This window comes from Oryctolagus cuniculus, chromosome 1 (assembly GCF_964237555.1).
Source record: "Oryctolagus cuniculus chromosome 1, mOryCun1.1, whole genome shotgun sequence".
NCBI classification, from domain to species: domain Eukaryota; kingdom Metazoa; phylum Chordata; class Mammalia; order Lagomorpha; family Leporidae; genus Oryctolagus; species Oryctolagus cuniculus.
The window spans coordinates 96,641,327-96,785,505 of record NC_091432.1 but is presented as its reverse complement, the minus strand read 5'-3'; the positions used below and the strand labels follow the sequence as shown (position 1 = coordinate 96,785,505).

General features: G+C 39.2%; 4 protein-coding genes and 1 pseudogene across 9 annotated transcripts; all 5 read left to right on the top strand.

The window, feature by feature from the left end:
* Positions 1 to 31,211: 31,211 nt before the first annotated feature.
* On the top strand, positions 31,212 to 79,267 carry LOC100358658 (caspase-1). Of its 5 annotated transcripts, none has more exons than XM_051820192.2 (9): positions 31,212 to 31,262; positions 31,982 to 32,248; positions 38,210 to 38,325; positions 39,340 to 39,513; positions 43,978 to 44,212; positions 46,004 to 46,147; positions 47,042 to 47,148; positions 53,312 to 53,415; positions 79,249 to 79,267. In XM_051820192.2, the coding sequence occupies exons 1-8, from the start codon at positions 31,256 to 31,258 to the stop codon at positions 53,408 to 53,410; spliced, it is 1,149 nt and encodes a 382-aa protein (XP_051676152.1). In that variant the 5' UTR covers positions 31,212 to 31,255; the 3' UTR covers positions 53,411 to 53,415; positions 79,249 to 79,267. The 5 variants fall into 5 exon arrangements, with proteins under 5 accessions (XP_051676152.1, XP_051676147.1, XP_051676142.1 ...); XM_051820187.2 differs by lacking the exon at positions 79,249 to 79,267 and adding an exon at positions 57,098 to 60,876; XM_051820182.2 differs by lacking the exon at positions 79,249 to 79,267 and adding an exon at positions 57,008 to 60,876.
* Positions 59,099 to 72,496, top strand: LOC108178203 (caspase recruitment domain-containing protein 18-like; annotated as a pseudogene).
* A 9,386-nt stretch (positions 79,268 to 88,653) lies between the features above and the next one.
* CASP1 (caspase 1) lies at positions 88,654 to 101,965 on the top strand. 2 transcript variants are annotated; one of them, XM_008262043.4, is made up of 11 exons: positions 88,790 to 88,807; positions 89,080 to 89,154; positions 89,814 to 90,080; positions 94,506 to 94,568; positions 96,938 to 97,047; positions 97,696 to 97,872; positions 98,293 to 98,527; positions 99,021 to 99,164; positions 100,088 to 100,197; positions 101,336 to 101,439; positions 101,866 to 101,965. In XM_008262043.4, exons 2-10 carry the CDS (start codon positions 89,148 to 89,150, stop codon positions 101,432 to 101,434), a joined length of 1,212 nt encoding a protein of 403 aa, XP_008260265.2. In that variant the 5' UTR covers positions 88,790 to 88,807; positions 89,080 to 89,147; the 3' UTR covers positions 101,435 to 101,439; positions 101,866 to 101,965. The 2 variants fall into 2 exon arrangements, with proteins under 2 accessions (XP_017199126.2, XP_008260265.2); XM_017343637.3 differs by lacking the exon at positions 99,021 to 99,164 and having other exon boundaries at positions 88,654 to 88,807.
* Positions 101,966 to 104,184: 2,219 nt separating this feature from the next.
* On the top strand, positions 104,185 to 119,862 carry LOC100359184 (caspase-13). Its single transcript, XM_008262062.4, has 9 exons — positions 104,185 to 104,302; positions 107,050 to 107,295; positions 111,083 to 111,183; positions 112,278 to 112,451; positions 113,291 to 113,525; positions 114,377 to 114,520; positions 116,081 to 116,190; positions 117,605 to 117,708; positions 119,753 to 119,862. Exons 1-8 carry the CDS (start codon positions 104,296 to 104,298, stop codon positions 117,701 to 117,703), a joined length of 1,116 nt encoding a protein of 371 aa, XP_008260284.2. The 5' UTR covers positions 104,185 to 104,295; the 3' UTR covers positions 117,704 to 117,708; positions 119,753 to 119,862.
* A 1,490-nt stretch (positions 119,863 to 121,352) lies between these two features.
* LOC103350677 (caspase-12) lies at positions 121,353 to 135,084 on the top strand. Its single transcript, XM_070060823.1, is given in 9 exon segments — positions 121,353 to 122,231; positions 125,293 to 125,517; positions 128,954 to 129,048; positions 129,404 to 129,558; positions 129,560 to 129,575; positions 131,428 to 131,626; positions 131,629 to 131,832; positions 132,979 to 133,088; positions 134,887 to 135,084. Coding segments are annotated over 9 exon segments (1,251 nt in total). The 5' UTR covers positions 121,353 to 122,101; the 3' UTR covers positions 135,004 to 135,084.
* Positions 135,085 to 144,179: the final 9,095 nt, after the last annotated feature.

Here is a 144,179-nt window from a genome sequence, read left to right as displayed (position 1 = left end):
TTTTTGTTGGTCTTCCTTTGCCTTTGGTTCACCCTCCAAAGGCCGCTGCGGCCAGCGCACCGCACTGATCCGATGGCAGGAGCCAGGTACTTCTCCTGGTCTCCCATGGGGTGCAGGGCCCAAGTACTTGGGCCATCCTCCACTGTACTCCCTGGCCACAGCAGAGAGCTGGCAGAGAGCTGGCCTGGAAGAGGGGCAACTGGGACAGAATCCGGCGCCCCGACTGGGACTAGAACCTGGTGTGCCGGCGCCGCAAGGCGGAGGATTAGCCTAGTTAGCCGCAGCACCGGCCACTGAGGCAGTCCTAATATCATTGCCTTATATCAATAATATTACAGGCTATATATTTTCTGAAAAATGTTTCCTTTTAAATATAAGTAATAAATTAGGATAAATGTATCCATTAAGAGCTTTAGATAGACCACTGAATGATAATAAATATATAAAAATCACAATGTGTATTTTTGGAAACATGTTTACATATTAAAATAAGTAAAAAATATTGCATCATTTTCTCTTTCAACATGGCTCACTGGAACCTCAATATTTTTCACTGTCTGCTGGAAAACAGTCTTTATTCTTTGTAAGATTCAGAGCTATTTTGGGATCTCAGTAATAAGGCACACGCTGAATCATTCACTTTCTTTATGAAACTTGTGTTGGCCCAAAGCCAAATTTTTCACAGGCATTTCTATTAATCTTATTTTAGTTCTATCCTTGTAAAAGACCATGAATTATCTAAACAGAGTATCTGTTATGCAATAGTTAGTTACTGTTTTAGCTTGTGATTCCATAATGCACTTGAAGGAAGATACAAGAGTAAACAGTCTTTAGCCAGCGCCGCAGCTCAATAGGCTAAGCCTCCGCCTTGTGGCGCCGGCACACCAGGTTCTACTCCCGGTCGGGGCACCGGATTCTATCCCAGTTGCCCCTCTTCCAGGCCAGCTCTCTGCTGTGGCCAGGGAGTGCAGTGGAGGATGGCCCAAGTGCTTGGGCCCTGCACCCCATGGGAGACCAGGAGAAGCACCTGGCTCCTGCCTTCGGATCAGCACAATGCGCCAGCCGCAGCGCACCGGCCGCGTGGGCCATTGGAGGGTGAACCAACGGCGAAGGAAGACCTTTCTCTCTCTCTCTCGCTTTCTCTCTCTCTCTGGCACTGTCCACTCTGCCTGTAAAAAAAAAAAAAAAAAAAGGGGGGGCGGAGCCAAGATGGCGGAATAGTGAGGGCGCGCACCGATAGTCCGGGAAAATTTAGTTTAATAAAAGGGGAGTTACGGTAGCCTCAGAAAAAAGAACCAGGAAAATATTGCAGACAAAACTCTTCTGGATCCAGTGGGCGTGAATCGGAGGACCTACTGGGAGAACAAGGTCGCCCACCGCGCGCGAAAGCCGAACCACAGGACCGAGCCGCGGGACTGAGCCGCGGAAGCCGAGCCGAGGAACGGAGCTGCGCGCAAGTGCTCGAAGGGGAGTGCAACAGCGGGGAGACTTGGGAAGTCCAGGGCTCCGAGTCCACACATCGGCGCTGGAAGGGGAGCAGACCTGCGTGGAGAGCGTGGGAGCCCACAGTTCGGGACGTCAGCGGCAGACTCAACACACCAGCGCTGGAACGCGAGGTGAGCCGAACCTCAATAACCCGAGACACCGGCAGGCAAGCGGAGAGAGGAGACTAGAGGGAACGACCCCCGGGGCGGGGGGGACTTCACCAAGCTAACTGGAAGAGAGAGAGAGGGAAAAAAAAAAAAAAAAAAAAAGGTGACTGGTATGGACACGGGTTTCTCTCTCTCCGCTCACCTCTCAAGGGCGAGCAAGACAAAGAGCAGGCGCCATCTTGGACATACGTCATAAGCAGAGCGACCTCAGGTCTGCACCGGCCCTGAGCCTAGCAGTAAAACCTGACTCTGGGTGGGGCGAATTAACAGGAGATTAGGACTTAGTAAATTTATGGTGCTACTGAACTGAGACTGTGAAAAAAGAGACGGTGGGGGAGAGAACTCACGGAATTCACGTGAGCACTCTCCAGAGACGCTACAATTCCGTAACTTTGGCAACCCAGTGGGAGACTGAAGGAGAATTTGAGCGCACTCTAAGGGCCGAACAGATTCCCTGTGTGGTCCTTGGGAAAGAGCTTCTGATCTCTGGCTCCTGTGGGTATATCATTTGCCTGCTAACTACCTCCAACTTTGTTCAGCTGTGCAGAATAACTTCCCTGTTGAATCAAAAAAAAAAGAGAGAGAGAGAGAGAGAGAGGTTTACCACGCCTAACCTGGGAGTGTCACCTTTGGCACACCAAACAGAGCTCTCAGGCCACACCCATCTCAAGCCCTAAGGCTCCATCAAAAACAGATAGTCCACTTAATCTAGAGTCATAGTATAACAAGAAAAAGCACCACAGTGAAGAAACCAAATATCTCCAATATGACAAATAACAAACGCAAAAACCAAGGTAATAAAAACAAGGAAGTCACCATGAAGCCCTCAAATGAAAAAGACACCCCAATTCAAGATTATGAGGATGATGACATAGAAGAAATGCAAGAAGCAGATCTCAAAAAATTGATAAGAACATTAAGAAGTTCTCAAAAACAAATTCTTGAACTACAGAAATCCTTAATGGACAAGATAGAAAATCTCTCTCGTGAAAATGAAATATTAAGGAGGAATCAAAATGAAACGAAACAACTAGTACAACAGGAAACTGGGATAGTGACTGAAGTGAAGAATTCAATAGATCAAATGAAAAACACAATAGAGAGCCTTACAAACAGAATGGGAGAAGCAGAAGAGAGAATATCGGACTTAGAAGACAGAGAACAGGAAAGGATACAGTCAGACCAAAGAAAGGAAGAGGAAATTAGGAATCTAAAACATATTGTCGGGAATCTTCAGGATACTATTAAAAAACCCAACATTCGGGTTCTAGGAGTTCCTGAAGGCATGGAGAGGGAGAAAGGATTAGAAGGCCTTTTTAGTGAGATAGTAGCAGAAAATTTCCCAGGTTTGGAGAAGGACAGAGAAATCCTAGTACAGGAAGCTCACAGAACCCCTAATAAACACGACCAAAAGAGACCCTCACCACGGCACGTTGTAATTAAACTCTCCACAGTGAAACATAAAGAAAAGATCCTAAAATGTGCAAGAGAGAAACGTCAGATTACTCTCAGAGGATCTCCAATCAGACTCACAGCTGACTTCTCATCAGAAACTCTACAAGCTAGGAGGGAATGGCAAGATATAGCCCAGGTACTAAGAGAGAACAACTGCCAGCCCAGAATATTATATCCTGCAAAGCTATCATTTGTGAATGAAGGTGAAATAAAGACTTTTCATAACAAACAGAAATTGAAAGAATTTGTTGCCACTCGTCCAGCCCTGCAAAAGATGCTTAAAGATGTGTTACACACAGAAACAAAGAAACACGGTCATCAATATGAAAGAAGGTAAAGGAAGGAAACCAAGGAAGGAAAGCTCACAGCAAAAGATCACAGGGAATTCAAAGCATATATTAGAACTTATCTTTGGCAAATGGCAGGGCAAAGTTACCACTTATCATTAGTCACATTGAACGTGAATGGCCTGAACTGTCCAGTTAAAAGACACCGTTTGGCTGATTGGGTTAAAAAACAAAACCCATCTATTTGCTGCCTACAAGAAACACATCTTTCCAACAAAGATCCATACAGACTGAAAGTGAAAGGCTGGAAAAAGATATACCATGCCAACAGAAATGAAAAAAGAGCAGGCGTAGCCATCTTAATATCAGACACCATAAACTTTACCACAAAAACCATTAAGAGAGACAAAGAGGGACACTACATAATGATTAAGGGATCAATTCAACAGGAAGATATAACAATTATCAATGTATATGCACCTAACTACAGGGCACCGGTTTATATAAAAGATTTGTTAACGGACTTAAAGGGAGACTTAGACCCCAATACAATAGTACTGGGGGACTTCAATACTCCACTCTCAGAAATAGACAGATCAATAGGACAGAAGATCAACAAGGATACAGTAGATTTAAACGACACTATAGCCCAAATGGATCTAACAGATATATACAGAACTTTCAATCCTACAGCTAAAGATTATACATTCTTCTCAGCAGTACATGGAACCTTCTCTAGGATTGACCACATACTAGGCCATAAAGCAAGTCTCAGCAAATTCAAAAGAATTAGAATCATACCATGCAGCTTCTCAGACCATAAAGGAATGAAGTTGGAAATGAACAACTCAGGAATCCCTAGAGCATACGCAAACACATGGAGATTGAACAACATGCTCCTGAATGAACAATGGGTCATAGAAGAAATCAAAAGAGAAATCAAAAACTTTCTGGAAGTAAATGAGGATAACAGCACAACATACCAAAACTTATGGGACGCAGCAAAAGCAGTGTTAAGAGGAAAGTTTATATCAATAGGTGCCTACATCAAGAAATTGGAAAGGCACCAAATAGATGAGCTTTCTATTCACCTCAAGGATCTAGAAAACCTACAGCAAACCAGACCCAAATCTAGTAGGAGAAGAGAAATAATTAAAATCAGAGAAGAAATCAACAGGATTGAATCAAGAAAAACATTACAAAAAATCAGCCAAACGAGGAGCTGGTTTTTTGAAAAAATAAACAAAATTGACACCCCATTGGCCCAACTAACTAAAAAAAGAAGAGAAAAGACCCAAATCAATAAAATCAGAGATGAAAAAGGAAATGTAACCACAGACACCACAGAAATAAAAAGAATCATCAGAAATTACTACAAGGACTTGTATGCCAGCAAACAGGGAAACCTATCAGAAATGGATAGATTCCTGGACACATGCAACCTACCTAAATTGAACCAGGAAGACATCGAAAACCTAAACAGACCCATAACTGAGACAGAAATTGAAACAGTAATAAAGGCCCTCCCAACAAAGAAAAGCCCAGGACCAGATGGATTCACTGCTGAATTCTACCAGACATTTAAAGAAGAACTAACTCCAATTCTTCTCAAACTATTCAGAACAATCGAAGAAGAGGGAATCCTCCCAAATTCTTTCTATGAAGCCAGCATCACCTTAATTCCTAAGCCGGGAAAAGATGCAGCACTGAAAGAGAATTACAGACCAATATCCCTGATGAACATAGATGCAAAAATCCTCAATAAAATTCTCGCCAATAGAATGCAACAACACATCAGAAAGATCATCCACCCAGACCAAGTGGGATTTATCCCTGGTATGCAGGGATGGTTTAATGTGCGCAAGACAATCAATGTGATACACCACATTAACAGACTGCAGAAGAAAAACCATATGATTCTCTCAATAGATGCTGAGAAAGCATTTGATAAAATACAACACCCTTTCATGATGAAAACTCTAAGCAAACTGGGTTTGGAAGGAACATTCCTCAATACAATCAAAGCAATCTATGAAAAACCCACAGCCAACATCCTATTGAATGGGGAAAAGTTGGAAGCATTTCCACTGAGATCTGGGACCAGACAGGGATGTCCACTCTCACCACTGCTATTCAATATAGTTCTGGAGGTTCTAACCAGAGCTATTAGGCAAGAAAAAGAAATTAAAGGGATACAAATTGGGAAGGAAGAACTCAAACTATCCCTCTTTGCAGATGACATGATTCTTTATTTAGGGGACCCAAAGAACTCTACCAAGAGACTATTGGAACTCATAGAAGAGTTTGGCAAAGTAGCAGGGTATAAAATCAATGCACAAAAATCAACAGCCTTTGTATACACAGACAATGCCATGGCTGAGGAAGAAATTCTAAGATCAATCCCATTCACAATAGCTACAAAAACAATCAAATACCTTGGAATAAACTTAACCAAGGACGTTAAAGATCTCTACGATGAAAATTACAAAACCTTAAAGAAAGAAATAGAAGAGGATACCAAGAAATGGAAAAATCTTCCATGCTCTTGGATTGGAAGAATCAATATCATCAAAATGTCCATTCTCCCAAAAGCAATTTATAGATTCAATGCAATACCAATCAAGATACCGAAGACCTTCTTCTCAGATCTGGAAAAATTGGTGCTGAAATTTATATGGAGGCACAAGAGACCTCGAATAGCTAAAGCAATCTTGTACAACAAAAACAAAGCCGGAGGCATCACAATACCAGATTTCAGGACATACTACAGGGCAGTTGTAATCAAAACAGCATGGTACTGGTACAGAAACAGAAGTATAGACCAATGGAACAGAATTGAAATACCAGAAATCAACCCAAACATCTACAGCCAACTTATATTTGATCAAGGATCTAAAACTAATTCCTTGAGCAAGGACAGTCTATTCAATAAATGGTGCTGGGAAAATTGGATTTCCACGTGCAGAATCATGAAGCAAGACCCCTACCTTACACCTTACACAAAAATCCACTCAACATGGATTAAAGACCTAAATCTACGACCTGACACCATCAAGTTACTAGAGAACATTGGAGAAACCCTTCAAGATATTGGCACAGGCAAAGAGTTTCTGGAAAAGACCCGGGAGGCACAGGCAGTCAAAGCCAAAATTAACTATTGGGATTGCATCAAATTGAGAAGTTTCTGTACTGCAAAAGAAACAGTCAGGAGAGTGAAGAGACAACCGTCAGAATGGGAAAAAATATTTGCAAACTATGCAACAGATAAAGGGTTAATAACCAGAATCTACAAAGAGATCAAGAAACTCCACAAAAACAAAACCAACAACCCAATTAAGAGATGGGCCAAGGACCTCAATAGACATTTTTCAAAAGAGGAAATCCAAATGGCCAACAGGCACATGAAAAAATGTTCAAGGTCATTAGCAATCAGAGAAATGCAAATCAAAACCACAATGAGGTTCCACCTCACCCCGGTTAGAATGGCTCACATTCAGAAATCTACCAACAACAGATGCTGGCGAGGATGTGGGGAAAAAGGGACACTAACCCACTGTTGGTGGGAATGCAAACTGGTCAAGCCACTATGGAAATCAGTCTGGAGATTCCTCAGAAACCTGAAGATAACCCTACCGTTCGACCCAGCCATCCCACTCCTTGGAATTTACCCAAAGGAATTTAAATTGGCAAACAAAAAAGCGGTCTGCAGCCTAATGTTAATTGCAGCACAATTCACAATAGCTAAGACCTGGAACCAACCTAAATGCCCATCAACGGTAGACTGGATAAAGAAATTATGGGATATGTACTCTTTAGAATACTATACTGCAGTAAGAAACAACGAAATCCAGTCATTTGCAACAAAATGGAGGAATCTGGAACACATCATGCTGAGTGAAATAAGCCAGTCCCAAAGGGACAAATACCATATGTTCTCCCTGATCGGTGACAACTGACTGAACACCAAAAAGGAAACTTGTTGAAGTGAAAGGGACACTATGGGAAACGGTGACTTGATCAGCATAGCCCTGACTGTTAATGAACAACTTAATACATTATCCCTCTTAGTAGTTTTTTTGTCTGTTCTACTTAATATGACTGATTTAATTCTGTAATTAATACACAGTTATTCTTAAGTGTTGAAATTTAACTGAATTGTGATCCCTGTTAAACATAAGAGTAGGAATAAGAGAGGGAAGAGATATATAATTTGGGACATGCTCAAGCTGACTTGCCCCAAATGGTAGAGTTAGAAACATACCAGGGGATTCCAATTTAATCCCATCAAGGTGGCATGTACCAATGCCATCTCACTAGTCCAAGTGATCAATTTCAGTTCGCAATTGATCATAATGAAAGGACTAAGAGTCAAAGGGAGCACATAAGCAAGTCTAGTACCTGCTAACACTAACCGATAGAATAAATAAAGGGGAGAGTGATCCAACATGGGAAGTGAGATACTCAGCAGACTCATAGAATGGCAGATGCCCTAAATAGCACTCTGGCCTCAGAATCAGCCCTAAAGGCACGCGGATCTGGCTGAAAAGCCCATGAGAGTATTTCAGGCATGGAAAGCCAAGACACTCTGGCAAAAGATCTCTGTGAGTGAGATCTCAGTGGAAAGAACAGGTCTTCAAAGAAGGAGGTACCTTTCTCTGAAGGGAGGAGAGAACCTCCACTTTGACTATGACCTTGTCTAAACAAGATAAGAGTCAGAGAACTCAAGGGGCTTCCATAGCCTTGGAAACTCATGACTGGAGCATAGGGAGATTACTGATGCCATAGACAGGAGTGTCAATTGGTAAAGTCAACAACAGGAGTCACTGTGCACTTACTCCTCATGTAGGATCTCTGTCCTTAATGTGCTGTGCATTGAGATTTAATGCTATAATGAGTACTCAAATAATATATTTCACTTTGTGTTTCTATGGGGGTGCAAACTGTTGAAATCTTTACTTAATGCATACTAAACTGATCCTCTGTAAAAAAAAAAAAAAAAAAAAAAAAAAAAAAGAAAAGAAAAGAAACTATCAACTCCCAACTTGACTCTCACTGGGATTAAACATGACAATAGGTCTGATCTGATTGCATCATCATTAAAAAAAATCATCTATTATTTTTCACTTTATGTTTCTGTGTGGGAGCAAACTGTTGAAAGCCTTACTTAATGTATACTAAGCTGATCTTCTGTATATTAAGATAATCGAAAATGAATCTTGATGTGAATGGAAGGGGAGAGGGAGTGGGAAAGGGGAGGGTTGTGGGTGGGAGGGACGGTATGGGGGGGAAGCCATTGTAATCCATAAATCGTACTTTGGAAATTTATATTCATTATATAAAAGTTAAAAAAAAATAAAAAATAAATAAAAAATTAAAAAAAAAAAAAAAAAAAAGAGTAAACAGTCTTGGTGAGTGAATCAGACTCAATCTGACCTGAGTTCAAATTTTCACCCTGGCAATCTGTAGCTATATGACTTTAAGAAACCTGCATGACTTATTCAGAACCCCAAATCTTCAACTCTGGAAAAAAAAATTTGAAGGATGATATCTCATTTTTTACAACATTGGTGTACCTGAAGGTCATTATGTTATGTTAAATAAGTCAATCATACAAAGGCAAGTACTACATTATCTCATCATAGGTGGAATCTAAAAGTTAATCTCATAAAGGAGCACAAAGTCAATTACCAGGTGCTGGAGAGGCTGAGGCGAGGAAGGTTTGGGAAAAGGTTGATTGCAACTACTAAGTTATTATGATAGGAGTAACTGTCCTATCCTGGTGGTCTATTGCAAAGTAGAATGTAGATAATGGTAATGTATAGTATATTTCTCTAAAAAATCTATAAGAAAGACTTTGGAGTGTTCCCATTATAAAAAATGTCAAATGTTTGAGGGGATGTATGTTTACCATGATTGAGTATTACCATGTACAATACCATGTGTCAGTTCAAAAATTAAAAAAAAATAAAAATTTAGAAAATTATTTCTATGCTTTAAAAAATGGAAGTTACCATATCACATGATTATTTCAACCATTAAACTAGATGGTATCTAGAGTCCTTGAGTAGATGCCTGACACAGTGTGCACATATAGTTATTAATATTAAAAATCAAATTTATACAAGAATAATATTTGTTTTTTAAGATTTTATTTATTTTATTTGAGAGGCAGAGTTACAGTGAGACGGAGAGACAGGGAGAAAGGTCTTCTTTCCATTGGTTAACTCCCCAAAAGGCTGCAATGGCTGGAGCTGCACCAATCTGAAGCCAGGAGCCAGGAACTTCCTCCCCACCTCCTACGTGGGTGCAGGGGCCCAAGGACGTGGGCTATTTTTTACTGCTTTCCCAGGCCATAGCAGAGAGTCGGATTGGAATGCAAGTGGAGCAGCCAGGACTAGAACCGGCACCCACATGGGATGCCAGCACCACAGGTGGAGGATTAACCTACTATGCCATGGCGTTGACCCCACAAAAATAATATTTCAAGAGGACTGTTCTTTAATCCTTGATATAACAGTGATTTTCTGTAAATTTCATGCAACTTGCAATGACAGGTGAATAAATTTAAAAAACTAACATGCAATCATCACAGGAGAGCAACAGAATTTCTCTTTGGCCAGATAAATCCCACCAGCATCAGGAGTAGTAGCATCCTTCCTATGAAGAATATTTGGGCACAACTATTAATTTTTATTTTTATTACAAATATTATTTATATGATTTCGAAAACATGTACACTTTAAAAATATTTTAGAAGGGAGGGAACAAAACAAGCAGAGCTAGAGAATGAGCAAGAGATCTTAACAGCTAAAGTTTTAAAACCTTAGAGAAAATAAGTATCATTTTGGTAATATTCGCCTGAATGTGTTCTTGACCTGCCTTTTCTGCCCACTTTCTTCTAAGTAGGTTATTCTGGGCAGACTACTAGCATATGATAAATGTGTACTATGAGTAATTCACTATCTGCAGGGTTAACTGAACAAAGACAAAGGCCTTTAAAAAAAAAGTCATCAGCTGTTTCTGGAGTGTTGCATGACCCCAAACTAGGAATATTAATTAGTGCTTTAGAGAGTTATACTTTATTTGTGCTCCTACATGAGCACAAGCACACTGCATCCCTGGGAGTATATAAAGTGTTTTTCCAAATACATAATTAGTGTTATGATCATACAGTTGTGCCCTTCACACTTTGTGAAATTTACCATTGAATCCATTATCGTCAGTTTTCCACAGCTCTAGAGATACATACAACAGTTCCAGTACTTAATAAGTAAAAGGAAAGTCAGTAGGCCACTGATCTAAAGGAAACTATGGGACATAAGCAGAGTTCAAATATTTGTGATTTTTTAATTGACCAGAGCATTCCTTATTAGTAGCATTAGAATATTTTTGAAATTGTAAAAGAAATCCACCAAATTACAGTATCCCTTTCTTTGAAAACACCTTTCTTTGAAAACATGGTTGTGTCATATCATGTTGATGCAATTTTCTTAAGAGTTTTATTGGCTGCACCTGAGTAGAAAGATCTCGAGATAAATATGAATGCAGCAGATGTTTGGAATTATACATCTGTGTAAGAGGCAAAATTTTTAAAAATGTGCTTGTAAATCCTTGTTAACCTACATAAATAGGTCGGAGCTTTTATGTGTATTTTATAGGGGTGGGTGTTTTCTGTAGCAGTAAAAATGCCTGTATCCCATATCAGAGTGCTTGGGTTCAGTTCCTGATTTCAACTCCTGATTCCAGCTTCCTGCTAAGGCAGACTGTGAGAGGTAGCAGGTAATGACTGAAAGCGAGGTTCTTGCTATCAAGGTGGGAAAACTGGACTGAGTTCCTGGTTCTCAGCTTTGGCCCACCCTAATCCTCACCCTTGCGGGCATTTGCCAAATGATCCAGTAGACTGGGACTCTGTCTCCTTGCCTTCCAAATAAATACAAAGTGATTTTTTAAATATTTAAAAGTGTGTTTTATAGAGATGGCTAGATCAACACTAAGAGAAAATAATGACCAGATAACCAGATGATGCTAGACAAAATCTCCTTATATTCATGGCTACATTCCATGTGACTGTACTCTGAGTTACAATGATTAGGCTAAGTCAGTTATTCAAGGTTGCTTCTCGTTTCTTTACAGAGCAAATTTTTGGAAGGCACATAGTGCTGCTGTGCTTACTCAGATGAGACATCAGTCCTATTCAGTACATTCTGCTATTGTTTCATTTGTGATAAGTTTTAGGGTCCTAGAGTCAGTGACATCTTTAGCATGTAAAGGAGACATCAATTTTGAAACTAACTCCAGTGTGTTTTCTGCACAATTGTTAACCTCCTGACATGTGTACCCATTATGATTTGGAGAACATTCTAGCATTTTCTTTTATTACTTAGTTTTGACTACATAATTTTTCATATAATATTATTATATTGTGATTTTTAACAGAATTCTAATGACAGATACATGGTAGGAACAGAATAATGAAGTACTTACATGGTTCTTTCCAATGCCATAATTTTTTTTTTAATTTAACAATAACAGTAATAGGAAAGGGTTGATAATTGAAAGTTGTTTTAACTTTCTCCTCTCTATCTGCTCAAAAACAGCTATTTCAAATCTATATCTTTCCTGTTGGTCCTTGGAATTTTTCCCTGCTCTGCCCAACAGTGAATTTCTCTTATGTTTCCCTTGCCTATTCTTAAATTAGTTTTGCAGTGGGCCTATGATTTCTTTAAGTAGCAGAACATGTTTTATGGTATTAATCTAAATCTTTCCCATTTCTGTAGAGTTAATATTTTCCTATGGTAGAGTTACTGAACTACTATTTGAACTACAGTGTTCTTTTGATTTTGCCCAAGGTCACATTGAAGATCTGGAGGCCATACACATGCAAAATGTTATTAAGATATTACAGTTATGTGATGTAATTTAACATGTTTTACTTCTGTGCAGTGGAGACACAATTGAAATAACAAAGGACGTAGCATTGTGGTGTAGTGGGTAAAGCTGCAGCTTGCAATGCCAGCATCCCATACTGGTCCTGTTTCAAGTCTTCCCCCGTTGCTCCACTTCTGATCCAGCTCCTTGCTGATGGCCTTGGAAAACGAGTGGATCATGGTTCAAGTGTTTGGGTCCTTACCACCCATGTGGGAGACCCAGAATAAATTCCTGACTCCCAGCTTCAGCCTGGCCGAGTGCTGGCCATTATAGTCATCTGGGGAGTGAATCAGGGAATGGAAGATTGATCTCTCCACCCCCCCCACCTCTTTCTCTCCCTCTGTCTGTGTAACTATGATTTTCAAATATATATATATAAATCTTAAAAAAAACCCGCAAAGTAATGGATAAACAGCTATATTTCTCTTGATCCTGATTATAGAATCATTGACTTTTTGCATTTTTCAGTTTAGCTCAATATTTCTTGACATTGTCTGAATTCCTACAGGTTTTTATTATTGCTTTTATAACTAGAAAAAATAAGTGCATCTTCACATTTTCAATAAAACACAATGCTCTAAATAAATTAGAAGATATGTAAGTGAGAAAAGAAATCTAGGTCACTAGTTTCAGTTCCTATCAAATTAGCATGGCTTAAAGGTATTAAGTTACTCTTTGTAGTTACCAGAATTCTTTACAATTTTAGGTGATTCTTACATAAAACCCTTGTGGCAGACAGATTTAACTTATTTAACTTATGAGAAAGGAAAGCATAGGAAAGCTAAAAGAGAAACTGAAACCACTAAAGAATCACTGAAAAAAAAAAATCAAGTGTGATTTCATGCTCTTTTAACTCCTTTCCTTTTCAAGCATTATTTATTTTGGAAGAGAAAGACGGAGAAAGAGAGAGAATTTTCATCCTCTGGTTACACTCAAATGCCTTCAACAGCCTAGACCAGCCCAGGACAAAGTCAGAAGTCTAAGATGCAATTCAAGTGCCTAAGACTCAATCCAAGTGTGTGGCAGGGACCCAGTTATTTGAGCCAGGGTGATCATTATCAGGAAGCTGAAATCTGGAGTGGAGCCAGGACTCAAACCCAGGCACTGCAAAATGGAACATGGGCATCCCAAGAGGCTTTTTAAAAATTTTATTTATTTATTTATTTATTTATTTATTTATTTATTTGAAAGGCAGAGTTACAGAGAGACTGTAGACAGAGAGAGAGGGAGAGAGTGAGAAAGAGAGAGAGAAATGTTCTATATCCTGGCTGCAAAGCCTGGGGCTGGTCCAGGCTAAAGGCAGGAGCCTGGAACTCCATCCAAGTCTCCCATATGAGTGGCACCAGGCAATGCACTTGGACATCTGCTGTTTGCCCAGGTGCATTAGCAGGGTGCTGGATCGCAAGTGGAGCAGCCAGAATTTGAACCATCACTGATACAGGATGTTGGCAGCACAGGTGACAGCTTAACCCATTGTATCACAAGGACATCATCATGTTCCAACTCCCTCCCTACCAGGCATCCGAACCGCTACATGGAAAACTCACAATTCTTTTATTTTGAAATCCCATAGCATTATAATTATAGCACATCTGATTGCTTCCTAGAAGCTCTGCTCCTGGATATTTTTACTACCTCAACTGTGCAGTAGGAATTGTATACGCAGAAAGAACACTATATGCATGCTTTGATAAATTTCTAAGTTTAAAACTGCTACCGAAATGTGTTCACCACTAACTCATGGGTAATAAAACAAACCCTTTGTTTTGACAAGTGTTATGATAAATGTTTTGATAAATGTTTGATAAATGTTATAAATAAATACAACTTTGTCACGATGTGCTTCATGTAGAGAAAATGAAACAAAACATACAGTCTAAACATATAGGCCAAAAGTGGTAGTCTTTCTCTTCTACTTAAAACAACTACATGGCTTCTAAATTGTGGTGAAACTGTTGCTGTTTTTAAAATCATCATTCCATATTATTTTCCTCTTTTTAGAATTCTTGCTAAAGATTCTTTATTGTAATCACCATAATTAGAAATGAATACACACACCTTACTGAAATTCAAAAAGCATTTTATACATATTCCTTAAGTTTTGGTATGAAATTTTTCTACCATGAATCTCTCATCTAAAGATACTTTAGGCCTGCACGAGCGGCTCACTAGACTAATCCTCCGCCTGCAGCACCGGCACACCGGGTTCTAGTCCCGCTCGTGGTACCGGATTCTGTCCCGGTTGTCCCTCTTCCAGGCCAGCTCTCTGCTGTGGCCAGGGAGTGCAGTGGAGGATGGCCCAAGTCCTTGGGCCCTGCACCCCATGGGAGACCAGGAGAAGCACCTGGCTCCTGGCTTCAGATCAGTGTGGTGTACTGGCCGCAGTGCGCCGGCCGCAGCGGCCATTGGAGGGTGAACCAACGGTAAAGGAAGACCTTTCTCTCTGTCTCTCTCTCTCACTGTCCACTCTGCCTGTCAAAAAAATAAATAAATAAGATGCCACTTTAGGGGCCAGCGCCTTGGTGCAGTGGGTTAATCCTCCGCCTGAGGCGCTGGCATCCCATATGGGCCCTGATTCTAGTCCCGGCTGTTCCTCTTCCTATCTAGCTCTCTGCTATGGCCTGGGAAAGCAGTAGAAGACGGCCTACGTCCTTGGGCCCTTCACCTACGTGCGAGACCTAGGGAAAGCTCCTGGCTCCTGGCTTCAGATCGGCGCAGCTCCAGCCGTTGCGGACATTTGGGGAGTGAACCAGCAGACGGAAGCCCTTTTTCTCTGTCTCTCCCTCTCACTGTCTGTAACTCTACCTTTCAAATAAATAAATAAAATCTTTTTTTTAAAAAGGATGCCACTTTAAAGAAATTTCAAGTTTAACAAACCAGGCAGTAAAAGGTTAAAGCAGATTCTGGCAAGGAATTCAGGCAGGAATATAACAATTAAAGTCCGATCACTATACCTAAGTAGAGAAAACAAGGATGGGATAATTTCAACCAAAGAATTTCATGTCATGACCTCTGAAAGTATTGTTGAGAAGTAGAAAGGAACAGAATTGTGTTGCCAGACATGCTGCTTAAGTTGCCATCTGAACAGACTTGAGATATGCAATCTCAAGTGCTTTTTAAAGGCACATCCTGTTCAAATAATGATTATGCACTTCACATTCATCCTCACACAGGGAAAGGTTTATTATGACTCATTTATTTTCTGGGAAAAGACTATCACCATCTTAGTTTATGTTACGCTGAGATGAAAAAGAATCACACTCCTGACACACAAGAAGCTGCAAAGGCCCAGAGTTTGCAATCAAATATGCTAATAGATTTTTCCGTGAGAAAATATATTAATAGGTTCTCAGACAAATTTCACACCCACATACGCAGTATGAATCCTGTTTTCAATTGATGAAAAGTGTATTTTAGGTGTCTTCAAAACAGCTATGTTCATCAAAAACCTCTGGGCAGCATTCACGTCATCATTTAATACGTAATCCTAAATTTTAACATGATCTCATCCATGGAAGCAAAGAGGACACTCCAGTCTAATTCTAAGACTGCGCCCTTCCCTGAATCCTACACATTAGCTGACAATAATCAAAATGATATTTTCATGTTTGCTCCTAAAATTATTCTTCTTCTACCTCCATACCCCTTGAGGTAAATTTAGCCATTCTGTCAATCATGATGCACTGATCAATAATCTTTTAAAGCATAAAAACTGAAGCCAAATGTTAATTTTCTACTTCTACAGATTTTCAGTTTAGTCTTCTGTCATGCGTCAGGTTAATTAATTAGCTTATAATGACAGCCTAGTGGAATCTTCCTATTCCTGGCCCCGCCTTCTCTCTCATTGAGATACAAAGAGGAGTCACCTTCCCCCTGTCGCTCCCCCTCTTCGCAGAGGAACGACACTAAACCCTGCGCTGTTCTTTTGTCTGCTGGCCCTCCCCGGGTTGGCTACCGACCCTTCCACCTCCCTGGAAGGGCGGTTCCCCCTGCCACTTTCCCCACTTCCGCGGGGGAGCGGCACACCGCCAGCCGGCTCTCTCGGGGGCTGCTCAGGTGTTCCTTCAGATAGATGTTCCTGGTGCATGTTGTCTCTCTCCTCCTTTATAGTCCTCCTCCGCCAATCCCAACTCTGCTACCCACACGCCGAGTACGCTGCTCTCCTCCAATCAGGAGCAGGATCAGCTCCTGCAGGTCATCACTCAAGTTGGTGAGAGGCAGCTGCGTAGAAGCTGTTTTCTCCTCTCCCAGCGCCATATTGTGGGAGAGCAGATGCATAGAATAAGTCTTAATTCCAGTAACTCAGTCTAGTCTGAGTTGCTCCCCACACCCCCACTTCACACAATTCTCATACTACATGATGACGTAAAAAGGCATATAAGGAAGATTCTCATACACAAGTGTGCAGAACTGGTCTATCCTTTCCAAACGACAGTCTTATCCTACGTAAGACTGAACCCAAGAGAAAGAGTATGTTAATTAAGATGCAGATATAAATTGATTTTCTATTCCACAGGAGGCATGGAGTAAAAGAGGAGGGATGCATAGACATCCTGATAGGAAATGGACAATGAGACTTCCTTGATTACTCGGGTACTTGTCCAAAATTTTATGGCAAGAGTCATGAATGTTGACCTTTTAATTCCCCGGAGTTCTAATATTGAGGGTATCCTGGAGAAAGATTCTGTCTGCTTTCAAAATTATTCTTGTCAAGTTGCCTAAAGCCGCAGAGAGAGGGAGGAAAGTAAAGTGTGACAGACATGGAAGGAGGAGTGTTCTCATCAGTGGAATCTTGCCTGATGAGCTCTGCTTCTTAACCTGAAGGCCCCACAAACCTTGGATACTTAAAGAAAAGCTAGTTATTTACGTTAGGCAGGAAGTCAGAAATTACACTGGGGGGAGGGGCGGCAGTGCTGAGGAAAACAGAAGTTTCTTCAGAGAAGAATGGAACAGCCTCAGAAGTATACCTTGGAAGCAGTTCGGTGTTTTATACTACGAAGTATAAAAGTTGAAAAAGTTTAAAAACAAAAAAAGTATTGGAAGGCAGTATGTATAAATTTATATTACATATATATTCATATTATATATATACTGAATATATATATATTACATTTGTAGTACATATATATTGAAGATCTTTCTCACAATTATACTGGATCAGCAATGGGTGGTTCAGCTTTTGAAGATCTAAGTTTATTGAAATAAATGTTTGAAATAGAGTCCTATATCAGGATCACTCTAATATTCCTCTGAGTTTTTATATAAATGGGTTTCTGTGAATGCCTAACATCCAAGATGCATTGTAATATTTCTTGTAAGGTAAAGACAATACATGGTGAAAGACAGGAAGTAAGAATGACTGAATGCAGCCAAAGACGTTGACACACCTCCTTCCTGCGAGGTTGTCAAAGGAGCTAACGTAGAGGAAACAGCAGCAAAGGCAAGAGAAACACCTGCTTGCTCTTGAATGAAGCTGGCTTCCAGTGGAAGGTGGAGACAAGGCCAGGTGGCTCTGAACAATGGCTCTGCCTCTGGAACTCAAGTAAAGCCTGTCTCTCGCTACAGGGTAACATTATTCCCTCAAATGAAAACATCTAGTTAATTAGTTTAAAGTGTTCCTACACTGGGACCAGTGTTGTGGCTTAGTGGGTAAAGCTGCTGCCTGCAATGCTAGCATCCCATATTGGTACCAGTTCATGTCCTGGAAGCTCCACTTATGATCCAGCTCCCTGCTAATGGCTTAGGAAAAGCAGCAGAATATGACTCAAGTGTGTGGGTCCCTGCTACCCACATTGGAGACTTGGAAGAAGCTACTGAATTCTGGCTTCCGCCTGGCTCAGCCCTGGCTGTTGTGGCCACGTGAGGGATGAATCAGCAGATGGAAGATCTCTCTCTCTCTGAGTGTCTCTCCATCTCTCTCTGTAACTCTTAGTTTCAAATAAATAAATAAATAAATAAATCTTATTTAGAAAATAAATTGTTGCACATGATGACCTGAGCTTCCACAATTCAGCTTCCCTTTTGCCTCTTGACAGGATGGCTGCCTGAAGGAGATTCTCCAGGGGGATCTCAACCAGACTAAAGGGGGCAGGGTAAAACTTTGAAGATATGCTGCATATGACCACTGTTTTTAGCTTCATTATTTCCAATGGGTTAAGATCCAAATTTTACACTTGTTATATTTAGAACTTGTGTTTGACCTCTAGTCATTCCTCTGGCTCCCTATCTTGTAGATGGCCTTGGCACTGTAATAAACAGGAAGACACATTCCAAGGGTGATAGCTCCATTTTTGAAGGGGCATAAGAAGTTAATGGAAGAACTCAGAGAAAAACCTGAGAATCAAGGGCTGTTTCTGAAGAAATTTAGCAGAAATTTGTCACTGCTTACCTACCTCCCATACTTGACCCCACTGGATAAATGAAGAAAGCCAAGCTAAGACAAGGAAACCTAACCACAATCCCTTGACTTCCAATTTTATTAGCCAGTCAGAGGACACCTGGTGACTTTAAAGGCAGTCAAAGAAGGAAAGTCCAAGGATTTGCCAAGGCCTAAATCTTTCAAATGGGTTACCTTGACTCACGGGATAGTGTGTGTGTGTGTGTGTGTATGTGTGTGTCTGTGTGACTGTATGTATTTCTTAAATAGTAAAGTAATTGACTATAGTACTTTTGTCATTGGGAAAATAAAACACAGCAGGAGATAGTACAGATGTTTATGTCCTCAGTCAAGATAAACTGCAGACAGGTAGCCCAGGTACAACCAAGCTAAAAGAAGGCATTCAAAGCACGGTTGGATAAAAATAAATCACAACTCATAAAAGGAGACACTGTGCCACTGAGTTTCTTGCAACTACTGCATTTCTAGTTGAAGAGGGGGCTGATACCTACTGTAGCACCCACTCAAGTAGAGACTAAGACATACTGACTCCAACTTCAAATTCCATCATATTCCATATATAATGTTGTTTTTTTATGACTTGGCTTCATGGAGTACTAAGACCACAGAAATTTTCTCACTTAAAATGTTTCTAATTTTTGCTTTTTAAATATTATGGTTAGTGGTACATTAAGCCTGTGATTATAGAGCAGATTTAAATTATGTTCTGTGGACAGCACTGCGGCTCACTAGGCTAATCCTCTGCCTGTGGCTCTGGCACCCCAGGTTCTAGTCCCAGTTGGGGCACCTGATTCTGTCCCGGTTGCTCCTCTTCCAGTCCAGCTCTCTGCTGTGGTCCAGGAAGGCAGTGAAGGATGGCCCAAGTGCTTGGGCCCTGCACCCGCATGGGAGACCAAGAGGAAGCACCTGGCTCCTGGCTTCGGATCAGCGCAGCGCCGGCCTTGGCGGCCATTTAGGGGGGCGAACCAATGGAAGGAAGACCTTTCTCTCTGTCTCTCACTCACTGTCTTAACTCTGTCTGTCAAAAATAAATAAATAAGAAATTATGTTTTGCAAAAATTAAAGAAAGAAAAGAAAAGAAAGAAGGAGGGGGTGGGGGAGAGGGTGGAAGTGAAGTGTGATTATTTTCTTAGAATTGCATGTAGGAGGGGCCGGCGCCGTGGCTCACTTGGTTAATCCTCCACCTGTGGCGCTAGCATCCTATATGGGTGCCGGGTTCTAGTCCCAGTTGCTCCTCTTCCAGTCCAGCTCTCTGCTGTGGCCTGGGAAGGCAGTGGAGGATGGCCCAAGTGTTTGGGCCCCTGCACTTGCATGGGAGACCGGGAGGAAACTCCTGGCTACTGGCTTCGGATTGGTGCAGCTCCAGGCATTGCGGCCACTTGGGGAGTGAACCAATGGAGGGAAGACCTTTCTCTGTCTCTCTCTCTCACTGTCTGTAACTGTCAAATAAATAAAAAGAATTGCATGTACAAAACACATGAAATCTGTTCTGTTTATATTAATATATAAAAAAGGAAAAATCAGTAAAGCTCAAAAACAGTTGATAATTTAGATAATTATTATGACTTTCATTGTATATTATGTCATTCTTTTTTTTTAAAGATGTATTTGTTGGGGCTGGTGCTGTGACATAGTGGGTATAGCCACCGCCTGCAGTGCTGGCATCCCATATGGGGTGCTGGTTCAAATCCCAGCTGCTTCACTTCTGATCCAACTCTCTGCTATGGCCTGGGAAAGCAGTGGAAGATGGCCCAAGTCCTTGGGCCCCTGCACCCATGTTGGAGACCCAGAAGAAGCTCCTGATTCCTGGCTTTGGATTGGTACAGCTCCAGCTGTTGCGGCCATTTGGGGAGTGAGCCATCGGATGGAAGACTTCTCTCTCTCCTTCTCTCTCTCTCTCTGCCACTCTGTATAACTCTTTCAAATAAATAAACCTTAAAAATATAAAGATTTATTTATTTATTTTAATGTCAGATTATCACACGAGAGAGAAGGAGAAGCAGAGAGAGAGAGTGAGAGAGAGAGAGAAAGAGAGAGAGAGAGGTCTTCTATCCACTGGTTCATACCCCAATTGGCTGCAATGGCCAAAGCTGTGCCGATCTGAAGACAGGAGCCAGGAGTTTCTTCTGGGTCTCCCACATAGGGCCCAAGCACTTGGATCATCTTCCACTGCTTTCCCAGGCCATAGCAGAGAGCTGACTCAGAAGTGGAGCAGCCGGGACTTGGACCAGTGCCCATATGGGGTGCCAGCACTGCAGGCAATGGCTTAACCTGCTATGGCACAGCGCCAGCCCCATGTCATTCCTTTTGAAAAGTTTTATTTTTTGATTTATTTGGAGGCAGAGAGAAGAAGTGAGGTAGGCAAACAAAGTCAGAGTTTTCATCTACTACTTCACTCCCCAAATATATGCAATGACTGGAGCTGGGGTGGGGCTAAAGCTGGGAATTGGGAACTCAATCCAGGTTACCTATGTAGGTGCTCAAGGACTTAACCACTGGAGCCATCACTGCTGCCTCCCAGATTCTCCATTGGTAGAAAGCTAAAGTCAAGACCCAGAGCCAGGAATCGATTCCAGATATTATTATTTGAAACATGACATCTATCCACTAGCTTAAGCACTTACTGTTTTATTATCCTATTCTTAATCAAGATTTTTTAAAAACAAATTCTTTTAATACTGGAGTAATAACTACCTGCACTTACCCAGTTAACCATAGAGGAGTAAAATATTCAGGCTAACTAGCTAAAAATAACAACAACAACAAAAAGTGTTATTATTGCCTTAGAATATTTAAAAGAATCTTTTAAACAGAATCTTTAACTTCTGATTGTCTCTCCATATCCATTGCTTTGGCCTAGTCGCGTCCTATTCTCTTGTGACATTTTAAGCAGTTTGTGTTTGTGGATGATGCTATTGTTATTAATTTTGGAGGAAAGTTGAGATTTATTTTTAAACTGAAGCCACTGAGATTCAATTGCCAGGAAAAAATATAACCCTGATTGTATAATTTGCGACCATTTCTGAGATGTTTTATTCAGACATAAAGCAATAAATAAGTAAACAATTAAATGAGTAAATAAATACACCTTTGTGCATGGGACACCAATTATAAATAAATGGCTTTGATGTGATGATGTTACTTGATAGATCAAACAGAATAGAAATGATGGGGAATTGATTAATATGCTCTTAGAACAAAGTTAAAATCTGAGACATAAACATGAACTCTTTTAGAGAAAAAATAAATTTTCTCTGAGTAATGCTTTATACACTCTTCTTTCTTGTACTTTACCCTGAGTACTTTCAGAAAAATTACAACATGCATCTATAAAGGTATCTGAAAAAGTTGATAGTTCCAAGGTTTTTGTCTCTAACTCTAAACATAATCAGGACTCTACAAAGTGATTATTTTCATGATTAGGGAAAGGGGAAATTAAAAAGCCAATGGATACTGTTTTTCCTCAAAAAGCAAAGAATATTTTCAGAGGTGTTTAGGGAAACTAGTTTTTAAAAGATTTATTTGTTTATTTGAAAGAAGGACATTGAGAGAGGAAGAGACACAAAGAGAGACAGAGTGATCTTCCATCTGTTGATTTACTCCCCAAATGGCCTCAACAGCTGGGTCTGAACCAGGCTGAAGCCGGAAGCATGGAACTTCACCCTGGTCGCCCATGCAGGTGGCCAGGGCACCAGTACTTGAGCCAACTTCTGTTGCCTTCCCAAGCCTATTAGCAGGAAGCTGCATTGGAAGTGGAGCTGCTGGGACATAAACTGGCACTCTGATATGGGATGTTGGTATTGCGAGCAGTAGCTTAACTGATTATGGTATAACACCGACCCTAGGAAACTAGTTTTTTAAAAGCAAAAATATTATGTTGCTAATTGCCAAGTGTATTATTATCACATGTCACAAACAAAGTGGCAGAAAGACTCAAAAATCAATAAATAGATTTATTCAAATTGAAGACTTTAAGGTATAAAAATGTTTTATCAGATGTAAGGTGTGCTGAAAAACATTTCTGTATCCCAGCATAAGTACGTTGATTGCTATCATCTACAGCATGACCATTTGGACGTAGAAAATGAGGGAAAGGGGTTATGTATTTGTTCTAGTGGTTAAGGTGCTGCTTGGTTAATCACATTCTTTACTGGAGTGCCTGGATTCAAGTCCGAGTCCCTGCTGATTCCAACTTCCAGTAGATGATGGTATTTGCATCCCTCCTCTCTTGTGAGAGACCTGGATTGAGTCCCTGGCTCCTAACTTTGACCTAGATGAGCCTTGGCTATTGTGGACATTTGGGGAGTGAACCAGCAGAGTTCAATCAGTGGGCTCTCTCTCTCTCTGTCCCTGTGCTTTTCAAATAAATTAAAATGCTAAAATAAAAGAATATGAGGCAGAAAAAAAGTTTAATTGTCCTCAAATTCAACCCAGCCTGATAAATTCCTAGGTAAAAGGTATAAATTTGAGAGAGCAGGGTTGAAGCAAGCCAGGTATCTATTGCAATCTATACTCCCCCTATTATCTCAAATACTCAGTATGTGTTTGCTTCCCACAAACAAAAATAAAAACAGGGGATTGCATTCTGAGATGCAGTATTTGAAAAGCCAATTGTTACTCAAAACCCAGCAAATCTTGATATAAGCATGTCTTTGAAAGGAACTGCATAGCTACTTAATGTCCATCTCCAAAATGACAATCTAACTCTACATTCTTTTTTATATTTTATTTATTTATTTGAGAGGTAGCATTACAGACAGTGAGAGGGAGAGACAGAGAGAAAGCTTTTAATAAATAAATCACCAATAGTAGTAAGCCCAAGCGGGTTCTTGACTAATATTTAGAGAATTCTAAATACCGTCACAGATAAATGAGGCAGCATGGTACATTTTAGGCTTTTATTTAGTGTGAAAAGTATCTAGGGAAGTGAAGGCTTTAGTTCAGGATGGAGAGAGGGGAAAGTCTGGAAACTAGGGTAGCATCCATACCACTCAGAGAGCAGGCCAGAGCCACGTGCAGCAAGCACCTTGAGCTGCTATCCACCGCTTATCACCGGCACTAAAGCAGAGGCAGAGAGCGGTTTGGGACGCTCCTTGCCTTTTTATATATTTTCCACAGGGAGTGGCTTGTGGGCAGGTGGGTGTTCAGGTATGGTCAGGTACAGCCTGATGTCACATGGAGGCATGGTGAAGGTATCAGGTAGGGTGTGAGGTCACACAGGGGTGTGACGAAGGCGTGGTCTTCCAGCTCACAAACCTAATCAATTTTAGCCTGTATGCCTGCCTACTTCATTACTTTTCATTCACATATTTGCTATACTGGCCATTTATTCTCCCTTTTCTTATGGGTCAAACAGTAGCAGAGAAAATATTATTACCTCAGTTCTTTGTCTCTCATGGAAGAAGAATTTCCATGGACCAGGCAAAGAGAAAATTAAGATTTAGGGGCCAACACTGAAGCATAGCATGTAAAGCCACCTCCTGCTGTGCTGGCATCCCATATGGGTGCTAGTTCGAGTTCTGCCTGTTCCATTTTCAATCCAGCTCTACACTGAAGCATAGCATGTAAAGCCACCTCCTGCTGTGCCGGCATCCCATATGGGCGCTAGTTCGAGTTCTGCCTGTTCCATTTTCAATCCAGCTCTCCACTATGGCCTGGGGAAGCAGTGGAAGATGGCCTAAGTACTTGGGCCCTTGCATCTATATGGGAGACCCAGAAGAAGCTCCTGGCTTCAGATCAGCACAGTTGCGGCCATCACAGCCATTGAGAAGCAAACCAGCAGAAGGAAGACCTCTCTCTCCCTCTCTCCGTCTCCTCTCTCTGTGTAACTCTTTCAAATAAATAAATAAATAAAAATATAAGGAAAAAATAAAAGCAAGATTTATTAGGGTCAGAGACCTCCAACCATAGTGGCATGGAGGGAGGCTCCAAGAGTGGCAAAACCCAAAGGGTCCAGTGGTACTGGGGTTTTTAAGCACACTTTGAAGGAAGGAAAAAAACTTTAGTTACAAGGCAAGGACAAAATCCATCAAAAGACCTGATCTGCCATCTTTTATCCTCTCTGGCTTACTCCTAATAAAATAAAAAGAGCCACCAGAAGGGTGGGATACCTAATTTATTCTACAATAAACTAGGATCTCAGAAAGGATCACTACTCCCTTACTATTCTCATGATAAGATTGGAAGCTTTCAAGGAGTGGAAAGGTAGGCACTTTTGACCTTGCTAAAGATTTTGCACGCTCAGTTTCCACTGGGACTACCCTGACTGCCCATGAACCCATCACACATTTATCCTAAACCATTCATATTTTACAATACGTGCTGATTTCCCTCTACACAGCAACAATTCCTTAGGTGATATGGATGCATACAGAAGCAAAAGAGTTGGTCAAGGTCAGTCTTGCTTGGGTGTTTTTTTTAATAGTCGACAAAGAGATAGCAATCAACTTAGCTACATAATTTTTTTTAAAAAATTATTTATTTATTTGTAAGGCAGAGACAGAGAGAGAAATTTTCTATTCCCTGTTTCACTCCCCAAATAGCTGCAGCAGCCAGGTATGGATCAGCCCAAATTCAGGAACCTGGAACTCTCTCTGGGTTTCTCATCTGGAGGGCAGTGGCCCAAAACCTTGGACCATTTTCTGCTACTTTCCCAGGTGCATTAGCAGCGAGCTAGAGTGGAAGTGGAGTGACAGGGCTAGAACAGGTCCATATGGGATGGACCATTTGGGATGGCAACATTGCAGACTCTGGGTTAACCTGCAGTACCACAATGATGGGCCCAGCTACATAATTTCTCATTTACTTTGCTCTATAAAAGGCATTTTCTTCCTGAAAGAAAATAGTTGTTCTTTGAATTTTCATGTCATTTTCATTAGTGGCATTTTGATTTCCTTGCTTTCGGTGATTATATTATTCTATGGGCATTGAATTTCCTTTCCTTTTTAGCATTTGCACATGAAATAGCTTGGGAATGGAATTCTAAGACTGAATTTAAATTAACAATGAGAATTCCTGCCAGAATTTTATCTGGGTGAGGCTAGTTTTGAAGAAGGCAGGCATATGGGATAAAATCTATTAGGTTTGTGAGCTGGAAGACCACGCCTTCGCCACGCCCCTGTGTGACCTCATGCCCCTACCCGGCCACACCTGGGTGCCTACCAGCTAATCAGGTTAATTAACCACTCCCCTTTGGAAGTGGGTTAAAAGCCTGGGACACGTGTGTCTGCCCTTCTCTTCTGTTTCCTGTTGTCTTGCCAGGAGGGGGCTGGCTGTAGTCCTGCACCCCTAGGGCACATGGCCTTCAGGCCACCCACCCTAGACTTTCTGGCTTAGATGCTTCTCCACGTGGCTGGTTCCTGGGGCTTGGTATGAACCCAGATTTACCCCCCCCTCCCTTAGATAAAGCTCTCACACCCCTATGATTTCCCTCACTGAATAAAAGCCTAAAATGTACCATGCTGCCTCATTTATTTATGCCAGTATTTAGAATTCTTCTCTAAAAATTAGGCAAGAACCCTCTCTGGCTTATTAATATTGGGGATTTATTAATAAGCATATGGTGATATCATATGGCACCCCAAATTCCAGTAACATATGGTGATTCTGGGGAAGTTTAAAAGGCTACATTTTGGTATATATTTTAGGGGTCATTTCTGATATCAGTTTTCCATCTTTAAAATGGAGTTTTAGCATGAACATCTTCTCGGAGACACAGGTCCAGCAATCCCTGTTGTACCTATTTTACCTACAGCATCCATTATAATACCTGGTACACAGAGCTTCAATACAGTTTTAAAAGTGCATTTTAAAGTCATTCTTTTTTTAAATGTTTATTTATTTATTTGAGAGGTAGAGTTACAGGCAGAGAGAGGGAGAGACAAGAGTAAGGTCCTCCATCTGCTGGCTCGCTCCCCAAATGATCACAACAGCTGGAGCTTGACTGATCTGAAGCCAAGTGCCAGGATCTTCCTCCAGGTCTTCTGTGTTAGTACAGGGGCCCAAGCAGTTGGGCCATCCTCCACTGCCCTCCCAGGCCGTAGCAGAGAGCTAGATAGGAAGAAGAGCATCTGGGACATGAACCAGCACTCATATGACACGCTGGCACCACAGGCAGAGGTTTAGCCCACCATGCCACAGTGCCTGACCCTGAAAATCATTCTTCAATGTCCATAGCTCTTGGGGCTGGTGCTGTGGCTTAGCAGGTAAAACCGCAGCAGGTAAAGCCACCACCTCCAGTGCTGGCATCCCATGTGGATGCAGGTTCGAGTCTACTCCACTTCTGATCCAACTCTCTGCTATGGCCTAGGAAAGCAGTAGAAGATGGCCCAAGTTCTTGGGCTCCTGCACCCACATGGGAGATCTGGAAGGAGCTCCTGTCGCAGCTCTCATCTTTGTGAGTGCTAATTGGGGAATGAACCAGAGGATGGAAGGCCTCTCCCTTTCTCTCTCTCTCTCTCTCTCTCTCTCTCTCTCTCTGCCTTTCTTTCTCGGTGTAACTCTTTCAAATTAATAAATACATCTTTAAAAAAAATAAAGTTCATAGCTCTTTGGAAAAATTTTTATTTATCTATTTAATTGATTTAAAGGGCAGAGAGAGAGAGAACTTCCCATCTACTAGTTCATTCTGCAAATGGCCACAAAAGTTAGGGCTGGGCCAGGAGAAAGCTGGGAGCTAGAAACTTAATGGGAGTTTTCCAATGGACCCAGTTCTTGAGCCATCACCTGCTGTTTCCCACTGTATATCTCATCAAGAAGCTGGAATTGGTAGCAAAGCCAAGACTAGAACCACTCATTCCTTGAACCCAGGCATCTTAACCCTCATACCAAATGGCTGGCACTAAAATTCAGAGCTCTTTCCTTTTAAATATTTATTTATTTATTTATCTATCTGTTTATTTACTTAAATAAACATACTTATTTAAATAGAGAGCGGGAAAGACAAAGAGAGAATCTTCTATTTACTGCTTCACTACTGAAGTGGCTACAAAGGCTGGAAATGAGCAAGCCAAAACCAGGTGCCTGGATGAGTAGCATGGGACCAAGTATTTGTGCCACTTTCCACCCTTTTTCCAGGCACATTAGCAGGAAGCTGGATCAGAAATGGAGCACTTGTTACTGGAATCAGCGCTCTGCTATGGAACGGTTGTGTTGAAAGTGGAAGCTAAACCTGCTGGATCACAACAGCAGCCACAGAGCCCTTTAACTCCATCTTTTGTCTGAAATTCTATTAGAGTATTGTTAGTCTATCCTACCATTTAGCAGATCCTACACTTTCTACTCTTGTCATGTGTTTTTCCTTGTGAATGCTTTTGTCCTTCAACCTGCCTTAGACCTTCTGAAAGCAGACCCTTATTCACTATCAACGTCCTTATCTTCTCAGAGCACTTGATACAGTGCTCTGACAGGTGGTTTGTGATACTAGAGACAGGTCACCTAGGATGGGGAAAACTGAGTTCTCATTCACACTCCTCTCAACCCTCTGACAAGTATGCAGGTTCATTATTCATCAGAGGAAGATGCTATTGCTTCCCTGTGCTGTCTAGCTCACAAGGTGCTTGTAAGGACACAGTTTTTAAACAAGTACATATGGCATAGCACCTGCTTGCAGAGCAGTACAGAATAATAACACTAATCTAACAATCAATGCAATCTATTAGGCTCTTACTATGTGCCAGACACCTGCCAGCTCTTTCTACACCCAGTTTCTGAAGACAGCCTGACATAATAATGAAGAGCTAGATTCTTTAGCCAGACTCCCTGAATTTGATATAGAGCACCCCCATAACTAATTGGAGAAGTTGCTGCAGAACCATCAAAACTGGATCTACTCAGCTGAAATGCAGTGAGCTAAATACAGATGCCAGGGTGGTAGAAGAACAGCAGCGTAAATTGCAAATTGCAGAGCGAAGATATGGGCAGTCATTGCCTAATTCCCTGGATTTCTGAAGTGTTAGGAATAAAAGTTCTTATAGGTTGAAGTTGGAGCTGAGAGATGCGTGTTTAGCTAGAAACAAAGATCATAGTTGGTCTGCAGTGCTCAAGGCCCACCTTCAATTTGTTGGTGATATTGTGTTATGGATATTTGATGACGGCAAGGTGGGCTCTCATCATCCTGGGTCTGTGTGCAGGTGGCTGTTACATTTTACCCAGGGCCTGGGATTCCTGGAAAAGGAATCTCTCAAGACAAGACTGAACATCAAAATATTATCTATAAAGGAGATAAATGACCTCATGAATCTAGTGATTAGAAACCCTATAGGGCTAATTTGATTAAGATGTTGATTTACAATTATAAAAACAGGAAAAAGAAACTAAGCTAAGGAAGGGTGTGGTGGAATGAGAAGGCCATAACAAGACGGCCACTGGCAAGCAAGCGTCAGTTACTCAGGAATGGCTTTAGAACCCACCTGGCAATGGAAATGCCTGGCAACAGGCTGTGATTGGTTAGGTCATAAACCACCCCTTGACTGGATTGGCTGCCTTGGCTATATAAGCTGCTGTACCAACTGAAATAAAAGAGTCTGCCGGCTGCTCACTTCTGGCCTACTTTCACCCGATTCCTGACTCCTGGTGTCTGTGTGGTGACTCTGTGCTTCTTGCCCCCACTGTGCTCCTCTCAGAACGAATCCAGAGCAACAGAAGGGATACTGGAAAACTGTGACAGACCAGGTTCTGATGGGATCTAGCATCTGGATCCAAGGAATTGTATAAGGCTTCAGTTTAAGATTTGAATTCAGGTTCTGCAACTTGCTCTATGGAATCAGGCAAGATGTTTAATCTCTGCATCTCTGGTTTCCCATTTGTAAAAAAGACCTAACAATGTTACTCATCTCATCAGATCATCATGTTTATTACGTAAAATATTGAAATGTAAACGTAAAATACACAGTGTAAGTATTTGTTAAATAAGCTTTGTCACTTAATCCACAAAATAATATTACCTTATTTCCTTCTTCTTATAATAATAATTATTATTATCGTTACTATTGCTATCCCCAATGTATACTTAAAATGACTGAGGGTAAGTAAATTATCCAGGATGACAACTTATAAGTAAGAGAGCAAGAATCTTACCCTCCCATTTCTTAACTGAGAAGCTACAGAGTTTTATCATGGGGAGAGATTCAGCAAAGTCTGGACATAATTTTGTCACAGTTGGGACAGTGTTACAGTAGATCACAGTAGATTACAGGTAGATCACAGCAATGATGCTTAACATCTTACAACACACAGCACATCTTCCCATAGCAAAGAATTATCAGGATCAAAATGATAATCATGGGGCTGGCACTGGGGCATGGCAGGTAAGGCCACTGCCTGCAGTGCCGGTATCCCATGTGGGCGCTGGTTTGAGTCCCGGCTGCTGTGCTTTGGATCCAGCTCTCTGCTATGACCTGGAAAAGCAGTGGAAGATGGCCCAAGTCCTTGGGCCTCTGCCCCCATGTGGAAGACGCAGAAGAGGGTTCTGTCTCCTGGTTTCAGATTGGCATAGCTTCGGCCATTGAGGCCATCTGGGGAATGAACTGGCAGATTGAGGACCTATAAAGTGTTTCATCAGTTCTTCATGAACTCTCCCAAGTTGATGACACATGAGGTACTTCTATTTAGAGGGAGGAAAATGAGTCTCAGAAAAAACAGATTATTTGGTATTGGTCATGGAGCTTGAAAGTGTTAAAAACTAGTCATAGATACAGGAATCTTGTATATTTTAGACCACTGATATTTTCATACACTCTATCAGACCTTAATTTCTTGACTCAGAAATTTGGCATATGGCTATGATTAAAGTGACTCAAGTGACTGCTAACAGATGGGAAATTATTGAATTTAATGCCTTGATACTAGTGATCTTTGGAGCCATGGGGTGGGGTTGTGTCCAGAAGGGAACTATAGCAGGCATTCTCAAGCATCTGAGGTGCCAGGTATAAGCCTGGAATCCTCCTTGGTCTTTTTTTCACGCTGATTTTGGTGTTTTTATACTAAAATAAAGGCTGAGGCCAAGGGCAGACATTATTTGAAATATTTTTATTTTCTCTTTCATTAAAGTTGCTAATGGGATTAAATGACACCATGGAGCTCATTTCCTATGAGCTGGAACACGTGTGTAAATGGCGGAGGCGAGAAAGAGAAACTGCTTGCATGGGCCTCTCTATGATACAGCAACTTGATGGATATCAGCCAGGAAAGTCATTCAAGCCTCTGGGAGATAGTTCTAGTTCTGTTGAAGAGCCATCTAAGAATGTGAAGAGGGGACCATGGGTTTGAAGGCTTAGTAGTAAATACAATTGATCTAATTTTTCAGTTTAGCAAGTTCTCAGGATAATACTTAATTGTATTACCTATTCTTTTATATGAAAGAATCCTGAAAGATGAAAAGGGATCTCATTGATAAAGCATGCCCACACCTACATATCCGTACCCATGGAAACAAATAAACAGCCCCATGCCCTGCCTGACAGGAAGAGCCTGTTTGCTGTTTGCTGTCAGTTTTTTTTTTTTTTTCCTTACCTGATAAGAAGAGAGCTGCGGCAGCCATGGCTGGTAAGTGGTAAGACTTCTTTAAAATCAGGCTAAATCTTTAGAAGATATATTTGAGGGAATGATATTGGCTCGTTGAAATTTGATTTATTTTGTTTTGTTTTTTACTGGATTCTATCATTTGTGTGAGCCACATTTAGCTATAGAAAAAAGGAAGGAGCCTTCCCTGATGTATATTCTCTCAGGATCTGTGTTGAAAGTCACCTGGGAAATGAGCTTTAGGGACCCACAAGCTAGATTTGCTGGCATTTCAAAGGGGAAAGTGAATTCCAAGATGATGTATTACTGTTTTCTGATGTTCTTTTGTGAACTGAATGCTCAGATGTCTAAACATGACTGAGGTTCAGAATACACTTAGTAGAACTGCCATGGACTGTTGCCCCTAAGTGAGAGAAATGAAAATTATATGATAATAATTTACTCTGATTTCTGTGGACAAAGTCCCAAAGTAGTAGAACAGATGGGTCTCTGGACCCTGCTTGTAACTCACCAAAGCAGAACATGAAGAATGGTTTGTTTAAGTATAGTCCTGTTTAGACTTACCTTAATTAGAATATTTGGGGTAGATGTTCATGGCCTTATAAGAATACAATAGCTACACCCTTCCTTGGGATAGCTTACCAATGAAGAAGAAATAAAGAAAATAGAGAGCCCCAGTTATTGAGGTGACAGAGTCACATTTCTTAAGTTACTTATCAGTTTCAATATTGTGCTTCCAACAGATAAGAGACTAAAGGAAAAAAGGAAATTATTTGTTGATTCAGTGTCTGAGGACACACTTCACAGCTTGCTGGATGATGTGCTACATGAAAAAGTGCTGAACCAAGAGGAGATTGAAAAGGTGAAAAAGGGAAATATTGCAGTGACAGGCAAGGCCCGTGACTTAATTGACTCAGTGATCCCCAAAGGGTCCCGTGCCTGTCAAGTATTTATTGATCATATCTGCCAGAGGGATTCCACCCTTGCTTACAAGCTGGGGTTTTCTTCAGGTAAGACTCTGAATTTTTAAAAAATAATAATCAACTAATAATTAATTAATTCATTTCACAAATAAAATTGTAGAAATCTGTGGAATATAATGTAATATTCAGACAAATGAATTCATTGTAGAATGAGTAAATCAAGCTAAGTAACATAACCATCACTGCACATACTTCTATTTTCTGGTTAGAATTGTTAAAATCTATTGTCTAAATACTTTCAAGTGTATAATATACCATTATTAATTGTAATCATCTCCTCAGTTTTATTTAATGAGTATATCCACTTGTCCTTACATCTTGCTAGGCAGTATCTGCTTTCTTATTTGTTTGCCACATAACAGATGAGTTAGCACCTCTTTTGCTTGATATCTAATCATCCTCAGGCACCCAGTCACACTGACCTGCTCTTCCATTTCTCATTTGCTTTGTTCATATGTTCCTATACAATTTTACCAGGTCCCTATTTCATGTGTTGACTGTTGTATCTTACCCTTCATTTTTATAGAGCATTTCTGCTTGATGATAGTAATACAGTCATATGGAAATAATTTAGAAGACTATCCTACTTTCTTCTGGAAAAAAAAGAGACAAAGATGTTTACATTGGTTTTGATAGTAGGACCTTGTGGTTCATGGAGTTCTTGAGGACAAGTTAGAAACATTTTCCTTTCCCCACCTTTCTACTCCTTTGCTTTGCACACATTTTTTGATCCACCTCTACATTGATGTGTCCACCTCAAAAATATATGACTCTAAGTTTTTCAGCAATGACAGAATCAATCCATCATCTCTTCTGCATAAGTAAAGTGTAACGTGTCATTTTTATCCTTCCTTGATTATATATAGAAACCTTAAGAACGTTTCTCAAAGTGTCCTTGTACCAAATCCAAAAGCTTTACTTCATGAATGGTACTGAATAGCAATGCAAGGTAAGAGAATCCAAATGATAGTACTTAATAAAATGTCATTCCAGACAGTGAAACACTTTGCACTCCCATTACCTTCTGACTGTCCTAAGGTCAAAGCCTACCATTCTTAACATGGCACATCTCTCCAGTCTCAGCTTCCATCTCACTTTGCAAACCACTTCTTGCTCTAGTCACTTGGGTGGCACTTCTAACAGAATGCAATTATTCATTTTAAGGGCCTTGTACCAGCTTGCCAGACATCCTTCAGCTTAACTTGTTAGATGCAGACTTCATTTAAGAAGCATTTTCACCTAAATTGTTGGAACTTGGTAGATCATTTGTCTATTCATTTTTTCATTCATTTTTCAATGAAAACTTTATAGTCAGTCATTCCTTTTAGGTTTATAAATATTTAACATTAAACAAAATATGGATTTGAGATTCTACTAGGGAATGGATGACAATTAGAAGTAAAAAAAATATAAAAAAATTGCAGAGAATGGTGAGAGTTACTAAGAAAAACCAAGAAAAATATGTGTTGGGATAGGGTAGAAAACAGTAAGTTGAGATCATGCCAACAATTTGAATATCAAAATTCATTGTTTCATGTATATGGGGAGAAAGCACCTAAAAAGAGAGGCCAATACATGCAAAGATCAAATGAAGCAACTGGCATGGATATCTGGGAAATACATAGAAAAATAACAAATGTTGCTAAATGTGGGGAGCAACCCGGACTGGACTAAGTTACTGGAATTAAGACTTATTCTATGCATCTGCTCTCCCACAATATGGCGCTGAGAAGGGAAACAGCTTCTACACAGCTGCCTCCAGTTCAACCAATAAACAGCAGGACCTGCTCCTGATTGGAGGAGAGCAGCGTACTCGGCGTGTGGATAGCAGAGTTGGGATTGGCGGAAGAGGACTATAAAGGAGGAGAGAGACAACATGCACCAGGAACATCTAAGGGGAACATCTAAGAGGAACACCTGAGCAGCTCCCGAGAGAGCCGGCCGGCGGTGTGCCGCTCCCCCGCGGAAGTGGGGAATGTGGCAGGGGGAACCACCCTTCCACGGAGGTGGAAGGGACAGTAGCCAACCCGGGAAGAACCAGCAGCAAACCCGGGGAGGGCCGAGCAGACAAAAGAACAACGCAGGGTCCTGTGTCGTTCCTCCACGAAGACGGGGAGCGACAGCTAAACAAGAATGTGAAGAAGTCAAAGTTCAGATAGGAACTTTTTTCATATAGATGTCATAGAAAGCCCACATGAATATCATCTTAAGCATGATGATGGGTCATTGCCAAATTCTATTCAGTGCCAGTGCCAGTGGAATTGATCAGAAAGCAAAGTTACAGAAACCCTTAACATTCCAAGTGCCTTCTCACAGAAGGAATTGTATGTTTGTCTGAAATATACCCACAATTGTGATCTGAATTTTATTCCTAAGAATATTTAAACTGATTTTTTGAAGCTTTTTGCTTTCAAGGATACTACGCTAAAAACAAAAATGTACGAAATGAGTTTCAGAAGTGAAGAAAGAGGAAGTCTGATTTATCTTTTTTTTTTTAAAGAATTATTTATTTAAAGATAGAGTTACAGAAAGAGAGAGAGACAGAGACAGAGACAGAGACAGAGACAGAGTGAGAGAGCAAATCTTCCATCTGCTGATTCACTACCTACATGGCTATAAAAACCAGGGCTGGGCCAGGCTGAAGCGAGCAGCAAAGAGCTTTATTTCGGTCTCCCATGTGGATACCGAAGCATAAGGACGCGGGTCATCTTTTGCTGCTTTTCCAGGCACGTTAGCAGGGAACTGGATCAGAAGTGGAGCAGCCAGGACAGGAATTGGCTCCTATGTGGGATGCCAGTGTCAAGAGCAGCAGTTTAACCAACAATGCTTCATGCCAGCCCCTAATTTACCTTTATAGACAGCCATTTGGGTCACTGTTTAGACAATGGAATACAGCAGGTTTTAAACAAAAGTAGAGATAAGACTTTGAGGCTACTTTACTGATTCTTATTGGAGATTATGGTTGCTGGGAGTGGGAAGGGTGGGGAGTAATATCTGACCTGAGAATGTATGTTACAGGTAGAATTAATATGATGTGCTGATGGAAAGGATCTGGGGTTCTAATCAAGGAAAGTTTTAGATTTGGGTTCAGGCAAGTCAATGAAGAGTTGCATCCTTCATTAGGAAGCTGAAACATAAGAGAATTGATCAAGCATGCTGAGGACAGCAAGGGTTTGGATGAAATTCAAAAGGACACATATTATGAAAAGATGTTGATTATATGAGTTTGGACATAAGAAGAGCTGACGACATACAGCTGGCACCTATCTCCTTAGCAACATGGGAATAGATGAGATCACTATGTGATAAATGATAAATAGAAGCCTTAAACCTCGCTTCAGGATAATTTCTGGTATCCCAGGAATCAAAGACAACAGTAAATTCTAGATTAGAATAACTCCCCTCGATCTGTAAGCATGATGGCAAATGGGGAAGCATTACTATTTTGTGATTTAATGTGTCCTATCCATGGGTATAAAATAACTAACTCTGACTGCATTGTGTTCTGAATCTGCCTTATATTCATAGCGGTTGGAAAATGATAATAATTTTCAATAATTATATAAAGTTTAATATGTATAGGAATGACTCCAAGTACTCCCATCATATTAAATCCCTGAGTACCCAAAAAATCTAATGAGAGAGGGGCTGTATTTACCCTAGTTTTCATTAGAGGAAGCTGAAAAATAGAGACATCAAGTAATCTAGTCTCCATGTCAGATAGGGTGTAGATTTGGGGGATTCAAGTCTGCTCCCAAAGTCCATCTTTTTATTTATTTATTTTATTTGAGAGAGAGAGAGAGAGAGAGAGAGAGATATCTTCCCTCCACTGTTTCATTCAAATGGCCACAGTTGGACAAAGCCAGAAGCCAGGAGCTTCATCTGGGTCTCCCATGTGGGTGCAGGGGCCCAAGCCATCTTTTGCTGCTTTCCCAGGTACATCAGCAAGGAGCTGGATTTGAAGTGGAGTAGCTGGTACCCAAATGGGATGCTGGCATTGCAGGCAGTGGCTTAACTCATTATGCCACGATGCAGGGCCCCCGATGTCCATCCTTAGGACTATTAAGCTGTAGTAACTCTTGTACAAGAAAACCTGCCTAACCTGTGATGTTAAAATTAGAAGTCTATGAGAGTACTGCTACTTGTGACCTTGTATCATGTACATTGTTAATTCTGATTATTCCTGATTATTATTCTGAATAATTACTCTACTCTAAGTTTATAGTAAGTAAAACCAAAACCAAAACCAAAACCTAAAACTGATAAAAACAAACAAAAAACACTCTTCTGTCAAGTTGCTTTTCATTCTTCAAGGCCCATGTGGAGCTTGCTTACCTATTTCCCAAACTGAAAACCAGAGACTTCTCTGGGAGGAATTACTGTAAACATTGTCCAGCTCAAACTTGCCCTCCTGGTGATTTTCAACATGCTTTCTCCAGTTGATGGACTTCTGTTCTGAACTCGGGCTCCTCAGCATGGTCAGCTCCTCAGCTCTTTACCCACAGCAGACCTGGGGCTGTCCTTCATTCTGTCCTAGATAATCCACAGCTTGCCAGGGAGAGGGAAACAACAAACAAAACCTATCCTCCCTTATTCCATTGATGTAAGCAAAATTAACCTTTTACAGTAACTGAGGAGAAACAAGAGAAGTTGGTGGTGCAATGAGTTGAGCTGAGCTTGTGACATTGACATCCCATATCATGGCCCCAGTCCAAGTCTCAGCTGCTTCTATTCTGATACCACTGTTAATGCTTCTGGGAAAGCAGCAGATGATGGCTCAAGTGTTTGGGGCCCTACCACCCATGTGGGAGACACAGATAGAATTCAGAGATCCTGCTTTGGCATATACTGGTCCCAGCCACTACAGTCATTTAAAGTTGAACCAGTGAACCAGTGAACAGATGAATGGAAAACTCTCTCTCTCTCTCTCTCTCTCTCTCTCTCTCTCTCTCTCTCTCCTTCTGCCCTTACTCTGTTGCTATTCCCTTAAAATAAGTAAATAACTCAAAAGGCTTCCATAGCCTTGGCAACTCATGACTAGAGCCTAGGGTGATTACTGATGCCTAAACAAGAGTGTCAATTTGTTAAATCAACAACAGGAGTCACTGTGCACTTACTCCTCATGTAGGATCTCTGTCCTTAATGTGCTGTACATTGTGATTTAATGCTATAACTAGTACTCAAACAGTATTTTTCACTTTGTGTTTCTATGTGGCTGCAAACTGTTGAAATCTTTACTTAATATATGCTAAACTGATCTTCTGTATATAAAGAGAAATGAAAATGAATCTTGATGTGAATGGAAGGGGGGAGGGAGAGGGAAAGGGGAGGGTTGCGGGTAGGAGGGAAGTTATGGGGGGGAAGCCATTGTAATCCATATTCTGTACTTTGGAAATTTATATTCATTAAATAAAAGTTAAAAAAATAAGTAAATAACAAAAAAAGTAAATTGCCTTTACAGTTTTCCAAAAGGTAACATTTTTTTTAAATGGAGAAATAGAGTACAACAATTGTACTAAAAATTGAAAGAGGTAAGAGGGAGCTATATATTCAAAACATGAGTTTATTCTCAATAGTTCTTAAGGATAGCCTGACAATCCTTATGAATCAGAGATCAGATTTAATGGAGATTCTTACTGAACTCTGAGAATGGAGGCAGATTAACAGAGTCCAATTGGACCTTTTTTCCTTCTAGTATTTACCACCAAATCACATGCATTTATTTCTCCATGTTGAGTAGGTGTCTTAATCTGATGATTGTCTTCACAAAGGAGCTTCCTCTCTTGTCTCACCACAGTTCATTTATGTTAATCTAACGTCACACAAAACTGTAACTCTTACCAGCTAAGATAGATTTTTACAGAGGTTACTTCTGTCCTCCAAGAGAGTGAGTACTCTTCTCTATGTTTACTGGGGTTATTTAGAGCATGGGACCCAACAAGAAAACTAGATATGAGATAACACAACTCTCACTATGCTGTTTTGCAGAAACCCTTGCCAAAACCCATGCTAGAACAGATGTGCCATCTGCAGAACCTCCAGGCACACTCAAGCTTTGTCCTCGTGAAAACTTCTTGAAACTTCGCAGAACAGCAGCTGGAAAGGTGAGATGGTCAATGAATAGGATGGATGATAAAGTGAAGTGGTAAGATTCCATAAACTGGAACTAGCATTGTGACAAAGCAGGTTAAGCTGTCCTTTGGGACACTGGCCTCACATACTGAAGGCAGATTTCAGTCCAAGCTGCTCTGCCTCTGTTGTAGTTCCCTGCTAATGCACCTGAGGAAGCAGTGGAAGATGGCCCAAGTTCTTGGGCCCTTGTCACCCATGTAGGGGACCCAGATAGAGTTCCAGGCTCCTAGCTTTGGTCTAGGCAAGCCCTTGCTATTGCAGCCATTTGGGTAGTGAACCAGAGAAAGTAAAATATCTTTCTCTTTCTCTCTGTTTCTTCTACTCTTTGTTACTCTGATAATCAAAATAAATAAATAAATCTTTAAAGAAAAGATTCCATAGATACAAAATACACAGAGGACCTGAGAATGATATCTTTTTAAGCTATATCTTCAGTCATTATGAAGGTTAAAAATTATGAGTATTTTCATTCTACTAGGATCCTGGCTGGTAGGTAATTTCATTTTATAAAAAGGAAAATTAGAAATGTGATAATGAAATAGTTAATTATGTTCTGATTCATTATATACTGATGCATCTCTCTCTCTCTATGTGTGTATATATATATATGATATTATAAAATAATACTTTCATGGTGGGGGAAGATAAAGACTTGGTCATGATTAATGCAGACAAAAGTCCATGGGAAATATTTTTAGTGTTTATGGAATTTGATATTGGCCTTGAACATTAAGTAAGGTTTGAATAAATGGAAGGGAGAGTAGAGAGGTAGTACTCTAGCCTACCCTACAAGGTCATTTAATAAATAGCCCATATCATTTGTAATTCATCACTGTGATGTTTTGTTCTTTTAGTCATGATCTGTGTAACAGTCTATTTCTCACTTGTTAATTGAGGGGATAACTAACTACGCTGTGTACAGTGAGATGAAATACAATGCATTTCTTCTTGCCATTTGATGCATTTAACTTGTCATCATTCTGTAGATCTATCCAATACGAGAGAAAGGGGACCGCACTCGTATGGCCCTCATCATCTGTAACACAGAGTTTGACCATCTTCCAAGGCGCAATGGATCCACTCATGACATCAAAGGGATGAAAGGTGTGCTTGAGGCCCTAGACTATAGAGTGGATGTGAAAGAGAATCTCACAGCCAAGGTAAGTGCCTTCCCCATGCAGTACATGCCCACACACCTCTAATAAAGAACTGGTTTTGTAATCTTGGGGGCATTCACTTAACTTTTTTGGGACTTAGTTTATTCAACTTTGACATGAAGAAATCTAAAACTGTTATCTATGATTGCCTGTATCTCTTTTGACTGGTATATATAAACACACTTATAGTATATGTTTATCTAGTTATACACACATGCACACATATATATGTATGTAAGTTTAAGCCCAATTTAGTCATTTCTACAACATTTTACCACATTGGTATTACTTTACTTAGGCAATACTCACACATACACACTTTATGACAGCATGTACAGAGAGTTGTAGAAGGGGTTAACCCAGGAGTCACTATAGTTATGGAAGACATAGTTACAGACAAAATTGTGGCAACATAGAAGGGTGTGAGTGCATGAAGTGGTAGAATAAGTTCTCCCTCACCCATAGTTTCATGTCTGCAATGTCTATTATCTGAGGTCAACCTTGGTAGCTCTGGTTAAAAATATTAATGGAAAACTCCAGAAATAAATAATTTGTTTTAAATAGCATAAACCATAGGATATTGGCACATCATTATAACAACTGTATTTTATTATTAGTTATCATTGTTAATCTCTCCCAATACTCAATGCATAAATTAAACTTTATCATAGGTACAATAAGAGAACTTCAAAAAGCTCATGGGAAATTAAACTACAATGTAAATTTATCTTAGTGTAAAAACTTGAAATTCATGTGTACCTTTTTGATAATATGAATTTCATGAACTATTTGATGTCTCCTCATATACATGGCTTTCAAAAATGGTGTACCCAAGAAAGTTTTTATTTTAATTACCTTTTTCAGAATTTTATGATATACCCTTGTGTTTGTTGGAAAAACAGTCTACATATACTATTTGATATTTTAGGGTTTTGAACATCCACTGGGGGTCTTCAAGCATAATCCCCAGAGGTAGTGGAGAATTACTGTAACATGACACTTCTCTTCAAAACTTCAAGCATCGAGTAATTCAAATAATTCAGTTGTAAGTACAGATAAATAGGGAAAGTGAAAGAACAGAGAGGCTAGAAACAAGGCACTTCATGACTACATGTATGAACAATTGATTTTAACAATAGTGTCAAGACTGTTCAATAAAGAAAGGCAATATTTTCCTTTACAACAATTGGTTATGGAGAAACTGGATATTATCTTGCAAAAGAATGGTGTTGAAACTTATCTACTTTTTTCCCTATAGAATATTAATATGTCAAAATGAATAAAATACCTAAACTTAAGAGATAAAACTATAAAACTCATAGGAGAGGGGCTGGCCCTGTTGCTTAGCAGGCTAAAGCTCCAGCCTACAGTGCTGGTGTGCTATATGGGCGCTGGGACAAGTCCTGGCTGCTTCACTTCTGATCCAGCTCTCTGCTATGTCCTGGGAGAGCAGTAGAATATAGCCAAGTCCTTGGGTCCTTGCACCCACGTGGCAGACCTCAAAGAAGCTCCTGGCTCCTGGCTTTGGACTGGTTCAGCTCTGGCCATTGTGGCCATTTGGGAAGTGAACCAGCTGATGGAAGACCTCTTTCTCTCTCTCTCTGTCTACCTTTCTATGTAACTCTGCCTTTCAAATAAATAAAATAAATCTTTAAAATAAAAAAAAAACTCTTGAGAGAAAATATTGAAGGAAAACTATGTGACATTGAAATTGGAAAGAACTTCATAAGCATGTCCCCACATATACAGTAAATAAAATAAAAAAATTGATAATAAATAGGAACTCAAAAAATTAAGAACAGTGGCACCCTAGAGAATATAAATACAAAAGTGAAAACAAAACCTACAGAGTGGGAGAAAATGATTGCATATGTTATATCTGATAAGGAACAAGTATCCAGAATTAATGAAGGATTCCTAAAACTCAAAAAAAAAAAGCAACAATAAAAATCCAAACAACTAAGTTCAAAAATACACAAATAAATTCAACAAACATTTCTTCAAACAAGATAGAAAAATGGCCAAAAACACATGAAAAGTTTCTCAACATCATTACTCATTTGGGAAATGGATATTAAAACTGCACTGAGAGGGGCCGACACCATGGCTCACTAGGTTAATCTTCCGCCTGCGGCGCCTGCATCCCATATGGGCACCGGTTCTAGTCCAGGTTGCTCCTCTTCCAGTCCAGCTCTCTGCTGTGGCCCAGGAGGGCAGTGGAGGATGGCCCAAGTGCTTGGGCCCTGCACCTGCATGGGAGACCGGGAGGAAGCACCTGGCTCCTGGCTTCGGATCAGCGCAGTTCCGGCCTTTAGGGCCACTTGGGAAGCAAACCAATGGAAGGAAGACCTTTCTGTCTGTCTGTCTGTCTGTCTCTCTCTCTCTCTCTCTCTGTCTGTAACTCTGCCTGTCAAATAAATAAATAAAATCTTAAAAAAAAACTTCACTGAGAAACCACTTCACACCTTCTAAAATGGCAATAATAAGAACAAGGAAAAGGAAGGACATGGCGAGGAAGGCAGGAGAGAGAAGACAAACAAGAAGTCTGTGCCGGCTAGATGTGCAGAAATCTAAACCTTTATAAATGGCTGTTAGGAATGTATAGTGATGTGGTAACTATGGCAACTTTGACAAAGTTAGTGGTTTCTTTTTATTGATGTATTTGCTTATTTGAAAGTCAGAAATACATAGTAGGGGAGAGACAGAGAATGATCTTCCATCCACTGGTTCACTCCCCAAATGGTTGCAATGGGTAGGGCTGTGCCAGGCTGAAGTCAGGAGTCAGGAGTTTCATCTGAGACTCCCACATGGGTGCAGAGGTGCAAGCACTTGGGCTTTCCTCCATTGCTTTCCCAGGTACATTAGCAAGGAGCTGGACTGGAAGTGGAGCAGCCTGGACTTGAATTTGGATCCATATAGGATGCCAAAACTGCAGACTTACCCCACTGCGCCACAGCACCAGCCCCAGTCTGGTGGTTTCTTAAAGGGCTACAGTATTAAATGAGCTAACTACACTCCTAAATATATTTATATAAAAAGAATCAAAAGCAGAGACTCAAGCATATATTATTGTGCCAGTGTTCACTGCAGGATTTTCCTAAAAGCTAAATGTGGTAATATCAACTACCTATCAACTCAGTCAGTGTGTAGATAGAATGGATACTGATCCACATGTAAAAATGAATGAAATCTTGATATTTGCTATAACATAGATAGGCTCCCAAACTTTGTCCTTAGTGAAATAATCCAGAAACATCAGGACAAATATTGTATGATTCCACTTTTAAAACATGCTTAGAATAGGAAAATTCATAGATCAAGATAAAATATTTACCAATGAATTAGAAGCTAAAGTTTAATGGCCACACGTTTTTTTTTTGTTGTTGTTGTTGGAGATGATGTAAAAGTTGTAGGTATTGACAGTGATGATAGTTGCCTATCCCCATTTAGATGTTTTTAATCCTACTGAATTATTCATTTACAAATAGTTAAAATGATATATATTATGTACATTAATTTTGCCAACACCAAAAAATGAATGATGAACAAATAAGGAAAATTTGAAGAAGAGTTTTGATATGTCTTCCTGAGTTACTGTGCTACCTACAATATTAACAGCAATAACAAAATAAATGACAAAATTTTCATTTCTGACTACCTACTATAGATTAGCCACTGTGATATGGCAGGCACTTTACACTGATTCTTTCCATTTCTCTAAGCATCACTAGTAAAGGGGCCAGAGTTGTGGCACAGTGGGTAAAACCACTAGCTGTAGCATCAGCATCCCCTATGGGTGCCGGTTCATGTCCCAGCTGCTCCACTCCCAATCCAGTTCCCTGCTAATGGCCTGGGAAAAGCCATGAAAGATGGCCCAGTACCTGGGATCCTGCATCTACAGGGGAGACCTGGAAGAACCTTCTGGCACCTCGCTTTGGACTGGCCCAACCCTGGCTGTTGTGACCACCTAGGCAGTGAAAAAGAGGATGGAAGATCTCTGTGTGTCTCTCACTCTCTCTGTACCTCTGACCTCCAAATAAATAAATCTTTTTTAAAAAGGCATCATTGATTTTTTTTTTTTATTTTTTGACAGGCAGAGTGGACAGTGAGAGAGAGAGAGAGACAGAGAGAAAGGTCTTCCTTTGCCGTTGGTTCACCCTCCAATGGCTACCGCGGCCGCACCACACTGATCCGATGGCAGGAGCCAGGTACTTATCCTGGTCTCCCATGAGGTGCAGGGCCCAAGGACTTGGGCCATCCTCCACTGCACTCCCTGGCAACAACAGAGAGCTTGTCTGGAAGAGGGGCAACCCGGACAGAATCCGGTGCCCCGACTGGGACTAGAACCTGGTGTGCCGGCGCTGCAAGGTGGAGGATTAGCCTAGTGAGCTGCGGCGCTGGCCAAGGCATCATTGATTTAAAGAGCAGATATGATGATGTGATGTTTAAAAATTTGTTTCCTTTCAGGCCACAGAGAAAGTATTAAGAACATTTGCTTCCTGGCCAGAGCACCGAAACTCAGACAGCACATTCTTGGTGTTCATGTCCCACGGCGTCTTAGATGGTTTCTGCGGAGTTGAACATCAGGATGAAAAACCAGATGTGTTGCCTTATGACACTGTATTCCAGATTTTTAATAACTGCAACTGTTCTCATTTGAAGGACAAACCCAAAGTCATCATCATCCAGGCCTGCAGAGGTGGTGAGTTCTGATGTGTCCAGAGATCAGAATGATGTGTATCCTGTAGGATAAGGCTTGCACTGTATGTTTTATATCTAGTATTATGTGCACCAAGCCTCACTTTAGTGTAATTATACCAGACTGAAGACAGCTTTTAGGAGTAAAAGAAACTGGCATAAAACTTAAATGTAAAAAAATGCCATTCACTAGTGAACCTTAGCAAGTGGCAATGATGTTAATCTTATTTCTAAATTATCTTTGCATTGAATTATTAAAATGCTAACCTGAAAAGATTGTAGTTTCTGGGTGTGTGTCATACAGCAGCAGGTGAAACTGCAACTTGGGAAGCCTGTATTTCACATCAGAGTGCTTGTTCAAGTTATGGCTACTTTGCTTCTGATCCTGTCTCCTGTTAATGCATGCAAGGAGTCATCAGATGATGGATCATTTGCCTGTGCTCCCACCACTCAAGAGGGAGACCTGGATGGAATTCCAGGCTTCTGGCTTCAGCTTGGCCTAGCCCTGGTGATTGCAGGGATTTGTGGAGTGAAACGACAGATGGGCGATCTCTCTCTATTTCTCTCTCTCTCTCTGCCTACCTTTCATATAGATGAAAATAAATGAGTAAACATTTAAGAAGGTCTTTAATTTCAGCATTTATTAGTCAAAATTTCATGATCTCTGATTAGAAAAGTATATCGCATGGTAGTGAATAAATTAAATTTAAATATAATGCAAAGAAATTAAAATAAATCAGGCCCAAAAGACTACATACATGAAGGCCAGTGTGGTATAGTGGGTTAAGCCACTGCCTAAAAACACCATCACCCACTAAGGGTGCCAGTTTAAGTTCTGGCTGCTCCTCTTCTTATCTAGCTCCCTGCTAATGTGCCTGGGAATACAGCAGACAATGGCCCATGTGCTTGGGCCCCTGCACCCATGTGGGAGACACAGAGTTCCTGGCTCCTGGCTCCTGGCTTTGGCTTAGTTCAGTCCCAGCTCTTGTGGCCATTTGAGGAGTGAAGAGTAGATGGGAGACCTCTCTCTCTCCTTCTTTCTTTCTCTGTAACTCTGCCTTTCAAATAGATTAAAATAATTTTTTTAAAATTCTATATGCATAATTCCATTTATATGGCATTTGGAAAATGACAAAGTGTAGAGACAAAGATTAAATTATGTCAGAGGCTGAGGACAAATCATTCTTTATCTTGATTGGAGTGGTAGTTACATGATTGCATATATTTGTCAAAATGGATTAAATTATGTATCTAAAGAAGGTAAATTTTACTAAATGTAAATTATACCCTAATACAGCAAAACCAAATTATTGTGACACTGCTTTTTTCCTATAGATTTTTAATGCAAAATTTAATGTAATTATCAATCAAAGAATGGCTTAGAAGGAAGAAGTAGCTGTGAGAAAGGAAAGGAAATGAAGAGTGGTTTAAAAATTTTTGGGTCCATTCTTGAATAGAGTAAATCTTTCTTTCCTTGGCTTTGTATTGTTGCTTTTCTATCATTAAACCAGAAACTGCTCCCTTCACTAAGGAACTGTCAAAAGTAGTCTTTAGCAATATTACTCCCTGATTAATAAAAATCTTTCAGGTCCAGAAGGTGGCTGCAGTTGACATTTTGATGGATGTGAGTGGTAATAAGGTTGTGTTAGCCTATACTGTATGTATGTGCACTGTGTGTATGCATGCAAAATTAACTGGAAAAACTCCATAAAGAGTATCTTATTTGTTTAAATGTTAAGGGATTACTAAAATGAGAGTATCAGTGAATAAGTTAACAATGAAATTTTCTCTGTAGCAAACAGTGGAGAGGCGTGGGTCAGTGACTCTCAAGCAGGCTCAGTAAAAAGCCCTTCACAGTCTCCATTGAACCTGACTCATGACGGTGTCAACAAGACCCATGTGGAGAAGGACTTTGTTGCCTTTTACTCTTCAACACCACGTATGTGTCTTTCATTGGTGGGTAAGGGTTTGTGGAGATGAATCCTGCCTACATGCTTTGGCCCATAGTTGCAGGCAAGGACACAGACTAAAAGTCTTGTAAGGGACTTTTACAGTTCCATTCAAGTTTCTGGAACCTTCTTTTAGAGCTCCATTGTGGTGATCCAGCAATCTCCTGTGTCTACATTCATAATATTCATATTCATAGTAAGTGATGGGTCAGTAGGTACTGACTATTACTATTCTACAACACACTTTTTTTTTTTTTTTAGTGTTGAGGAAAATTTTTAAAGAGAAAGAAAATGTGATCTCCTCTTCAAAAACTGTGTTTTCTTATTTGGAAAACAAGAAACCTAGGTGTGTAACTTCATTAAAAATTCGCCAAGTAATGGGTAGTGCCTGGTAAAGTAAAATTGAAACCTAGGTGCATTAAATAGTTTTAAAGGACCAATTTCATATAACTTCACATATAAGGTGATATAATTTTTAAAAGGAGATAGATAGTAGAGAAATGAGAATTCCCAGCATGGTGAAAAGCCTGAGAAAAACAAACAAAAATATTTAAACTGTTTAAGCAAAAATGTTCTTACTTAATATACACTACTGTTTAGTTACTTTTATCTGTAAATTTACACATTTATACTTATCTATACAGATGAGTACATTTTTATACATTAATTATTACCAGACTGCCAGGTAAAGGCAAAGGAGTTGAGGCTTGCAAAAAAAATAAATAAGTTGCATGGATGAATGCTGGCAGCATTTGCTAGATATGAATCCAAGTTAGTTTGATTCTGTAGTCTCAGTAAAACAATAAAAACAATCACAGTCTCTATGATTTTTTTTGGAAGCAAGAAGGTTTTAGTTCAAGATGTATAATATTTTTTATTCACAGATAATGTTTCCTGGAGAAGTCCAAAGGGTTCTTTCTTCATCACAAAACTGATAGACTATGTCCAAACTTATGCTTGGGATTGTCACCTGACAGAAATATTTATGAAGGTAAGATCACATTATCTGTTCCATAAATTTGTTTAATCATACACTCTAAAACAAATGTCTGTGATAACCAACCTATGTATTTTATAAAACTGATAGGAGACCTTATACACCTTGGCATACCTGGCTTTTTAATTGTTTCCAAAGTACTAAGCTCAAATAGTCAAAGAAAGTTAATACATGCTTATCCTCTGCATCAAAATATTAAAAATTTTAGTAAGGGAAACAAAGATAGAGGAGGAAAATACATTCTATGAAGATCATTTGTGATGTAGGCTAATGTTTACCTGCTAAAATAATGGGAAAACCTCAGTATAAAACTTTTTGATAATTTTTACACAATTCCAGCATAAACAATAATTGATATGACTCACAGCATGTGAATAACAGTAAATGCATCTTTCCCAACTAAAAAAAATAATGAAATGGAGTGGGGAAGAGTAAGGACTCTTGGGGTACTATTAATGTTTTGTTCTTAATTTGGGTATAGCGGCCGGCGCCGCGGCTCACTAGGCTAATCCTCCGCCTTGCAGCGCCGGTACACCGGGTTCTAGTCCCGGTCAGGGCACCGGATTCTGTCCCGGTTGCCCCTCTTCCAGGCCAGCTCTCTGCTGTGGCCAGGGAGTGCAGTGGAGGATGGCCCAAGTGCTTGGGCCCTGCACCCCATGGGAGACCAGGAGAAGCACCTGGCTCCTGCCATCGGATCAGCGCAGTGCGCCGGCCGCAGCGCACCAGCCGCGGCGGCCATTGGAGGGTGAACCAACAGCAAAGGAAGACCTTTCTCTCTGTCTCTCTCTCTCTCTCACTGTCCACTCTGCCTGTCAAAATAAAACAAATAAAAAATAAATAAATAATTTGGGTATAGCTTATAAGTGTTATCAAAAGACAAAAAACTTATACATCTGTACACTTCTGTGTATTTCCTGTTATGTAAATTGAATTTCAATAAATGCTTTCAAAATTAAATAAAAAATAATAATTAGAACTTCCTGTTTCAGATCATGAATTAGAAATAGACACAACTTTTGCTTTCAAAGATTATAGTCTAGTAATAATAATAGTAAAGGCACAGGAATCAAAGATATGTCCTTTTTAATTTCTAGAGAAAAGTATAACAAGTTTCTTTGAAGGGAAAAGATGGCAGTTCTGCAAGATGTGATTATCTATACAGTGGAAGCTTGATGGAACCAGGCAATTTTTGTTTATTTCTGCCTGGTTTAAAAAAAGTATCTATTGACATATAGGATAAAATCTAATGTTCACAAATCCTGAAATAAAAATTTATAGGTAAAATATGGGTATCAAATTCTTCTGCTTCTAGTCAACAAGATTTCACAGAGGGTGGATTTACACCTCTGTTTAAAACAAACACACAAACAAAAAATAAATAAAATACTTGAAGTTAGGGACAACAAGCAAGGAAGAACTCTGATCCCTGAGAGATGGTATGTAAATAATGTCAAGCGATTATGTTAGAAGAATTTCCAGGGATGCAGAAGCAAGACAGGAGCTGGCAGACTCAAGGGTAGAGGGACATAGCTGAGACTCCAGGGAGAAGAAAGTGGCAAGAGTTCACATCTGTCTTACCAAAGAGGAGGCAACTTTAGGAATTTCTAGGAAATCTTCACCAAGTATTTGCTGCATGTAAGAAAACTACCTGAGTCACAGGAAAGAAGTGCCCTGAGATTACAGCAAACAATATCATGGCATTCATGTAGAGCTGGAAGTGTTCCTAACCCCACCAGAAATAGTACAGGAAACATCTCAAAATTTGCCTGCAGAACACTCACAGAATCTGGGCAAAGTTAAATGGAAGAAGAGCTCCTGGCTAAACCATCTCTGATGTTTCCTAACAAACCACAAAGTGATCAAACTGTTCCCAATAGCAAAATGCACACAATTGAAAAGCATAGACTTTTATGTATATACATATATATATATACACACACACACACATATATATAAAATACCTATATATAAATTTATATACACATATATGTATATATATATACAAAACACCTAAATTATTATATATACATACACACATACACACACAGACAACAACATACCTTGAAACATTTGTGGGAAACTGGAATTAAAAAATAAATTTATTTTGCTGAAAAAATGTGAGATCCATTCATATTTTGAATATTATTAATACAGAAAACAGATTTCATGTACTTCAGATACAATTTCAATAAGATACCTATACGTCCCTCCCTCTCTCGGTCCCCTCCTTCCTTCCTTTTATTTCCTTTTTGAATTTTCCATGAACCTTCTGACAATTCCTTGCATATGTATATGTGTTGTGTGTGCATGAATACAGAAATGTTCAGCATTTAAAATATAAAAATATAGAAAATATTAAGCATGCACAAAACAGGAAAATAAAAGCCATTTTAGCAGAATAACTACTGAATAAAAACTGATCCATAACAAACACAGATGGTAGGATATCATAAAAGGACAACAAGCAGTTATTGTAATTGTTTTCCTCAATTCAGATAGTTAAGAAGAGTCATGGAAAATCTAAAATACCTAAATTAAATCATCATGTATGAAAACTGTAATGTATTAGATGAAAACTACATTGAGTGGGCTGGCTTAATAACAGTTTAGATATTAAAGAAGAGAAAGCAGTAAACTTGAAGAAACTGCAAAATGAAGCAGAGAACAAAAAAAAAATAAAAGAAAAAAAGAACAAATTATCAGTTAGTGGTGGACAAATATAAGAGGCCTAAGACATAGATAAATGGTGTTTTGAAATGGAGGAACAAGATAATATTTGAAGAATGGTCAATATATTCTGAAATGTAATAAAAGTTACAAACTCACAGATTCCAGGAGGGCAACAAACATGAAGCATGGAAATAATGGAAAAATAATCCAGCAAGGTTCATCTTTCTTATCCTAATTTCTTTAAGCCATTAATAAGACAAAAAATTTAAAAAGTAAAAAGAAATGAGGCATGTACAGAAAATGAGGTTATATACAGAAAAGCAATGGAAAAAATATCAGAAGATTATCAGTAACAATGTATTTTTGAGAGCAGTATTATCAATAAGCCCTAAAATTCTAAGTCCAGAAAAATAGAAAAATGTGTTACAAAAACAAGAATGAAATTTAAAAAAAAATTTCCAGCCATGCAAAAACTGAAATATTCCATTACTAGTAGTTTTTCACTCTGAGAAATGTTAAAGGGAGTCAATCAGGCAGAAAGAGAAGTATAACAAATGAAAATACAGATCCCCAGAAAAAGGAGTTAAAGTACTGGCAATATAACTACATGGATGAATGGACACTCACACACACACACACCCACACACACTCATGTGTGCACATGGGGACTTCAAAAAGTTTATGGAAAATGTGAATACAAGATAAGTTTGTTCAGTGTGATGGAAACTGGGACATGTACAAAGGACCTGTGACCTCCTGCAATGACCTATATCCTGTCTAATGTGGAAGATGCGAACTGGCTGACCACTTCATGTCTTTCATGTTGGTTTAGATTCCATGGACTTACCAAAAAAAAAAAAATCACCATTTTCAATAACTTTTTCAACACAGGAGACAGTTGGGCTATGGGATGCCTTTTGCCTAAAAGATTTTTTTAAAGAAAATATTTGGCCGGCGCCATGGCTCACTTGGCTAATCCTCCGCCTGCGGCGCTGGCACCCCAGGTTCTAGTCATGGTTGGGGGGCTGGATTCTGTCCCGGTTGCTCCTCTTCCAGTCCAGCTCTCTGATGTGGCCCGGCAGGGCAGTGGAGGATGGCTCAAGTGCTTGGGCCCTGCACCTGCACGGGAGACCAGGAGGAAGCACCTGGCTCCTGGCTTCAGATCGGCGCAACATGCCGGCCACAGCGCACCGGCTGTAGCGGCCATTTGGGGGGTGAACCAATGAAAGGAAGACATTTCTCTCTGTCTTTCTCTCTCTCACTAACTCTGCCTGTCAAAAAAAAAAAAAAAAAAGATTTATCAATTTTATTTGAAAAGCAAAATGTCAGGGAGAGATGAGAGAAAGAGATTTTCCTTTGCTGGTTCACTTCCCAAAAGCCTCTAACAGGGGAAGCTGGGCAAAGCCAAAGCCAAGAGCCAGCAACTTCATGGAGGTCTCAGGTGTAGGTGGCAAGAATCCAAATATATGGAAGAATGAGGAAAACAATGCATTTTGGTTGGTTTGAAGATGGGGCCATATAAGAAGGAATAGAAAGTGGCTTCAGAAGAGAGGACAGGAGGCAAGGACCTCTTGAATAAGCTCAGAAACAGATACTGCCTTCAAATCTCCATCAGGGAAAATCCCATGATTTCAGTCTTTGGAGAACATAAACCCAAGAATGCAGGAGCTAGCATTGTGGCATAGCTGGTAATGCTGCCACTAGAAACTCTAGTATTTCATATGGGTACCAGCCCATGTCCTGGCTGCTCCACTTCTGATCCATCTCCCTGCTAATGGCCTGGGAAAAGTAGCAGATGATGGCTAAGTGCTTCTGCTCTTTCCAGTCATGTGGTAAATCTGATGAAGCTCCTGGCTGTTGGCTTTGGCCTGGCTTGGCCCTGCTTTTGTTTTGGCCATTTGGGGAGTAAACCAGTGGATGGAAGATTTTCTTTCTATCCCCCTCTTCCCCTCCTCTCCCCTCTTTCTTTCTCTCCCTCTCCCCCCTCCCTCTCTACATCCCTCTCTCTCCATCTGTAACTGACTTTCAAATGAAATAAATATTACCAAAAAAAAAAAAGCTTGGACTGCAGTCCATTCCACCTGGATTTCTAACCTACATAATTTGAGACATTAAATTAGTAAGCTAAGTTTGTGGTAATTTGTTTTAGCAACAATAGAAAATGAAATCTGTGTCTAAAAAAAATTATGCAATGTTGCATTTTTTGTTTGAGACTCACCAATAGTCTAGACATTTGTAAAAGATTGGCAGATTGTAGATGCATGGTTTTACTTGTAGGGTCTATATTTGGTTCTATTGGTCTATGAATCTGTTTTATGCCAATATTATGCTGCTTTAATTACTGTCATTTTGTAATAAATTTTAAAGTTCAGTAAGTTTTTGTAAGTCTTTTGAGTAACAAAATATGTTAGCAGACTTACAAAGTTGTTAAATAAGTCCTCAAGTTAACTTCTTAAATATCTGCATGTTTTTAATCCTTTACATTTAAGAGTACAATTTAAAACTAATGAAGTATGCAATATTGGCATACAGAAAAAGGCAGTCTTTATGCAATAACTAGAGGTAACACGTCATATTCTTTAAATATATGTTGGAAATTGACATTAATCATAACATACATGCAAACATACACACAAAGGTACTTCAAAATGTTCATGAAACATGAAATTAATATGTATTTATTTTGGTGCAAACATATTTTGAAATGCATGCATAGTTTTTTTTCACAATATGCATTTTCTGCAAACTTCTTGAAGACCCATGATATATTTTTGTTTGCTTGAATCAATTATTCCTCAATGGAATTCTTTTTAGAGAAATGTAATGATTGCTTAAAGTTAATTGGGTAAGTACACTGTATACTATGACTGCAATAACAAAGTGTAAGAGAAGGAATGATCTAAACAATGGACATTTATTTTCTCACAGCTCTGGAGGCTAGAAGTTCAAAATGAAGGTGTGGGAAAATTCGGTTTCTTTTGAGGTCTCTCCCCTTTGCTTGCAGATATCTTCTGTCTCCTTGTATCCTCACCTAGTGTTTTCTCTATGGTATGCATCTCTGATATCTCCCTGCCTAGCTAAACTTACTGTTCTTATAAGGACACTAGTTATGTTAGTTTAAGGCCTTATTTTAACTTAATGACCTCTATAAAACCCTTTTTTAAATTCAATTACATTCAGAGGTAATAGAGGTTATGATTTCAACATCAATTTGGAGAGAACACAGCTAAGCCCATAACCCTGAGGTCTTAGATTCTGTGGAGATATATTTGAAGCTGAAATTTAGGTTCTGACTTAGATATTAAGTTACTGATGTCAGTGAGAAGTTGTCAGCATAATTAAGAATTTGGTTCCTTCTTAGAACTGTTAAAACTCTTCTCTTACATCTTGCATTTCAATCCCAGTCATCATCATGTTCATTCATAATGCAGTGGGTTCTCTAATTCTATGCAATGAGTGAGACTGAAGACTTTCTTTTTACTTTTAGGTTCAACAATCATTTGAAAACCCAAATGTCAAAGTCCAAATGCCTTCAATTGACAGACAAACTTTGACCAGGCACTTTTACCTTTTCCCAGGAAATTAAAATTAGTAAGTATCTATACATGATGTGAACAAATTAGACAATGAATTAGGGTAGAAGAAAGAGTGGTGATATGCTGTGCATTAGTGGACTACACAATATTTTATGTTTACTGTTTTGTCTTGTCATTATTCTAAAAAGTGCCACCTTGTTTTTGACTATGGACTAGTAACTGATAATAGTTCTATATTTCTGGAATAATTAAGTCAAAATCTAGTCAAAAAATTTTGAAACAACTATTTTCAGATATTAGACAGTGGAAATAGTGGGGCTGCTTTCACTGAGAAAAGGGAAGTGAATAACACCTGTACCAAATACATACTGATGTCAGGAGAACATCTCTGGTATACAATTCAGGAAGGGTAATAGTGGCAAAATGTGAGTTTCCTTGAATTGAGAAAATAGAAATGAGAATTACAGATATTTAGGAAACTTGAATGTCAACAACTGAATTGGAGAGGTGAGGGAAACATACAGAGAAAGAACTCCAGATAGCTACAAAGTGTACTGTTAAGTCTTTGAACATCAATCTGCACGTTTGTAGGATGAACAGGAATCCTTGAAAAGAACCCCTGATTGGGAACTATTAAGCTGAACAGTCCACAAAGTTCACACAGCATTGGCAGATGGTTGAATTCTAACCAGGTCAAGTGAACAAGCCTTCAGAATAATTACTAGGGATCCCAGACAGGTCCTGCCCTAGAAGGTGAGCAAAAATATTCCTGTTATAAAGACTACTCTAGAACTTCACTAACCACACTTAAAAAATAGAATAATAAATGATTAACAAATAAAGTTTAGTATATGCCCAAACAAGTGTCTCATCAAAAACTTTAAATATGCAACATCTGTCTTACAACCTACTAAAAAATGGCTACACATTCATTGTCAAATAACTATCTGAAAATCCCCTAAATGCTATTAAACATATAGGCCAAGATATGATTAAATTACTAGACAATGACTTAAAATGTATATTAAATTTAGTCTAAATGATATTAAGAAAACCATGACAGGGGCAGGGACCGTGGCTTACTTGGTTAATCCTCCACCTGCAGTACCAGAATCCCATAAGGGCGCTGGGTTCTAGTCCCAGTTGCTCCTCTTCCAGTCCAGCTCTCTACTGTGGCCCAGGAAGGCAGTGGAGGATGGCCCAAGTGCTTGGGCACCTGCACTCACAAGGGAGACCAGGAGGAAGCGCCTGGCTCCTGGCTTCGGATCGGTGCAGTGCCAGCCGTGGTGGCCATCTGGGGAGTGAACCAATGGAAGGAAGACCTTTCTCTCTGTCTCTTCTCACTGTGTATTACTCTACCTGTCAAATAAAGACAGAGATAGATAGAGATAGAGATAGAGAGAGAGAGAGAGAGAGAGAGAGAGAGAAATTGAAATATGGTAGAAACAGGATCCAAACCAAATTTCCAGAGCTGAAAAAGATAGTTTCTTAAGGAAAAACTCACTGGATCTTGTTAGCTGCAAATTACAGACTCAAAGAGAAAAGTAGAATTGTTGTTTTAGAAACAGAAACTATCCAGAATAAAAATAGAGGAACAGAACAAAATAGACACAGAACCTCAGTATGTTGTTGGACGTAACAAATGATTTAGCAAATATACATGTAATTGGATCTCCAGAAGGAGAGGAGAAATTGGCATATAAAATATACAAAAAATAATGGCAACACTTTTTCATAATTGATATACCACAAATCCACAAAATCAAGAAAATCAATGGCCAGCGGCTCGGCTCACTTGGCTAATCTTCCACCTGCGGCACCGGCACCCCAGGTTCTAGTCCCGGTTGGGGTGCCGGATTCTATCCCAGTTGCTTCTCTTCCAGTCCAGCTCTCTGCTGTGGCCCAGGAAGGCAGTGGAGGATGGCCCAAGTGCTTGGGCCCTGCACCCGCATGGGAGACCAGGAGGAAGCACCTGGCTCCTGGCTTCGGATCGGCGCAACATGCCGGCCACAGCGCACCGGCTGTAGAGGCCATTTGGGGGGTGAACCAACAGAAGGAAGACCTTTCTCTCTGTCTCTGTCTACCTCTGCCTGTCAAAAAAAAAAAAAAAAAAAAGAAAGAAAGAAAAGAAAATCAATGAATTCCAAGCATGATGAATCCACAGAAAGAAGGATAAATTTCTAAAAATCAGCAACAGAAACAATTGTTTTTAAAACCACAGAGGATGGGGCTAGCATGTGGCACGGTGGGTAAAGCTGCCGCCTGCAGCACTGATATCCCATATGGGTTCTGGTTCAAGTTCCGGTTGCTCCTCTTCCTATCTAGCTCTCTACTTTTGCCTGGGAAAGCAGTAGAAGATAGTTCAATTCCTTGGGCCTCTGTACCCATGTGGGAGACCCAAGAAGATGCTCCTGGCTCCTGGCTTAGGACCTGCTCAGGTTCAGCTGTTGCTGTCATTTGGGGAGTGAACCAGTCGATGGAAGACTTTCTTTATCTCTCTCTCCCTCTCTCTCTCTCTGTCTCTGCCTCTCTGTAACTCTTTCAAATAAAATAAATCTTAAAAAATTAAAACTACAGAAGATTGATACACTGTGTATAGTTGAAAAAGTTTGAAAAATGCCAAACTCCTTGTCAGATATAAAACTCACAATGTGGACATCTATAACAAAAACATATTGAGGGGCTGGCGCTGTGGTGCAGTGGGTTAACACCCTGGCCTGAAGCGCCAGCATCCTATATGGGCACCAGTTCTAATCCAGGTTGCTCCTCTTCCTCCAGCTCTCTGCTATGCCCTTGGAAAGCAGTAGAAAATGACTCAAGTTGTTGGGCCCCTGCACCAGCGTGGGGGACCTGGAAGAAGCTCCTGGCTCCTGGCTTCGGATTGGCGCAGCTCTGGCCATTGCAGCCATCTGGGGAGTGAACCAGCGGATAGAAGACCTTTCTCTCTCTCTCTCTCTCTCTCTGTCTCTCCTCACTCTGTGTAACTATGACTTTCAAATAAATAAATCTTTAGAAAAACATATTGAAACAATAATTTTAAAGTGCTGAAAGAAAAACAAAACATCAAAATAGAATGCTATTTCCAGCAAAAAAAAAAAAGTCATTTAAAAGTGAAAGGGAAATAAAATTACAAAATGAAACAAAAAAGGAAAATATTTACCAAATGACATTAAATCAGAAATCCAAGTTTATTTTATTTGTTTTCATTTTCATTTTTAAGGAAGAGAGAGGGAAGAAGATCTTCCAACCACTGGTTCATTCTCAAATGCCAGCCAACAGCATAACCAGGCTGAATCCAAGAAGTTAGAATTCAATCTGAATTTCCCAGGTCTGTGTCAGGATATAGTGTGTCTCAAGATTCACATTAGCAAGAAGCAGATTGGAAGAGTAGTAGCCTGGACTTGAACCAAGCACTTCAATATAGGAATTGGGCAACCCACGCAATACCAAACATCTGCCCCAAGAACTCAATTATTTAAAAAATAAATAAACAAATAATTAAATAAGTACAGTAAACTACAAAAGGATAAATAAAGAAAATTTTTAGGTGCAAGAAAAATTTCACCAGAAGGATATTTAGATCAACAGAATTATGACATACTCATTTAAGGCTTTTCTTTTTCTCTCATTAAAATTTTTTTTAAAAGGGGGCTAGCTCTGTGGCATAGTGGGTAAAGCTGCTGCCTGCAGTGCTGGCATCTCATATGGGCATCGGTTCGAATACATTTCCGATCCAGCTCCCTACTGATATGCCTTGGAAAGCAGTAGAAGATGGCTCAAATGCTTGGGCCCCTGGATCCATTCTGTAGGCCCGGAAGAAGCTCCTGGCTCCTGTCTTTGGATTGGCCCATCTCCAGCTGTTGTGGTCATTTGGGGAATGAACCAGTGGATGGAAGATTGCTCTCTCTCTCTCTCTCTGTCTCTGCCTCTCTGTAACTCTGCCTTTCAAATAAATAAATAAATCTTTAAAAATTTCTTTAAAAGATAATTGTTTAATATAAAAATATATAAATGTACTGCTGATGTATAACAGATTAAGTAATACAATGTATGACAACACAAAGGCTGGCATATGAAACAGAAGTATATTTTAACCTACTTACATTATGTTTTATATTATATGTAAAGTAAATAATATTTGAAAAATAGAATATAATAAATCAAATATAGACATTGTAAAATCATAAAAACTTCTAAAATTAGTGGAATGGCTAATAGGGTAAGAAAGAAGACAAAATAAATACTATATATTACTATATACATATATGTATATATTCAGCTAATTCAAAACAAAGTAGAAAAAGGACATATTTTAAAAAGCCAGTAACAGGGTTCACTGTTATGGCATAGTGGATTAAGCCACTATCTGTGACACTGGCATCCCATACAAATACTAGTTCTATTACTGGCCACTCCACTTCTGGTCCAACCCCCTGCCAAAATTCCTGAGAAGACAGCAGAAAATGGCCCAAGTGGTACTTGGGCCCCTGCCATTCATAGGTGAGACCTGGATGGAGTTCCAGGATCCTGCCCCAGCCCCAACTGTTGTGTCCATTCAGGGAATGAACTAGCAGATGGAAGAACTCTATCTTTCCCTTAAATAAACACTTTTTTTAAAAAAGCCAGTAACATGTCAGATTCAAATTCAAATACGTGAATTATAATTTAAATTTATAAATTGAAAATACTTGCATATGTTTTAAGTGCTCTGAATAAAATACAGAGTTGTTAAAAACAATACACAAGTATATGCTATCTAAAAGAAGAACACGTTTAATGTAAAGATACGGTTATGTTCAAGTAAATGCACAAGAAATACATACGGTGAAAACTGATGATAAAGAACACAAAAACCCAGATTATATTTTTAAAAAGAGACACTGATCAGGTTTTGCAAAATTAAAAACTTTTGCTCCTCAAAATACCATTCAGGAGATTAAAAGTAATATAATAGCCTAGAAGAAAATATTCATAGTATGTTTGTTCAACAAATTTCTTGTATTAAATACTCAAAGAATACTTTATAACCCAATAAGAAAACAAATTACTAGATAAAAATGAGCAGTTCATTTGGAAATTTTAAGAAAGAAGCTACAAAAAATGGTTAAGAAGTGCATAAAGTGATCTTTCACAACATTAATCCTCAGAAAAAAGCAAATTGAAACCACAGTAAAATATTAATATGTAGTCAAATCTGCAAACAACCTAAGTAGACATTAACAAGTGACTGAATAAACACCTATACAAGCATACTCATAGAGTACAATGCTTTTCACTAATAAAAAACCATGAAGACTTCTATACATCAAAGTAGAAAACTGTCACAAGCACCACTGGTCACACAGCTCAACAAGGCTAATGCTATGCTTTGGAGCACAGGGAAGAATCACACAGAATCGTGATAGTCTTTTTAATATAATTTATTGTTCAATACCACTCAATATATATTCAGTGCACACATCTAAAGGTCAAAACTACTCAATATGTCATTAGTCCACAGGTCATAACACACATCTAGGAGTAAGACAACCTCTAAAAATATCCTGCAATAGTAGTAAGTATAACACATACAAACATAAAGGCATAATCGATCTAAACAGTCATGGCTAAGGGTGTAATATGAATGCTGCATTCCCAAGGTTCATATCATGGTCTAGAAAATCAAAGTCCAGAGTCCAGAGTCTCCGTTACCAGTCAGAGAGATCTCAGAACAGTCACTTACGGACAGTAGTGGGGAGATGAATGGCACTCTGGGCAGTAGGCTCGATGGTGAAGGGTTGGAGAAGTTACCAATAAGAAGTCCAATCCAGCTCCAATGTCAGCTCCGGCAGCGGCTGGGACGTCCAGGCGAGATTGGATCCAGCAGAGTGGGGAGCAGTTTTGGTCAGTGAAGACTCAAGCAGACTTTCGGCAAGATGAGGTGGATCCACTCGACCATCACTGGCACTGAGCCAAGGTCCCCGAGGGGATGAAGAGCAGTTGTGAGGCTTGCCTTTTATCCCCCCTCTGGAGTAGGTGGGCGGTGAATGTGCTCTAGGGTGTCACCAATCACAGGCTCATCATTTTGGGTGTCACCAACCAGATGTTAGTGTTTGGGTGTGACCAATGGTGTGTTAGGGGTCTTCTGGGTGTGGCCAATTGTGGTGCAGTAGTGTCAGTGAAGTAATGTGGTAGCCAGCTGGTTGGCTTCTTATGATGTAATGTCTCCCAGTCCTTATCAAGCTTCATCATCTATGTCTGTTCTGACAGAGGGTCTGGGCAGTTCCTGGTGCTTGGTGGCATCAGCTTAAGTAACTCCATTTTGGTTTTGCTTTGTAGTCTTAGTTTAAGTAACTCCATTTTGGTTTTGCTTTTTCTCTTGCTTTTTGGGTTAGTGGTGCTTTGTAACTCTTTTGGGACTCCTGTGGGATTTCCCACAAAAACTCTCCAAAAATATTTTATTAATCAAAAGAATGTTTTACAAATAAGACATATTATACTATGTGAACCACATAAATTATTGTAAAATTATTATAAAATACAGAAATAATTATAAAAACAAATCTTTGTCAATACTAATTAGATCAGTGGTTTCCTTGAATTTGGGGTTGTTGTAATTGACTGCAATTGGACTTGTTAAGATACTGGACATATTTTGTGCATGTCTGCAAATTATACCATACCAATGTGAACTAAAGATAAAGATAAGCAATTCAAATGACATTTTTCATAGGATAAAAGGCAAATACTAATGGTATATTAACTTTCAGATAGGTATCAATTCACATATATTAATCTAAGAAAATGCATTCAGTTGTTTATCAAAAATGATGGTTTGATTGACTGATATGTAGATACCAATAACTTGGGTGATGTATTATTAGCGTGAGATACTCTAATATTTAGCCTTTACTCATATTGATAGTACTGTCATTTTAACCACTTTCAAATACTCTCCATGTGTAATTCAGGCTATTAAATTCCATGCACAGAATTTTGGGTGAGTCACTCAAGTATTTAAGCTGACACATTTAACTTTCTCCAAACTGTTCAAATATATATAATTAACTGAGTCATATATTCATTTATTTCTACCAACAGTGTTTATTATATTGAGTAATAGAGGTATGTTAGCTTGTTTAAATAGAATAGTACACTTCAAAATTTTATTATAAATTAACTTCAATTATTATATAAATTAGTAATCCACCCAAATTATTCCTTCTTATATCTACTACACCAGTTATTTCAACATAGATGTGGTCAGTCCAACACAATAAACTGTACTTTTCCTAACAAGACCTAACAAGATACTTAGACCTTACAGTTTAGAATTGCGTAATAGCTAATTTGTGACTGGAAACACTGCAAACCCTCCCTTAAATTCCTTAAATTCTTTATCATTCTCAACCAGAGATGTATTTGTGTATGGTAGACTGAGACTATTCATGATTACAGACATCATCCCTGAAACACAACTGCCACACCTAATCACTCTTATTTCTCTCTCTTCCAAAGGAAGTCAGTAAAGACGTCCTTGTGTATCTACTTTCTGAAGAAAATTTACTAATCTAGTAGTTTTTGAAATTTTTATTGATTTAAATAAAATGTAAAAACCAAATTAACTGAATATGTACCGAGGTTTTCTTTTGTTCATGTGTGAAAAACAGTTTTTCCATGAGAAATATGGTCACAGAAGCTTCAGGAAAAAAGATATGAATGAATGAAATGAAATGAATGAATATGAAAAAAGCTGAATGAATTTAATTAAATAAGCTACATTTCTACTAATGTCACTGAAGTGGTTCATATAGCCCAAAATTAATGACTTATAGGATCTTCCATGGCCTGATGTTACTATGGAAGTAATTTCTTTCTTACATGCCATGCTAGATTTCTGTTGATTGCTTTCCTGTTGTTTTAATTCTATAATGTCTCAAAGTGTAGAGATATTGAGTCATCTACTTGGCATTCCCAATTTGGCAGTCATACCATATTCTTAATACTAAACACTCAGAATAGCTTGGGGATTAAAATATAAGTTGAACATTATAATTATCAAAGTCACTTTATGGAATGAAAATTTTGTATTAGCATGGTAAATTCTGCTACACATATATAATATGTGAAATATCCATTTCTGTAGAACAAATTGTGCCTTAATTTGATGGCTTAAAAAAACAAAAATTATTTTATCATTCTGTGTGACAAGAATCCAGTATGCAATTTGTGAAGCTGAAGATGACACTAAGGCTATATTCCTACAGCTGAAGGCTCAATGGAAGAACCAGATGTACTTCTAGGCTCATTCAAATGGTGAGCTTAATCCTGACTGTATCCGGATTTCAGTTCTTCCTTGGTTGTTGACCAAGAAACTTTGCTCAGTTCCTTAATAGATGAGTCCCTTTAATATGGTTGCTCCCAATGTGTCAGCTAGCTGGCATGAGAGTAAACAAATGACAAGAGAAGTGAGCAAATGGAAACTAAAGTCTTCCAGTTATGTAATTTTAGAAATCACATCTCATTGACTTTGCCACATTTTACTTATCAGAATCAACATACTAAGTTCAGCCCATACTCAAGGAAGAGGACATTACATAAAGTTGTAAGTAGTAGGATATGAGTCATCCTAGAAGCTGCCTCTTACACATAGTAACAACTTAATTTCTAACTTAACTAGCTAAAGTATTTCCTATAGTCTACAAGTGAATCATAGCCAAAACACTAAGAATCCTGAAGCTATACTCCATAGGCTCTGTGATCTTAAGAACCAGCTTTGGAGTTTTATAATTGCCTTCTTTCACAACTAATTTCAAGAGGAAAGAACCACAAAAGGATGACTATTATCCTCCTCATGATCTAAATCAGATCAACCCTGGTGATCTTTGACAAATAGGTCTCTGAGTTCTTTATTCTCATTTTCAAATTGAGAACAATAATGTATATCACACAGGGCTTCTCTAAGGCAAAAGCCTTCTTTGTATTATCCTGCTGAATAAATTTTGCTTCTCTGAGCCCTGGATCTATATATTTCAGAACTCTGATGGTCTGAATTCTGAGAAAATTCTGAAAATTCTCTTTAATTCCTTTTTTCCCTAGTCTTTATATTGTGTCTATCTGAAATGTGATTGATTGAGTTTTAGTCCCTATGATCTTCAACCTTGATTTCACAATTGTTAACATGTCATATTACATGGTAAAAGAGTCTCTGTAACAAAAATTACTTATTAATTTACCATAATACAGAGATACTGTCTTGGGTTGTCTGGATGAGTCAAGGGCAATCACATGATTCTTGAAAAGCATAGCTGGAGCACAAGTGATGCAACAGAAGGGAATGCCAGAGATATTCCAAGGGTGAGACTGACTTGACAAATTCCTGCTGGTTCTGATATGGAACCTTGTATAAAGACTAGGGCAAGGCCATTAGGAACTAGAATAACTCCCAGCAGATATCAAGGAAGGAAATGTAACCCCAGTCCTATGACCACAAAGGATGGGGTTCAGCCAACAAAAGGGATGAGCCTGAAAGTAGATTACTTCCCATATACTCTAGTAAGGCAGGAAGCCCTGCTGACATTTTATTTTTTATTTTTAAGAAATTTATTTTATGCATTTGAAAGACAGAGTGACAGAAAAGAAAGAAAGAGAGAAAAGGAGATTTTCCATCCTCTGGTTCACTCCCCAGATGGCTGCTTGGCTCCTTGGCTTACCAGGGCAGAACTAGAAGCCAGGAATTCCATCTGGATCTCCCACATGGATGGCAGGGGACCAAACACTTGGGCCATCCTCTTCTATTTCCCTGGCACATCAGCAGTGATTTGGATTTCAAACAGAGCAGCTGGGACTCAAACCAGTGCTCCAGTATGGGATGCTAGCATCGTAGGCAGCAGCGTAACCCACTGTGACACAACATCAGCCCCAACACTTTAATTTTAACCTAAGATCTCTGTCAGCATCCTAGAAAATTGTGGCATAATAAATTTTTATTGCTTTAAGCCAGTGAATTTGTAGTGATTTGTGATGGCAACAAAAGAAAGCTAATATTACAAACACAATAGACTTTCTTTTTCTAACCTCCATATCTATAATCTCTTGGATATTTTTCATCTCCTTATCTTCCTTTGCTGCATTTTGAATAGCTTATTTACATTTATCATCTAATTCATCAATTCTCTCATCAACAATGTTCATACTCAGCCTATCCTTTGAGTTTTTATTTCAATGATTGTAGTTTGTACTTAGAGAAGCTCCAACTTTCAAAATATGTTAAAGTTATTGCCATTAATAATTTATTCGTTCCTCTTTTCATGAATTTATTTGGGCCTTTTCTACTCAGTTCCTGTGCATTCTTTTTCTGAATAGTCTAACATCCGTAAATCTGTCGCTCCCCCTCTTCGTGGAGGAGCAACACAGGACCCTGCGCTGTTCTTTCGTCTGCTCGGCCCTCCCCGGGTTTGCTGCTGGTTCTTCCCGGGTTGGCTACTATCCCTTCCACCTCCGTGGAAGGGCAGTTCCCCCTGGCCGCATTCCCCACTTCCGCAGGGGAGCGGCACACCGCCGGCCGGCTCTCTGGGGGCTGCACGGGTTCCCTTAGGTGTTCCCCATAGATGTTCCTGGTGCATGCTGTCTCTCTCCTCCTTTATAGTCCTCCTCCGCCAATCCCAACTCGGCTGAGTACGCTGCTCTCCAATCAGGAGCAAGTCCTACAGTTAATTGGTTGAACTGGAGGCAGCTGTGCGGAAGCTGTTTACTTCTCTCCCAGCGCCATATTGTGGGAGAGCAGATGCATAGAATAAGTCCTAATTCGAGCAACTTAGTCTAGTCCGGATTGCTCCCCACAGATCCCCCTTTCTTTTTATTTTTTGGCGTTGATACGCGCCTGTCTTCGGTGTCCCGCAGCACACACTCTGCTGTACTTGCTAGAGTTGCCACAGGCTCTTACAAGTCCTATCAATCAGGAAAACCGAATCCGGGTCCTCTCTTCGCCATTGTGAGGAGGTTTTTAGGCGCTGATGCGTGCCTGTGTTCGGTGCCCTGCAGCGCATGCTCTGCTCTGCCTGCAGGGGACTTACAAGACCTATCAGGCAAACCGAATCCAAGCCTTCTCATTGCCTTATTGTGGGGGAGACTTATTAGTGTTGGTTCGTGCCTATCTTCGGTGACCTGCAGCTCATACTCTGGTCGAGCTTTGCTGGCGCTTACCGCCTTAAATCAGGCAGACCGAATCCAAGCCTCCTAATTGTTGCATTGTGGGGAAGCTTTACTGATGTTAATTCGTGCCTGTCTTCGGTGACCTGCGGCTAGCCGCCCAGGTACTCATCGCCTCACTAATCGGGCAGACCGAATCCAAGCCTTCTAATTGGCATGTTGAGGGGAGGCCTTATTTTTCTCTATTTCTCTATCTCCGGGCATTTCTATTTCTCCCATTTTACTTCTGTCTGCCAACATTCCTATTTCTCTTTTACTTCTAAACTTCTGTTTCTCTTATCCCCGCAGCTTCCCGGCACCTCGCCCTGCCGGCAGCTTCACGGCTCCGCGCAGCTTCCCGGCGCCTCGCCCGGCCAGCGGGCTCCGCCCCGAGGCTGCTTCTCCGCGCCTCGCCGGCTCTGAGCCGCTTCAGCCCGCGCCTCATCTGCGCGGCTTCCCGGCTTTGCGCGGTCCGCGGTCTCCACGCTTAACCCTTTCGCGTCTGAACCACGGCCTACGCCAGCGTTCCCTATCTATTCACGCCCCGTGCTCTCTCTGCACGCGGCGGCTTCCGCGAGTAGCACAGCGTAGCTTGCGTCTCCGCCACTAGGATTCAATCTAAGTTCCCCGGGCTAGCCTGGCGAATTCAACCCAGCGTACGTCTCCGCCCCACAATTTGGCTTCCCGTCCTTTGCTCCCCGGGCTAATCAGACGGATCCCAATCTGGCTTACGTCTCAGCTTCTGGTTTCAACTTTTCGCCCCCTATTCCCGGGCTAACTTGAGAATCCCAAAGTGGCTTTCGTGTCCGCCTTGGCCTGCCCCCCACGGCTTCAATTTCCCTAACATTTTTCTCTACCCGGTATGTTTCCCTAAGTTTTCCTCCAACGATATTCCTCCCTCATTTCTCCTGGCCTCTCCCCACAGTCCGCGTCCGAGTCTGTTTGTTCTAGCTTTCACTTTCGCTTTCGACCTTAGAGATTTCTCCCAGCTTCCCCCCGTAGTCCGTATCCGAGTCTATGCCTAGGCTTTCAATAGCTTCTTCCGGCTCCTTTTTCGTCCGGCTTTTCCCTAGGCTGTTTGCTAGTTTCTCTCTCCGATATTTTCCCTAGTTCTTCCCGTTTCTTCCCTCCTAAGTTTCATATCCGTCCTAAGTTTCCTATCCGAGTCACGGCACCATTATGTCGCTCCCCCTCTTCGTGGAGGAGCAACACAGGACCCTGCGCTGTTCTTTCGTCTGCTCGGCCCTCCCCGGGTTTGCTGCTGGTTCTTCCCGGGTTGGCTACTATCCCTTCCACCTCCGTGGAAGGGCAGTTCCCCCTGGCCGCATTCCCCACTTCCGCAGGGGAGCGGCACACCGCCGGCCGGCTCTCTGGGGGCTGCACGGGTTCCCTTAGGTGTTCCCCATAGATGTTCCTGGTGCATGCCGTCTCTCTCCTCCTTTATAGTCCTCCTCCGCCAATCCCAACTCGGCTGAGTACGCTGCTCTCCAATCAGGAGCAAGTCCTACAGTTAATTGGTTGAACTGGAGGCAGCTGTGCGGAAGCTGTTTACTTCTCTCCCAGCGCCATATTGTGGGAGAGCAGATGCATAGAATAAGTCCTAATTCGAGCAACTTAGTCTAGTCCGGATTGCTCCCCACAAAATCCTTCTGCCTTTAAACTTCTGCTTTCTTGTTTATATTGACTTCCACTCACCGCTTGCTTTGTGGTGTGTTTTCATGGTGAAATATCTGTGATTAAATGTGTTGATATTTCAATGGACCTGACTTGCAAAACTTTCCTCCAGAGTCTGCTTGTTTATGGCCCTGCCAAATAGCCAAGTGACACATCGGATTCATGATCATTCAGATTCACTGCCTTTCATGAGTTTAAGATCCTTCCTGAGGTTTCACAGTTCAGCCTCTTCCAGCAATCTCACAGCACGTAATCACCTCCTCAAAGTCCCCACACTTCCTGGCTGTCTGCCAATTCCGGCAAGCTCATGGTTGCTCCACCTGTCACCAATCTTTGCAGCTTCCATCCTAGTTACCCTAGGTACCAGCTGTTTCCTCCCTGTTTCCTGGCTCCAATGCCTCAACCACTAAGAGCCCTTTAGAGTACCAGCAGTTCTTCAAAAATGGTAAACAATCAACATCTGGATTTTTGTGGAGTATGAAGGAGTCCCAGAGAATCCATAAATTTCCAGTAATAGAAGTATATATTTAAAACTATGCATTATAAATATGCAGCAACCTAAGTCTCTTTCTTGAAAATGTTGATTCAGTCTCTCTGGAGTGACTCAATATTTTAGAAAGTATTATCAGGTTTAGCTTGGATCAAATACTTATTTAAGGATAGGACAGACATGAAGCATTTGGAATAGCAGACACAGGGACATAATATGTGACCATCACACTCAATCAGCAACACTAGTCCACAATTATCATTTGCTTATAGTTTGAATTACACATGTACTGTGATTCTCCTAATCCTTCTCAATTTGGATCCAGTCTCTCAAAATTTATCCCCCACTGCTTCCAAACAAAGCACTCTTCTCCAGCCAAAATTCTTTATTTTCCTTTCCTCCTTCACATGATTCCAACCACTTGAATTTATCCATATTAGTGTCTGAATCGTCCTGAGCTCTCAGGTCTACTCTGAACAGATACAGAGATATGATCTTTGGACTTAAGTAATCATACCACACCTTGAGCATTTATTGACTCTATCACCTTGCGAAAGAGATTTATTTTCCAGAAGCCTGCATTGCCTCATTTGTAAAGGTGGGGTGCAAATACCAATTTCTCAGTGCTATTGGGCTCCAACAGTAACCAGAACAGGATATGCTATTAGCAAATCATTAACCTTTACCAGAACTTAAGTAAACAATTTTACTCTGCATGTTCTGAGAACATTTCTTGTTACCTGCGTGACATCCTTCACACCATATTTAATTCTCCTGTATATTATATACCATTCTTGATCTATGTTCCTTTGCATGGTAATTCAATTTATTCATATGCTTATTTCCTGTCAGCTCCAAAATATTTTAAACTCTAAGAGCACAATCCAAGTCCCATCATACTTCAAAGATATTTTCCACCACAGTGCTAGAATGGGGAGCAATCAGCCTATCACACAGAGCCCAGAATTGAGTGAGAAGGATCCTTGGGCCAGAAAAATTTCTAAAGAACTAATATTTAGTATTCATCTTCATAATATTTTGTTTAACACAAAGAAATCTGTGAGCAAATTTACAAAGAAATGTAAGATATCAGGATACCTTCCTTCAAAACAATTGCTACTATAATAACATTCATGTTCATATATGGTCAGGAAATTATTTTGTACATATTATACTAAATAATCACAATAAGTCTAAGTAACAAAGGATAAAAAGGTAACTACAGATGATGAAACTGAGGCTTAGAGAGGTTTACTAACTCATTCAACCTCATGCAGCTAAAAATGTACACATGCAACAAAGGGTTATTTGGCAGCAAATCTGGGAAGAGGGGGGAGTTTATAAAAAGGGGGCAAATATTATTTTTTCTTAGTGCTATCATTAAGGTATATTCCCTGCATATTGTCTAGAAAAAAAATGAGGCCAGTGCCACGGCTCAATAGGCTAATCCTCCGCCTGTGGTGCGGGCACCCCGGGTTCTAGTCCCAGTCGGGGCACTGGATTCTGTCCTGGTTGCCCCTCTTCCAGGCCAGCTGTATGCTGTGGCCCGGGAGTGCAGTGGAGGATGGCCCAAGTGCTTGGGCCCTGCACCCCATGGGAGACCAGGAGAAGCACCTGGCTCCTGCCTTCGGATCAGCGCAGTGCGCCGGCCACAGCACGCTAGCTGCGGCGGCCATTGGAGGGTAAACCAACGGCAAAAGGAAGATCTTTCTCTCTGTCTCTCTCTCTCACTGTCCACTCTGCCTGTCAAAAAAAAAAAAAAAAAAGGAAATGAAATCAGCATATAGAAGAGTTATGTGTACTTTCATGTTTATAGCAACTCAACTCACAATAGCTAAAGATATGGAATCAACACAGTCCATCAATTGATGGCTAGGTAAAAAAAAAAAAATTGTTATATTTACACAGTGGAATACTACTCAGCCATAAAAAGAATAAAATATTGTTTTTGCAACAAAATGAATATATTATACTTAGCAAAATAAGTCAGTGCCTAAAAGATAAATATTATATGTTTTCCCTGATTTTTTAAAAGATTTTATTTATTTATTTGAGAGGTAGAGACAGAGAGGTACAGAGGTACAGACAGAGGGAGAGACAGAATGGAAGGTATTCCATTTGCTGGTTCACTCCCCAAATGGCTACAACAGCCAGGGTTAGGCCAGGCCGAGGCCTGGAGCCACGAGCTTCTACTGGGTCTTCCACGTAGGTGAGAGGCCCTAGTACTTGGGCTATCTTCTGCTTTCCCAGCCATAGCAGAGAGCTGAATAGGAAGACGAGCATCTGGGACAAGAACTGGCGCCCATATGGGATGCTGGTGCAGCTGGTGGAGGCTCAGCACACTATACCACAGCACTGGCCCCTGTTTTCTCTGATTAGTACAGAGTACAAAAAATTTAATGTATATGAGAAAAACTGACAATTTGAGATTTGATTATTGTTTATAGCCCTTGTCTATATTCTTGAGGAACAGTGGTTTTTCTACTAACTATTTGCTGTCTTTATTTAGTGGAGGGATAAGCTTGTGATTATAAAGTAAACTGAAAGTATGTCATTGTAAAAATTAAAAGAAGAATAAGTAAAGAAGGATAGAGGGATGGATGGAGGGAGAATAGGGAAGAAAATCACTAAGCTCTTAGAACTATACATATGGGCATCTGCTTCTCTTGGAACCACCCCCCTGGCTGTTGTAGCAGGAGGTTTTCTTACTTAAATCTTGCCTTGCTAACTGGAAAAAAAGTATATATGAAATATATGAAATTTTTCTCTATATAAATTTTTTTTAACAGGCAGAGTTAGACAGTGAGAGAAAGAGAGACAGAGAGAAAGGTCTTTCCTCCATTGGTTTACTCCCCCAGTGGCCACTACGGCTGGCACACTGCGCCCATCCAAAGCCAGGAGCCAGGGTTTCCTTCTGGTCTCCCATGCGGGTGCAGGGCCCAAGCACTTAGGCCATCCTTCACTGCCTTCCCGGGCCACAGCAGAGAGCTGGACTGGAAGAGGAGCAACCAGGACAGAATCCGGCGCCCAACCGGGACTAGAACCTGGGGTGCCGGCGCCGCAGGTGGAGGATTAGCCAAGTGAGCTGCGGCGCTGGCCTTTTTTTTTTTCTATATATAAATTTTAAGAAGTAAAAAAAAATAGAATAAACAGAGGAATGATAGATGGAAGATTAGCTATCTTCAAAAGAAGTATAGTTGACCCAGATCAGGTAGCATCTAGGAACCTCTGTCTTTTATGACACGGCTGTTCTCAAAACCCACACAGTTATCATAATGACAAATCTGAGTTGTCAGTTGCAAATGAAATTCCAGAAATGACATCAGCCTACACCTGCATTTACAAGTCATTACTTGTCATTTAGAACACTACCTATCATTCAACCCATTATTTATTTACTTTATGATCATAATATTTGAATTGAAATTACATTCTGAATTCAAGTAACAAGCCAAAAAGGGTGGTATGTAATCTCAATTTTAGCCATTATAAGAGCCCTAAACTCTTTCTGTATAACAGTGTGAAAGCACTTGATGCCACTGAATTTGACACTGAAAAATGTTTAAGATGGTAATTTTACATTATGTGTATTTTACTATAATTCTTCCAAAGGAGGATTCTTAGTACTTGATTTGGATAGCAAAACTGTCCTTAACTCTGCTTTGACTTTCTATTTAAATTTCAGTGAATTGGAAATTCTTTATTGCATGTATTTAACTCATATGTGTTTTCATACTTCCTTCTTATTGTTATTTTTTAACTTCCCAAGGAATAGTGACACAAATTTCTTATGGTCATATTGCCTACCGCACTATAAACTCCAATGGCAAAATAATGTCTGGGAAGTGGTAGCAATTTAAGTGTTCATAGGAAATAATGAACACATGTGTGTGAGTGTAATCATTATTTCTCAATCTGTGGTGTACGCATCCCACCTAAAAAGATAAGTCACTTAACTTTCTGATACAACTATACATGTAGCATCAGAGTGAAGAGCTGTGGATGGTGAGTCTTTAAGAGTCTAAGCGATGAAGTCTTGGGGAAGAATTATTTTGGAAAAAGACTGCAGTTACTCATTGGTGAAGGATTACATGAGCAACCTTAAGGGGGAGGGGAGAATGGGCATGAGAGAGATTAGGAAAAAGCTTATCCAGCCATTCATGTCATTTGTGAAGGATAAAATAAAGGACTGGAAGAAAATGGTTTGTGCACTTATTTTGCTAGTCTGACATGAATTTGAAGAGTTATGAAAAAGCCAAGGATGAGAATGGGTACAGCATCTTAGCAGCTATTGTTCCCAAAAGAAACAGCCTATTCACCCCATTCAGTGTTCAATAAATTTGCGTGGGTCTGAGCAAAATGACTTCCATTGTCAGGTGATTAACTGTAAAATCAAGAAATCAAGCATGCCACATCACTCCATGAGCATATTTGGGTAAATCTAGGATCAGAAAGAATTATGTGAAATAAATGTCTCAAGAGTCAATAGTCACTCCTTGAAAATCATTCCTGCCAGTGCTGCAGCTCACTAGGCTAATCCTCCGCCTGTGGCACCGGCACCCCGGGTTCTAGTCCCTGTTGGGGCACCAGATTCTGTCCCGGTTGCTCCTCTTCCTGTCCAGCTCTCTGCTGTGGCCTGGGAAGGCAGTGGAGGATGGCCCAAGTGCTTGGGCCCTGCACCCACATGGGAGACTAGGAGGAAGCACCTGGCTCCTGGCTTCGGATCTGTGCAGTGCGCCGGCCATAGCAGCCATTTTGGGGGTGAACCAACAGAAGGAAGACTTTTCTCTCTCTCTCTCTCACTGTCTAACTGTGCCTGTCAAAAAAAATAAAGAAAGAAAATCATTCCTACTGTGCTCCATGGAACGGAAAATCTGTCTGGGATGGACTAAAATGATTGCCTCTCTGTTGGCAAATCAAGAGCGAAATTGTGTTGTAATTATTATATGAGGAAATTTGTGCTTTTAACAAATACAACTCTAAGAAAGGAGAGAAAAATATTTTATCCATTCACTGGGTGAAAGCAAAATAAATGCTTTACTAGACCTACTGGAAGACAGAGTGATTGGCCAGGAAAAGATGGTCATGGTGAGAAATGAAAATGCCACCATCATGGATAAGGCTCAAATTTTGAATGAGTTTATTATTGGGAAATGACAGAAGGCTTGCTGCAAATTTATCAGGCATTTCTGTGAAGAAGAACCTCACCTTGCGTAGAAGTTGAATTTGCACTCAGGTAAGGTTGAGTAATTCTACTTAACATCCAATGGTCTCAGTATCTTAAGCCCAGTTACTGTTATCGTTATTTTTTTAGTCTAGAAGAGGCTTACTCTCATCTTAGCCTCAGACTCCATTCCTGTATGTGTGGCTCCAGTGTAAGTCTCTTGTCTACTCTTTTTGCACCTCTGCTGATGACAGCTCACATTAAGTTATGTGTAAATTCATTATCGTAGCTCATTCAATGTGCTTAGTGTTCTCAATCTGAATCCTTTATCTATTTGGGAAACAATGTATACTGTCACTATTTTTATATATACTAAGAAACCCACAAATTTATAGGAAGGGAAGATAATAATCTCTTTTTCTGCCTACTCCCCTCCTTATACCTATGACCCTATTAAGTGCTTTTCAGAATATTTTCTAATGATGGTATTGTCAGAGAGAAAATTGTGTATATGCCAAAAATAAGTATGCATCAAATAATAAAGGATTGAATAAAGTAGCACTGATGTTGTTTGCTAGACAACTGCTGTTGTGTTGTGTTGTATAGAATGGCATCCTTGATGGTTCTAGTCTGAATGCAAGCCAATCTGTGGTCTCAGTACCTCTCTCTCTAGGATTCTTAGAAGAGACCTTAATGGGGTTCTGGTAACTGATTTTGCCTATACCTATAATGGGTATAGGGTGAAGATGGGATCCCTGCTGGCCTACCAACACTTTCCAGAGCTGACTCAGGGACAGGAAATGTTCTTCAGAAGAAAAAAAAATCTGCTTTTTCCAAAGCTTACTAATGTAACCAGTGGTCATTTATTTTTAATAAATCTCTCATTGTCTTATATTGTTTATTTGTTTTCCTATCCCCTCCTAACCCAAAGGTATTCCATCACTGACAATGAAGGCCAATCATGATTTATTGTACCTGAGATAAGCCATCCTCATGCTCTTTATTTTTATTTAGCCTTCTACAATCATATAAACACACATACTGTCCACTTTGCAGTTAAATGTCTGAATCAGTTCTAGATTTCCATAGCCTTATGGAGGAACATAGTTTAAAACAATTTATTATATGTTTCAGTATAACTGGAAGAAAATAATCCAAAGATTTGCAACATATAAAAAATCATAAATTGTAAAACTACTCTCATCTGGTTATTCAGAGTCAGGGCTAAGACAATTACCCAATAAAATGGAAAACACTTCCTTGTTGAGAAAGCAATACCAAAAACACATAAACAGATGTTCTATTGCCAGAAATTCAACTTCCAAAAAAAAAAAAAAAAGATTTCATGAAAGCACTGAGAGTAAAAATTAGCCTTTCAACTCCAAATGGACAAGATACAACAAGATGTCGTTTGCTGTCTGTGGATTCAGTATAGCATGATGATTTATCATGGCTCTGCAACCTTCAGAACAGGGAAACGATCATTAATTATGGCTAGGCTTGGGGCCGGCACTGTGGCATAGTGGGTAAAGCTGCTGCCTATAGTGCTGGCATCCCGTATGGGCGCCTGTTTTGGTCCCAACTGCTCCTCTTACAATCCAGCTCTCTGCTACGGCCTGCAAAAGCAGTGGGGAATGGCCCAAGTTCTTGGGCTCCTACACCCATGTGGGAGACCCAGAAAAACCTCCAGCCTCCTGGCTTCGGATTGGCACAGCTCCAGCTGCTGTGGTCATTTGGGGAGTGAACCAGCAGATGGAAGACCTCTCTGTCTCTCTGCCTCTGCCTCTCTGTAACTCTACCTTTCAAATCAATAAATAAATAAACCTTAAAAAAATTCTGGTTAGGTTGTGTGTTACTTCTGCGTATGGTAACAAATACAGAAGTATTATCTGTTAGAAGTCTCAAGAGCATTTCTAATTTGTTAGTTCAAGCTAATTTCCAACCAGGGATTGAGTGCCAGGAAGTAAAACTAACATTTACTGGATTTTTAAGGTTTCTGTGCTTTTGATAAGTATGTTCTATTTTTTTTTTGAAATTTTCATTCATAGATTGTAGGGAAAAATTATTGGGTGTTGATACCAAATCTAGTGAGACATTTTAATATTTTCCTTCACAAAGGAGACATATCTCATTGGACTCATCATATGAAATTAGTTTCTTTGAGGGAATCACACTTTGAGTAGAATTTGGCAGTGTGTTCAGTGATCAAGAACACAGATTGGATTCACAACAGGTCAGTTATAAGCTCTATGATCATTTGAAAAATGTCTTTTCCCTTCTGAAGCACTATTTGCTCCTAGGTAAAATGAAATTAACAACACTATCCCGTGGAGTCCTTGAAAGAACTAAATCAGGTTGTAAAAGGCTGATTTTAACATTTGCAAAAAGTAAACAAGCAGTAAATTTGCTGCAAGTATAAATACTTTATTGTTATTTCTTCAGTAGAGACATAGAATCATGATGCTGAGTAACAAGTATGAAATCCAGGAACTAAGAATCATAACCCACATTGCAAAGATGACAAATCATTTTTTAATTCTATAAAAAATGGGAAGCATAAATAATCAAATCAAGATTGTAAAAACGCATGTAATTTACCTGAGAATGGGAGTGGTTTAACTTCAGGGAAGGCTTTAGAATCAAGGTGGGCTTCAGGTTTGGTCAATTTCTGTGGGGCTGCAACAGCCAATCAGTTGTAATTTCTGTGAAGCTCCCTGAAAAGAATAATAATAGACCCTGCTTCACTAGAGGTGATTAACTACAGAGAAACCAGGTGTGTGCAAATGCATTTCAAGTGACTCTGATTTGAAATTATTATGACATTTCCTTGGCTCTAAAGTCTACAGTAGTGCTCTATTAGAACATATCTTCACAAAGTAGACTAGAGGCACTTGAAACTTTTCTCAATATCCTAAATTATTTTTCAGACACTTCTTTAGTTTCTTAGGACATTCGGACCTAATTAGTCAGAACTTTTTCAAATGTGTACTTTGATTACAGTCAACAAGTTATTTATGTTCATGAATACCAATAGTAACCACTACATCTCTATCTCCTAATCCTCACCAAAATTTTTTTCTATATTTTGGTAATAGGCATTCTTTTTTTTTTTTTTTTTTTTTTTGACAGGCAGAGTGGACAGTGAGAGAGAGAGACAGAGAGAAAGGTTTTCCTTTACCGTTGGTTCACCCTCCAATGGCCGCTGCGGCCGGTGCACTGTGGCCGGCGCACCACGCTGATCCAAAGCCAGGAGCCAGGTGCTTCTCCTGGTCTCCCATGGGGTGCAGGGCCCAAGCACTTGGGCCATCCTCCACTGCACTCCCGGGCCACAGCAGAGAGCTGGACTGGAAGAGGGGCAACTGGGACAGAATCCGGTGCCCTGACCGGGACTAGAACCCGCGGTGCCGTCTCCGCAGGCGGAGGATTAGCCTAGTGAGCCGTGGTGCCGGTGGTAATAGGTATTCTAACAGGGGTGAGGTGATATCTTATTGTGGTATGGATTTGCAATTCTCTAATGGCTAGTGATACTGAGCATTTTTTTGTCTTCTTTTTATTTTTGTCTATCTGTACCTCTTATTTTGAGAACTGTTGATTCAGATCCTTTGCCAATTTCTTAAGTGGACTGGTGGATTGGTTGTTTTGTTGTAGTTGAGTTTTGTGAGTCCCTGACACAGTATAGATATTAACCTTTCTCAGAAAAGTAGCCTGCAAATAGTTCTTCCCAACTGTGTCAGATGTCTCTTCACTCTGTTTTATATCCTTTGCTGTACAGAAGTTTCTGCTTTAGATACAATCCTATTTATCTAGTTTTGAGTTCGCTGCCTTTACTTTCGGGGTCTTACCAAAAAATCATTGCCTACTCCGATGTCTTGAAGTGTTTTCCCTAGGTTTTCTTCTAGCAATTCCATATTCTCTGTTCTTATATTTAGGTCTTTGATCCATTTTGAGTTGATTTCTTTATATGGTGAGAGATAGGAATATAATTTCATTCATTTATATCATTTATATCTATTATATAAAGTAAATATAATAATATATATTATGTAAAGTATATATAACATATATATATATATATATACTTTTGCCAACATAATTTATTGAAAACACTCTCCTTAATCCAATGTATGTTCTAGGCACCTTTGTCAAAAAGCAGTAATTTCAGGGCTTTCTGTTTTGTCTCATTGATCTATCAATATTTATGCCATTACTATACAGATTTGATTGCTATAATTTTGTAGTATGCCTTGAAACCAGGTAAAGCGATGGTTCCAGCTTTTATTTTTGTTGCTCAGATTCATTTTGGCTATTCTGGGTCATTTTTGGTTCCATAAGAATTTTAGGATTATTTTTATCTTATTTTGTAAAGAATATCACTGATATTTTGATAAGAATTGTATTGAATCTGTAGATGGCTTTAAGTAATAGGGGCATTTTAATGATACTAATTCTTTCACTTCATAATTAAGAACTATCTTTCCATTTTTTATGTCTGGAGATTTTAAAATCAGTGTTATATAATTTTCTTTTTTTTAAGACTTTTATTTAATGAATATAAATTTCCAAAGTACAGAATATGGATTACAATGGCTTCCCCCCCATAATGTCCCTCCCACCCGCAACCCTCCCCTTTCCCACTCCCTCTCCCCTTCCATTCATATCAAAATTCATGTTCAATTCTCTTTATATACAGAAGATCAGTCTAGCATCCATTAAGTAAAGATGTCAACGGTTTGCTCCCACACAGAAACATAAAGTGAAAAATACTGTTTGAGTACTAGTTATAGCATTAAATCACAATGTACAACACCCTAAGGACAGAGAGCCCACATGAGGAGTAAGTGCACAGTGACTCCTGTTGTTGACTTAACAAATTGACACTCTTGTTTATGGCCTCAGTAATCATCCTAGGCTCTTGTCATGAGCTGCCAAGGCTATGGAAGCCCCCTGAGTTCACTGACTCTGATAATTTTTAGACAAGGCCATGGTCAAAGTGGAAGTTCTTTCCTCCCTTCAGAGAAAGGTACTTCCTTCTTTGATGACCCATTCTTTCCACTGGGATCTGACTCGCGGAGATCTTTCATTTAGGGTGTTGTTTTTTTTTTTGTTTTTTTTTTGTTTTTTGTTTTTTGTTTTTTGTTTTTTTTTTTTTGCCAGAGTGTCTTGGTTTTCCATGCCTAAAATAGTCTCATGGGCTTTCAGCCAGATCCGCATGCCTTAAGGGCTGATTCTGAGGCCAGAGTGCTGTTTAGGACATCTGCCATTCTATGGGTCTGCTGTGTATCTCACTTCCCATGTTGGATCATTATCTCCCTTTTTTATTCTATCAGCTAGTATTTGCAGACACTAGTCTTGTTTATGTGATCCCTTTGGTTCTTAGTCCTATCATTGTGATCAATTGTGAACAGAAATTGATCACTGGGACTAGTGAGATGGCATTGGTAGATGCCACCTTGATGGGATTGAATTGGAATCCCCTGGTATGTTCCTAACTCTACCGTTTGAGGTAAGTCAGCTTGAGCATGACCCGTATTGCACATCTCTTCCCTCTCTTATTCCTACTCTTATATTTAACAGTGATCACTTTTCAGTTAAGTTTCAGCACTTAAGAAGAATTGTGTATTGATTAAAGTATTCAACCAAAAGTATTAAGTAGAACAAACAAACAAAAAATACTAAGAGGGATAACATATCAAGTTGCTCATCAACAGTCAGGGTGAGGGCTGATCAAGGCATCACAATACCAGATTTTAGGACATACTACAGGGCAGTTGTAATCAAAACAGCATGGTACTGGTACAGAAACAGATGGATAGACCAATGGAACAGAATTGAAACACCAGAAATCAATCCAAACATCTACAGCCAACTCATATTTGATCAAGGATCCAAAACCAATCCCTGGAGTAAGGACAGTCTATTCAATAAATGGTGCTGGGAAAATTGGATTTCCACGTGCAGAATCATGAAGCAAGACCCCTACCTTTCACCTTACACAAAAATTCACTCAGCATGGATTAAAGACTTAAATCTACGACCTGACACCATCAAATTATTAGAGAGCATTGGAGAAACCCTGCAAGATATAGGTACCGGAAATGACTTCTTAGAAAACACCCCAGAAGCACAGACAGTCAAAGCCAAAATTAACATTTGGGATTGCATCAAATTGAGAAGTTTCTGTACTGCAAAAGAAACAGTCAGGAAAGTGAAGAGACAACCAACAGAATGGGAAAATATATTTGCAAACTATGCAACTGATAAAGGGTTGATAACCAGAATCTACAAAGAAATCAAGAAACTCCACAACATCAAAACAAACAACCCACTTAAGAGATGGGCCAAAAACCTCAATAGAAATTTTTCAAAAGAGGAAATCCAAATGGCCAACAGACACATGAAAAAATGTTCAAGATCACTAGCAATCAGGGAAATGCAAATCAAAACCACAATGAGGTTTCACCTCACCCCAGTTAGAATGGCTCACATTCAGAAATCTACCAACAATAGATGCTGGAGAGGATGTGGGGAAAAAGGGACACTAACCCACTGTTGGTGGGAATGCAAATTGGTTAAGCCACTATGGAAGTCAGTCTGGAGATTCCTCAGAAACCTGAAGATAACCCTACCATTTAACCCAGCCATCCCACTACTTGCAATTTACCCAAAGGAAATAAAATTGGCAAACAAACAAGCTGTCTGCACATTAATGTTTATTGCAGCTCAATTCACAATAGCTAAGACCTGGAACCAACCCAAATGCCCATCAACGGTAGACTGGATAAAGAAATTATGGGACATGTACTCTATAGAATACTATACAGCAGTCAAAAACAACGAAACCCTGTCATTTGCAACAAGATGGAGGAATTTGGAAAACATCATGCTGAGTGAATTAAGCCAGTCCCAAAGGGATATTTGTCATATGTTCTCCCTGATTGATGACAACTAACTGAGCACCAAAGGGGAAACTTGTTGAAATGAAATGGACACTATGAGAAACAGTGACTTGATCAGCTCTTGTCCTGACGGTTGATGTACAATGTAATACTTTATCCATTTTAGTATTTTTTTTGTTCTAGTACTGCTGGTTGAACTCTGTAATTTACACACAATTATTCTTAGGTGTTTAAATTTTAACTGAATAGTGATCCTGTTAGGAATTTGGAAAACATTATGTTGAGTGAAATAAGCCAATCCCAAAAGGACAAATACCACTTGTTCTTCTTGATAGGTGACAACTAACTTAGCACCAAAAAGGAAACCTGTTAAAGTGACATGAACACTATATAATTTTCATTATAGAGATTTTTTGCTTCTGTTAAACTTATTCTTAAATATTTATAGTTTTGTGGCTACTGTAAATTGGAATTTTTCTTTGATTTCTCTTTCAGCATGATTACTGTTGGTGTATCAAAATACTACTACAGGGGCTGGCGCTATGGCACAGCAGATTAAAGCCGCAGCCTCCAGCTCCAACATCCCATACGGGTGCCAGTTCAAGTCCTGGCTCCTCCTCTTCTGATCCAGCTCTCTGCTGTGGCCTGGGAAAGCAGCAGAAGATGGCCCAAGTCGTTGGGCCCCTGTACTCCTGTGGGAGACCTGGAGGAAGTTCCTGGCTTCCGGCTTCAGATCAGCTCAGCTCTGGCCATTGCAGTCATTTGGGAAGACCTCTCTCTCTCTCTCTCTCTCCCTCTCTTTTTTTCTTTGTGTAACTCTTTCAAATAAATAAAATAATTCTTTAAAAAAAAAAAACAAAAAATACTACTACATTTTTACATTTACTTTATATCTTGCTACTTTACTGACTTCCAACAACTTTTTTTTGTTAGGTTTTAGTATTTCCATGTATAGGATTGTATTATCTTCAAACATGGATATTTTGAATTCCTCCTCTGAATTGTGAAGCTCTTTATTTCTTTCTCTTCCTTAAATGCTCTTGCTAATATTTCCAATGCTATATTGAATAAGGGTGGTGAAAGTGGACATCTTTATCTCACTCCACTTCTAAAGGGAAATGCTTTCAGCTTTTTCCTATTTAGCGTGATACTGCCTGTGGGTTTCCCATAGACAGCTTTTAAAATTTGGAGGCTTGTTCATTCGGTATCTAATTTGTTGAAAGATTTCATTATGAATGGATTTTGAACTTTATCAGATGCTTTTTTCTTCATATAATGAGATGATAATATGGTTTTTGTTGTTCATTCTGTTGATGTGATGTATTATGCTTATTGATTCGCAAATGTTGAATCTTTCATCCCAGGGCTAAATGGGCTAAATCCCACTTGATTGTGTTATATCACCTTTTTGGTGTGGTGCTGGATTCAGTTTGCCAATATTTTGTTATGGATTTTTGCATCTATGTTCATCAAGAATATTGGTCTATTTTTTCTACGTGTGTGTAAATTGTGTCCTTTTTTTGGTATTGGAATCACAGTAAGCTCACCTCATGAAAAGAGTTTGGCAGAATTCCATCGTTTTGGCAATTTTGGCATAGTTTGAAAAGTACTGGAATCCATTTATCTTTTAATGTTTTCCTAAATCTGGTTGTAAAGGGATCAGGTTGTAAATACTGGACTTTGATTTGATGGAAGACTTTCAATTATGCTTCAATGTCACTATTATGGATCTCTTTAATTTTTCATATCATCTTAATTTAATCATGGTAGTTTATATTTATCCAGAGATTAATCCATTTCTAAGAGGTTTTCTAATTTTTAGTATAGAGTTATTAATAGTAGTTTCTTCTGAAAATTTGTATTTCTGTCTTATCAATGGTAATGTCACCATTTCAGATCTAATTTTATTTGAGTATTTTCTCTTTTCTTTGTCTAGCTAAAGATTTGTGCATTTTGTTTTCCTTTTAAAAAATCAGCTTTTTATATTGCTGGTCTTTTTAAAATATTTGTTTCAATTTCATTTAGCTTTGGAGTGATCATTATTTCTTGCCTTCTGTTAATTTAGGGTTTGGTTTAATTTTGTTTTTCTAAGTTCTTAAGATACATTATTAGACTGAGATATGTCTATTTTTTCAATGTATGAATTTATTGCTCTAAACATTTCTCTTTTTTATTTATTTCAAAGGCAGAGATACAGATAGACAAGGAGGGAGGCAGAGAGAGAGACAGACAGACAGACAGACAGAGACAGAGACAGACAGCAAGCTCCATCTTCTATTTGCTGGTTCACTCTCCAGATAGCCACAATGACCAGGGCTAGGTGAGGCTGAAGCCATAGCCAGGAGCTTCTTCTGGGTCTTCCATGTTGGTGCAGGGACCAAGAACATGGGCCATCTTTTGTTATTTTCCCAGGTGCTTTAGTAGGGAGTCAGATCGAAAGTGGAGCAGCAGGGACTTGAATTGGCACAGATATCTGATGCCGGCACTACAGGTAGAGGCTTAACCTTCTACACCACAGCGCAGGTAACTAAACTTTTCTCTTAATAATGATTTTTCTGCATTCCAGAGATTTTAATATATGGTTTTCATTGTTTTCAAGGGATGTTTTATTTCCTTTTTAATTTCTTCAGTGACTTATCTGTTACTCAGAATCATGTTTAAGTTTTAATTAAATTTAATTTTCATTTTTTTTCTAATTTTTTATACTGTGGTCATATAACTGCCTCCCCTCTGTGTGTCTGTGTCTTCATATGTTGTTCCTCCTGCCTGTCTCTGTTCCTAAGTTTCTTTCTCTGTTGGTAAGGACAACAATGATATTGGATCAAGGACTCATCCTGTTCCAGTATGACTTCATCTTAAACTAATGACATTCTAAACGAAACTGTTCTGTAATAATAGCACATACTGAATCACTGGGGATTAGGACTTCAATGTACCTTTAAGTGGCAGGATTGTAAGTCAACCCATAACAATGCATAGCTCACAAAGTGGTTACAAAAACTGTTATTCAAAATTTGTTTTCTTTAAGTGAATGATTTGTATACTGCCATTCTATATTTTAGATTCCATTAATCTAACATCTAAATATCCAGTTTCTTATTTCTGGTGATATATACTCATAACTGCTTATTTTCAAGTGTATTTGTAAACCTCGCCTGCCAGTATTTTTCACATTTTGAGTGGAATACTTGTGGTTTGAATTGCCACATGATATATAAGATTCAAGACCACGTCTACCTCTTTCCAATTATTTGGTCCAATGTGGTTCCAAGATCAGTCTTTCACTTGCATCGGTCAGAATTCTCTATGTTGTTGAAGAAATCTGATGCAAGGACACTGTACTTTTGACTGTCAGTCCAGCCAAGCTCCTTGCTTCTCCACCCCAGCGAGCTTTGAGCATGTCCCCTTTGCAGTCTTCCTCCATTGCTCAGGAATGCTCAGCACTTCTCCTGACCTTGATATCATGGTTTATGTGGGCAAGTTCCTCGTTTATATGAAAGCAGCAATGCCCCAATGAACACGCCCATTAAATTTTGAAGGCTGTGCTTGGAAGTCTCAGAGAGCTCTTAGTTATCATTAATAATATATTATAGAATTCAACTGCAATACTCAGTAGAGGATATACATCAAAAACACTTAGAAGTATTTGTATGTGTTTGTAATTCTGAGTGTCACCCTTAGAGAGTCTTTTTTTTAAAAGATCTGTTTATTTAAAAGTCATTGAGAGAGAGAGAGAGACAGAGACAGAGACGGAGACGGAGAAAGAAAGATCTTCTAACCAATGGTTTACTTCCCATATGGCTTCTATGGTCAGGGATGAGCCAGAATGAAACTAGCAGCCAGGTGCCAGCAGCCAAACTCAGAAGCCAAGCACTTCATACAGGTATTCCACATGGGTCTCAGGGGCCCAAACACTTGGACCACTCTCTGCTGTACTTCTCAGTCCATTAGCAGGGAGCTAGAATGGAAGTGGGGCAGCCAGGTCATGAACAGGCACTCTTAAAGGATGTTGGCATCACAGGTGGTAGTTTACCAGCTACATCACAACACCAGCACACTTAGACTTTTCTAATTAGATAATATTCAATATTTTTGAAAGGTTTTACAAGGAGCCAGCACTGTGGCTCAGTGGGTTAATGCCCTGGCCTGGAGTGCCGTCATCCTATATGAGAGCTGGTTTGAGTCCCAGTTGCTCCTCTTCTGATCCAGCTCTCTGCTATGGCCTGGGAGAGTAGTAGAGGATGGCATAAGTCCTTGGGCCCCTGCACCCATGTGGGAGACCCAGAGGAAGCTCCTGGCTCCTGGCTTGGGATCAGATCAGTGCAGCTCCGGCCATTGTGGCCATCTGGGGAGTGAACCAGTGGATGGAGGACCTCTCTCTTTGCCTCTCCTCTCTCTGTGTAACTCTGACTTTCAAATAAATAAATAAATCTTTAAAAAAAAAAGAAAGAAAGGTTTGACAAGCAGAATCAAGATCCGTAAAGTACTTATTCCAGAGCCTAACTCTCATTAAACATTCAATACAAAATAGCTGCTTTAAAGGCATGTTAATAGGACTCTTTTTGAAATATTTATTTATTTTTATATTATTTGAAAAGCAAGAGGATAGTCAGAGAGGTACAGAGGCAGACAGACCGATAAAGATTATCCATGCATTGATTCATCCTGCAAAATCCTCCAACAGCTGAGGCTGAAGCCAGTAGCCTGCAACTCAATCCAAATCTCCCATGTGGTGGCAGGGACCCAGGTACATGAACCATATTCTTCTGCCTCCCAGAGTGTGTGTTAGAAGAAAGTTGGATTGGAACTGGGGTATGAGGAACTTGAATTGAGCACCCCAAAATGGGATGTGGAAATTCAAAGTGAGAACTTAACAGCTGCCAAATACTACCCCCAATATGAATCTCTTACCTGCGACATCCCATTAGCCCCTCATTGCCTGTCCCATCTCTTTAAATTCCTCTCTGAAGCCATCTATCAACAATCATCATATTCTAAAATCAGCCTACTTTTCAAAACTTACTTCCCACTGATCCCAACAAACTCTTCTTGAATCATTATTTGATTATTGATTATTCTTTAATTTTTTCTCTCTTCTGACTCTACTCTCTGCATTGTGTTCATATTATTTTCCCTCACTGGATTGCACTGATCTTACATTTCTACCCTCTACAGATCACAAAGATAAAATAATCACCAAACAAGGACTTTGAAATAAAACAAGAAACTTACACTTTATACTCATGAATGCTGCAACTGAGAAAGAAGCATACACTCTGAGTCTCAATTTGCTGATCTTTAAAACTGTAATATTTATGTGCAAACATTGCTGAGTGGGTCAAAGGATCTACCTCAGTATCTAGAACACAGAAATGTCTCAGTAAGTGTTTCGTTTTCTCTTCTCTCATTATAATCAAGACACTTGCATCTTGGATCTGCAGAGTGTCTAGCCGGTTTGCAGCAGTCTTCCATGCTTGCTCCAGACCATGTGCAATTGACTTTCTTCTGATATCTCACAGTACTTTCATCTATGCCCTCTTTTATTGCCATTGTAATTCTTCTCCATGCATTTACTTTATCTCCTCTACACTATCTTCAACTCCATAAAGCAAGTACATAGTCCTAACTGCTGCTTATCTGAGAGCGTCTTTAAAAGTTCATGTATAAGCATATTGTGAAATAACTATCCATGTATTTCAAGTTTTTGCGCCCAACTAAACCCATTTTTGAATACTTATTGAATAAACCATAGCTCCGAGCATAGAACCAAATGAAAGACTGACACATGACAGAAAGCAAGTATCATGGGTGGGGTACAACTGACTTCTCACCCTATGTCTGGCAACTTGTAGTTATCAAATCTTTGAATCAATTTTTACCTGGCCCTCTTATTTATAATAACAACAATTAATGGTTGTTTAACTTTCATAATTTACAAAATTGTTTTGATGGGCCCTGAAATTAGACTTAAGAAATATTGAGAAACATTTTCAAAGACGTATATTTCCACATTTCCTTGCTTCTGGGCTACAGCTCATGACAAATAGAGATGGTAGGTGCTATAGTATGCTCTTACACCTGGCGTTCCATTCTAGAAAGTAAGAATGATGATGAGTCCCCTCATACAGATAGGGAAATGAAGGCTTGTATTAAATAACTTGCCCGAGATGTACAACTAATAAATGGAAGTCAAGTTAGAACTCATATTTTCCCAAGTCTATGTGGATAATCTGTATAGAACGGGAGGATTTAGAGATAGACAACATAAAAATATTAGAGATATTTAATATCCTCGTTGTTGTATTAATTAAAATATCTTCACAGTTAAAAATATGAACAATATGAGATGGATAACCTGAGAGGGCAAGTGACATACTGAATGTTGAAAATGGAACAACCAGAAACCAATCACAGGGATGTTCTGACTTCTACATCAGAGCTTTTCATGATATGCACTTAGTTTTAGCCCCTCTATGTTACTAGTTTAAACCAGCAGTGTGGTGTAGTGTGTTAATCCTTTGTTGTGATGCTGGCATTTCCCATGGAAGTGCTGATGGTTGAGTCCCAACTACTCCCCTTCTGATCCAGCTCCCTGCTAATATACCTAGGAAGGCAGCAGAAGATGGCCCAAATGTTTGGGCCCTTACCACTGCTGACAGAATTCCTGGCTCCAGGCTTCCCTGTGGCCCAGAATGGACTGTTGCAGGCATTTGGGAAGTGAACAAGCAGGTGGAATATCCTTCTCTCTCTCTCATTCTCTCTCTCTCTCTCCCTTCTCTTTGTTGTTCTGCCTTCTGAATAAAACAAGTAAGTAAGTAAAACTTCAAAAAAGATAAAATATTAGTTACAGGAGAACTGCCACATTCTTAACTTTCAAATTATTGTTATATAGTATATATAACACTATGTCCCTGGCACATATCTTAGTTAATAAACTAATTTCTACCAATTACCCATACAAATTATTTCCAGTCTGTCTAGAAATCCCAACCAAACTATAAAGTGGTAGGTATTTGCATTTCAGTCACTACAAGACCCTCTTCCTCTTACCAGTTTCCCCTGATTTCTGGAAATTTTAGTGTCAAAAAAATCAAAGGAAAGAAAATCTTCTCCATTCCAATCTACTTTTACAAGCATTAATCTTTTATTTTAAAATGTAATGTGATTATAGTATAGTATAATTTGTCAACAGAACACATCTCTTTTAGGGATTTAAAATGTTCTGTGTATGTTCTGATACAACTCTATGTCATATAAGATGCATAACAGTTTCAGCATCCCAGAAAGTTTGCTCAAGTCCTTTGCCCTCACTTTACCTTTACCTCCTCTTCAGACAATTAGTAATCCCATTTCCACCACAGCACATCAGTCCTACCCATTCAAGCAATCCATACAATGGTAATCATAGAGTATGTGTTCTTTTGTTGAAGGCTTCACTCACTCATAATAATAGCATGGTGTTTTCCTATTGTATTTTCCAGTAATTTGTTCCCTTTTTATGTCTGGGTGGTATGCAATATCTATACTTCACAATTTGTTTACATATTAACCTAAACTGGTTGTTTAATTTTGCAGTTTTTAACATCTTAATTTTTGAAAGATTTTATTTATTTATTTATATGAAAGGTAGAGTGACACAGAGAGAAAACTGTGTGGGGGAAGGAGGGGGGTTGAGAGAGAGAGAGAGAGAGAGAGAGAGAGAAAGAAAGAGAGAGATCTTCTATCTGCTGTTTCACTCACCAAATGACCACAAAAGCCAGGGCTGGTCCAGGCCAAAGCCAGGAGCCAAAGCCAGGAGCCAGGAACTCCATCTGGGTCTACATGATGGTGGCAGGGACCCACATACTGTCATTTCTACTCCCTTCTCATGAGCATTAGCAGGAAGTTGGATGGGAAGCAGTGTAGCTGCGACATGAAGCAGTGCTCTCATATGGGATGTAGATAGGATAAGCAGTGTTTCACTGAGCCACAACAACAGCCTTTGGCATATTAATTCTTTAGGGGACAGTGGCTCTCCATCTACCTTCCCAGGAGGTAGAAATTATGTTTATGGTTCTATATTCCAAGATAGAAGACCTGGCCATTCTTTCTGTGCCTGCACATTGATGTGTAGGCTTGGCTAGTGGAGAAATCCTCATGTGAAATCTTTACAGTATTCAGGAAAATAAGCAAAGGAATGAAAGAAACAATGTGCGTGAAATGTTTGCCTTACATTTATGCTGTAAGTCATCTCTGTGACAAGAAGCACTACATTCTGATGCAAATAGATTTGCTAAGCAATAAAGATGAAAACATGCTGAGAAACTCTGAAGACTAAAATCTATATAGTTAACCCTCTACACCGTGAACCCCATTCTACCTAAAATACATTTAACATTTAGCCTAGATCATAGGAATTTAAACTGCTGGCCTTTCATTGAAAGGTGTTTGCTTTGAATTGTATAATTCTAAAACAATAGTAACACAGCTGTCAATACTTTTTATATGTTCCAGGTATGTACATGTAGACATGAGTTCATTAACACAAAAAGCGTGCATTTCAGTGGCTCTGGGTCATAATTCTTCTAAGATAATAAGGTATTAATCCTATGAGTATTTTTTTGAAAAATGTTGATAAAATTGAAGAACATTTATATTTGGTTACTAATCTAGCTTCTATCAAATATATCAATAAATTGACCTCAGTGAGCTTATTTTGGATAATCAATTAAACATGTGCTTTCAAAAAGCAATGACTTCTTAAGGCTTTCCCAATCTCTTCTATCTATAATTTTAATGTCACATAATATTTCATCACTTATTTTCCTAATTAATTTTTTTCTAAACATTTACCTCAGTCTTACATTCTGAATAGTCCAGTCACATCCTGGGGCCCATGTTTTTCTTCCCCTCTAGAATATGAGGCTATAGGTATAGGGTGTTAGGAAACTGGCGCAGTTGTAGCCAGGTAGCCCAATGGCCCAGCTACCTGAGCCAGGCTCCACCCCCATCCTAATGGGATTCACTGCTCCTGCTTCCCTGCCTGCCCTCAGGCAAAGTTTTAAAAGGGCCTGTTCCTGCACACGTGCTCTCTCTTGGCCCCTTCTCTCCTGCTCTCTCGGTTCCTCTCTCTAGCCTCCTCCTCTGGTCTCTTGGCTCTGCTCTCCTCTCTCCTCTTCTCTGCTCTCTCTTCTCTCCTTGCTAGCTCCTCTCCTCTCTGTTTCTCTCTCTTATACTCTCTTTCTCCTTTTTCCTTCGCCGCCCCTTCACTCCGGTCTGTAGGGTGTTCCCCAATAAACCCTTTCCCTTACTCCGGTGTCCGGTGTGCTTTACGACGGCTAACATTAAGATATAACACAGGGCACCAGGTCTGTTTAGACTAGACCCACTTAATACCTAAATAGTGTCTGGCATGGAGTTAGTCTTCCATACTGGAGGTAACTCCAACTGTTCTTGGAGAAAGAATTACAAAGAAAATTTATTTTGTTGTAAAAAAATTAGAAGGCAAGTATGATCTTCATAATATGTATTTTCCATGAACTCTTTGAAGAATATTTGAATATTTGCAGGATTAATGAGTGGATAAGGTACATGAGGGATTTTACAAAAGATAACTAGATGATCTGTTAATTACTAACTTTGGTAAATTTTTTAGTGTGTAATATTTATTTCAAATATAATGCTACCATTTAATATAATCTTCACATGTATCAGGAAATGTTCTAAGCATTTCCTAATTTTCATTTGTTTATGGTTAAAACTATATGTATGAACTAAGAAAAAAATTATTTTACACCTAATGAAACCAACACAGAGAAAAGTTCGATACTTACCCAAGAGGCAAAGTTAGAATGCTAAGTCCAAGATTCTGAGCTCAGAGTTTGAGCCCTCAAAAGAGAGCCATCTGAAAAGGTGGAGCCATCGATGAGAAAAGATTTCATTCTGGTGAAAATGTTTCCACTCCTAAGAGCAAAAGTAGTCACAGGTACAGTTCCTAGGACTCTTTCCCTAGGTGTGGCATATTAATGGGAAGACTAACTTTAACTTCCTTGAAGGGTAAGAACTTCTTTGAAGGGTAAGTGACTTTTCTGTATCACACTTCCTAATGAACAGGAGATTCTTCTTTGACTAAGTTTCATGAAATTCAGTTAGCTTTCTCATTCCTTTCTTAATCTCCAAGCCCCACTCTCTACCCACCCTGATCTCTTGCAAATACTTTGTATAAATTTTTCTAAGAATACACCCCTTGGGGTACTTTAAATGATAGAAATCTAGTTATTTCTTTGGGGAAGAAATACAGGCATGCATATATATGTTCAGTGGGTATTTCTCAATCTGCGTACACAGGCCACTAAAAAGGAAGGTGGGAAGTGCTTTCAGTTTCTTACCACACCCGAGAGTAGAAGAGAAAAGCCATGGCTGGTGAGTGTCTTCCTGTTAAAAAGATGGGTCTTAGAGAAGAAATGCTTTTGGAAAGGGCTGGCTCTTCTTGAAGCCATAATTAGATTCTAAAGACATTTAGCAGAGCAGACTTAGGGACAGGATGAGGAACAGGTAGGGAAGAGACAGCTTTTAGGAACGAAAGGCAAGGGCTAAAAAGGAGCTGGGGCTTCACTGGCATTCTGCTGTTATTTTGCAATCTTACACTTGATCTTAGCTAAAAGGCTGACAAGTGATGTTTTGCAATCTTAACTGAATTCTTAGTATCAGAAGTCTGACAGGGAGCATGCAGAGCTGGCACAGAATGAGACAGTATCCGTTGTCCTTCAAGAAAAAAATAGGCTACCACCATTTCATTATTTTATTATTCAGAGCTGAATAAAAATAGATCAAGAAAAAATTATCTCTCCTTTCCAGGTGCTAACATAAAGATTGTAAAGCTCAGTCTCCAGGCTACTCCATTAGCATATAGGGCAATATAGAGTTTTTAAAATGGGGCTTGGGGGCAACAATAGAACAAGAGAAGGGACTGTGTGGACAGGGCTGCACTGCTGATAAAACTCAGAGGAGGCCATTTCCTGTTGGAGACATGAGAGGAACACGAGGCTGTTTTCATGACTTGAAAAATCCCTGTGCTCCAGACAGGATTCTAAAGGACAGGAGGAAGCGGTTTATCAACTCGGTGGGCACAGGTACAATAAATGGCTTACTGGATGAATTGTTGGAGAAAAGAGTGCTGAACCAGGAAGAGATGGAGAAAGTAAGAGTTGAAAATGCTACAGTTATGGATAAGGCCCGGGCTTTGCTGGACTGTGTCATTCGGAAAGGGCCCCAGGCATGCCAGATTTGCATCAACCACATTTGTGAAGATGACTGTCACCTTGCAGGACTGCTGGGGCTCTCCTCAGGTAAGGGTCAATGTCTCAGACAAAATTCACATAGGCCTGTGTCTTTGTGCCCAACATCTGAGCACATTCTTAGTCATGTTAGTTTGCACACAGCTTCCTTGTTTGACTTCAGGGCAACATTTTCAATGCCTGTGACTCCATTGTATGCTATTTGTTTATGTTGTGTCCATGCTGATGGCCTTCTTTGGGTTGAAGTTCAATTCCTGTCCTGATTATGTGGTGGCTCATTTGTTGAAGTTCATTTGATCAGCCTGAAAATCTTTATATTATCTACTCTAGTCCTCTAGGCCAAGTACATTATTAGTATTATTAACTAAATAGTTTTGTTAAGTACAGAGTACTACATGCTTATGTAATTAATCAGATTTAAATTCTGTCATCCAAGACATTTTATAATATTTTTCAAAATTTTTGCTCTCTTTGAAGACTTTATTTCAGTGATGGTAGAACAGTAAGAAAATAAGCTGAATTTTTTTCAAATTAAGGATATTAAGTGAACTCTGTCTTCCAGTTGTCGTGTGTCCCCCTCTCCCCCCCTGCTTTGAGGAAAGTTGTGAACTAATAGAGTACCAGCTGTAGAAAATTCTGTGAGACCTACCATCTTCACCCTCAGTCCCCGTGAGGACCCAATGCAAGATTTATTTTCTTTCAAAAAATAATTTTTCCTTCTAGGGCCTAGTGAAAGCTTATACCTGTCTAACCTGACATTGTGATGCTTTATGTGCTCATTTTCTTGTAATCGATTTCTTGTTTTTCTTTTAATATCCATTTTTCATTGTATGTCCTACACAATCCCACAAATGCAATACCAATAAATAAAACAAAGATAAAAAATGATTGTAATGGGGCTAGTTGTGGCACAGCAGATTAAGCCACTGCCTGTGATGTGTGCATCTCATATGAACACCGGTTCAAGTCCCTACTGCTCCACATCCAATCTAGGCCCCTGCTAATGCTCCTGAGAAAGCAGCAGAAATGGCCCAAGCACTTGCCACCCACATGAAAGACCTAAGTTGCTGGCTGTTGGCTCCTGATTTCTGCACAGACAATTGCTGCCATTTGGGGAGGGAACTAGTAGATGGAAGATATCTCTCTTCTCTCTCAGTCTCTCTCTCTCTATCTCCCTCTCACTCACTCTGCTTTTCAGGCAAATAACTGTTAAAAATTATAGACAAGGTGTTTTCTTCTCTATCCCATTCCTTTCAACACAAAGTCTTTGAATCTTAGAGGTACCTGCACAATCCACTGTGAGATCTAGCACCTGCAGTCTGCCTATCTATTTATCAGATGGCATCTTTTTGTTCAGAGATTATTTTCAGGGTCATTGCAGGTAGCAATTACACATATTATATGAATGCATTATAATGGGTTAGAACTTCCTAAAAGGAAGCTTTGGTCAGTCCACTTCTACTACAACAAGGCCTCCTCCAAGAAATGATCTTGGATTTATCGATGGCAAAGAAAGCCCAGCAGTCATTAGGAAAGGTGTGACAAACTGTAGCCTGTTTCTCTGGCTATGAAGTTTTGTGGAACAACCTGTGACTCTTCCTCCACTCCGAAGAGGGAAATCAATTTTATTTTGTCTGAAGAAATATAACCTTCAATAACTGCTAGGAAATGTAGATTTGGATTATTCCTCATTTTTAAACTCATGTCAATACTTTTTTTTAAAATAAAGATTTATTTTATTTATTTGAAAGAAAGAGCTACAGAGAGGCAGAGACAGAGAGAGAGGTCCTCCATCCATTGGTTCACTCCCCAGATGGCTGCAATGGCTGGAGCTGAGCTGATCCGAAGCCAGGGGCCAGCAGCCTCCTCCAGGTCTCGATGCTGGTGCAGGGGCCCAAGCATGTGGGCCATCCTTCACTACCCTCCCAGCCCGTAGCAGAGAGTTGGATGGGAAGAGGAGCAGCTGAGACTAGAACCAGCGCCCATATGGAATGCTGGTGCTTCGGGCCAGGGCTTTAGCCTGCTGCGCCACAGCACCGGCCCCTCATGTCAATTCTTAATGTTTCTGGTATACATTTCTCAGGAATTGTTATTTTGATATCTTTATTAAATTATAAATAAAATTAAATATAATCCTGATCTTGCAATCCAGAACCTGACAGAAATACAAACAATAGGGGGCTGGCACTGTAGTGTAGCAGGTTAAACTGCTATCTGCCCTGTTGAAATCCTGTATGAGTGCTGGTTCCAGCTCTGGCTGCTCCACATCCAATCCAGCTCTCTGCTAATGTACCTGGGAAAGCAGTGGAGGATGGCCCAAGCCCTTGGGTCCTTGCACCCATATGGGAGACCCAGAAAAAGCTTCTGGCTCCTGACTTCTGCCTGACAAAGCCCCTGCTGTCATAGCCATTTGGGGATTGAACTAGCAGATAGATCTCTCTCTCTGTCTCTACTCATATCCCTCTCTGTAATTTTTCCTTTCAAAGAAAGAAATAATATTTTTTCTAAAAAAAAAAAAAAAAAAAAAAAAAACAGGCCGGCGCCGCGGCTCACTAGGCTAATCCTCCGCCTAGCGGCGCCGGCATACCAGGTTCTAGTCCCGGTCAGGGCGCCGGATTCTGTCCTGGTTGCCCCTCTTCCAGGCCAGCTCTCTGCTGTGGCCCGGGAGTGCAGTGGAGGATGGCCCAGGTGCTTGGGCCCTGCACCCCATGGGAGACCAGGAAAAGCCCCTGGCTCCTGGCTCCTGCCATCGGATCAGCACGGTGCGCCGACCGCAGCGCGCCGGCCGCGGCGGCCATTGGAGGGTGAACCAACGGCAAAGGAAGACCTTTCTCTCTGTCTGTCTCTCTCACTGTCCACTCTGCCTGTCAAAAAAAAAAAAAAAAAAACATTAGATTTGAGCTATTTTATGAAACTAAATAGTTTATCTCAGGATTTGTACTTTTTTCCCCCAGATTATCAATTTTTTTAAAAAAAAGATTTATTATTTTTATTTATTTGAAAGGCTGAGTTACACACACAGACATAGAGACACAGAAAGAGGTCTTCCATTTACTGGTTCACTCTCTAAACGGCTGCAACAGCAAGGGATGGGCAAGGCCAAAGCCAAGAGCCAGGAGCTTCTGGTCTCCAACACAGGTGCAGGGGCTTAAGCACTTGGGCCATCCTCCACTGCAGGGAGCTGGAATGGAAGTGGAGCAGCTAGGACTCAAACCTGTGCCCACATGGTGCAAGCAGTGGCTTAATCAGCTACACCACAGTGCCAGCCTCCAGGTTATGTATTAAAGTACTAACAGGTATATGGCTTCAATTAGCAGGGAGAGTAAGATTGTGGTTGGTGTTCCTGTCCAATAAATATATCTAAAGATCTCTGTTCATATTCTGGCTCCACTACTGTTTTGCCCAATGACACTTATGAAATATTCTTTACCCTTCTGAAATAGTGTGCTAATGAGTTAACATCTATAAAGGGCCCATCCAGATACTTACAGTATTAGTAATTGTATTCCTATTGATATTTACAGTGACATTACAGAAAGCATGTAGATATAGCAAAGAGAATAGAGAACATAATACAGTGAATAGAGAATGATTATGGAATTGAATCTCTATAGTAAATTCTACAGAATATTTTCTTTTTAACTGTCTTCTATATCCTAGCACTAAATTTATTAAATCATCTAACCCATTTGTCAGGAATGTCTCTGGACATTGGAGATTTTGCTGGTTCATCAGAGAGAAGATTATTAATATTAATGGGGAATAAATTTGAAAGGTTTTTCGGAACTTTATGAGGAGATTTTATTGGCTTTGCACACATATCTGTGTTTCTGAGATGAAGAAGACATTTCTATTAACCTTTCCTTCCTACAAGTGGACTAAAACACGTTGGGATACCTCACATCTCTCTGATGTGCAGATTCTGTTACCTGTTTACTTTAAGATTGAAACTAGACAAGGATCTTTAAGCCCCTGATTTCAGCAACTGGTCACCTCACCATTTTCTACTGTGATAATTCTTAGAAAGGCCAGGAGTCCAAGCATAGATGCCTTTTTCAATTAATTTACTCTGATGCCAAAGTCCCCTTTGATTTAGACAGCTTTCTTTTGTACACATCTGCTATGCAGTAGTGTTTACTCCAGCAGCCATTTCGACATGTGTGGATCAAGAGAATTACTGATTCTGTGGCTGAGGATATCTGAATTCTACTTTCATCATATAAGGCAAGTGTAAAGTGCACCACTTGAAGACCCTCTTTTGTTCTACTCCAAATGTTGTTACTGTCCAGTTAGGCAGTGCACAAGTGTTGTTTCTCAGTGAGGAGTGTGTATCCAAGTGAGGAACATCTTGAGTAGGATTAATTATCAAGCAGTGAGTCTCAGGGAAAGAAATTTCCACCAGGAGTATACAGCAGCACTGGGGCAGAGTTCTTCATAGATGGTTAGTGACTTTTAATGTCCTTCATTTGTCCACAGGTCCACAATCTGAAAACCATTTTAATGCACAAGATTCTCTGGAAGCATTTTCTTCCTTTTCAGGTAACTGTGTGTACAGATGAAAAGTATTCTTTGAACTCCCTATTCCTAGTCATTAATTTAATGGTGTGCACCCAGGGTGAGAGGGCTGTGGTAATCAGGTGATTCTCATGGATTGGGCCTGTGCCTTTTTCTCCTTTTAATCCATTTGGCTTGAGCAGAAATTGCTCCCAGTTTCCCTAGCCTTATCTAAGGTAACAAATTCCCAATCTGGGAGTCAAACCAATATCCCTCTGGAGTGCCAGATTTCACTTTCAAGTGCCTGTTGAACACAATCGCTCATATCTTCCATAGATAAGTTTTATAAAATCAGGCCCAGGGCTGAACTTGTCTTTCTCTCTGCACACTGCTTCCCTTGCAGTTTCCCCTGTCTTGGTCTATGGTGACACCATCACCAGTCATTCACATCTGAAACCCTCAATGCATCTTCAGCTCTTTCTTTACCCTGACTTCCAACATCCAGACAGTGACTAAGTTTATTTATTCCTCCCTCCATGCTTCATTTCTACTTCTATAACTATATTTTACAGATCCTATTCCTACAATGCCCTGTATTTCTCCAGCCATCACTCATAATGTTTTTCCCTTATCATTTTATAAACTACTTCTTTCTCATTTGGGTTTAAAACTTTCTCACTGAAGTAAACATGTATGACTCATAAGTATGGTTCTATCTAGGAATCATTGGTTTACAAGGTGCATTCAATCATAGTGTATTGGAAGATCATTTTGTTGAATGATTTGATCTAAATAACCATTATTTACTAAGTCACTATTAAAACAAAACTATCACATGCCAACTAAGTTCTAAGTCTTGTTCTATAATAACCACCCAGTAGGAAGAGGAGAGCGTTTTGAAAACACTGGGTATAAACAGTTGCTATCCATTTCTGCCACAATAATTAAGCAGGAAATTTTTCACTGGAAACAAATGTATCACAGTTACAGCCTAGGTTTTAGCTGACAGAAATATTATAAAATAGTTTCAGGACTCTATCCTGAAAAAGTGAGCTCAACCTTATTGAGTCCTGACACAGTTACTATACATTTGGTTCCTTGTTAGCAAATTTTTTTTTGAATGAGCCCAACCTCTTTCTTACGAACTAATCAGTGCATTATTTGTCCTGGAACAGCTTTTCATCCATAATTCAGGCACAATTTAATCTAAAAGTGATTTTTGTCTTAAAATTATAGAATCATATATTTAACAGAAATCTATAGGATATAGAAGCAAATATTTCACCAAGTTCTAAAATTATACTACTTAATCTGTTAAAAGTGATTATCACATACATACTTTCTTAGACATTTCATGAAGTGAGACATTCACTATGCAATCAAATGCTCCCTTCCTCTACCAAGGAAACTCAGTTCTAAACTAACTCAAATATTTCTATTTAATTTTTATTGTTTCCCAGACTCCTTTAAGGAATAAGAATATTTCTTCTACCTAGTGACTATTTCTATATCTATTCTAAATAGCACATATCTTCTCCATATTGAACATACAGTATGTGATGTTGGTTGACCTTCCTGAATACACAGGAGTTTCTCTAAATTCCTCTTAAAACTGAGTATAATTTTCTCAGTGTAATAGTTTCATTCTAAAAGATTCCCTGAATGACTATATAAATCAGTTTCTATTTGGAAACAGAAAAAGTTTGCATAATTTCTCTAGCAAGTATGTTGCATCGTCAGATGGTGTGGAACTTGTGGTCAAATAAAAGACTCGGATTTTTTCTTCAAATAAAACACTTTGAAAACTCAATATCTGGCCTCATGAAACCATATGTTGTGAATACTTATTTTATCATTTTATTACATAGTCATTCTAATTCATATATTGAATTCTCTTTCTTCCAATATGTATGTCCATTAGAATGTCATACTGGAAGACAGAACAAAGGCTCATTCATTAAAAATAAATAATCCTCATACCTGCCATATAGCTTTAATGTATTAGAAGGATGTTTTAGCAGAGTTACTTATAATGTCCCTCCATTCAATTTGATCCCAAGTTTTAAACATTTTGAAATAAATTTATACCTTAACTATTTTTCTAACACTCTTTAAAATTGTTTTTTATCATGAGTGGTCTTAAAACCTTCCTTTCTGTGTAACCTAAATGTTAGTAAAAATAGCAGTCCTGAGAAATAAAAGCAGATCACTGTATCGCATGATTGGAAATCCCTTCTGGTTTGCAATGTGTTCTGTTAGCATGAATTCACTCAACAGTGTTAAGGACTAACTCAGGGTTGTCCTCCTAAGGTGTAAGTCCTTCTCTGTGACTTCATGCATACTAGATGCTGCGAGAAACATGTCCTGGAAACAAAAAAGATGTAATTATTCATAATGTTCCTTATCTCTTTCAGCTCCACAGACTACGCAGGACAACCAAGTTGTGTTCACGTTCTCAGGTCCAAGTCTCAAGCTTTGCCCACCAGAGACAGCCCAAAGGATATGGAAAGAAAAGTCAGAAGAGGTGCTGCTGCTCAGACCACAGGATAGAGGGGGGGAAGATACACTAATGTGCATTCCGGAGTGCAGTGGCTCTTATAGTCAATTCTGTTGAGCGGTTTTGCAAAATCATCCCACTGCTTTGAATACATACAGGATTCTTGTCTCCTAAAATCCTAGGCTTAGAGTTCTAAGTTTGTCCCAGTTCCTAGAGTAAATAATAATAGCAACAATGACAGTTATTTCATGTTTACTGTGAGTCAGACATTGTTCTAACCATTTTACATACAAGTACAATAACAACTTTAACCATCAGAAAAAAATCCCACTTTAGAGATCATAAAACTGAGGCATGGGATTGTTAAATATGTTACAAAAATTAAACAACCAGCAAGTGAAGAATTCAGTTTTAAAATTCATTCATTCTGATTTCAATGTATATACATCTTTTAACATTCTAGCTGTCAATGATTATTAAGTCAGATGCTCAGCTACCATCTGGGCATTTCAAACTCCATTCCCACTACTGTAGTAATAGTCAGTTGTGTCTTAATATATGATTCAGAGGATGTGGTTTCTTGATAGACTAAGGAAGGGGAAGCTGTATTTAACCCATGCATTAATATTTAATTAGAGACAGCCTGACTATAAATCCAATCTATGTTTCCTATAGATTTATCCAATAAAAATGCAAAGTTCAGGCCGCACCCGTCTTGCCCTCATTATCTGCAACACAGAGTTTGACAGTCTCCCCAGAAGGACTGGAGCTGATGTTGATATCAGAGATATGAAGATGCTGCTGATAGGTCTGGGATACAGTGTAGATGTGAAAGAAAACCTCAATGCTTTGGTAAGGTTATAATACTGAAAAGACAATAGTCATGCCATTCGTTCTCAAAATAATGTTGAATGATGGTTATAGCATCAGGAAATTTAATATTTTGATACTCTATCATCTAAATTTGTTGTGGGGTTCATGCTTGATGCCACGTATCCACTTTGAAAACAAGAGTCTTTTAATAAGAGCCTAGTATTTTAAAGTATTTTATTAATTTACTAACATCCCTTTCCTGTATGAGTAATTCTTGAATGATTTCATATAATGGTTTATTTCTCCACCATTCTCCCAATTGAGACATAAGTTTTCTCTTCCATTCAACTGATTTTTATGAAATTCCTTATGGAATTTCTTAAATGTCTCTTGACTGGATTCCCAAGGTGCCATGATAGTGAATCCTATGGTCCAAATTAGTGGTCTGACTTCTTTCAGGACATGGCTACAGAGCTGAAGGCCTTTGCTGATCGCCCAGAGCACTGGACTTCTGACAGTACTTTCCTAGTGTTCATGTCTCATGGTACTAGAGATGGTATTTGTGGGAAGAATTACTCTGAGCAATACTCAGATATACTGAATGTCAACACCATCTTTGAGATGTTAAACACCAAGAACTGTCAGAGTTTGAAAGACAAACCCAAGGTGATCATCATCCAAGCCTGTCGTGGTGGTGAGTGATGACTACAATAGAACAGAAGATATGCTGATATTGATTTTATCATCTAGATATATCCATTTTTAAAATTTTAGTTGCATCTGGTCCTTAATATTAAAAGAACACCAATATTAACCAGTTAAGATTGTGGTTTGTGGATTGTATGGCTGATTGATAGATATTTGTTCCATTTTCAACAAAAAAGTATGACTTTTACTCTTGAGAAACTGATATTTATTGAGCTCATTGGAATTCACTTAAGGGTTAAGAGAGATAAGAATTGTTAAAAAGATGGTTCTTGAAATGCACATGTGCATAAAAATTTTATGGAAATACATATTATCCTTTCATCCCTTTTTCCATGAAATACTAAGGTATTTTTGTGTGTATATATAAATGAAAGACATAAATAAATAAGTCAACAAATACAGTTCAATAGAACTTTAAAGGCAAAGTTGTTCTTTTGACATTTGGTAGTAGAAAGAAACCAAATGTTTTCTCTTTCCAGAAAACCAAGGAATAGTGTGGCTAAAGGATTCAATAGGAGATTCTGGAAACACATCTTTACTGAATCCAGATGATTTTGAGTATGATGCCAGTAGGATAGCCCACATAGAGAAGGATTTTATTGCTTTCTGCTCTTCAACTCCAGGTAATGGGGTTCTGTGCAGGACACCTTTGTCATGGTCACTGATACAGACATTCGTACCCACCCATTAATGTGGCCACCTGAGTTTAACTTTATATGAGATTATTGAAGCTCAGGTCATGCTTTCCTCATAATTTTTCCATTATTCACAGAGACCAAATGTATGTGTTTACTGAATTAGTAATTAGTAAACTCCTCAATGTTGCAATTTTTTTTCCTGGAACTCTGAGAGATGAGACAAAAGTAAATGGAAGAGAATCTATACCGAAGTAAATTGGAGTGTGATTCTACATAGAAAAGGCCCGCAGGGTATGGATCACTCAGCAGTCCAGTATGCACCATTTTTGTATTTAGTTAACATTTTCTTCACAAATATATGGTCAATAGTACTGTAATTAAGTTACTTATGAATTTTGCAAGTTCAGAAGTTAATGTAATAAATTGAATTGGCTGATTATTATATCCCATATTTTCCCAGAAATTTGTGATACATCATATCTAATCTTCAAATATCTCTTCATAGCAGAAATTTAGTACCACCTCTTGACAATTTTACTTTAGAGACTATCATTAACATAGCTCAGAGGCAGTAAGTAGCACCCCTTTATACACACAGAGATATTTTTTATCAAGGGTCCAATCATTCCTTTTTACCCCATTCTGCCTTTTCCTGCCTGTCTAGTAGAAGTGTAGTTCTTTCAGTTCAGGAATAATGCCATCCTAATATGTACAACATAATCAATACTATTTTTGAATATCAGTAAAAATGTACTCACTTTGAAAATATTCAGTGACACATGGCAGGCAGAGTATAAAACACAGGATGAACTCAGTAATATGCCCCAGGTGTTGTGGAAAGACTCACGCTATCTCTCTGCATTCAGTTTAGAGCCTGATATGAGATTTGTAATGTGTTCTACTTACAGATAATGTTTCTTGGCGACATCCCAAACAGGGTTCACTTTTCATTATGAGACTCATCAAAACTATGCAGGAATATGCCTGGTCTTGTGATGTGGAGGAAATCTTCCGAAAGGTAGGGCCCCAGATGCTCCTTGCACTCTAATCCCCTGGATATTGGCTCTCCAGATGGACTGTTATGGGTGCATTTCTGGACATGTTTTGCTTATCTTTTTTTCAAGATTTATTTATAGTCCAGCACCGCAGCTCACTAGGATAATCCTCCGCCTGCAGCGCCAGCACACCGGATTCTAGTCCCGGTTGGGGCACCGGATTCTGTCCCAGTTGCTCCTCTTCCAGTCCAGCTCTCTGCTGTGGCCCTTGAGTGCAGTGGAGGATGGCCCAAGTCCTTGGGCCCTGCACCCACACGGGAGACCAGGAGAGGCACCTGGCTCCTGGCTTCAGATCAGCGTGATGCGCCGGCCACAGTGGCCATTGGGGGGTGAATCAACGGAAAAGGAGGACCTTTCTATCTGTCTCTCTCTCTCACTGTCCACTCTGCCTGTCAAAAAAAAAAAAAAGATTTATTTATTTATTTGAAAGACAGAGTCACAGAGAGGAAGAAGCAGAGAGAGAGAGAAAGAGGTCTTCTATCCACTGGTTATCCACTCCCAAAATGGCTGCAATGGCCAGAGATGAGCCTATCCAAAGCCAGGAGCCAGGAGCTTCTTCCAGGTCTCCCACGTGCGTGCAGGGGCCCAAGGACTTGAGCCATCTTCTGCTTTCCCAGGCCACAGCAGAGAGCTGGATCAGAAGTGGGCAGTCAGGACTCTGACTGGCACCCATATGGGATGCTGGCACTGCAGGCAGCTGCTTTACCTACTACACCACAGTGCCAGTCCGTTTTGTTTATTTTATAATAATGCCACTATTTCTAGGGAAGTTTGATGATCTTTTGTGAGTTGACAAACTGGAAAGCCAGATTAATCTATTATCCGTAACACCTGGAAAACCATCATTTGTTTCACCCCTTCCAGTCCTGATTAGACAAATGAGTAGGCTCTGGTTTGCTTGCATCCATAACAGTTGCCAGATCTAGCAACAGACTAGATATGTCTGGGAGGTCATTCCATGTTTCAATATTACTGATTCTCAGAGGTGTATGTGCTTTTTGCTTTTATCATTTATTTTGCCATATTCTTTGCGGCTTTTTCAGTTTCAGTAAAGATCATTCACTCCAACGAAAGGTATACAGGCTTTCCATTCTCTTTTAGGTTCGATTTTCATTTGAACTTCCAGAAGGTAGGACACAGATGCCTACCACTGAAAGGGTGACATTGACAAGACGTTTCTATCTCTTCCCAGGACATTAAAATACGTAAGTTTTATTGACATCTATGTGCAGGGGTGTGTGTGTGTGTGTGTGTGTGTGTGTGTGGAGAGCTAGCAGGAGTTTGGGAAAAGAGTATTAAAACTCCATCCTTGTTAAGTTTTCTAGATCTAATAATCAAGGACGGACATAGAATGGATATCTTCTCTTCAGCACAGAACATACTGTGCTTCCCTTAAAGTCCTTAGATGCCCTTTTTTATGGAGTTGTTATAGGTCAATAAGTAGCCATAAGGCATGAATGTTCAATTTGGATGTTTCTCCTCTCCACCTCAGTAGGACAATACTTAAACATGCCATGGACTGCCGCCTTTTCTGAATGTGCATGTCTCCACTGGTGGAGTGACTGATCCTATAACTTGCATATCTTTTAGAATACCTTTCTTTATGTTTCTTTTGATTCCTTTTCCTATAGGAAGCCAAGAGTGCTATCATCCTGTACCTGTTTTTGGAATCATGTCTGTTGGAAATAGATAGTTCTTTCAACAATCTAATAAAACAAATTAAAAATGAAATGTTGTCCTGGGTTTATTTCTACACTGCAAAACAGGAAGTGAAACTTGGGGCATGCAGTAGATTTGGAGTCCTAAAACTTGATTCATATAAGCAGAGCTGGCTAATAGCACCACTCTTTCTTTCTAGAAAACATTTGTTAGACTTTCTGCTTTAAGGACAGATGCAAATAGTAGTAGGTAAGTAACTTCAAAAAAACAGAGCTAAGCAGGAGAGATGCAGAGAAAAGGGAGAGTCATGACAATGACAGAATATAGTATGGTGACTTATTACAAACCCCAGAATTTATTGCTGCCAAACTCATAATGAAAACTGTATTTCTCCCCTTGGTGAAGGTATTTCAGTAGTAAAATTCACTTTTGATTCATCTCTAATCTAGTACTTTACAGTCTTGTTGAGAAGATAAGATAATGAACAAACAATAAACAATTAGCAGACAGTGCAAAACTATAATAAATACTAGGATGTGATGTTCCTGTGTGGTTCAGTGAAAATAAATTTGGGGTGAAATCATTTATTCAGCAATGTTAGGTTTAGGAAAGACTGGAAAAATGACTTTTTCCTGTGCAAATAAGTTAACCCTAAACTCATTAAAAGTGAAAGTGAATTTATGACCTTGTGAAAATGTTCAGTACTAAATAGGTCACTGCATTCTGTTTTCCCTTTTACTGCTGTTATTCTAGACCTATCAGTTCTGGGCAATCATGCATTAATTCTACTACAGCCTTCAAATACTTCTCTGATCAGTCTTTGTACAGAGGATATCAAAAAGCAAAAGTGAATATTCACCCAGAGTGAGAATTAAATGTTCAGATACTCTTAGGAAGTAAAAGAAAAGCAGATGGAAAACTGGAGGAATATATATTTAGAACTATCTCCAGCAAAAATCAAGATAACAGGGACTATAAACAAAAATCAAATCTCATATAGACCTTGTCCATACTCCTGAGGAACAGTGGTCTTTACACTTTCTACTTGTTGAATTCTTTATTTAGCATAGAGTTAAGCTTATGATAATAAAGTAAATTCAAAATATGTTATCAAAACAACTAAAAGAAAAATAAGAAAGGAAGGAGGAAGGGTAGAATGGAGGCAAGGAGGGTAGGAAGTATCACTATGTTCTTTTTTTTTTTTTTTTTTGACAGGCAGAGTTAGACAGTGAGAGAGAGAGACAGAGATAAAGGTCTTCTTTTTCCATTGGTTCACCCCGCAATGGCCGCTATGGCCAGCGCTGCGCCGATTCGAAGTCAGGAGCCAGGTGCTTCCTCCTGGTCTCCCATCCCAGCGCAGGGCCCAAGCACTTGGGCCATCCTCCACTGCACTCCCGGGCCACAACAGAGAGCTGGACTGGAAGAGGAGCAATCGGGACAGAATCCAGCACCCCAACCGGGACTAGAACCCAGAGTACCGGCGCCACAGGAGGAGGATTAGCCCAAGTGAGCTGCGGCACAAGCCCATTATGTTCTTCAAGTTGTGTATGTGAAATACATGAAATCTGTTCTTGTTATATAAATACATAAATAAATAAATCTATTTATTTTTACAAAATGATAATGATGAGACAGAGAGAAAATGCATAGTGATGGACAGCTGGAACAGGACACTTAAGGTATTTTTTTTTTCTGCAAATTAAAGGAGGCCTATGAGATACAACTTCTTTATTTAAGATTTATTTCATTTATTTGAAAGGCAGAGTTACAGAGAAGGGGCAAGAGAGATAATTTCACTGCCCAAATAGCTGTGATGGCCAGAGCTGGGCCGGGCTGTAGCCAGGATCCAGGAGTTTTATCTGGGTCTCCAACATGATTGCAGGGGCATTTGGGCCATCCTCTGCCTCTTTCCCAGGCATATCATCAAGGAGCTGGATTGGAAGTGGCACAACCGGGACTCAAATCAGCACCCATATGGGATGCCAGGATTCCAAGCAGTCGCTTAACCCATTATGCCACAACACTGGCCTGAAGATATAACTTCCTAAGGATTTGAACTTTTAGATAAGTAGAAACAAGAAATCACGAGAAGAATAGAGAGGAAGTGGTGTGGGGACTTGGAGAGAGAAAAGCTAAGAAGGAGAATCAAAGGTCCCAAAGTACAGGACAATATTCTGTAATTTTGTTTTTCTTCATAAAGGAAGAAACTGGAGTTCAAAATGAGATAACCAATTTTACAAATACAGGGAACTTCCGGAACATGAGTGTGGAAGTTCCAAGCAGCAATTTCACAATGTCTGTTTAAATGTCCCACCCACTATATTCAGGAAATATTCAGTGACTTTCATTTTCGAGTCTGTAGCTTTGTTCAAGGCAGCAGGAAGGGACTGAGGCTGTTACCGATGGCTGGTAAGTTGGGGTCCTTTTCCCACTAGGAGCTAAGGACTGGGTCTTAGAAAATTCTCATTCATTGCTCTATATAACAAGCAGGAATGACACTGTTCAAGCCAGATTCTTCCTCTTAATAGTTGTTTGCAACTCAAATTGCAGTGTTCAGCATCAGAGACCTTGATAGAATATGCAGATATCTTTGAGCCAGAAACAGGTGAAATACTTTCTTTCAGTTTCTGATAATCAAAGGGAAGGTAAAGACAGAATAACTCGTTTAACAGACAAACCTGGAAGTTTCTACACACACTTTCAAATGTTCTTTGTTTCCTCTTGATTCCAAGTTAGTCATTCAGGTCATAATTCCTCACAGAGTAAGACCCAAGGTTTGAATCCTCAACCTTTTGTTAACCCTTATACTGAATCACACCCTTGGTCTCTTTCAAGTAGTTCCATTTATTTCCCTCTCTCTTTAGTGCTTTTACTAACTACTCTAGTACAATATTGCCTGGACTGCTATATTTTGTTGTTGTTGTGTTGCCAGTTAAGCCTCCCTGTCTCTGGGAATTCATCATCTACTATATCCTGCACAGTACTTAAAGATCACCTGCCATGCACAGACCCTGAAAACGTACAGTCATTACCATCATCTGTTATTTAGGCAGTTCCTACCAAACATATATGACTGCTCGGACCTCATCCCCTTCTTTTAGAAGGATGAGACTGGATCAGATCTGTGAACCTCATAAAATTTATAAATAATTTGTAGTCACTTCCTTCTTCCAGATCCTGAATAGCTTTATCTTAAATATACAATTCTTAGGTAGATGACCTGGTCTGTGTTTGTCTGGTTTTGATTCTTCACTCCATCTTCTTGCTAATGCTGACCCAGAGAGGCAGTGGTGATGGCTCGTATGACTTGGATCCCTGCCATCCATATGGGAGACCTAAATTGAGAGCTGAATGGGAAGTGAAGCAGCCGGGTCTTGAACTGGTGCCCATATGGGATGCCATCACCTCAGGCCAGGGCATTAACCCGCTGGGCCACAGCACTGGGCCGAAATTCTCTTTTCTAACATATGTGTACTGTCTTTCAAGACAAGTGATTCTGTCACTTCTAGGAAATCATTCTGATCTCATCTGTTGGAATCCACCCATCTTTTATTAGCCCCTGTGGCATCTTGTTCATATTCTCTTAAGCATCTTTTCAGTGAGTGTCACAGAATCTATTAACACTTCTGGATTTCGAAGCAGAGTTTCAACTCATGGTTGATACCATGTATCTTGTATTCTTTTCACATTATTTCGGTCAATTACTAAACTAACTTCTCTGTGTGTATTTTGTGTATGAGGTACAATAATATTCATTTCATATGGAGTTTTTCTGATGTTTCAGTGAAAAGTTTAATGTGATACATTTGGCATGATGGAGGTTCAGTGAATTTATTATTACTGAAACTGTGTCTTTGTCATGTAAGAACAGGATTTTAATCCCAATTTGTGAGATTTGGGGCAATTTGTTATTTAACTCATCTATAAGATATGGAAAATAATAAATATACCACTGGCTAATTTTGAGGATCCAGTATAGTATATTTTTTTATTTGTAAAGTATTTGGTACAGAAACTTGACCATAATAGTAGTAGTAATAATAACAGTAATAATGATTTACATTGCTTTGTATATTTCTCTCTTAGTCATTAGGTAAATGAATTATTATTAGGTAACTTTTATTGATGTTCTGTAACCTCCATGTATTTTTCTCATCATAATTACTCTATAAATATTTATTTAAAGTATAATTCAAAGTAAAATGAACAGTGAGACAATTGGTTCTGGACCAATGTTTTTGTTCAATGTCCTGGTTATTTTATTTATATATGTTATTTTGTGTAAACTTATCCTTATATCAAGAGGAATTAAATAATGATTTTTATAAATTTAAGTGAAAATTGATGAGATATCCTGGCTTCCCATATAATATCTGTCCAAATAATATCTGTAGTCTTAAAATAAAACCTTTATTTAATATATATATATACCTATAAAATTAAATCATCCTATGACATATTAAGTTTGTATCAAAGTAATCTACCTAAATGGGAGATTAGTTATGAGATTTTTTTAATTTTTAATTTTGATTGAGAATAAGATCTCACAGAATCAGGAATCTACATGTGTTAATTCAATTAACCATTAATTCATGCATTTTGCAAGAAGTTGAGCACTTTTGAACATTTTAAGCACAGAAGCATGACTACAGCATTTAGGTAAAAAGATGTGTATTCAAACACATAGGGCTTTCACCAAAGAAACTTAAGTATAGCAGGGAAGAAAAAAATTCCAGAGGGAAAGAAAAATGGAAAAATGCTCAAATCTAGTGAGAGGAATTTATAGTCTAGTCAAGATCATGGACTTTCATCAGAGAATACATTCTAGATGGGTCATTGTCATCAAATGCTGGGAGCATGAGAAAGAGAAATATGAAAACACTAATCATCAGCAAGTCAGCATGAGAACCAATGACACAGAAGGGAAATGAGAAGTTACCAGAAACCTTAAGTGGCAATGAATGATTCAACAAAGTCTGGTATAAATTTGGTAAGACAAGAAAACTCTGTAATGAAAGAGATACTTAGCTTTTGAGGAGATGGTAAAAGAGAAAGCATTCTCATAGATATTTCTCATTACAGAAAGCTGGGTCTACAGTGAGGGGAAAAGCTCTTTGAAGTGTGCCATAGTTGAAGGTGTCTTCTATTTCCAACAGAATACAAGGATGTACTTAAGGAGATGGAATCCGCGGGCAAAGCTATTGCAGGTAGCTTTATGGATAATTTGGTGAAAAAAAAAGTGATAAAATTGGAGAAAGCGAAGAGGGAAAAGTTTTATGATGCCAAAACTCACAAAAAGGCCCAAATCTTGGTGGACTCTCTTCGAGAGAAGTGCCATGAAGAAGATCAAAAGCTTACTGAAACCTTTCTTAACATTGACCAAAATTCTACTGGTATGCAAGGTAAGACTGGACTCATTTATATTGAATATTTCAACTATCTTATATGAATATTCAATGTCCTTTATGAAACCCCATCCTTCCATGTCTAAAGTATCATTTTACTAATCCTATCACTGAACTTTTAGAGGCTACCTTGTCATTTGTAGGGTGAAATTAAATTTCCAATAAGCAAAAAATCCCATTCCTTGGGTTTAGGTTGTTCACAGAAATAGTAAATTATACAGGCTTTATAGTAAGAAATATTTAACCCTATATCCTGTCACTTTGTAAACTACATGACTCTGTAAATTTCTAACCTCCTCTGTCATCAGTCTCAGCATCTGTTAAATAGAGAAAACTGTAGTACCTCTTCATGAGCCTTTCTAAGGCTAGGAAATATAATAATGCTAGGAACATAAAACACGTCAATAAACCATGAGTTACTAGCTGTTATCAAAACTCTGTTACTTGATCTCCACACTCATTTAGCTCTTGTGCATAGTTGAACGTTATTGCTTGCATGTTCATTCCACTGGATTCATAAAACCAATATACATAAAATTAAATACTTGTTCTATAATCAAATCTTTACTACTTCTATTCCTTTTCCATCTCAAGAAATATTAATAATATCTGTCAAGTTTCTCCTACCAGATTACAACTGGTTTCCAATAAATAACAGCAATTAGTAGAGTACATATGGCAGATTTCCCAATCAATATAGGGGAAACAAGCAAATGAAGGCTGTGCATAGGTTAGATATTAGTTTTAATAATTATTTAGGAGTGTTAAGATTTAGAATTTTCCAGTGTATATCAATTTCTGCAAGCTACAAACTATGATCAGAATACTTTTAAATATCAAAAATTTCATAATATTGCAAAATTTGGGACTCAGATTAAATTATGTGTATTATTAGATCCTAAACGTTCTCAGACCTAAGTTTACCAGTGATTGACTCAGTTTTCCATATTTGAAGCTATAATCTTTTGCCCTGAAATACTAGAGTTCACCATTAATGATGAACAATATTGAACAAAGTGTGACATGTATGATTGAGACTTCATTATGTCTGATGAGCTTTTTCAATAAGCCCTTCTCAATAGAGCAGAATTGCTCCCAACAACAGGAAGAATAATATAATATTATAGATGTCCAGAGTATAGCTTAAGCTGCATTCTCATTAATATTTACACTCATCCTTTTACAGGTTTACAAGTTTTATTCCAAACATGGAATAAAATCAAAATAATCTTAGTTTTAAAAAAATCAAAGATAATGTAGCCTATGAGAATCAGGATTGAAGTAATACTGGTTTTAGTAGCAATGGTTACTAAGCTAAAATAACCTATGTCGTCAGCAGACATTGTGACAACAGGGTTTCAGGTGTGTAACTTCTCATTAAGGATCCTTTGGCTGCCTGAATTCTACTTGAATTTAGAGTTTCCAGAATGATACAAGGAAATTCTAGGTACACTTTGGATACTCTGACCCAGATGGGTGAGCTGGGCTAGCCAACCGTTTGGACAGGATATAACTCCAAGGGTCCTCAGCAAGGTACTGAGGGAATAGTATGAATGAACACTATTAGTTCATTTCACTTAACATATTCATATACACCCTATGTGCCAAAACTGTTAGTCAGAAATAATCACTTGAATTTCCATCTGCTGTGGGAGATGACTTTGTTGTCCTATACCACTCTTCTCCTTTTCCTATCAGTTTGAAGGAATTCCAGAGCTTTTAGTTAAGTAGCCTATAAGACTCAGAAATTAACATTTTTATCTAAATTCCTTGATTCCTCATTTTTTTCTGTTGCATTGCCAAGTTATAGGAATTATCTTTGGGCTACAGTCTCCAATACAGTATTTACTAGGTTGTGACAAAAGGATCTGTCTTCATGCTGGTTCTACTGCTAGATATGATAGAAATATTATTTTCTAATTTTACTTGAACACTGTATTTATATAGAGACATATAATGGACAATCAGAGATTACTATTACATTGGAAATTTTTTTAATTTTATAAGAACTGTATATGAGGCCAGTGTTGTTGTATAGTAGGTAATCTGCCACCTGCTATGCCAACATCCCATGGGCACCAGTTCGTGTCCCAGCTGCTCTACTTCTGATCTAACTCCCTGCTAAGGATCTGTGAAAAGCAGCAGAAGATGGTCCAAGTGCTTGGACCCCTGTTACCCATGTGGGAGACCTGTTAGAAGCTCCTGGCTTCTGCCTCTGGCCTGGCCCAGCCCTAGCTGTTGCTGTTACCTGAGGAGTGAACCAGCTGGAAGATGTCTCTTTCTGTCTCTCCTTCTCTCTCTGTAATTCTGACTCTCAAATAAATTTAAAAAAATTACAAAAAAAAAATTGCACTGATCCTCTACCAAAAATATTATTTGTAATTTCACTGAATGGCAAGACGGAATTTATACAAGGAAAATTTTATAATTTATTGACTTATATATTGACAGAGAGAAAGGGAAATAGATCCAATCTCCCACATGGGTGGCATGGTCCAAGCACTTGGATGCCATCCTCTGCCGCTTTCCTAGGTGCATTAACAGGGAGCTGGATGCCAAGTAGATTAGTGAAGACTTGAACCTGTGCTCATATGGGATGCTTGTTATATCTTAATGTTAGCCGTCGCAAAGCACACCGGACACCGGAGTAAGGGAAAGGGTTTATTGGGGAACACCCTACAGACCAGAGTGAGGGGGTGGCGAAGGAAAAAGAGAGGAGACTGTGAGAGAGAAACAGAGAGGAGAGTAGCTAGCAAGGAGAGAAGATAGAGCAGAGAGCAGGAGACAAGGGCCAAGAGCCAAGAGACCAGAGGGGGAGGCTGGAGAGAGGAACCAAGAAAGAGCAGGAGAGAAGGACAGAGAGAGCACGTGTTCAGGAACAGGCCCTTTTAAAACTTTGCCTGAGGGTGGGCAGGGAAGCAGGAGCAGCCAATCCCATTAGGATGGGGGTGGAGCCTGGCACAGGTAGCTGGGCCATTCGGCCACCTGGCTACAACTGCGCCAGTTTCCTAACACCAATCTCTTGCATAATCTCAATCAAATGAGGACAAGCAATGTTGGAAAATATTTTATGAGTATTTCTTTAGAGAACAGACCAGATTACTCAGAAATAAACTTCTACAAAAGAGGTTAATTATGCATTTACATTTTAAAACTTGGATTGAAAACCTTCCTATTTTTTGTTCAGCTCTTTGGAGGACAAGACATCCAGAATATATCAGATTTCTAACAGCTTAAGTACTTGAACTGTAGCTTATTTTGATCTACATTGTAAAATAAATTATTTTTTAAATAAAATATATTATTAAAATTAACTTTCCTTGTTTATTTTAATTTTAATGTGAATATTAAATTGCATATGCAAATCTTATGGTACTTCAAATGAATAAGCTTCTGATAAATATCTCCATGAAATACTCTTGCTCGGAGATAACAGAAAGCCAAAGTCATTATAGAGCAATGAAAATCCTAGTGTAATATCAATGGAAAGAATTAAACTATTTTTGCTGAATATGAAAAAGGCAAATTTGACCCAAACCATCAAGATATTTTCTTCATAATTGTCAAAATCGATCCTTGTACTTTTGGGTGGATCTGCTTTCTCTAACAAAGACTATTTTTTTTTCTCTCAGTCACAATATGTCTGCTTATAGCAGAAGTTAGATACAAATATCAGCACTTTATGTTAAAATAAAACTCTTATTTCCATTAATTTTCTCCCTCTTAATAGTCCTAGGTGATAAATACAATTTATATTTTGTGTTATATCTTGTAACTCTTCCAGAAATCAAGGCTGGACCAGAGGATTCAGCAGAATCTACAGATGTTCTCAAGCTTTGTCCATCTGAAAAATTCCTGAGACTCTGTAAAGAAAGAGCTGGAGAGGTGCTGTGCTCTATGCATGAAATAGAGAAAGGAGAGAAATAATTGCTTTTGCTAAGTATACAATGTCTTAAAGCACTAAGTAATGGTCAGGCGGATGGTGGTAATCATTGTCATAGAAGGAAATCATATGGCTTAATGGAGATTCTAACTCCAATCCTATGGTCAAATGCAGATCTTCTATTAATTTATTAATTCATTTTCCTGTCTATTTGAGATTTATGACAAGCTTGGCTGTAGGCAAAGATTCAAATTATTTATGATTATACATATGCATAGTAATTGATTCCAGTTGAAAGTTCTCAACATTAAGCACATTTTTAAAATATAATTAAATCTTATAAAGCACTGTAAGTTGATGCATTAAAATAGTGCTCAAATACAAAGCTATATAAAGCAAGGGTTGCTTTCATTTTTACTGCATCCAGTGACAAATCTGATCTGAACTTTGGCTGCTATGGTACATTTCACAAGGTGGAGAAGAAAGGGAAGAAGAGGTTAGGAATTATTCTTGTTTTTACAAGGTTCTTGAGTAAACATTTCAGATATGTCCAATTCTTGTTCTGGGTTTCAAAAGAGAGCAAGATATTGTCTTCTAGGAGAAGTTAAGGGAGAGGACTGCTATACATGGTTGTTAACACAGTGATGCTGATGAATGCATGGGATTTTAAACTGACTCACATAAACCAACTTCACTACATATGTAAGGCTGCCACCAAACACACTGAACACTGGAGTAAGGGAAAGGGTTTATTGGGGGAAACCCAACAGACAGGAAGGAAGGGGCGAAGAAGAAAAAGAGGAAGAAGGAGAGCATAAGAAAGAGATCAAGAGAGAGACAGAGAGATCGAGAGACAGAGAGAGAGTCCTGTATTCAGGAACTGGTCCTCTTAAAATTTTACTGAGGGTGGGTAGGGAAGTAGGAATAACGAATCTCATTAGCATGGGGGTGGAGCTGACACTGGTGGTTGGACCATGGGGTCATTTGGCTTCCAACCACGGTGGTGGGGGCTAGAGACTAGGATGGTGCCTGGGGTGCAGATCACACCGTAGATGAGACTGTGCCATTTTACCAACAATATATGCATTTCCTACAGATCTACCCAATAAAGGACAAAAAGGATCGCACTCGCCTGGCTCTCATCATATGCAACATAGAGTTTCAGCATCTTCCTCTGAGGAGTGGGGCTCAGTTTGACATCTCAGGGATGAAGAGGCTGCTTGAGGACCTGGGTTACAGTGTGGTTGTGAAAGTGAAACTCACAGCCAAGGTATGATCCCCTCAAACACACAAAAATCATGCATATTCAACATACATCCTTCTACTAACAAGTTAGGCTTATAATGTTAGACAAAAGTTTTAACAATCTCTGATTATATGTGCTGTGTATTTGCAAAATAAAGTTATTATATAGATAAAACTAATGTTTCTTTATACTGTAAACATCCTAATTCTGTGAAACTGGACAAAATGTGATTGGCATGTGTATCCACACCACTCTTAGTTCTAAAATGGAGTGATTGGAATTCAGCCCTAAAGTCACCCAGAAAATTCAAGACTAATGAATGTTAAACAGGTATTCACCCATAAAAAATAGTGGGTCCTGAATTCATGTCTGGGGTTCCTCTTAGCTCTGAGGAATAGTTCTATAAGGGAGGCAACAGGTACCCAGCTTGCACTGAACTGGCTAGACTGAAAAGGAAGAGTCAAACTATAAACAGCTAATTTCAGATTTGTGTGCATGTACCTACATCAGAGTAAAAGGAAAAAAAAAAAAGGGAAACAGAGAATTGGTGGGTGGAGAGCAACATTTGAAGGTGTGGTCCAGAAAAGCTTCTGTGAGATGACAGGAGCTGAGACATTACTACTACAAACAAGAAGGCTCTGGGAAGATGACTGTGAAGCGCCCTCCAAATAGAGGGAATTGCAAGTGAAAAGACTACACTACACTGAAAATGGAACTGACACATGGGAGGCACAGGCAGAAGAGCAGAACGTGCATGATCAGAGCGTAACATGTGTTGCCTGCATTGCTCATCGTAAACAGAGGAGGTTGGATTAATTTTAATGCTTGTCCTACTGAAGTAAGGCAGCATTGATCTTTTTCAGGCTATGGAGTCAGTGCTGCAGGAGTTTGCTGCTCGGCCAGAGCACAATTCTTCAGATAGCACATTTGTGGTGCTCATGTCTCATGGCATCCTGGATGGAATCTGTGGCATTATGCATAGTGACAAAACACAAGATGTGCTACCTTATGACACTGTATTCCGGACACTCAACAACCGCAACTGCATCAGTCTGAGGGACAAACCCAAGGTCATCATTGTACAGGCCTGCAGGGGTGGTGAGTCCTTAAGGCGAATAAGTGTAGATTATGCAGAGGATTGAGATGTATGATTTGTATCTACAGGAAGAACTCTCAACCCCATCCAAAGAAAATAAACAAAACAGGGATCCGGTGCCATGGCTCACTTGGTTAATCCTCTGCCTTGCGGAATTCTGAAGGAAACAGAATCTAAGAGGCTTGCAGAAGATTGGGAATCTGGTGAACTGAGAAATTTCTATACAACTTGACCCATGGCAATAGTGGAGACGATTACCAGAATCCTAAATCAAGGTTAAAGAGAAATATTCAAACATTGAAATGGAGTTATTTTAATGAGACTTTAACTTTTAAAAGTTTTACAGTCATCTTCATATTAACTTTCTTGAGAGGAATTTTATTTGAACACTGTAATAATATTCTTTTTGTCGCCTACATCATTGAAGGAAAAACAAACAGGGACATGAAGGGATTTGGGATAATGCAGTAAAAATGTGTTTTTTGTTTGTCTATTTTTTTTTCCTGATTTCCAATTGCTGTGTGGCAATTGGGAGCTTCGGTTTAGAAAAAAAAAAAAAAAAAAAACAGAAATAATTTAGCTAAGAAATGGTAACTCTGCTATGAAATTATACAAATATGGTTTTAACTCTTTTGCTTTTTTAGCATATGGGTTCTGCCAGTATTATGGCAAAATTACTATTTCTTTACATGATGTTCTCACTATTAATTTTAACATTGGTCAATGACACTAGAGAGAAGACAAAACAACATAGGTATGAAAGTAGAATAAACATTCAAAAAGAAGGAGGTGAGCAATTGATAGTCATATTGAGAGAGGCTCCTTGATGTTTAAAAGGTGAATCTCTCTACAGCAAATCATGGAGAAGTGTGGTTTAGTGACTCTCCAATGGCCTTGGCAAACAGCTCTTCACAGTTGCCTGAGAATCTGCAGGATGATGGCATTTACAAGACCCATGTGGAGAAGGATTTCATTGCTTTCTGCTCTTCAACACCACGTATGTATCTTTCAGTTAAAGACAGGGATATGTTGCCCTCATGTCACCTTTGAATGATTCTAGAAAATCAAGATAGGCCAAATGCAATCATGGACTGAGATGATTTTGAGTGTTGTCAACTTACAAATATTTGCATTATCGTATCTATACTGTGAGGACAGAGTCTCTCTCTCTATATACACATACACATGCACACACACAAACACAAACACACTCTTTAAAAATAATACTTCAATTACAAAGGTTGTATTTTATTGTTTAATATTTTGGTATTTTTAAGGAGCCTTACATTTGACTGCTTCTAATTTGCAAATTTTGTCATTTTTTAACCACTTTATTGATGTGTAAATTGGCATTTAAAAATTTGTACAAACATGAAGCATACAATTTAATGAATTCAGAGATAAATATGAAACCAACAACACCACCTGTGCTGTAAACATATATCTATTCCTCAAAGGATTTCTCTCTGTTTTTCCTTCTCTCCCTCTCTCTCTCCTTCTTTCCTTCCTTCCTTCTGAACTTCTGTCCTTCCTTCCTTCCTTTCTTCCTCACTCCTTCCATCTCTACATCCCTCCCTCCCTACTGTTCATCATCATCACTGTAATTATTAATTTGTGTGTGTGATAAGGACACATCGCATGGTGTATATGGAATATAGTAGTTACGACACCACCTGGGTTGCCCACATCCTATATCTGAGTGTGGGTCCAGATCTCACCTCCATTTTTGGTTGCAGCTTCCTGCTAATGCACACCCTGGGAAGCAGCAGCTGATAGTCTAAGTTCTTAGCTCAGTGCCACCTATATGGGAGAACTTGGTAGAGTTCCAGACCCCTGACTTTGTCCTGGCCTAAATCTGGCTGTTGTGGTCCTTTGGAGAGTAAACTGCCAGACAGAAGATCTCTTCTGTCTCTTTTACCTATCTTTCAAATAAAATAAAATAAAATTTTATTGAAGAAGGAACCATCCTTCAACACATTTTAAAATATATAGTACAATACTGTTAACTACAGACATTGTACTGTATAGTAAATCTTTATGATTTATCTTTTGTAACTGAAACTCTGAATTTCTTTGCTTTTTATTTATTGTAGTGTGAAAGACATTAGGATGTAATCTATAATCAAACTTGAAACCAGATGGCCATTTTTTTCCCGTTCACTCACTGTGAAGTTTGGGGATGTTCTTTCATGCTCTGTTAAATGACATGTTTCCAGTTATGTCTCAAGCCTCTTTGGAAATCAAGTGAATGAATTTAAGGCACACTGCAGAGCATCAGCCCCAAGAATAACATTGCCACCACTGTACAAACTTTTGCAGTTCTGACAAACTGACCCTTTAGTTCAACCTCAGCTAGAATTTTTATTTTCGCTCTGTGGAAACAGAGTTTTACATAGGTCTATGAGTACTTTCTCTAATCCTGTTAAGGTAATTCCTAAGTGACACATTTTAGAAAAGCAACCCCCATCCCAAACACACACACAGACCAACAAAAACATAAACATAAAATAATTGAGAAGGACACAGACCCAAGGCAGACCATTCTCTGTCTTCACAGATAATCTGTCCTGGAGAGACATCACAAAGGGCTCTCTGTTCATCACACAACTCATCTCCTGCTTCCAAAAGTATTCCTGGTGCTGTCATCTAGAGGAAGTATTTCGGAAGGTAAGATTCTCTATACCTTTGTAATCACTTACTTACTTGCTCAACATTTTATCATTACTCACATTTCATGTGATAATAACAAATTCTGTCAGGTAAGCAAAAGTAAGATGTTACCTGATTTCTGTCATTCAGGTGACTCAAATCTAGTTTAGAAAAAGTTGTCAATATCCCACAGTGGGAGATGAGCATAGAACAAAATGATATAAATTATAAGCCTGCATGCTATGGGCTATAAGGTCCAAAGTTTCAGAGACTATAAAATATATTAAATCAATTTTTTTTTTGCACTAATTAATTTAATCAGTAAATTTTTAAAGTGGTCTATCTGGTAGACCAACAAATGTGTGACTACTGATGGTGATCAGAACCACAAATAAAAACACGTAGACATGAGAAAGAAAATAATGGAGAAAAAATTCTTTAAATGGGTAGTCCAGAATGGAATACCTGAGCACCTTTCCAAATTAAAGGCATTCCTTACTGCCTTGTCTTCCTAATTCAGTTCTCCCTAAATCTCTTATCACCACCCATCTAGTTTATGTTTTATGTGTGTGTTTGCTTTTTACCTGGCTTTACTTACTAAAATGCAAGCTTCATGAAGGAAGGGATTTGCTCCACACCTCAAATATGCCTGGCATATAACAGATAATCAATATTCATTGAACAAGATGAATGAATAAAGAAATACATGTTCCCCCTTCTTAAGAGATAAGACTATTGAAATTAATAACAGAAAATTATGGTTATATAAAATTCAAACTATATAAAAAATTAATGCTTCTGTGGGAAAAGAGGGAAAGAGACATAACTTAGGCAGACTGGGCAGATTACACTGCAATTCAGGTTCAGGCTTTCTGAGAACAGGGACACCTAATTGAGTGAACAGAAATAAGACATTATGCTTTCAAACAGATTCCTAGGAAAAGATGAGAAATCATAGCAAACAGGGTAAGTAGGATATTATTGATCAACACATGGTAAAAGACCTAAAGAGGCCATCTTTGTGGTGAAAGTTGTTCAGTGCTCAAGTTCTTAAAGACAAAATCCTGCTGACTTTCCTTGAATACAAGAATCAGCCTTGGTGGGGATTGAAAGTAGGGAACCTTCTAGACCCAGTTCTTCAGAAGAGATCCCAAGGAAAACAGGAAATTGTGGTTGAAGTGTCTCGGATTGTGCATATAATGTGTGCTTTGAAGTAAATAGCATAGTGTTTTTCGGGTCACCATTTCTAATATACATGGTAAAAGTGGCAAGAGGTTGGAATATCCATGGGCTTGTTCTCATCAACTCCAGAAGCACCCTTCATTCCTGGAATATTCTGTTTGGCATGAATATTCCTGGAATACTCTGCTTTGGTAGTGTTTCTGAGCACTCATAAGGTGTATCCCATCTAGAGTTTCTTTATGGCTTTAAGGTCCAACAATCATTTGAAAAACCAAGTGTGAAAGCCCAGATGCCCACCATTGAGCGACTGTCTATGACAAGATACTTCTTTCTCTTTCCTGGTAACTGAATATAGTAAGTATCAGGAGTTGGTGGTTATGGGTTAAATAAATGGAGAAATAATTTTGATGATGAGGACCCATGATCAGTGGCAGCTGAGAGCTTAGATGATTAAGACAGTAATCTTTGTTGATGCAAATTGGTTATTACTTCTATTTTTTGTTCTACATTCATGCATTTGAATTCCTCTATCTCAGAACCAACCTACTAGTCAATCAAGGGGGTGAGCAAATGTGGGGAGCAACTCGGACTAGACTAAGTTACTGGAATTAAGACTTATTCTATGCATCTGCTCTCCCACAATATGGCGCTGGGAGAGGAGTAAACAGATTCTACACAGCTGCCTCTCACCAACTTGACAAGCTGCAGGAGCTGCTCCTGATTGGAGGAGAGCAGCGTACTCGGCGTGTGGGTAGCAGAGTTGGGATTGGTGGAAGAGGACTATAAAGGAGGAGAGAGACAACATGCACCAGGAACATCTATCTGAAGGAACACCTGTGCAGCCCCCAAGAGAGCCGGCCGGCGGTGTGCCGCTCCCCCGCGGAAGTGGGGAAAGTGGCAGGGGGAACCGCCCTTCCACAGAGGTGGAAGGGTCGGTAGCCAACCCGGGAAGAACCAGCAGCAAACCCGGGAAGGGCCGAGCAGACGAAAGAACAGCGCAGGGTCCTGTGTCGTTCCTCCACGAAGAAGGGGAGCGACAAGCAAAACCAAAACAAGGAGTGATAAACAATGAAAGATCTAGTGTAGCAAACAGTATGATAGAAATATACTCATGTACATTTTTACTTTCTGTCTCTGTCTCTCTCACACACACAAAGTGCTATGAAACATTATATCAGACTTTGATACAAAAAACAGGAAGTCCTAGGCTTTGGCCCTCTGGCTGCATATATCATATCTCTGACACTGAACTACTACTGTCAGACATTGTAAAACAGACTGGCCCGTAAATTCTGTTACAAGCCTCTAATTCTCATACTACTCTCATAGTGTAGAACACAGGCCACTCAGAATCTGCTTTCAGATCTTCAACTACTACTCAGAAACTCCTTCAAACTCCTATCTAAATCCTTTATCTTTTTGTTATAGGTGATTTAGAATGAGTGCATCAAGTTTAGATCCAGCAATTATTTTATCCATTCATGACAACTTTATATCATACCCTGTTATAAAAATGCCATTAATCTCCTTCTCAGAAACATGTGTAAAATTATATTTTACATAAAACATATCTCAACACTACAAATATTTGCTCACTTTGTCCTTTGTCCCTGGTATCTGACATTCCAGCAGTAAAATTTCAGAGATACATCAGCAGGGCAGCTTTCAGTGTCTAAGTCAGCCATTATGACCACATTTGGGTGTTGTATCATTTACTTCAATAATGCTTATCAACATTTAGCCAGGTTTTGTGAACTAAGTAAATGGAATCCTTACCCTCAGAAAGTTTATATTCTAGTGAATAGAGGCATAATCTGATTATGTCAACAGGTAAATACATCATAGGTCAGAGAATGATGAGAATTGAGAAAAAATAGAGAAGGGCAGAAAATATGATGGATGTTTCACTGGTATAAACAGATCATTCAAGAAAGGCGTCTTTGAGATGATAAAATCAGAACAAAGAATGGACAGAGTGGAGAAATGAACTCTGTGGTTCTTATGCAAGAAGTGTCCCAGCAGAGGGAACAACAATTACTAATTGTGGAATGGAATGTGCAAGGATACAATGACACTGGTTGAGATTGCAGGTGGGGAAAATTAAAGACAAATTAAGAAAAAAAAGTGACATCTGGTCACATGGGCTATGGTAAATTTTATAAAATTTTTATCCAAAATGAAGAAATCCTTGATATTCTTTTGAACAGAGAAATGACATAATCTATATTAGGGTATTCAGAGACCACTATTTGGTAAACAGATTGCAAAAGAACACAGATGGAAGTCAAGGGGAGTGACAATAGATCATAGAGAGGATGGATGAGAATCTTGATGGAGCATGAGATGAAGGCAATTTGGGATCAACACCTTGACTTTATCCTCTGTCTCTCTTCTACAGGAAGCCATAGGCAGACAAGTCCTCTTGTATCAACTTCAAAGTGCACCGTTATCAGTACAGCACATACACATGTATTTAACCTTTTGCATTTCAATAAAAATAAAAACAAATGAACTGTCTTTTTTTATTCTAATAAGGAAAAGAAGGGTGAATGGAAATGATACCTACAAATACAGTGAGATACTACTTCATATCCATTAGGATGACTATAAAAAAATACAAAAACACCAAAAACAACATCATTAGTGTTGGTAAGGAAATGGTTTAATTGAAACTTTGGTTGATGCTGTAGCGTAGCAGGTTAATGTCCTGGCCTGAAGCGCCAGCATCCCATATGGACACTGGTTTGAGACCCAGCTGCTCCGCTTCCAATCAAGCTCTCTGCTATGGCCTGAGAAAGCAGTGGAGGATGGCCCAAGTTCTTGGGCCCTTGCACCCGGGCGGGAGACCTGGAAAAGGCTCCTGGCTCCTGGCTTCAGATTGGCGCAGCTCTGGCCATTGTGGCCAGTTGGGGAGTGAACCATCTGATGGAAGACCTCTTTCTCTCTGCCTCTTGTCTCTCTGTGTAACTCTGACTTTCAAATAAATAAATAAACCTTAAAAAAAGAGAAAGAAACCTTTATGTAGCATTGATAGGAATTGTAAAATGGTCCAATCACTGTGGAAAATGGTATAAAGCATTTAATGTAGATAAAAAGATAGACAGATAAACAGATATAATTATCATATGATCCAGCAATTTTTAGTTTTTGGCATATACACAACGAAATTGAAAGCTGACTCTAAAGGAGATATTTTTATACTCATGTTCATTGCAGTATTATTCATAATAGCTAAAACATGGAAGCACTCAAGTGTTTACTGAATGACAAATAAATAAGCAAAATGCATAAAATACATAAAACAAAATATTATTCAGTCTTGAAAATGAAAGAAATTCTGGAATATGCCACAATATGACTGATTCTTCAGGGCAATATGCTAACTATAGGATTCTACTTATTTTAGATATCTAGAGTAGTCAGATTCATAGAGAATAGACTGTGGTTTTCACAGGCTGGAAGGAGGAGGGGTTGTTTATCATTGTTAAAGTAACTGAGGCTGGGTACTGTATAAAGTGCATAGTTTATATGGCTCATGATTCTGATGGCTGAATGGTTCAATGGCATCCTAGTTTGTTTTCTCTGGCTGCATAACAAAATGGCAGAGAAACAGAAAGGGAACTATCCGCATGTAGTTATGGCCAAGCACATGTGGTATTGTAGCCTGTTTCTAACCACCTGCTCTTGTGAGAACTAACTCACCATAGGAGACCACATTAATTCCTTCCAAAGGCAGCACTACCATGACATAATCACGATACGCTAGGCCCACCTCATTAAAGATTCCATTACTTCATTTCCACAATGGGGACCAAGTTTCCAACACATGAATCTTCATAGAATTCACTGAAACCATGTCCAAAGTATGGCATGGAGTTATATGTTTAATGGGTATATGGTTTCAGTTTTACAAGATTAAAAAAATATCTGGAAATGAGTGGTGGTTATCATTGCAAATTGTCATGAGGTTTTTTTTTTTGTTTTTTGTTTTTTTTTTTTCAATTTTTGCCCTACCTCTCGGACCCATGGCAAACTGAGGTTCCTGGAGAGGGGCCGCGGGAGTGGCCTGCAGGGATCTTCACCTGTGCCCAGCTTGGCTCCTGGCCCAGGTGTCTTCCAGGGTCAGCAGCCAGTGCTAGGCCAGCCTCTGGTTTGGTCACTGCCACTGTGGGCCCTGGGTCCTGGCAATACCCGCCCAGGGATGGCCTAGGAACTGGTCAGATTACCTCTGTGAAAGGTGCCTCTGCTTCAGCAAGAGCAGGTAGGGGGTGGCGAGGAAGGGGTCTGGGGAGCCGCCCACGCAGCTCGAGCTCTGGAGAGGTGCTCCTGGACTGAGCTGCACCTGTGGTTGGTGTCAGTGGCGACAGGTGTGTGTCTAGAGCAGCCAAGGGAGATGTGTCTGGCAGGGTCTAGGCAGGGAGGGGTCACCAAACACGCCCTCTATGCGGAGAGTGGAATGGGCGGGTGCGGGGTGGGGCGGTGGTTCCTGGGATAAAACTGGACCGGCAGGGTAAGGGCAGGCGGCCAGGCCTGGGCCCACAGCCCAACAAAGAACAAAGGAGGGGGTGCAGGGCCTGTCCGTGCTGGCGCCCAGCGCAGGCGCCTTCATCACTGCGGGGCAGGAAGGCCGGATCTGGGCTTTCCCCGGAGGCGCCGAGGGGTCCCCCGCGGAGCCCCTCCTAAGGCCCCTCCCTCCGCCGAGGTCCCTCCCCTGGGCTTCCTGAACGGGAGCCAAGTTCCCTCTCAGATGCCTAGCAAGGGAGTGGCCCCCGGGTCCGCAGGACTTGGGTGTACCAGCCCGCAAGGTCCTCAGCACACTGGCGTCAGGGGGAACCTGCCCCAGCCCAGACCACCCTGCCAGACCGCGCGTCCGGGTCGTGAGTATATTTAAGTATCACTGAATGGGACAACTGAAACATTTATGTTGGTAAATTTTTCATTACATATATATTTGTATATGTGTGTGTATGTATATATATCAACAATACTTGAAAAATCCTGGGATGATTTGAGGTGAGAAATGATGGAAAAATTGTATGAGGACAACTATTATCAACTTATACAAGGAGAATTAAGCTACAGAGCCACAACCATGGGTGAAAAAATGAGAGTTAAATATACAATAATACTTTGTGGAAAACAGAACTAAAAGATGAATTTATTTTGGTGCAAACTATTTTGAAATCAATGCATATCATGCGTTTTCAGAAACTTCATGGCAAATGAGTATTATGAAAAAACTACACGTGTACTTCATGGTTTCAAATTTATTCTGTATCAGAATAAATCTACTTTTTACCAAAAAATTTTGATGAAACTTATATTATTTAACATTTAAAAGTTAATTAACAAAATAATTAAAAATTATGTTTTCATCAAATACTGGGTGGAACAGGATAGAAATGAGGCAGTATAAGTGACCTACATTTCATTTTCTTATGAGATAGTTAATGACATTATATGTTTTCTACTCATATACCAGGTAATAGAAAAAAAAGCACTGTTGAGAGTTTCAAAGATTACAATGAAAAAGCAGAAACAGAAATTATCTAGGGAAATTGCATCTAGGATGTTGAACTGAGAGTAGGGTGTGTGGTACTAGAAAATACTTTTTTAAAATATTCATTTATTTGTTTTGAAAGTCAGGGTTACAGGGAAAGAGGGTGAGCCAGGGAGAGGGGGAGGGAGGGAGGAAGCAAGGGGGAGGGGATCTTCCATCACTCTCCAAATGGCCTCAACAGCCAGAGCTAGGCCAGGCTGAAGCCAGTAGCCAAGAACTTCTTCATGGTCTTCCACTTGAGACATCTTCCATTGCTTTCCCAAGCCATTAGCAGGGAGCTGGATCAGAAGTGGAATAGCTAAGACAGTTACCAATGTCTATATGGGATGCCAGCATTGAAGGCAGCGGCTTTACCTACTATGTCACAGCACTGCTCCCAAAAATATGGTTTTCATCATATGCTTTTGTGTATGACTGGTTTAGTTGTTTTGTGGATGCATGAGTTTGAGAAAATATTTAAAGTTATTATCTATCAACACCTGAAATACCCTGCAGCCATCCAAAACATCAAATAGTCCTTATGTGATGACCTTTCAAAATAAAATACTTGCCATACGTTGTGAAGTTTAAACAAAAAACAGGGGTGACCTTGGATGAGACAATTGAGTCTCCTTCATGTGATAGTTCTCATTTCCAGTAATATAATAGAGGCTGAGGTATCAAAAAGGCAGAAGTGCATAGGTTTTGTACAGTCTGGGTTCTAAACCCATACAGGAGACAAGGATTGAGTTCATATCTCCTAGCTTTTGCCCAGGCATTTGAGGAGTGGACCAGCACATAATAGTATACTTCACTCCTCCATTTATCTAAACCACATATAAATAATCTCTTCTTTTCTCTCCTGATCTTCTGATTTGTCAATTCTGTTTACCATAAAGCGGTAGACATTGTTGTGTAGTTCTAAGGATAAAAGAGAATCTGGGAGATTGGAGCATAGCAATGCATATGCTAACAGAATAAGTCTCTTAATATGTTTCGGCTTCTTGAAACAAAAGAAAATATTTTAAAATTTGAACCTAATTCCTTAAACTTTTCCTGAAATTTTAGACTTTTCTTTTGGCTCATACAGAAAATACATATGTATTTTCTAAGTGTTCTCTTGTCAGGCTGAGATTTTATACAGAGTAACTTTTGAACACAGTAACTTATATTTCCTCCTTCCTTCTTCTATCTGTATGATCTTTTGTCTATAAAAGCAAATCAATAAGATCCAGTTTGTGCTTTCAAACTGCATAGAAAGCCATCTTACAGGCCTTGAAAACAGAAACAAAAGCCTATTACTGGAGGCACCTGTTGGCCTTGCTTTTAAGACATTAGCAGAGGGGCCAGCGCTGTGGTGTGGCGGGTGGGGCCGTCATTCCATATGGGCAGGTTCGAGTCCCAGCTCCTCCTCTCCGATCCACTCTCTGCTGTGGCCTGGGAAGGCAGTGGAGGATGGACCAAGTTCTTGGGCCCCTGCACCTGCAAGAGAGACCCAGAGGAAGCTCCTGGCTCCTGGTTTCAAATTGGCACAGCTCCGGCCATTGCGGCCAGTTGGGGAGTGAACCAGCGGATGGAAGACCTCTCTCTCTGCCTTTGCTTCTCTCTCTGTGTAACTCTGACTTTCAAGTAAATAAATAAAATCTTTAAAAAATAAAGAAGGACATTAGCAGAAGCATCTACATTTTATATCTGAGTACCTGGGTTTGAGACCAGGCTCCAGCTTCCACTAATGCAGTCCTGGGAGGCAGATGGTGACAGCTCGTGTTTGGGGGTCCCTGCCACCCACATAGAAGACCTGAATTGAGTTTCTGACTCCTGGCTTCAGTTTGGCTCAACTCTGACCATTGAGGGCATTTGGGGAGGGGTTTGGGACATGGACCAGATGATAGGATCAGTTTCTCTTCCTCTCCTCTGTGTGTCTGCCTCTCAAATAAATAATAAAAATAAACAATAATTTTTAAAAATGCATTATGATATGGTTGTGTTTTACTGCTACAGATAGTGAATATAATGTCTCTTTAAATTAGTTCTTGATAAAATGTACAAGATGTGAAGGGCTCACAGATGATACAAAGACTAAACTGTGTCAGCTATCACATTAAGTACCTTAATACAGTTGCTTTACTTTTCTGAATCTCCATTTCCTTTGTAAAATGCGGAGAGAATTGAACACCGTAGATGTCACTCAAGTGTAATTCCTGAAAGTGCAGCTCTGGCACCACCTGAGGACTGTTAGAAATCAAAGCTTATGGGTCCCACACTGACCTATGAAATCAGAATTTCTGGGAATTGGTGTGTAGAAGTTTTCCAGGTGATTCTTCTGCAAAGTAAAATTAGGGCCTTGAATTTGATACCTAAATTTTTGTCTATATCTAAGATCCCATAGTTTTTGACAGCTAAGAGACCACCTGAAGAAGATGCAGTTAACATGTGGACAATGATTGCCTGGAACCCAGTTAGTGCCATTTTGGATGAAGAATGTGTAAGTGGAAATGAATTATACAGAGCAGAGAAAGAAGCGAATTCCCCTGTGAACAACACTGAAAACCAGGTTGATACCACTAATGCAACACAAGTGGTAGGCAAAAACATCTTCGAGGCTATGACCCAGCTGAGTTTAAGTGAGTAATCCTCTACTGACCTTGTGCAGTTTCTTTATTTCTTCCATTTCAAGTGGAGAATAAACTATCCTATCTCTAGAACCCTCTCCACATGGTTATCTGTTTTACTTAATAACACAAATGCCCTGATATATCCCAATCACATTTATACCTCTGCATCTTTTTTTCTTTAATAATAATCTTACTCCATAAAAGTTGCTTATTCGTAATATTATGATTGTACACCCTCTGCTTGGCACAGTCATCTATTATTGTTAACATCCATTGCTAAAACATATGTCTAAAGCAAGTATAAGTATTCTTTAAAAATTTTTATGTATTTTTTATGAAAGGCAAAGTGATACAGACACACACACATGCACACACACATGGGGGGAGGGAGCTATCTTACATCTGAGAGAGAAAGAGAGAGAGAGAGATTGTCTTTCATTGGTTGGTTCATTCTGCAAATACCTGCAAAAGCCAGGGCCAAAACCATGCACCTGGAACTCAATCTAGGTCATCTACATGGGTGGTAGGGATTTAAGCACTTGAACCACCATCTGCTGCCTCCTGGTGTTTGCATTAGCAGAAAGGTGGAGTCCCGGTTGCCCCTCTTCCAGGCCAGCTCTCTGCTGTGGCCGGGGAGTGCAGTGGAGGATGGCCCAAGTGCTTGGGCCCTGCACCCACATGGGAGACCAGGATAAGCACCTGGCTCCTGCCTTCGGATCAGCATGGTGCGCCGGCTGCAGTGCACCAGCCACGGTAGCCATTGGAGGGTGAACCAATAGCAAAAGGAAGACCTTTCTCTCTGTCTCTCTCACTGTCCGTTCTGTCAAAAAAAAAAAAAAAAAAAAGTTATAAATGAAGTGCTAAAGCCTGAAGAGAACTTTTAGTCTCTCACTTTCCCTTTTCCACTTCATTCTCAGTTCCCCTTTATACCTCTTTCTTTTTTTCTTAAAGATTTATTTATTTATTTGAAAGGCATATTACAGATAAGCAGAGGCAGAGAGCGAGCGAGAGTAGTCTTCATCCACTGGTTCATTCCCAATGACTGCAATGGTTGAAGCTGTGGCAATCTGAAACCAGGAGCCAGGAGCTTCTTAACGAGTCTCCCATGCCAACACAGGGGCCCAAGTACTTGGGCAATCTTCCACTGCTTTCCCAGGTCATAGCAGAGAGCTAGATCAGAAGTGGAGCAGGTGGTGGCTTTACCTGCTATGTCACAGCACTGGCCCCTATACCTCTTTCTTACAGTCTATTCTATTCCTTCCCATTGATAGTCTATTCCTCTTCTATCTTTATTTTAACCACTTATATTTTCTCCTCTTCTTTTTTTCTTTTCCTCGGGTTTACTTTCTTCTCAAGATACTCTGAATTCTCCCCTTTATTTAACTTCAACTATTGAAAATATAACAGATTAATAGATCCAAGAGAATTGCAACTCCAACGATATAACATGATTTTACAAAGGAAATTTTATAAATAATGAATTCTCCTTTTATTTACTACTATCTTAGAAGTTTAAAAAGAAGAATAGTGATAGGGTAAGCATAGGATTTACAAAGGTTAATTAAGAGTTGTTTCCATATTTCAAGTGAGATAGTAACTTGTAGATGGTGGGTATAGTCATAAAGATGATGGCATGTGGTTAAATTTGTGATCTAGTTTTGAGGTAGGATCAACAGAATTTTATTAATGAACTGAATATAGATTAAGAAAGAGGAAAGAATCAATTAGGAGTGGAAGTTTTTGGATTGGTAACTGGGTGTATGTGCCATTTACTGCATCAGTGGAAACTTATATGAAGAAGAGAGAGATTTGCAGAAGTAGACACATATTAAGTGTCATTCTTTGCATGTAATTAGATGGTATTTCCAAGAGCAGGTGTTGAATAGGAAAGCAAATGTTCAACTGAGCAGTTCACAGAGAAATCAGGGTTGAGAATAAATTTTGGGGTTCATCAACCAGAATATGGTATTTTAAAAGAATAAACTGGAAGATGCCACCAATAGAAAGTGTTTTGCATAGGTGCCCATATAGAATAAGCCAACTCTTAGAATGATGGCAGAAAAGGAAGAGACAATAATGAAGACAGCTGTCTTAGGGGAAAATGGCTGGGAAAGTTAGCACCATAGAATCATAGAGAACAGTTGTCAAGAAAAACAATGTGTTCAACCATGTGTAATCTCAGAAATCAACAAATGGTCAATGGTAGCATGATGATAAGTATTCCATTTAGGAGATGAGAATAGCAAGTCAGATTGCATATAAGGAAAAACTAAGTGGCATAAAAAAAGGAAATAGTGAAAATAAACTATGAGTTCATTAAATTTTATTCAGAGGTGAATAAGGACAACAGCTGAGAGGAAACAAAGCCAGGACAAGTCTTGCTTTAAATGATTAATATTAAGGCATGCCAATTGGAATAACATACTAAGGAGAAAGAGAAAATCTGATGATGTTGAACATGGGACCGAATAAACATCTGAGTAAAATCCTTAAGGTGAGAGAGGACGAACTTCATAACGTAAGTAGAGGTACTGCTCTCAGCTAGGACACATTCTTTTCATAGTCAGAGGGAAAGTAGAATTGATGTATTCAGTGCTCAAAATGATGGAACAATTCTTATGCAAAAATACAAGGAACTGAAAATGTATTGCCCTAATGGAAAACACAGAACCAGAGTTACCTCATAGCTATTCTCACGGACTTTAAAATGTCCATTAATTAACAAGTATAAACTTACAAGCTTACCAGATATTATTCTTGATACTGGGAATATAAAGATGAGAAATATCTCCATGGATCATGTAAGATTTTGGAAAATAAGGTAATCAAGATACAGTACAATAATTGTTTGAGAACATTTTCATATAAGAATGGAAGCACAGGGAAAGAAACATAGAAGTAATGGAAGAATTTAAGGAGTTACATCAGGAAAGCAGTTAGATGTTTCTGCACGGTCCCAATGTCAGAAATACATGCTAAAGCTTACAAAGCACATGTCTTAGGATATACAGCCTTAGAGAACTGTATTATCCCTGTCAGTGGAATTGTCAGAATACTGATAATAAAGTTGAGATATTGTAAATGGATTTAAAGTCTCCAAATAGAGACTTGACTAGCCTGGATGCATACTGGGCTTCTTTCCAAATTTTGGGTTTTTTTAATGTGACTCCAAAGTGTAGAAGATTAGTTAATGTCACAGCCACTAACAAAAGCACAGAAATTTGTGGTGGGATCTGTAATAAGCAGAATTTTAAAAAGGGAGAGGTGTTCAAAATCTTTGGTTTAGTCACTTTAAAAATGAACTGAATGTGTTGTTTTGTTATACTGTTCAGTGGAATTGCAGTATAAATGCTTAAAGAATGAGAGCACAGTTAACTGGTCTGCATTACTGCAGTACAGTGGATATTACTGCTTGATGATTTCTTCTTTTCTCTCTCTCTTTTAGCTACGCAGAAAACCATGGGTGCCCAACCCAATGTTCCACTGAAGCTTTGCCCTCGAAATCATTTCCATAAACTGAAGAAAGAAAGGTTAGATGAGGTGACATGCTTGGGAATAAGCAGACACAATATTGTCTATTCAAACGAGACACTGGGGATATACTGTACATTTATTTCTTGTCAAAAGCATATTTAGATCAGGGGCATATGATGTTGCCTGTCTGAGGGGTCCTTGACTTAGATTTTCAGTTTCTTCTATGCTATCCTGGAACATACTCTTAGCTCCTCTCCTTGTCTAACCCAAGCTGAGTTTGCAGTGTGGATACTTAAACCCAGTGCACATGTGTTATCATTTTGGGCTCCCTTTTGTAAGTACATTGACATCTTTTGTTTGTAACTTTGGTGATGTAAGGGAGGAGGCCTTGGATAAATAATGCTGTGCCTGTTGATTGAAGATCTATCTAGCGACGGAGAAGGAAGGTCGAACACACCTGGCCTTCATCATCTGCAACAAAGAATTTAGATATCTTCCTAATCGAGATGGTTCCGAGACTGACCTTTTGAACATGAAAGATCTACTTGAAGACCTTGGATATTCTGTGATTATGAAAGAATCTCACTTCTCAGGTACTGCCCTCAATAGAGGGGGCAAGCTTTCTTCCCTTTTAAACTGTGTTCAATCTCTTCCTTGACTGCAGTAAGAACTAGATGTATTATTTCACAGGAATTCTCTTGCTGCAGAATAGGATGTCCTGGATTTCATTTTTTTTTCTAATGCATGATCTCATAGCAAAGATTTAGAGAGGTTCTCTACAGCAGAATTTCACTAAAACTGTTGGGTCTTTCTGAAATTATGAACTGGGGAGACACCTTTTATTTGATGGTCTGAGTGAGACAAAAGCTTGTGTTTCTGAAATTGGAAGATAGTACAGAATGAATTTGCAAAGGCTTTGTAATGTCCAAATCTAGTTTCTAAATGTAAAGATAGTTGTATAGCAAAATAAAATACACACAGTCACAAGTAAAAGTGATTCTGCCCAAAATACCCAGGGTGACCAGTTTAGGGTCTGGTGCTATGGCATAGTGGGTAAAGCCGCTGCCGGTAGTACCAGCATCCCATATGGGCATCGGTTCTAGTCCTGGCTGCTCCACTTCTGCTCCAACTCTCTGCTATGGCCTGGGAAAGCAGTGGAAGAGGACCCAAGTCCTTGGGCCCCTGCACCCACATGGGAAAACCCGGAAGAAGCTCCTGGCTCCTGGCTTCAGATTGTGCAGCTCTGGCTGTTGTTGCCAACTGGGGAGTGAACCAGAGGATGGACAACCTCTCTATCTCTCTGCCTCTCCTTCTCTCTCTGTGTAACTATGATTTTCAAATAAAATTTTAAAAATCTTTAAAAAATAAAAAAGACCAGTTTAAACCTAAATTTCTGCTGCTCCATGGTAAAGAAACTTGTTGTAATTAATTCTTTGGTTAACTAAATTATTTGTAAGACAGAGACAGAGGGAAAAATACACGCACACATACAAACACACACAAACCCCCACACACACATAAGTAGAAGAAAAAGAGGCAGGAGGGAGGGAGGAGGGAAAAAGAGGGAGAGGGAGGCAGGGAGGGGAGGGAGGGAGAAAAGGAGAGAGGGGGAGATATATATATATATATATATATAGAGAGAGAGAGAGAGAGAGAGAGAGAGAGGTTTATTTTATTTAAAGATTTATTTTATTTATTTGAAAGAGTTACAGAGAGAAGTAGAGTCAGAGAGAGAGGAAGGTCTTCCATCCTCTGGTTCACTCCCCAAATGACCACAACAGCAGCTGAGCTGATCCAAAGCCAGGAGCTTCTTCCGGGTCCCCCATGCTGGTACAGGGTCCTTGGGTCATCTTCTACTGCTTTCCCAGGACATAGCAGAAAGCTAGAATCAGAAGTGGAGCACCCAGGACTCAAACCGATACCCATATGGGATGCCAGCCCTGCAGGCCAGGGCTTTAGCCCACTGAACCACAGCAGCAGCTCCCACTGAACTAGCTTCTTATATGGGAGGCTGGCATCACAAGTGATGGTTTAACCCACTAAGCTGCAAATGCTGACCCGGGTGCTGTGAAATTTTGTCCATAGAAAAGTCTCCTGATCTTTTTAACTGAGCAGTTAAAGGAATTCCATTGTAACACAGATTAAAGAAAATGATCTTATTGGTGAAATGACCTCAGTATCTCACTTGGATCTTATTATAATCCATCTCCCAGCATCTTCCGAAATGCATTAAAAACCACTGGCTTAGATTCTATATAAGCCCTACTAATTTTAGTACTTGGTACACCTAAATTGTCTGGTTTTATGTCAGAACAGTGTTTCTCTCATAATTCTATTCAGTCTAAATCTCCCAATTCCTTAGTGCATAATTGTGAACTCAATCTATTATGTGAGTACAATCTATATATGCAAAGTTCTCTGAACATGACTCTGGAGTCTCTTTAGGAGAAGAAAACAGAACTAATGGAGTTTGCTGCCTGGGGAGAACACCATTCCTCAGACAGCACATTCCTGGTGTTCATGTCCCATGGCAATGAGAACGGAATCTGTGGGACGGAGCACAGAGATCTAGAGCCAGACATTCTTTGTGATGACAACAACTTCAATATTTTCAATAACTGTAACTCCAACAGTCTCAGAAACAACTAAGGGTCCTCATCATGAGAGCCTGCCAAGGTGGTGAGGCTTCAGCTGGGACCCCAGGGAGAGGTCCTGAATGGTTTTCCATTCAGCAGGCATCCAGCGTTCACATTTCTAGGTATGGAAGAAGGAAGCAACGTGGTAGTACTATTCTTAAACCTGGTCCAGAGAAAAACTGTATGCAGTTTATACCATTGTTAATGAAACAATAAGTTGGCCAAAACAATGAGAAATGACCTAATTTAGAACTGGACTGTCCAGTTAAACAGGAATCCTAAAAGAATGCTATGGATGCCTTTGACATGTTTCAAAATGAAATGTAGAGGGTTTCACCATTCAGTGTTTCAAAGGAAATAACTATTAAGAGAATTTGGAGAGCTGCTCCTCTTAAGCATGATATTTAATATCCTAGATGTAGATACAGTCATCCAAGAACAGGGAACAGCATGAGAATAGGTTCTAAAACACGCTGGAGGAACTTTGGAGTTCAAAACCTGAGATGCAAAGACAAATCTGGTGGCATATTTGACTCACTAAGTAGGGTCAAAGTATTAGAAAGAAAAATGGGAGTATGTTTTACAGAATTACTAGCAAAAAACATGCTCGAGCTGAACACAATGTCTGATGTGAATGAGATGCCAGGTGAAGTGAGGCCTGATAAATGACCATTACATTTTATTACTTGGCGGACATGGGTTACTTGGTGAGAGTATTTTGGAAAATCTGGGAACAGTCATAAATAGGAGGGAGAGGTCAGACATAATTGAGCAGATTAGGAGGAAATGGAGATAGTAAACCTAGATAAATTTTTAAACATGAGTGTAAGAAGAAAGAAAATCTAGAAAGGTAGCTGCAAGGTTGAAATTGTAATAAAAGGATTAATATTTTTGTTTTCAGTGATAGAACAGATTGGATCACATTGAAACAAGAAAGTGATATTCATTCAAAATATGTGTACAGGATAACAATAAATACAAAAATTATAGTATGAAACAGGTATAGTGGATGAAGATATTGCCCAGAGTCAAGGAATGTCAAGAGCTCAGTTCTTTTTCTCTTTTAGGTAACTAGTACTGGAAGGATTTGTGTTTTGTTTTTTCCACTATTTTCAATACTACAGGTCATTACCATGGATTGCTTCCTAAGAAAATCACCAGGTTTTACGATGAGTATCCATGAAGGCTTTCTCTGAGCCTTTTAAAGAAACCTGAGGTTTCATTTTGACCCAGCTTTGGTGTCTCTCTCCCCTCCAAAGAGACACAAAGTCAGACATTGTTTCAAAGCTGTGGCTTGAGGAGTTTCTCACATTTACAAAAAGGCCACATTCTTCAATATTTTTATATATTTCATTTGCAGATAATATTTCTTGGAGAACTGGCACACATGGGTGTCTCTTCATTTCCCAACTTACATTCTGCTTCAAAGAGTATTCTTGGTGTTACCATTTGGAAGAAATGTTTCAAAAGGTAAAGGTGTTTTCTTTACAATGCTATGCCTCAGAAAACTTTGTTAAAATCATTGCGAATTTTCTTAAAGAATTCTACAACTCTTAAATCAACTTAATGCTATTTCCTATCCCAATCCCTCAAGTTCATGTAAAGAAGAAATTCTGAAATATCACATAGAAATACTGTGGATTTTCTCAATAAAGTCATATTCTCATAGCTTTGTTCAACAAATTTTGGATTACTGTCTTGCAACTTAATTAAGTTAATATAATAAAAGGCTAAAAAATTACCTGCATATAGTACACAGTAGCAATGTATGTATTTATATTCATAGATAGATAGATTTATTAATTTCTTTCAGCCCTTCAACAAGTCTCTTCCTAGATCAAATTGTTCAATTTTCATGGTAATTAATAGCTATCTGTTAGAGTGCATCAAAATGTATGTGGAAAAATTAGATTCAAAGATGACTATTGGGGTGGGAATTTAGTCTAGTCATTTACACATTGTTTAATACACCTACATCCTATACCAGAGTGCCTGGGTTCAAGCCCTGGCTCTGATCCTGATTATAGTTACTTACTTAGGTGCAGCCTAGGATGATGCAAAAGATGAATTAGTTAGTTGGCTCCATGCTATTCATGTGGGACACTTAGTTTGAGATTCTGGCTCAAGTTTCCAGCATTAGCCTACCCTAGACTAAACCATTTTTGGCACTTAGTGGCTGAGTCAGTGGATAGGATCTCTTTCTCTCCTCTCCCCAATTAATAAATATATTTCTTTAAAAACGTAAAATAAATAAGTTTATTTTTATGTGAATTTTCTAAAATCCAATCATATCTGTTTTCATAATATGCATTTTCCATGAACATTTTTATGATCCTGCACACATGATGATACATTCTTGACTCTGTATATACTCATTAAATTTGTTTCCTAAGTTTCACACCAATATTTAACTAAAGGCTAAACTAGATATCTCCCTAGGAAAATAATTACATTGAACCCACATCTATCATATCACTCTAGTTCTTTTCAATTCTTCTCACAATTTAATAGTGAGTCATATTTGTGAAGAACCAGAAACCTGAAGTTATCCTTGATCTCTTTAGCCTGGTAACACCCCCTTTATTGTTAGATACCTAGTTTTCTATCTGTTTCATTCATTTCTCCAAATCCTGTACTATTAGTTCAGGCCAAGGTAATAGTAATTCTCACCTGGACCATGAAAAATGTATTTTACTTACTTTTAAAATGTGCATTTTCTTTTTTTGTCATGAAAAATGTCAGGAATAAAAAAATACGTTCTGTGATAATAAAACTAATCATATTGGATGGATCCACAAATGACATTCTGTAATGGGTTCTTGCACTACTGTTGAGAATATCCAATTCTGCTACTGAAGATAAGAAAGTGAGCATGATGGAATGCATAAGAAGTATTAAACATGCATAATAATGTGGTAGAGAGTTTAGCATTTGTGATATAGTGAAAACTCATAGGATAAGTTTTGTATATCAGAAGAATAAGAAGGAACTTAACACATAAGCATAATTCATATAACTTGATAAATGTGGATTATAAATTAGTAACATGTTAGAAAGCCAATGAAAAGATAAGTGGAAAGCCATGCTGATGCAAAAATATGCTGCTTAGAGATGCAAGAGATGAAAAAGCCACATCATGATGATGCTGCTTCCAGAGTGGGAACTTGGGGCTGGTGCTGGGGCACAGGGTAATTCTCTGCCTGTGGTGCCAGCATCCAATATGGGCACTAGTTCTAATCCCAGCTCTCTTCTCTCTGCTATGGCCTAGGAAAGCAGTAGAAGATGGCCCAAGCATTTGGGCCCCTGCACCTACATGGGAGACATGGAAGAAGCTCCTGGCTCCTGTCTTCGGTTCAGCCCACCTCCGGCCACTGCAGCCATTTAGGGAGTGAACCAGCGGATGAAAGACCTTTCTCTCTGGCTCTCCATCTTAACCATATGTATTCTACCTCTCAAATAAATAAAATCTTTAAAAAAAGATTGTGAACTTTATCACACTTAAACTGTCACACTGGTTGACACTCATTCTGGTCCCACAAATGTTCTACCAAAGAAATGTAAATGAGACCCAAGACTGTTTAACAGCAAATTGACAGCTACTCTCTAAACAAGTGCAATTCCTTGAAACTATCTGAAAGAGCAAAAGTGTATCTTTAGACCAGGGTATCTTCCTCTGTGGCCCGCCCATCCTTAGACATCAACACTGGTCCTGATCACTGAACTGTCACCTGTGAAGCTTGATGCAGCAAGAAAGAAGCAGAGTTTATGAACACTGTGAACTCCAGTACTCTGGGAGTGCAGTCCTTTCATGCTGCTTGAATCTATCTAAATGTGCTACCTAGTCCCATTCGTTCTCCTTGTCTCTTGCTCAGTATTCTGATTTAATATGTCATGTGATTTGACCATTGTAATTTAGTCTGAAAGCTTTTCTATTCCTTCACCTCTGAGATGACCCAAGTCATCTATGTGGAGGTAGTTTCCTACATAACATGCTCTCAGCAAATGCAGGGCATTTTTATCTTCAAATAATACTTGGGAAGACACAAAGGCTTCTCAGCACAACAATACCAAGGCTAGTATTTTTCAACTCAGGTCAAAGTTAACAGGATAAATTTACATTCTTTAATGAGACTAAACCATGTGTTCTTTGGAGAAAATGTAATACACTTGGAACTGGTGTATTTTCCATGAAGTAATTTGGAATGAAATACATCTTCAGTCTTTATTGGTTGAGCAAATGAAGATTATGCAATTCACAGGAATGGAGCCTCTGGCTTTTACCCAAGTTAGCACAGCTTGGACAGAAAAAAGCTTTTGGTGGTACCAGGGCAAAGTGTAAGACACCAGCATCTAGAACATTCAAATAGGAAAGGGGATCTGGGGAATCTTGTGGGACCCTGCCCCTGGAGGAAGGCAAGTGCAAGAAATAATGTTGTTAAAGATGTGTCTTTACAGGAAGATTTGGATTTTAAAGATAGAAATTATGTAAGTAAATGAAACTTACATAAATGCATATAGAACTCTTAAACTAATGCATGCAAATACACACATACATGAGATATCAGAGGAACGTACTTCTCTTTATTCTTCTTGATCTTGCTTTTAGTATATTTTCATAGTCGTCACTCTCAGAACTGTTCAGTTCTCTACTGGAACTCATTGTGTCTTCAATCAAGAAAAATCTCAGGGAAAGAATGATTTCATTTGATTTTACTTTAAAAACCAGAAAATGAGGATGTTTGAGAGGGCATTGTAACATAGCAGGATAAGCCACCACTTGGAATGATGCATCCCATATTGGAGTGCTTAGGATCAATTCAGCTTCAAATCCAGCTTCTTGTGAATGTGCTTAGGAGTTAATATTCAGAATCTATAAAGAGCTCAAGAAACTCAACAACAACAAAATAAATGATCCAGCTAAGAAATGGGCAAAGGACTTGAACAGCATCTTTCAAGAGATGAAATTCAAATGGCTACCAAACACATAAAAAAAAAAGCTCAGGATCAGTATACTTAGTGAAATAAGCCAGTCCCAAAAAGACACATACGTATTATTTCCCTGATCTCAGATAACTAATAGAGTATCTAAAATGTAATGTATTGGAATGAAATGGACATTTTGAGATTTGATGATTGTTACAGCCCTTGTCTCTTCTTTTGAAGAACATTTTTTTTCCTTCATACTATTTGTTGAATTCTTTTACTTAGTGTAGGTTTAACTTTACAATCACTAAGTAAACTTACAGTAGATCTTTGTTAAAATTAACAGTGGATTTGGACAAGGAAGGAGAAAGAAAGGTTGGAGCATTGGGGCGAGGGGAGGAAGAGAAGGGTGGAAAATTTCACTATGTTTCTAAATCTGTATATATGAAATACATGAAACCTGTATAAATTAAATGAATTTTAAAAAGAAACATTAATGTACATTCAAATCATTATATTATCCCATAGATCAATCATGCACAGGCAGGGAGAGGTACTAATGACATGTACAAAACTCTCTGATTCCTGACTTCAACTATTATGTGATATAAGCTATTCCTGTCTTTGAGGGTATTTAAAGCCTGACATTGTAGACTTGTTAACTATAAAAGCTCATGAAGGACTCTGTAACATTTTCAGATTCATATTTTTCATACCATACAAAAGAATCTGTCATAATTATCTCAAATTTGATATAGCATATATGGTTTCAGAAGCAGAATAAATCAATCCATGACCACTGACCATAACTCATTACACTCAACGTAAAACTATCCTGTGTAATAATAATAATAATAATAATAATAATAACAGGTCATCCAAAGTCAGGGGATTTTCTAGAAAGAAGTACCTGTTAGGAGAACTACTAGGGTTTAAATTTAGGTCAGGCACACTGACTATTACTGAGATTGGTGCTGATAATTATGTCAGTCTCCTTTCCATTGAGTTCTAAACCAAGTAAGAAGTCTATACACTATTCAGACAGATCACATAAAAATAGCTGCTTCATTACAGATTAATAGGTGTCCTCAGAGGATCTGAATACCTTTTGCCTGAAAGTGAGGTACTCTACCTTACCTCTTCTCTACTGTATTCACTGCTGTATACCACTGACAATGTGGTAAAATCGTTTCCTGGAAGGGCAGGGAATTCTTTCAAAGAGCATGCCACTGTGAAAAAGAGGTGAGGAAGAAGCCAATCTAATTATGTGCAATATGTACTAATCTCACAAATTAGATAAATTACTTTGCTCCCCATTGTGAGGGCTGAACAGAAGGCTAGAAAGAGAGGTGTAGGTACCTCCCTAGTTTTGTTTCCTTCTGGTCAGTGCAATGAACGCTTCCTTTGTAGGCCAAGACAGAAATTCAGTACTAATAAACCATGGTGCCATTCTCTTTTCTAGCTATCTTTTGCTCCTCTGTTAACACTATTACAAGCTTCACTGAGCACACAGTTAAGTGAATGTCACTTCACCCAAATCCATTGGTTGTTACCTGCTACTACTAGAAATAAAGTAGCATGGAAAAGGTAACTTTTGGAATCTAATGGATTGTGAATTGTATGAATAAGAAGATAGTTTTATCCTATACACAGAGTTAAGTTAATTAAATAATCAATTTTAAATAAATTCAAAAATTTTTGTAGTGTTACAGGAAAATATAAAGCAAAAAGTGATCCAAGCACTTTTTGTTAAACACATGTAAAAAGGAAATACAACATGATTTCCTGATTATAGAACATATTAAGAAAAGCAACTGAGTCATCATTTTTAAACAATATGGTCCATCAATATAATGGTTCTTGTTTTTCAGCCCATTTATTTTGGGTTTGAAAGTAGCTATGTTTGGGCCTTGACCACTGCCAACTTTCTTTCATTTGTATTTGTACTTGAATCTTGTTAGGTAGGCAGGTATCCAGTTGAAACACCAAGATGTCATAGAAAAACAAAAATGTAATGATTGGATAACAAGTTAAAATTAACACTGGGAGACTCAATTATGTACTTATGAAAAGCTTATATAGCACCTTGTTGGATGAGAGAGTAGGTGGAAGTGAGTTGGAGTCTAGAACCTGAAAGCCACAACTTCTCAACTTCTGAAGGTGCTAATTTTCTGCCCTGGAATACCCCAAAAGATGTCAATTGTTTGCCTTCTATTAGTCAAACTTTGTTCTAATGCAACCAAAGAAAATTATTTCTCATTTATAGATTCAGATACTGAATGTTGGATTACATACTGCAAAAAGAGCCACAAGGCAAATTTTGGGCAAAGAGCCTTGCAAATTGATATAGACTAAGGAAAGAACCAGGGTGTATCAAGGTGGCATGTACCAATGCCATCTCACTGTTCCAAGTGATCAATTTCAGTTCACAATTGATCATAATGAAAGGACTAAGAGTCAAAGGGAGCACATAAACGAGTCTAGTACCTGCTAACACTAACCGATAGAATAAATAAAGGGGAGAGTGATCCAACATGGGAAGTGAGATACTCAGCAGACTCATAGAATGGCAGATGTCCTAAATAGCACTCTGGCCTCAGAATCAGCCCTAAAGGCATTCGGATCTGGCTGAAAAGCCCATGAGAGTATTTCAGGCATGGAAAGCCAAGACACTCTGGAAAAAGATCTCTGTGAGTGAGATCTCAGTGGAAAGAACAGGTCTTCAAAGAAGGAGGTACCTTTCTCTGAAGGGAGGAGAGAACCTCCACTTTGACTATGACCTTGTCTAAACAAGATAAGAATCGGAGAACTCAGAGGGCTTCCATAGCCTTGGAAACTCATGACTGGAGCATAGGGAGATTACTGATGCCATAGACAGGAGTGTCAATTGGTAAAGTCAACAACAGGAGTCACTGTGCACTTACTCCTCATGTAGGATCTCTGTCCTTAATGTGCTGTGCATTGAGATTTAATGCTATAACGAGTACTCAAACAATATATTTCACTTTGTGTTTCTATGGGGGTGCAAACTGTTGAAATCTTTACTTAATGCATACTAAACTGATCCTCTGTAAAAAAAAAAAAAAAAAAGAAATTATCAACTCCCAACTTGACTCTCACTGGGATTAAACATGACAATAGGTCTGATCTGATTTCATCATCATTTAAAAAAAATCATCTATTATTTTTCACTTTATGTTTCTGTGTGGGAGCAAACTGTTGAAATCCTTACTTAATGTATACTAAGCTGATCTGTATATTAAGATAATCGAAAATGAATCTTGATGTGAATGGAAGGGGAGAGGGAGTGGGAAAGGGGAGGGTTGTGGGTGGGAGGGACAGTATGGGGGGGAAGCCATTGTAATCTATAAATCGTACTTTGGAAATTTATATTCATTAAATAAAAGTTAAAAAAAAAAAAAGAACCAGGGTGTCCAGTGTCCCTACTAAACCTAGAGTACATTGGGGAAGACATGGCCTAAACAGTTTGAGCTTCCACCCATGGCCCACTTTGTTTCTATTTGTGTATACACGTGTGTTAAAATTCACTTACCATAAAATTCACTTTTTATTGTTAAGTGTAAAACTGACTTCTAGTTTATTCACAATGCTAGACAACCATCACCACTGTTGAAATTCAGAATATTTTCATCACTCAAAAAGAAAACTCCTTAATATTGAGCAGTCATCACTTATTTTCCTCTGTCTCCTGACTCTGTAATCTTTTTCAGTCCCCATGATTTGCCTAATTTGGACATTTCATATGAATGGAGTCATATAATATGTGGACTTCTGTGTATGATTTCTTTCATCTGACATACGATTCTGAAAGTTCAACCTTTTTTTACCATGTATTATTCAGCTGTGGGTCATTTGATTCCCAGTTAAGTTGTTTCCACATTTTGGCTATTATAAGTAATGAAGGTATAAACATTCACATACAAATACTTGTTTTCTTTGAACATGTGTCTTCATATTGAACATACCAGGATACTTTAAGAAATTCATGGAAAATGGAATTCCAAGAAAAGTTTATCTTAGAGAAAAAATTGAAATTGTATCTATGAGGGGGGTCAAAATCACATGAAGAATGCATATTATGAAAAAGATAGGCAGTAATTTCAAAATCTTATTTTATTAAAATAAACATCTTTCAATTCCATTTTCCATAAGCTTCTTGAAGCATCTTCATACATTATTCAACTGTCTTAGATATATCTACAAGTAGAAATGCTGAGTTGTATAGTAATTCTAGGTTTTCATATTTATCTAACTTACTACAACTGTACCACTGTCTGGCAGGCATGACTATTAAATTTGCCTTTAAATTTTTTGATAAATGCCACTTGGTATCCTAGTCAGCAATGGAATAATTCTGAGATAGTTAATGTAAAGACAAGTTTATTGAGCCATGCCTTTAGGTTGCCACCTGACAGAACCACAGTTCTTTGAACAGTGTCCATTTTGCATTCTCTATACTAGATGCTTGATAGGAATGCAGTACATGTAGCAAGAGACTGGACTGAGGAAATTAAAAATTCTACAAAACTCTCTTACCAAGATTCAGCTGTAAGCTTTTAATTAGTTTCCAGAATATTTACCAAGGAATTTATTTCTGAAAAATTTTCCCAGTTTACACATTGTGTTATTTTTTTGTGGAGGATAGAAAGCTGGAGTTCCCTATTCTACCATTTTTGTTAACATCAACTTTCTACACATTTATTATTAACTTCCCATGGATCTATAATGATTTAACATTGAGTATAAGAAAGAGAAAAAACAGATCATAATGTATTTTGATGAATTATTGTATGAAATGAGAGTAATAAAAATAATATACTAATAAGAGGAAATACTGTTTAAAATTACCTGCGTTGCATCCTGCCAACATAAAATGATAAACTAGAAGTATTTTCTTAAAAATTTTTGTATGGCATGACAGTAAAACAACATTAGTTTTATCAATAATTGTTATTAGTTTAATGTAAATTTATTTGATACTTTCCTCATGAGACATAAGTATCAGTTACTATCTTCAAAGTAGGTGAGCATAACTTTGATCCAGAGTGTAAAAAATATAGCTGTCTTATCTCTGCAGATGGTAGTAAAAAGCAGGGCATACATTTCTTACAGGTAAAAACAGACAAGAAAATTTGAACACTGCAATTATCTTTGCTCCCTATCAGTATGTTTTCATTTTATTTCCCTTTGAGATATCGTTGTTTTCTATATTTTTATGAGAAACATTTAAAATGTAGTTTCTTTAAAGAGGCATTTATTTCAAGTGTGTACCAAGTGCTGATTCTGTAATTACTGCTAATTGGAGATTTCTTAACTTACCTGGAATATTGAGTCTCATGACTTTGTCCAGAATGAAAACGTATATTAATCTGAACTTTCAATACGTAAGAAAGATCACTAAACATTCTGTGTTTTACAGTATAGCTAATGCAAACTTTAGATAGAGATACTGCATATCAGTGACTCCTTGATGTTAGTTGGAATCTCACAGAATTACTTCTGCAACTGAGTTTTTCTGTCTAAAAATAAAAAAAAAAACTAGCTTTCACTTTAAATAAATTTAAAAAATATATATGTAAAATTAAATCACAGTATATGTTTTATTCGAAAGAAGATACGCTGTTAGGAATTTGGAAAACATTATGCTGAGTGAAATAAGGCAATCCCAAAGGGACAAATGCCACTTGTTCTCCTTGATAGGTGACAACTAACTGAGCACCAAAAAGGATACCTTTTAAAGTGAAATGAACACTAGGAGAAACAGTGACTTGATCAGCCCTCACCCTGACTGTTGATGAGCAACTTGATATGTTATCCCTCTTAGTATTTTTTTTTGTTTGTTCTACTTAATACTTTTGGTTGAATACTGTAATCAATACACAATTCTTCTTTTTTTTTTTTTTTTTTTTTGACAGGCAGAGTGGACAGTGAGAGAGAGAGACAGAGAGAAAGGTCTTCCTTTTTGCCGTTGGTTCACCCTCCAATGGCCGCTGCGGCCGGCGCGCTGCGGCCGGCACACCGCGCTGATCCGGTGGCAGGAGCCAGGAGCCAGGTGCTTTTCCTGGTCTCCCATGGGGTGCAGGGCCCAAGCACCTGGGCCATCCTCCATTGCACTCCCTGACCATAGCAGAGGGCTGGCCTGGAAGAGGGGCAACCGGGACAGAATCCGGCGCCCCAACCAGGACTAGAACCCGGTGTGCCGGCGCCGCTAGGCGGAGGATTAGCCTAGTGAGCCACGGCGCCGGCCCACAATTCTTCTTAAGTGCTGAAACTTAACTGAAAAGTGATCACTGTTAAATATAAGAGTGGGAATAAGAGAGGGAAGAGATGTGCAATTCGAGACGTGCTCAAGCTGACTTACCTCAAACGATAGAGTTAGAAACATACCAGGGGATTCCAATTCAATCCGATCAAGGTGGCATGTACCAATGCTATCTCACTAGTCCCAGTGATCAATTTCTGTTCACAATTGATCATAATTTTTTTTTGTTTGTTTGTTTGTTTTTGTTTGTTTTTGTTTTTTCCCAGAGTGTCTTGGCTTTCCATGCCTGAAATACTCTCATGGGCTTTTCAGCCGGATCCGCATGCCTTAAGGGCTGATTCTGAGGCCAGAGTGCTGTTTAGGACATCTGACATTCTATGGGTCTGCTGTGTATCTCACTTCCCATGTTGGATCATTCTCTCCCTTTTTGATTCTATCAGCTAGTATTTGCAGACACTATTCTTGTTTCTGTGATCCCTTTGGTTCTTAGTCCTATCATTATGATCAATTGTGAACAGAAATTGATCACTGGGACTAGTAAGATAGCATTGGTACATGCCACCTTGATGGGATTGAATTGGAATCCCCTGGTATGTTCCTAACTCTACCGTTTGAGGTAAGTCAGCTTGAGCATGTCCCGAATTGCACATCTCTTCCCTCTCTTATTCCCACTCTTATATTTAACAGTGATCACTTTTCAGTTAAGTTTCAGCACTTAAGAAGAATTGTGTATCGATTACAGTATTCAACCAAAAGTATTAAGTAGAAAAAACAAAAAAAAAATACTAAGAGGGATAACATATGAAGTTGCTCATCAACAGTCAGGGTGAGGGCTGATCAAGTCACCGTTTCTCCTAGTGTTCATTTCACTTTAAAAGGTATCCTTTTTGGTGCTCAGTTAGTTGTCATCTATCAAGGAGAACAAGTGGCATTTGTCCCTTTGGGATTGTCTTATTTCACTCAGCATAATATTTTCCAAATTCCTAACAGGGATCACTTTTCAGTTAAAATTTAAACACCTAAGAATAATTGTGTGTTAATTACAGAGTGCAACCAACGGTACTAGAACAAAAAAAATACTAAAATGGATAAAGTATTACATTGTACATCAACCATCAAGTCACTATTTCTCACAGTGTCCATTTCATTTCAGCAAGTTTCCCCTTTGGTGCTCAGTCAGTTGTCGCCGATCAGGGAGAACATATGGTATTTGTCCCTTTGGGACAGGCTAACTTCACTCAGCATGATGTGTTCCGGATTCCTCCATTTTGTTGCAAATGACTGGATTTCGTTGTTTCTTACTGCGGTATAGTATTCTAAAGAATACATATCCCATAATTTCTTTATCCAGTCTA

What these genes read in the sequence shown, in the direction of transcription:
- LOC100358658 (XM_051820192.2), top strand. An exon ending in AAGAGAATCTCACAGCCAAG is followed by an intron (nt 39,514 to 43,977) that starts GTAAGTGCCTTC and finishes GTTTCCTTTCAG; the next exon opens with GCCACAGAGAAAGTATTAAG. An exon ending in CATCCAGGCCTGCAGAGGTG is followed by an intron (nt 44,213 to 46,003) that starts GTGAGTTCTGAT and finishes TTTTCTCTGTAG; the next exon opens with CAAACAGTGGAGAGGCGTGG.
- CASP1 (XM_008262043.4), top strand. An exon ending in CATCCAAGCCTGTCGTGGTG is followed by an intron (nt 98,528 to 99,020) that starts GTGAGTGATGAC and finishes TTCTCTTTCCAG; the next exon opens with AAAACCAAGGAATAGTGTGG. An exon ending in TGGAGGAAATCTTCCGAAAG is followed by an intron (nt 100,198 to 101,335) that starts GTAGGGCCCCAG and finishes ATTCTCTTTTAG; the next exon opens with GTTCGATTTTCATTTGAACT.
- LOC100359184 (XM_008262062.4), top strand. An exon ending in AAGTGAAACTCACAGCCAAG is followed by an intron (nt 112,452 to 113,290) that starts GTATGATCCCCT and finishes GATCTTTTTCAG; the next exon opens with GCTATGGAGTCAGTGCTGCA. An exon ending in TGTACAGGCCTGCAGGGGTG is followed by an intron (nt 113,526 to 114,376) that starts GTGAGTCCTTAA and finishes ATCTCTCTACAG; the next exon opens with CAAATCATGGAGAAGTGTGG.